The sequence below is a fragment of the Bos taurus genome, chromosome 8, assembly GCF_002263795.3.
Source record: "Bos taurus isolate L1 Dominette 01449 registration number 42190680 breed Hereford chromosome 8, ARS-UCD2.0, whole genome shotgun sequence".
Classification (NCBI taxonomy): Eukaryota; Metazoa; Chordata; class Mammalia; order Artiodactyla; family Bovidae; genus Bos; species Bos taurus.
Genome location: NC_037335.1, coordinates 69,206,443 through 69,328,338, shown reverse-complemented (window position 1 = coordinate 69,328,338; position 121,896 = coordinate 69,206,443). Strand labels below are relative to the sequence as shown.

Below are 121,896 nucleotides of genomic sequence, written 5' to 3'. Positions count from 1 at the left end.
CTATTAGGCTTAGAGACAGACTTGACTAAGATGAATCAATTCTACTTGCCTTCTAGGTATTAGAATATATATATATTTTGGCCTGTGAAATAACTTTGGACCAGAGACCAAAACAGCAGACAAAGGTATATCTAGTGGACTAGAGTGGCTCTCTAGAGCCTGTGATTACTGAATGTCACTCTGCATTAAGCTACAGGAAGATATTGTAGTACTTTAATACTTTCCAATGTTCCTGGAAACTAAATGCTTTTACATCTGGGTCCTACATAGCAAAGGGGATGAGAAATAGTCCCTTTTACGACAGTTCTGTTCTTCATTTGACAATTCTGGCTCATGAAATCTGCCAAATATTTTGGGGGATAATATTTATCCTTGAACTTGTCAGGGTCTATGAGTGACACCCAGCCCACGAGCATATATGTCAGAACAATAACTGGGGTCTTTGCAATTACTACTTCTCTCCTGGGTACCCTGTTGTTACCTGGAAGCTCATAAAGAGTTAGAGAGGTTTCACCTGTTATAGCTGTGGGCCCAGCATGTTTTTTATATAGAGAATACATAGACTAAGAGTCCTGCTTTTAAAAAGACAGAGACTCAGACTTCATCCAATGAGAAACAAGCTAATTTCAGAGTTGAGGGGTCCCTTGTCACCCACTGGCTTTCAGGAATGCATGTTTCATGTGTTCAGAATGAGACATGTCCCTGCCAACACACTAGACTTGATTGCTGAAACCAGGTCAGTAGAAACCATTGAAGTTTATTGGCGGTCACAATGCTTACACTGTATGCAGCAAACACCCTTACAAGTCTATCCGCAACCTGATCACGCAAGAAAGGATTCACCACACAGTCGCCAGAGGAGAAGGAAAAAAAAAAAATTAACAGGCTTGTTTCTGGGGGTAGAGGAGAAAAATAAAAATAAAACCTAATTGATGAGTGTCCCATGGGCGAGAGCTGAACTAGAGATGCGTACAACTAGCAGCAACAGTTGTGGAAAAAGTACAAGGCAAATAGCTTTCTCCGTTAATTTTCCTCTGTAGGTTAATTTTTTTTAATATTCAAAACATTTATTATGGTTTTCATTTTATAAAAATGTATATTTTTAAAGGGGTGGGAGAATGTTAAATACTTCATGCTAGGCAGACCTTGTTATTAAGAACCCCTCCACTGTAGTAACGTCCTCCAGTTCATACATTCACGAGTGCAGGGTACATATATAAATATCCACACGCACACATCCACACACACTGCCTCGAGGGCTGGGGAAGACTAAAAGTTATTGGCCACACGTGACTGGGCCTCTGGTGGACTCATCCAAATTGCTCAACAGGAGAGCCACTGGCTCAACTCCTTTTCTCTGGTCTCCACTTTGAACAGAGACCAAGAACCCTAAATTATAGAGTTACATCTGACTTTTAAAAGCAAGAGGCATATGTCTGAGGATGGGGGATCGGCAAAATGGGAAAGAGGATGAAGCTAAGAACACCAAACACTTTTAGCTGGAGTTGACGGTCACTGCAAGAGGCCATGGAACCGAGGGCGGCATCTAGGCTGACGGGGGAAGAGGGGTGGTGCTCCGCATGGCTTAGAGTTCCTAATAACAAGGGTAATATAGTAACAGGAAGTGATAATTTGGGGGCCAAGGGAAGGGCAATAAGAAAAAATATACATTTGGAATTTTTACTTTTTTTTTCTTTTTGCCTCTCTACACTGTGTCACTAAATATATCTCTGCACGTTCACACATCCTTGTCCAGTAAAGCTTCAGGCCACCAGAATACACATTTTTTCCTCACTCGCATACACAACCCCTCACATCAGCATTGGTGCACTAGACTCTGTAAAAATTTTTCAGTCACACTTTGTTTTTAAACTTGAGTCAATATAAACCTTGTTCAAAATGTTATGAAAAAATGTACATGTTTATACAAGGCAGGTTGTGGCAGGACACTGGGGGTTCTTTCCCCGTGGGTGGCCCCAGGAGGAGAGGGGCTGGAGACTCACACATTTGTGCCTCTATCTCCGTATCTCCTCCCACCACCCTTCCCACCCAATCCCCCAGGAACCAGCAGCGCCCTGCCCCCCGAGTGAGTGCACGCACACCCCTATTCCCTGGGGAAGAAGCTAGTTGACCTCTGCCATTTTCCCCATACCCCTGGAGGAGGGGGCCAGGATCAGCCAAGCCCTCTCCATTGTAATTGTTCGCCCCCTGGGTCAGACCAAAGGGGCACTGCTCTGTACAGGTAGAGTCCAAGGAGGTGTCAGCTCATCATATCATTGCTATTCACTCCATACGTGGAATTCTTCATCGAGTCGTTGACTTCTCGACGGAATGCCGACAGGTTCTGGGTGAACCTACAGAGAGGAGCATGTAAGTTGGGGGAGCAGAGTGGAAGGAAAAGGTCTTTGCCGAAAATGTTTCTAGCAAGCAAGTGGCTACTGAGAGGCAGAATGTTTGAAACAATAGGTTCTCAGGTCAGTTTATTTCAGTCCTAAAACTAAGGAGAAGCTGGGCTAGTTTTGCACCCCTTTCTCCCTGACAACTTCAAGGCAAGCTCAAGATCTGGTTAAATTCAGGGCTCTGAGGATCATTTCAGGCTCATGGCAGCACAAAAGGAATCTCAATCTCATCTCTGTCAGATAGGAAGTAACCCTCACGAGGTGAGGGCTTGACGAGAATGAGGCTGTCTCATGTCTTAATGCCAAGAGACCTGTGCTGTCCAGTATGGTAGCCATTAGTCACAGGTGGCTGTACAGCACGCTCAGAGCAACTGAGGAACTGAATGCAATGAAAAGACATTTAAAATTCAGTTCCCCAACTGTACCTTAATTAATTTGAAGTTAAAAGCTCTATTTTAAATTAATTAAAATGAAAGAAAATTTAAAAAATCAATTTAGAAAAACCTGAATAAGTTCAGTTATTGGATAACTAAGTATGTCTAGAACAACTTACGTATGGGAGTCTACTTTGTCAACTGTAAATCTTAGGAAATCTAAATACAAATTAAGTATTTCCGATGAAAATTTAGCATCTGAATTGAGATGTCCTGTTAATTGTAAAATACGCAAGATCTTGAAGACTTAGCACAATAAAAAGAATGTTAAAATTCTCAGTTTAAAAATACTGATTACACATTAACATTATTTTAGACACATGGGTTAAATAAATAAAAGATATTAAAATGAATATTGTTTACTAGAAAATTTAAAATTATTTTGTGGCTTGCTTTTCTATTGGGAAGCATTTCTTTTTAGACGGCCTCTAGAAGACTTTGAAGGAGTCTCCTATGTTTCAATGATCTGAAAACTAACAGTTGCCCAGGATTTCTTGGCAGAGCCTTCGACACTCACCTGTCTCTGTTTTTCGTTAGAAGGTTTCGCTCGATGCCTTCCATCAAGTTTTCAAAGCACAGATGCATAGCCTGCTGCTTCTCTGGTGGCTGGCTGTTCACGATACTGTTCCTTAGGTCAGAAAAATACTGCAGGGCAGAGAGAGAGAGAAGGTAAGGAGAGAAGAGGCAGAAAGGCTGACTAGCCCCTCATCACCTGAAGAACAGGAGTGTTCTAGAAGAAACAAAATTGGATACTTTTTTTAAGTTCATGCAAGCACCTGTAGGCTATCATTATCTTACTTAAAAATCTAGAATCTTAAAGTGATAAATGCTACGAGGGTCACCTGATGCAGATTCTTCTTTTGTAAGAATTTTTAGATTTATGTCTGTTTATGGCAGAACTGGAACTAGAACGTAGGCCTCAGGTGCTCTGATCTCCAGAGGCTTCTCTCCTTGTCACACTTCCTCATCCTTCCCCTTCTGTCTGAACTGCTACAGGTGCTCACTTCTAATGTTTAAGTGATTATGTTCTGTTCAGCGCATGAACAGGATATGCTCAGAAAATGGGCCACTTTCTCTCTCTCACCACTGTGGGGGTGTTTTTGTCTTTCCCACAGTGCCCTGGATACCAAGGAGCTGGTTCTCCTACCTTTTCATTAAGTAGTATCAAGCCGAGTAGGGGTCGGGACATAGACCACTGGTTCCTACAGTCTTCAAAGATGATGATATTCAGCACCGTTGACAGCATCTGGAAACAGAGAAGTGGAGGCAGTGACCTGGTGTGTGGCTACCCAAAACAGAACTACAGATCCCAGACAGAGTTTATTAGGCTTAAAGCCTTTTCTGAGTTCATGAAACTTCATTTAAATCTATTATAAGGTGAGTTACAAGATATTCCCTTTCCAGGGAATTGGTTTGATCATTCATTTAAAAATGGACCTTTCCAGTTAACTCTGGTTTTTGTGGGTAATGGGATCGGTCAAGTAAATGATTATAATAAGCAAAATCACCCTGCACTAAAGCTCTCAGGATCTTGTATCAGAAGAGAGAGATTTATAACATTTTGGGGATGTTCACGATTTCTTAGAGAAAAACATAGATAAAGATGAGGTTGGTTAAAATATTATTGGCTAAAATCTTAAATTATTCCATTCTTTTTCCTTATCTATTTTTATCTGGTGTATTTCTGCAAATCTTATTTTTGAAAATATGTTGCATACAAATTAAATAATGGTAGGCATACGGTTTGATCTCCATGTGTGGTCAGTTATCTCCTTTTGTCATGTGCTCTTTTTTCTTTTTGTTAAACCGAGAGCTTTATTTGAAAGGTAGAACAACATGTACGTTTTTTGGCTGCACAGTGTGGCTTGCAGGGATCTTAGTCTCCCAGATCAGATCAGATCAGTTCAGTCGTTCAGTCGTGTCTGATTCTTTGCAACCCCGTGAATCGCAGCACGCCAGGCCTCCCTGTCCATCACCAACTCCCGGAGTTCACTCAGACTCACGTCCATCGAGTCAGTGATGCCATCCAGCCATCTCATTCTCTGTCGTTTCCTTCTCCTCCTGCACCCAATCCCTCCCAGCATCAGAGTCTTTTCCAATGAGTCAACTTTTCGCATGAGGTGGCCAAAGTACTGGAGTTTCAGCTTTAGCATCATTCCTTCCAAAGAAATCCCAGGGCTGATCTCCTTCAGAATGGTTGGATCTCCTTGCAGTCCAAGGGACTCTCAAACCCACGTCCTCAGCAGTGAATGCTTGGAGTCCTAACCACTGGACTGCCGGGAATTCCCTGTCCTACACTCTTCTATTCTGCAAGTGGCAGCACAAGTTTTACAGCTGGGTACTCATGAGCAAAGCCACTGCCATGGAAGGAGGACGGTGCTCATGGGACAGGCCCAAGGCACGGGGGCTGGTGTGACACTCAGAAGAAAAATTCAAAACCTGATTTTTTCGGATTTTCTATATCCACATTCAGTGATTTCTCAGCAAACTCAAAAATCTGCTGTCATTTTAAGGCATAAAATTCTCCTTGGCAGCATTAACCAGGTGAGATGTTGGTCAAGTTCATTATCTTGCTGGGCCTCCCCCTCTCAGAGAGGTTCTCTCTCCCATGCCACCTCCTGCCCCTCACACTCCTCACCTGCTGGATCATCTCTGGATGCTGCTGCATGATATGCAGGAAGCGGTCGCTCTCCTGGGTCAGGGGCGTCGTCCTCTTCTTGGTGCTGCGTGAAAGCTGCTTGAAGAGGTATGTCACGATGTGGTCCAGGCAGGAGCAGCAACCTGTGCATACCATGGTGTCTGGAAGAGAGCAGGGCAGGGATGGAACAGAGCAGGGGTACTGAGCTGCCACTGGCAATGCAGCTCAATGTGAGGTGCCAAGCTCAGACGCCTCAGAGGCATCTAGCTGGACTGGGGACGTGGCTGGTGTAGCCAAGACTACCAATGGGGATGCTGTCTGTTAACCTCTCACCCTCATCTTACAGCCGGGTTTAATGCCAAATCTGAAAATGAGCTCTTCATAATAGCTAATAATAGAAATACTACTGAAATTATTGACTTCATATGATGTGGATTTATGTCTTCTGCTTCATAAAAAGTAACAAATAGCTTATAGTAGAGCAAGTGCTTTTATCGTGTCAGATACTGTGCTAAGGACTTTATCTCTATTTTATCCTTTAGAGAACGCCAGGAGGTAGGTGTTCCATTTTACCAATGAGTAAACAGAAGTGTGTAGAGGTTCTGTGACTTGCCTTAAGGTCTAGTAACTGCAAGTAATTGGAAGAGCAATGATTAGAATCCAAGCACGCGACGTGAGCCTGTGCTCCGAGTTACCTGGGTGATGTCACTGAACCCAGCTTAGTACAGCCTATCGACACTACGGTTTGTTAAGAGTGGGATGCTGAAACATTCTTTTCTCTCTGGCATTTCTGGGGAAGTGTGTGGTGTAAAGCTGCAGGTGTCTGTGCATTTATAAAGGGGACATTGCAGTGCAGCCTGCAGACAGCACTGACTTGGTGAGGCTCAGACCACAGGCCTAAACGAGTAAACCATGCTGCTTCTGTGCAAGCCAAGGTTTTTCAAGAAGCTAAAAAACAGCCTTCTAAAGCAGGATCTGATACCTGGCTGGATGGTTCTAGATATGGTTATGCACCCTGCTAGGGGTAAGTGCATATCAAGGAAGTGGCACAGAAGTGTGGCTAACTCACCATGGCAGACAATTCAAAAGTCATTCTCTGTGCATTTGCAATAAATTATGATCATTTTTCAGTTGACTTATGTTTTGCTCAGCTTAGTCTAAAAATGTATTTTATTCTCTGTACACATACACACCAACTAAGACAGGTGGCTGGCGGGCAGTGTGGTAACAAAATGGTTGACCAGAGCCAGGTGGAGTAGGATGAAAAGACTTACGGAGTACGCTGAGTAAAATGCCCCACTGCTTCCACTGCCCTAAGGCTAGGATCCAAGCACCCTGATCCAGCTGAAGGGCAGCCTCCATGACCTCCAGATCTGCCCTGCCTCCTCTCTCCCTCCAGCTTCGCCTCACTCCTCTCTTGCCATCTGGACTTCCTGGTTCTTCCTTGCCTTTGGGGGCTAGTACTTGCTGTTCCTGCTGCCAGGAGGCTTCTTCCCCAATTCATCTGATGATGCCCGTTCAGCGCCTTGCAGGACACCCTCCTCAAGGCCAGGAATTCAGGTATTCTTCCGGGGTGCTCCTACACACTCTGTACTCACCCCACTGCTGTGCTTACACAGGTAAGGGCGGGAACAGGCAGTCATCTGTCTACAAGTCTATTTCATCTACCAGATGAAAAGCTCCCAAGGGACAGGGACTAATTACTAGGTCCTTAGTGCCTAGTCTGTAGGAGGGCATCAGTAAGTATGTGCTGGAGGAGAATGTTCTCAAGAGTTATATACTCTGGTGTGATCCCAAAGCAGTAATCCTATTGAGGCAAGATTCTCCCTTTTGCTTAGTGAGGTGGTAAAAGCCAATTGACCAGCCCACCCACCCACCCAGGTGCTTACCAAGTGCAGTAAGTCCTTCAGAAATGGAAGAGAGAATATACATGATGACATGAGGTTCCAGGCTTGCAATAAAGTTCATGTGGTCCTGGGTGAGGACTTCCAGTAGTGAATAGTAAGACTGGCTGAGCTTGGGGTAATCCTGTGGGAGAAGCAGGGTTAGAGTCAGAGGAGGTCATGTGTACCTCAGCACATGTGAGCACGATCAGAAATAAACAGCTTAGTGCCCTTCAGATGGGAAGACAGAAGGGCCCAGTGGAGCTAGCTTCTAGTTCTTCAGAGAAACATTCAATCATGGCCTCAGCCAAAAAAAAAAAAAAGACTGACATGATGAGGGGCTCAGATTCGGTCAATGATGAAGCTCAGGGCTTACCAGGAGGTCGCTGTGGGGGATAGAGAGGAGCAGCTTGATGAAGGTCTGTAGAGCATTGTCCAGGGCATCATCCCCATAGAGACGGAAGACTCCAAAATTGACGTAGCTCCCGCTGAGAGCAGCCTTCAGCATGGAGAAACAGATGGAGATGCCCTTGAGCTTCAGTGCGTAGACCTGATCCTTCGGGACCTCTCCTAGTGTCAGGATGCGATTGCCTGAGTAGACAAGATACATTTATTCAATCACGTGGTAGCTGACAGTTTACACACCAACCCAACCTATTAGTCCAAAAGCCCTTGGCACCGGGTGGCGCTGTAACACGAGTGCATGAACAACACAGCATGCCTTGGCAGTGCTGTCCTGGATACTGCCAGGGCTGGCCTGAGACCCACACTGCGGAGTGTGGTGACTGGGCTAGAATTCACTTCCAGGGTTCTGCTCCTCTTAACTGCTTACCATACATTGTTATCATCTTGCTGGTTTCTCTGAAGAGTAAGATGCCATTGGGGGATGAGACATCAAACTGGAGTCGCTGGGATCTGAGCAAACACAGAGGAGATAAAAGTCAGAGATGTTGCTGGAAGATTTACTCTTGCCTGAGTACCTTAGGTGATACTTTTAGCGTGAAGACACAGACTACCTATCCTAATGTGAAATAACCAAGTTAATACAAGATAACCAGTGATGTAGCTTGTTGTATCTTGAAGAAAAACATGATACATTCAAGTTCTGCTGCTCAAACCGAAAACATTTAAAAGAAACAAGGGAAATGAAGCTGGAAATAAATTATTTTAAAAAATTCTCAATTTGATTTAAAGTATGGGTTCTAGCACAGTCATTGCTTGGTTGTACTCATTCACAGCCCTGCAGACTTTAATCTATTACATATTACCTCTCTAGATTCACTGGCAACTTCGGGCGGGGTACAAGCATCGTCCCTACTTCTGAAAAAAAGCTGTGAAGGGACTGAAAGCCCTACCTGGGGAGTCAAGCCGGGAGGGCAAACAACGTCATCAACCTGAGTTCTGCATTCCTGACTGCCCCCTAGGCCAGAGTTCTCCTCCTTGGCTTGCTCCTCTACTGCTTAATGAGGTCGCTGACCTCATGGCTGGTAAGGCCTCAGACCAACACGAGTCCTCTTGATTCTTCCTCCCCACCCCCGCCACAGAGAACATCAAGATCCATCAAGATCTAGCTCTCCAATATGTCCTGAACCCACCCGCCTGCTGTGAGGTCCTTCTGCTTCCGCTCTTGCCCCTAGGGTCTCATTCTCCACGTGAAGCTAGAAGGACACCTTTAAATAATGTCAAGGAGATCATTTTAATCCCTGCTTAACATACTCCAGTAGCTTCCCACATACTGAGAGTACACACCATGCTTCACTACTGCTGTACTGAGCTGCTGCTCGATGTGTCTGACTGGTCGCCCACCATGGTCTCCCCTCCTTCCCTAGGCTTCAGCCAGCAAGCTCATTCTGTCTCAGGACCACTGCAGTTCTTTTCTGTTTTGACTGCTTTTTCCCTCTCCTTGCAGGGAATACCAGAATGCTTCTGGTCCATCTATATTACTGTCTCTGAGAATCCTTCTCTTCTTCAGCTCCCTTGTTTTATTATCTTACTTTTGTCAAATGATCTTCCACACTTGTTTTACTGCCTATTGTCCCTCCAGAATGTAACATCTAAGTGGGCGAGGTTTTGTCTGGCACAATCAGTATCAAAGTGCCTAACTGGCAAAGAGCAGATGTTCTTCAATGTTTATTTTATAAGTAAGTCTTAACTATAAGCCTCACAGGTGGCTACAGCTTCTGTGACTATCACCCACTTCTTCACTAAGGTAGTTGTAAAAATGACTAATTCTCTCAGGTGTGCTGGTACAGATGCAAGGCAGATGCAGAGCTGAAGCTCTAGTGAAGTCAAGGTGCTGAAGTTGTCTTTTCTTTACGCCCCTAAATTGCTGGGCAAATCTAAAACGTAGTATTTTGGAAATCTTTCTTAATTTAAGATAAACCTTCACTGATTCAGCTGTCATCTGCCTAACAATGAACACATAATGGGACATATGTATACTTATGGCTGATCCGTTATAATTATCCTTCAATTAAAAATAAATAAATGAAAAAGAAATTTATAAATGAGACTCTTGGTCACACTTAAGAGGGTATCTTGAGACGCTTTTTAAAAAGTGACTTACTTCCTGCAAGCCGCTATGGGTTTGTGTGGGTGGGGACATCCTTCTTTCAAACAAACAAAAACAGAACACAGTCTATCAGAGGTTTTCAAAGTTTGACAGCAGTGAATCTTCGTACCCTCTATAATCTGCTGAAAACACTAGATAAAACAAACAACCGTAGGCCCGCTCAGATGAAGGGCGGCGGGGCCTTTTGAGACTCTCCCTGCTTACCTGTTGTGGACCAGTTCAGCCATCAGCTTGAGCACAGGTGTAGTACAAGCTGGGTCATGGTACCACAGCTCAATGGCCCGCTGCAGGATGGGCATGTAGGAGGGGTAGCTGTAAATGAAAAGCTAAGGAAGAATTCTGAATCCAGAAAGGTACAGAAGTTCTCAGCACTGGTCAGGCACGAACTGCCAAATTACAGTTCTCTGATCCCCTGTCTCCTGCTTGCTAATCTTAGCGTCTTTCTAAACAGAAGGTTCTAGAGCAACTGTGTGTCCTTTACCTTTTAACGGGCATCTAAAGACACACTTTAACTTACATAATGCCTTTCTTCTGAGAAGCACAATGCATTTCATCCTGTTATCTGTCCTCTTACCACTTCTGTGGGGTGACAGGGAAGCATAACTGTACATAACTGTTTGAGGAAACGGAGGCACTTAGATGTTAAGTGCTTTGTTACAGATTATGAAGTTAGTAAGGTTAGCCTTTCTAACTCCTAGAACAGCTGTCTTATTTATTAGTAGATTGAAAAGTCTCTTTTCTCAGTGTAGCAAAATTCACATGCAAGAATTCCAAAGGGATTTATAACTGGGACCCCAAACAGAAACTGAGGAGCCCCACCTCACTCACTCCTCAATCTCAATGACCAGGCAGCTTCACATTATTAGATCACTGAGGAATGAGAACTCGAAAGATATGGCTGCCTTCTGGGTAACTCTCCACCTTCTCAGCCTCACAATTCATTCCTCCCACCTTCTCCAGTGACTCCATCACCCATTCACCCTCCAGGTAAAGCTTGTGGAGGTGCACGCCTAGCTTTGAGTTAGGATACATCCATTCGAACAGCATCATGAAGCTGGTCTTGGCATTGAAGGCGAAAGCTATCCCTCTCAGGTCTCTTACGAGGCCAACTAGAGTTCGCTGTGGTAGAAGGCAAAAATATGTTAAGACGGAAGAAACACCAAACCTATCACCACCCGATGGGAATTTCATCTTCCTTCTCCCATCATTCAACAAATATTCCTTCGCAAGTATTCTGACTCGATCTCTCCCGTACTAGAGAGAGAAATGCAATCTCTTCTCTTGAAAAACTAGTTTTGGATGCTTTTTATATCCAGAGAAAGGGATAGTTTCCTGGCCCATCATAGCAAAAACAGAGGATGATAAGATTTTAAGACATTAATGTGATAAATTGTATGTAAAAAATGGAAAAGCAAAAAAGCTTATTCAAGAAAAGGTGGGGGAGAAAAAAGCAAAAAAAGCACATACAAGAAGACGGAGAAGAGTCATATCCCTAAAGGTCTGGTACCACATCTAGTTACAAAGGGGTCAGTACCACAGGAATGCAAATGCAGACCCCGCCAGGAGCAAGACAGAAGTCTGCAAGACTATTTGCCTTTTGGTTGGGTTATCTAGAAAGAAGACTGATGGATCTTGGATCTATAAAGTACTAATACTATGCCTTTACAGAATAAGAGCCTGTGATCCAATTACAGTCCTGCCGTAGGCAGCAAGAGGCCAGGGTTAGGACACCAAGATTCCAAATCCAAAGCACTCTTTCTGAACAGAATATTGACTAGTGGGCCCTGAAGAGCAATGAAACCACTTTCCAAAAGCTAACAGCCATGAGTAGGCACACTGAGTATCCTGATTCGTTTGTAAAAAATGTCTGCATTTTTGCTAATGGTCTGCTTACAGCTCTATTCCTAAACTGATACCATAAGCTCAACTTTAAGTCTAAGACATGGGCTTGTTACATGAGACATGACAAAGATATAGTGATGGTTGTAGTTCATGGCCAAGGTGGTTGTTTCATTAATTTTACTTGTTTTGTACAGAACTAATGTGACGGGGAAGGGGCTGCTATCCCTCAGTTATCCTTGATAGTAGTACCCATCTCAGACCCCAGTACACCAGAGTAAAGACGAGAGAGTCTGGTAACTGGCGTTGCTCTCTGACTTCCTTGTTAATTTGAAGAGAGAACACCAAGAGGCTTTCTAGAGATGAAAAAGGAGAATTTTATAATGTCAGGTAAAGTATGGCATTTTAGAGGGCAGTATCACTGGGCTATTTGGTGGCTCTAAAACTCAGTATTAGTGCCATGAACACTACAGAAAAGTCCTACAAATATTAATAGTCCATTGTTTCTGGTTTTGGTACAGAGATCTATAGGTAAAGAGAGCAGGTGTGCAAGAAACAAGAAGAGGAGGAAAGCAAAAAAAAAAGATGGCTATTCTGACAGCTAGAAATCAATAACTGAAGGTAACTTTAAAATTCCATTTATATGGAAATTTACAAACCCTTCTAAATGACTCATGCGTCAAAGACGAAATCTTAATGGAAATAAAATGCAAAAAGCTGAATGATAATGAAAGATGCTATATATCATAGCTTATGGATTCTGGAGACCCGTTTCAAAACAATGTGAAAACTTACTGCTACTAAACCACTTAAAAATGGCTGAGATGTTAAGTTTTATGTTTTTTTTTTTTTTACACTAATTAAAAAAACAAAACAAAACAACATTTATGAAATAATACACCTAAAGAGACATTTATAGTTTTAAATGACCGTATTAGGAAAGAAGAGCTTGAAAAGTGAAGTGGCAACCACAGAAAAGATTCAAGTAAAAGGTATAAAGATAAAGATTAAGAGCAGAAATGAATGAAATAGAAAACAGATAAAACAGAAATAAAACAAAGAAAATGAAAAAAGAAAGAATTCTTTTGTGTGCTGTGAGCAGACTAATAAACTAACAAATCTCTCGCAAGACATCTAGAAAAACGAAAGAAAGCACTAATAAGCAGTATTAAAAATGAAAAGGAGACATGACCAAATATACTTCAGAGATTAAAAAGGCAATGAGAAAACATGTTAATATTATGCTAACACATGTGAAAACTTAAAGATAAAAAATCCTAAGAACTGTTTAAGAACATAAACACTTAAGAGTTTATAAACTTATGTTCGTTCTTCTATTTAAAAATCCCAGGAATCCAAGAGACTGAGTAAAAAGCTGTATCAGTAGAAAATCTACAGATAAAACACTATTTTCTGCAGTGCTATCCAATCCAGTCTCTCTCAGGGACTAGCCCTCAACCAGAAGCTGATCAATCAGTGTGTGAAGGACTTACCTTTGCCTCCTGTTCGTTGAAACTGTTAGTGCTAAACATCTGGGCCACAGCCTCAAACGCCGCTGTGAGCGGCAGCATGAACTGCTCATACTGGTCTTCATCCTCTCCTGTAAGGAAAATAACCCCGGCTGTGACCCCAATACAAAACGTGCAAGGTTGTGGTATGTGTGAAAAGTAAGTTGCTATAAAGGAAGTACAGATCCAGGGATAATTCAGAGCAGTCTCTTGATTATCCCAGTAGGTACTAGTAGTAATTTCAGAATAAAATTATGTACAGAGATAATTTTTTAAACTAGAAAAATCATCACAGCAGAAATCATCTAACTCAGGAATGCCCCAATGAGGTTCAATATCAAAGATTCTGATGAGAAATGACCGAGTCTGGTGTATGAGAACTAGATGAGACCTGAACCTGAATTAGGCATACGTGGAGGAGTTTATTACCCCCCTCCCTTTTTAAGTAATTCTTCATAAACACAGAAGGTTTTACCTTGTAAGTCTAGTAGGAGGAATAAACCTAAACAGCTAAAAATTGTGATACTATTAAGCTTCAGGTTGTAAGTTGAGCCCAAACTGCTAATATCACAACCAGAACCAGAAAGATACATAAGCTCTCCTGGTACGTCTGTGCCAGGGAAGCGGGTGCTGAGGAATACTGGCCGTCTCAGGTGGGCTGCACCCCAATGTGGCAGGAGGGATTATCTGGTCAATGAGATGCATTTAGGAATCTCAATTCTCAATTCCCTTATCTTACAGATGAGAATCATGAATAGAATTTTAAAACCTATCAGATGAAAACTTCAGACACATACTGTAATTTTCTTCCAGTTACAGGGATCATGATACCACAATCTGTTGTTGGTGAAATCAAACTGTAATTTCAGATATTTTTGAAACAACAGCAAAGACTTCTCCCAACATTTAGTTTTCTATCCTCGCGTAAAAATTGAGAACAATGCCAAATTACTTCACTAGCCACTAGGGTTTATTGCAGTACCTAAATCCACCATGAGGAGACGCCCAAGTGCTGTGTAGAAGGTAGTTCGACACCGCATGTCTGTCAGGTTGGACTGATTGTTAATACCCAAGAATGAAAAGTGCTCGCTCTATTGAAAAAAAGAAAACAAGTTACAAAAATAAAAACACAGGGTTAGAAGCGGAATGCAAGCCAGTAATTTTAGAATTACTGAGCCCTTTCAAGTTAATGGCCATATCATCATTCCTTAATGGTAAATGAGGAGTATTAAAAAAATTTTTTTTAAACTGTTACTGTTACCTACAACTAAGTTATTTTAGTAACAGTAATAGTTGGTGCTGTTGCTGCTAAGTCGCTTCAGTCGTGTCCGACTCTGCGACCCCATAGACGGCAGCCCACCAGGCTCCCCTGTCCCTGGGATTCTCCAGGCAAGAACACTGGAGTGGGTTGCCATTTCCTTCTCCAATGCATGAAAGTGAAAAGTGAAAGTGAAGTCACTCAGTCATGTCTGACTCTTAGCGACCCCATGGACTGTAGCCTACCAGACTCCTCCGCTCATGGGATTTTCCAGGCAAGAGTACTGGAGTGGGTTGCCATTGCCTTCTCCAATAGTCGGTGACTTCACCATAACTCAGATTATCTGGATCCCAAAGAGTAGCTCTGATGACAGTAAGCATAATCTGGCAGTATGAAGGCAGTGTGAGGGACTGAGCTCCAAGGAGCTCAATGTGAACATGTCCACTGCTGAGAGTATGTGGGAGGGGAGGTGGCTGGAGAGCAGGACCAGGAAAGGGGCTCAACCACTCACCGTGTGATTGTTCAGCATGAACTGTACCGCACTCAGCTTCACTAGCTTCCTTACACTACTGTATGTAAGGAGGAAGAGGGTCAAGGAAAGTGTGATGCAAAGTAAGAACCTCTGCTGCAGAATGGGCGCCTTCTAGGTGAGAGCAGTTTCTTCCTGTACTATGAATCCCATGCCTGGATAGTCTATTTGTCTTAACCATTTGAATATGACACTGCCAAATTGGGGAAAAAGGAATTCTCTTCTAAACAGCATTTTAACTGACAGATGAAAGAATACCCATCTCGAAGTCTATGTGTAAGAAAATAGCTAAAACCCAGCAGTTTCCCTCAAGAATCATGATATCCTAGAGTAGCTTTTCTCAACGGGGCTTCTGAAAGAGAATTAAGCGCTAAAGCCTGTGTACAGCACCCACTGTAGGTGTGAATAAACCTCTCTCCTATGCATTTAGAATGAGACTAGCTCTGTATGACAAAAGCCATCCAAGTAATTTTTATAGGGTTTACTTCTCTTGTAGACCCCTGGTGTGATAAGCTGTTTTGGAGCAATTCAACCTTTATAGTAGACTGAATCCAAGTCAAGAGGGTGTGTAGCCACTACTTTTACTGCAAAGTTTATGATCAGGCTGCTTCTACCTATAAGCTGATAGAAAAATCCAGAAGGACTTTACTGCCACCTATGCTAAAACCTTGGCTTCAAAGAGTGTGTACCTATCAGAAAGACCTGTTGGGGATTTCTAGATCTCAGAGATAGCCAGGAATAAATCTTTGGGAGACTATTTCAGAGGAGCTTGGTGGGCTACAGTCCATGAGGTCACAAAAGACTATGACACAACTAAACGACTTAACAACAACAGACGATTAGTTTGTCGGCTGGCTCACTTTTAAGGTCTGGAATTAGTCCTGGATTGTACGTGGGCATTGCCTTTGGTTCTGAGGAGAATGGAAAATACTTAAGTATTTGTGTGCGCTAAATTGCTTCAGTTACTCTTTGCAACCCTATGGACTGTAGTCTGCCAGGCTTCTCTGTTCATGGGATTCTCCAGGCAAGAATACTGGAGTGGGCTGCCATGTCCTCCTCCAGGGGATCTTCCCAACCCAGGGATCAAACCTGCATCTCCTCCATCAGTAGGCGGGTTCTTTACCACTAGTACCACCTGGCAAGCCCATACTTAGGTTTACATAAAGCTAAATTAAGGTAGAAATGGAAGAGGCCCTGATTTCTCAGACTGTGTAACACCATGGTCCCTGTTTCACCCAGAAGCCAGCTTAGAAAAGGATATCCAATGGAGAGGTCATTGAGAAGCTGTAGTGTCTTGGAGGTGATTGGTTCACAACGGCCCCAGTACTTCAGGTTGGTGATGCTGGAGGACAAAAAGAAAAGAAAAAGCAGGAGACACTTTTGATATGCCTGGTGTTCTGGAGAGTTGGGAGAAGAAGAAAATCATCCATCACGAGTCACCACACACCTGCATCACCAATTCACAGACACCACAACCACAAAAAATGGGTATAAAATCTCCGTACTTACATTTGGTTGACTAGAAAAATTATCCTTCAGATAATCTTCACTACTTGGTTCCAAAGCTACACTGGCCCATACCCAGGCCCTTGGAATTCTGGGGCACTCCAGGGCTGATTTCTGCAGCAAGGGCAAGAGATTTCTGCGGCAGTGATAACATGCAGACGTATGCAATTCTGCAACTGCACCATCCACTGTCAGCTGCAGAATTCTAGTAGCCCTTGCTTCTGGATTCTTGGCTGGCAGAGTCCTTTAGACCCCCTTTGTTTTTTTCATCTTAAGTGATTAACCAGCTCACAGATATGAGTGTTTAGGTCCAGGATGGTTGGAAGGAGGCAAAATGGCGCACTGCACACAGCCCTGGGTGATATATTTATTTGGCTACTACTGTGTGCATTGATAAATTGAGCTCTTAAAAAAGGGCGAAATGTAAACAAAGCGGCACAACTTAAAAAAAAAAAAATAAAAGAACCAAAAAGGGCCAATCAGGAGCTCCAACTTTGAAGATAATTCATATAACAGCACTTGATTTTTGCGATTCAAGACTCTGAAAGGGTGTGATGGTTCCTGAGAGGAGTAAGCCCATTTCAATTAGAGTGGGGCTCCCCTCCTGGGGGCACACCTAGTAGCAATCAGATTCAGAAAACGAAAGCCGGATCGGGGCCTCTGGGCAGGAGGGTGACCTGGTGAGAGGCTGGGGAGGAAGGTCTATTTTGCTAATGTCACAACAGGTTCACCCCAACAGGTTCCCCGTGATTCCAGAGGCTGCCGATGAGATTCCATATGGACAAAATGAAATCCTTGCCTGTTCAAGCCTGGAATGCTCTGGGGCCGGGCCGTATCTCTAAGCACAGCTTGTCACACACTCAAATGCACAAGTTTCTGACGCAAACGATCAATGCTGGAATACCAAGGCACTGGCAGCACAATGCCAAGACCACATTTTACAGTTGCAACAGGACTGCAAGGGGCTCTTGCTGAGGGCGAGCCAGAACACTTACATTTTTCCTATGAAGACACTGAGGACCATGGTCTCGTCATTCAGGCCCAGAACCTCTGAGAGTCGGCGGTACAGCTGGTGGTGTGTTTGGGGAAGAGAAAGTAACCAGAAAATACAGATAAGAAAAACCATATCCCAATACTGTTTCTGTCTTCATGCAGGAGGTTAAAACCATAAGAAGAATATGAACAACAATCCTGGGGAAGTCTTTACTGACGGAATGAACTAGTTTCTGAGTACTACTAAATACTGGGTACATGTTATTTTCAATCCTAAAATGATAAAAAGACTGTCAAAACCTTCTGCTGTTTTGAACATCCAATTCATGTACATAGGGACTAAGAATGCCAATTTAGGGGAGACCAATGGATGTTGTGACTGGTCATTTATTAAGCACATGAAGACTGAATGCGAAGCAGAGAGGAGAATCTAGCTGACTTCTACTCTTTCATGAGTCTTTGAGGAGTCTTTCTGAAATTCTGCAGACCAAGAGGAACTATTTGGATTATTCTGATAATGGAGACTATATCTAAACTGTTAACAGCCATTTCTTTTACTCAGAAACTCCACAAGCAGAAGTGAGCACTAAATGGAGCCAACTCAGAGTCTGTTACCTTAGAGGATTTCTGCACCTGGTCCCCAATGTAGATCTTACGAAATTGTTCAAAAAAGCTCAGCATGGCCAATTCTAGTTTCTCGTTACCCGCCTGAGCCAAGCGAGAGTCTGTTAGGTTCATCAGCTGGAGCACCCTGGAGGAGGAAAAGCAATGATTCTCTCAACAGCAGGATATCCTGGTCACCACAGAAAACCAACCTCTCTGAAACAGGCACACGCCCCCTCCCCTCACCCATCATCCTATTGGAAAGGCCTTCTCTGCAGGCTCTAAGCTCCACTAGGGAACAAAATTCTCCCCTTCTGCGCCTCAGGAACCACAGCCAAGGAATATGAATGACTAGATATTTAAAACTTCCAGTCCCCTGAGATTCTATAGATGGAGGCAGAACTCGTAACTGCTTAAAAACAGTGGGGAACAATACTAGTACTAGGGTAATGGTCATCCCTGAAACTTCCGTGAGAACTCAAGTACAGCAGTTTTATTTTCTTAGCCCCAGTTCCACAGCTATAAAATGAGGGTGACAGGACTAAGCCAGTGGCTCTCAATCTTTTTTCTCACGGAGCCATAAAAGGAAAGGAGACACGTGAAGGACGATGCCCACAGGCAGGGAACACTTCCAGGGACCAAGAGCTGATATGCTACCTGTGACTTCATCCCTTTCACCTGCACCCATTCCCCCAAAAGAAAGCATATTGGAATGCAAGTGAGTGGATGCTGGGTGAGTAAGAATGATGTTATTACAAGTGAGTCATCTGACATTTTGATAATGTGAAAATAGGTAACAAACTATTCAACATTTTGTGACATCATGAGTGCACTGGACTCAGTCACTGTTCTGGAACACTCAAGTTGAGAACCAGTATACAAGAAATTGTCTAAACTCAATTTATATTATGACACACACACAGTATTACACAAGGCTACAGAATCAGAAAGGTATTGGGTTTCATCCTTATTAATCTTTGTTCAATTAGGGCAGATGAGCATCTGATAAATAAGGTGGGGGTAGAAAGAGGCAAATGGGGATTTTCAGCATAAGAATAAAAATTATGGACTGAAATGTCTAGGGACCAATATGTCTAAGGAGAGCATCTGAAACTTTAGAACCCTTCAGGGTAGCAGTTCCTTGCAAGGTCACAAACCACATTCATAAAAATTGTTGTTATTTAGTTGCTCAGTCGTGTCTGACTCTTTATCAACCCCATGGACTATAGCCCGCCAGGATCCCCTGTCCATGGGATTTCCCAAGCAAGAATACTGGAATGGCTTGCCACTTCCTCCTGCAGGGGATCCTCTCCACCCAAGTCTCCTGCTTGGGAGGTGGATTCTCTACAGTCAGTCACCTGGAAAGCCCTTCATAAAAATACTAAAACATTATTTGCCCTTTCACTTGCATTCTCACAGGAGGGTGCAGTGGGGTTTTTCCAGAGGCTATAAGCCGTGTGATATCACTACAGTCTGAATGCAGAAGAGAGAAGAATCCAGCTGACTTTTACTGTGCCAGACATTAAAACAAAGCTACTCTTCTCATTCATTTCTTCTGAAAAATATAGTTAAATATTGATAGATATAGCTCACATGAACAAGTTCTTTGAGGACCTCTATACTTTTTAAGATGGTAAAGAGTCCTAAAGAAAAAGGTCTGAGAATCTCTGCTGCAGAGGTTTAAAAAGATTTTTAAAAATCCTGTCTTTTTATTTCAACAGTAAGTAGACTTTCAGAAATCACTAAATGCTCATTTACAGGTTTTTAGTAAGATGAGAATCACACAGACACAAAATAACTTGAAATCCTATAGATGGAAAAGGGTACGTCAAAACATCTGAAAGGCTGTAGAAATTCTGTAATTCATCTTTAGGGATATTTGAAGACCCAAAGTTTCCTATTAGACTTCCTATTAGACTATTAGGCAAGGCAAAAGCAGTCCACATTTTCATTAACTCTCAGATATTGCACTTAACAGAACTAAAAGCTACTCTCCACTCTGTATCCTACTTATACTCTTAATTCTATATCCACAATTTATTTTCTAGCTGAATTACTGCAGACGGTTTTTTAGTAAAGATTGTAGGCATGGCTGTTGCTGTTTTTATAAAAACTTTAGAATCTGGACCTGTAACAGTTTTTCATTTTCACCGGCAATCAGCTTCATAAAATTATACTTTGTAAATGGGAAGAAAAGCACTAACAGAAGCATATCAAATTCCCATGGTCTCAGGACCCAAAAGGGGGTGGGAGGGTCAGAGCAGTGAAACGGGATGCCTCCGTGCGAGGACTTACCGACAGACAAGCTCGCCGTCCATAGCATCCTGCTCATCAGTGCTGGCAAAAGAGACCCGGCCACCAATCACTGCACCGATGATGTAAACCAGCCACGTCAGCCTTCCTGCAACAGGAAGAAGGCCCATTAGTGTCACCTTCTGTCATCACTGCAAGAAGAAATTCCTCACTGTGAGGTTCATTTCTTACTCTGAACTCCCTTAATCTTAAGAAAGCGAAAAGGCCCTGAAGTCAGACTGTTCCTTCAGAGAACAGCTACTCCTCTGCTTTAGTAAGGGTGATACCAAGGGCGAAACTCAGTATAACCAAGGCTCCCCTATCAGACAGGGTCATTAGTTTTAGAATGCAGTAGTTCCTTAAACACATCCACTACAGATACGACTTCAGTTGCTCTTCCCTAGTTCCCGATGGCATTTATTATCAAATATTCTTGTTTATATGAAGCTAACTGAGGATGGAAAGTTTTCTGAAGCGGGGAGGTGAAAGGGAGGTGACAGTGAGTGAAAGGGTACTGACGGCAGTCGGGTGTCCACTTACCTTCCTGCACTGCGATGTCCATGGGACTGGCGCTGGCACTCTGGAGCAGCTCCTGGTAGGACTGGGCAGACTGGTCAAACAACTGCACGAGCAGTGCACACGTCTTCTCGTATTCACAGCGCCCGATGGTAGACAGCTGGTCCAACTGCTGCTGGACCAGACCCGTATCCTCCAGGGGATCTTCCAGTCCATCTCTACTCCCAACAGAAGGAAGGAGCCCTCTTAAAGTGTGTTGCTGACTTCCCTGTCACAGCAGCTCTCCTCCTCCATTCTGCCACCACGTGCCATCGTAGAGGCCCAACACAACTTTTTACCAAGGAAGGTAAGAACGGGCTGAAGGCAGGGGTCTCACCCAAGCATCAGTCTCCTGAAGTATCTTTCAATCCCTAGCCCTGTAACATTTGTCTGCAGTGATTTTCCCAGTCCTATGCTTCTCAACCCTGAAAGCTCCCAGCTCTCAGCCTCTCGTTTGGTCCTGACTATATAAGACTACAAGTGGCCTATCCCTGCTGTGAGGCCACTTGTTCTGTGATCAGATGGGTTTTGGAATTCAGAAATCTTCAGATTTTCGGGAGGTACTGTATGCTTCTACATGTGACATGAACCCTCCATGGGCTGTGACATGAACCCTCCATGGGCTGTGGCATGTCATATACAATATTCCTGCATCAAAATATATAAATATTATGAATAGTCACACTAAATAAAAGTTTTAAAAACACTACTATGTGTGTGTGCTAAGTTGCTTCAGTGGTGTCTGACTCTTGTGCAACCCCATGGACTGTAGGCTGCCAGGCTCCTCTGTCTATGGGATTTTCCCAGCAAGAATACTAGAGTGGGTTGCTATACTCTCTTCCAGGGAATCTTCCCGACCCAGGGATTGAACTGCAGATTCTTTACCACTGGCACCACCTGAGATTAAGTGGTCTCATATCAGCACAGGTCAAGTTTTGCCATCAAATGAGTTTTGTGTCAAACTTATGAGAAAATTAAACATTCACATCTTAAGTTTCAGAACTGCAGACAAGGCACTGTGGATCTATACCATGTCCTGTCGTATCCACTGGTTTCCTAGACTTAAAAATCTGATCATATCCTAAGCTGTCTACTGTTACGACAAGGTTATATGACAATCCAGCAGCATCACTGCCACTACAACGGGCAGCTCAGAGCTGTGTGTTAACCATGGTCTATACACTAGGCCAGGACACAGTAATTTAATCTCCATTATAATGTGGCCCAAGAGCACACAGCTGTTAGTTGAGTAACTGGGCCCAGAGCCCATACATGTCCCCACTCCCCAACATGGCCTGCCTGAAACCTGCTGAGTCCTTAGGAATAAAAGCTATGCCACTAACAGAACAATGCTTTCCAGTAGGCTTCACCAATACCCAGATTCTGAAATGATTCAAGTCATACACAACTGAGACTATAATTATTATGACAAATTTACTTGATTTGAGCAAATTATGCATGCAACTTAAAAATGAAAAAACAACCAGACCGTCAGAGTTCAGGTAAATTCTCCTGAGAAACAGCCAATGAAAAAATATATAAGAAAGGTCTCTACACCAAGAATAACTGTATTTTATATAGGTCATTTCTGAAAGGGTCTGACATTTCTTTACTATAGAGTTCTGGTCCAGTTGGCAGTCAAGAAGACAGAACCCATGTGTCAGGTTAACGCAATCAGTGGCCAGCTGCCTGGGATTCTTGTATCTTCTAGTAAGCTCTGGACAGCATGCTTTATTTATCCACTTATTTCTTGAGAAGTTCACATTAAGCACCTATATGTTACACGTTATAACTGTTGTCACCTACAGCTTAGAAATGCTTCTCTCATGTTTAATGAAAATCAGTGGATATGCTTCATATTCCAAGATGCTGCTATGGTGGGTGAAGAAGGGACATACGTGAACAGGATGTTAAAGAGAAAAAGACTCTTCTTTCAGACATTATGCTCTCATCAGCTGTTGTACTGACAGGAAAAAATATCCATTCTGGTGTTAGCTCCAGTAAGATTCATATCAAGGATGCGTCTACCAACTGGGTGTCGGGTCCCTCACAAGTCTGACACCAAGCCATGTGTAGGGAAAAAGGAAGGCTGTCCATTTCCTTACCTGAGTATGATGTGCACAGATTCCAGACGGGATGTGATGTAGGCTTTGGTGACCTCAGGAGTATATGTCTCCAGCATGTGGGGCTCGGTGGCTTTCACATATGGCACGGAGGCTGCCAGCCGCTGCCAAAGGCTCAGGAGATAGTGCACGCTATTTGGGGCAAATTCCCAATGCTAAAGAAAACCAAGAGAGTAGGCCTCTGTTACCACCATATCGCCTAGAGGTCCAATCTTAAATTTAGTATCTCTTAAGATGCTCTGATGTGACCTCCTAGACGTCCCAGAAGCATCAAACCACAGATGCTCTAAAAGGAAGGAAGAGGAGAAAGAATCGTGGGTGGATGGACACAGCAAAGTCTATTAAAGGGATCCGCAGAATCAGATGTTAGCTCTCATTTGTGTACACAGTACATTAGTCTCAAGCCACTTGACATAAAGAATAAAGGATTAAAAAAAAAAAAAAAGGATAAACTTTGATGGGCTTTGTCCTATGTACTGGAACCAGTCTAATGTGTTTACTGGTATTTCAGAGACTAATCGTCCAGTGAGAAGAGCTGTCCTGAGCTGGTTGAGTAAGTGGCTCTCAGACATCAGTATGTAAGATAGTCTCGTAGGAAGCTTGTTAGAAATAGAGGTGCCAAGGTTCCCCCCCTAGACCGAGTGAACCAGAAATGATGGGAATAGGACCCAAGCACCTGCATTTCTCATCAAGCTCTCTGGATGATTCTGATACAAGCCATCACTTTAGAGAACCCCTGCCTACACACGGCTAAGAAAGAGAGGGTGCTGAGTCTCCTTTCACTCTTCTGCCTGTTTTTTTTTAGGGGGACTATGAAAGAATTCTCCCAGCCTTGAATCTAAGTATTATTCTTGCAATTCCCTCATGTTCTCCTAACCACACTCTTTGTAATGCCATAAGGTTAAATAAAACCAACAAGCAAGGGAAGAGGTTCTAATGTTTAGGAAGAAAGAGACAAGCAATCCACGACAAACCTGTAGGCTGGTCACCGTGAAGTTAGCTATCAATCGGATGACTTCGGGGTAGTTTTCCACCTTCACTAATTCTCCCAGTTGATAGTTACTCTTCAAGCGGGCCAGTAGTCTGCAAAACTCATGGTAATTGTTTGGGTCTGACAAACTCTGGTGACAGTACAGGGAGGAAAAGAAAATGTAAAACATGACTCACTAACTTGCTTCCCAAAGGACATGTGGGATGGCATGGGGGATGGGGAGGCGGTGGGAGATGTGCTTTAACTTCTGAGATGTTGGCCATCATTCTGAACGACACATTTGTATGATTAAAAAACAATTTTTAAAAAAGTCACTTTTAAAGGGGACTATTGCATCTATTATCTCATCTGTTCACAATAATCATGTTGGAAGATGGGGTTATTGGCCTCAGTTGGCAGAGTCTGAAACAGAAGCCCAGAAGGACCATACTACTTGCCAGGGCTGTAATGTTGATTAATGGCAGAAAGGGGCACAATCTCAGATTTAACAGGTTTGTTTGCTTCCCACTGATCGAATGAAAAGTAATGAAATTTTCATTTTCACAGCTGTCTAATTTATCATTAAGCACAACTAGAATGGCAAAGTTACACAAATATTTCATGTATTTTATTATCCCACATTCATGACAACAAACTCACTGTATTAGTACATTTATGTATCTTGTTATCTACTTGTATCAGACACTTTTGTTTGCACACTACACCAGTATATTTGCTTCCTTACACATGTTCTCCTACATTAGAGAAGGCAGGCGGGTGGGGGCGGGGGTGGGGGGGTGGTTCTTCTGCTTGTCAGTACATCTCTGGCCCGTGGTAGGTGACTCCATACAATTTGCTGACAGAAAAAATGACTTTTTAAAAAGGAAAGAATTGAGTAATGTTTTTTTTTTCTTTTTCTTTTCTTTTTTTTGGCCACGCCACATGGCATGAGGGATCTTAGTTCCCCGACCCCAGATCGAACTTACGCCCTCCGCAGTGAAGGCATGCAGTCTTAACCACTGGACTGCCACGGGAGTCCCAGAACTGAGTATATTTAAAAGTGAATGGGTCTTATTTATGATATTTCCTAGTGTGGGGAAGTGATACTTAAAAAAAGGAGGTGTTAGCTGAATCTTTCGGACTGAAAAAGACAAGAAGGACAACTGAGTTATGGAATGAATAATATTTGAATGAGAAATCTCCCTTCCTAGCTAAAAGTAGCTCTGTTCACTTAGGCAAATAATTTACATTCAAAATCACGGAAACAAAAACAAAAAACACACAAAATGACTAGTTCTCTCCGTATTTTCCTTCGAAGTGACCCTTTCAATAATTTCAACATTCCTGAATCTAGGGACAAGCTCCTTTTCTGGGTAAATGTTAAAAATCTATGTACAGACATTCACTTAAATCTTCTGAAGGATAACAGATTGAACTGTTTTCTAGGGTTTTTGCTATGTGTGACCTCTAGATTGAGCTTTTTGCATGATAACAGAGAGGTATATACTAATCATACATGCTTATACACACATACACATAAAATAAAACTAAATTCTCAAAAGTCATACCTGTGGGTTTTCCAGTATTCGTTTAACACCATCAACAAGGTGAGAGAGAAACTTGGCCCTCTCTGCATTGTTGAATAGGGATCTTCTAACTGAGGCAATCTGTACTAAGCAGGATAACACCTAGAGCAGGGCACAACCAAAACACAAATGAGCAGAAAAGATGGTATAGCTCTTTTCATTACTCTTTCCCTTGCTATAAATATTCTTCTCTGTTTTGTCACCCTCTGCTATCATTATAATGATATAAAAAAAAAGATCAAGGAAGGTGTAGTTGAGGATATCTGAAACAGCTTTATTTAAAGAAAAATAAAGGGCATTAGACTCACAGTGAGCATAACAACTGGTTAAATCCACAGTTTGGAACTTCATACAGGTATTATTTTTCAACCACCCCTATGGCTTCTTTGTGTTTAAGATACATATTTAAACTTGAAAATACCAAGAAACTGACAGTAAACAATGCTTTAGACATAGGTTTTTTTTTTTTTTTTTTTCCTGTTTTATTAAGGCCTTTTGGCTATCAGGTTTTGCTATGTAGTGCTATCATGAAATAACCAAGTCAGAGCTATGCTCAGAAGAAAACAGGTTTTACAATGAAAACATTTTCCCCTTTCCCCATTGCACTAGAAATTTACATTTTGTTAGCCCCTCTTGATCTATTTTCTGCCCTTCTTCTCCCTACTTTCTACTCCGGGAGGTGGACCTCTGTTGACTAACAGCAGGAGTAAATGTAATGATACAAGCAACACAAATTCATGTTTCTGCTAAAGTGAAAGTCCGCATTAATTTGGAAAAGTGACATAGTGACCCGGAAAGCAGTCTACGCAGAAACACTGTGCAAAACACCCACTGACATTCCTTTACTTTCTTTGTAAGTTTTGTACAACAACATTTTACACCAACAATCTGAAGTATCAGACCACTGACTTTTTAGGACCCAAATGAATTTTGGGATTTGAGGTTAATTATTGCTTTAAAGGAGAAATGCAGCATTCCCAAGAGCTTTCAAATTTTATTAAGGACAAGTATGCAAATCTGCCTTTCTAATACAGCTTCCATTGATCACTTATATAACATAGGCCTGAGGGATTTTCAGAAATCTCAGTCTTGACAATCTTCTACTAGACCATATAAGATGAATTCCCTATATTCTAGCCTGTGGCAATTCGAGGTACAGTACAAAGTCAGACACAAAGGGGACCAAAAGAACTTGACACCTGTAGCACTTTGTTATTAGACAGGAACAGTTTAAAAGGAATCAAGGCTTTATAGTGAGAACCTTTAACTGACAAGCTTTACCTCAACAGGCTAGATAACTAACCCTAGTATTCCTAGGAAGAAACTTTACTTCTATGATTTTGTACAACACAATGAACATAAGGCTCATTCGCCACTACTACATTCCAGAAACAGACACTGTAGTCCTGACTCACCAGAGGTGAAAATGAAGGAGGGATGGAATGATAGAGGTCAAAAAACAGCTGCAGAGTTGAAGAATCTAAGAACGCTGAAAGAGAAAAGAGCACATTACTGAATTGTCTGCACACTGGGGCCGGTGCACTCCGGCGCTCTATAGTCATCGGGGAGTGTTATCTTCCTGCTTTCTTATCTTACAGAATGTTTATTTCCTTTGAAAGTGACAAACTAATGGGGGCTTTTTGTTTTCCTTTCTTTTTTTTACAAAAGCATTAGTTTTTAGTTCCTCTAAGAAATGGATTCATTTTTTCTGATTCTCAAACAATGTAAGACAAGCAGGATTCTTCATAGAAAGAACTTTTATCTTTTAGGAACACAGGACCAAGCACATGCACAGGTTCTTTGTTTTTAAAGCTAGAAACTCTCTCAAATGAGCAAGAAAGCAGAAGTCTCTAGGTGAGAAATGTAAGGTCAAACTCACATCCATCAGAAACCGGGTAACCAAGAGTTTGCCCCAGCTGGGGGATCCTCCCAAGTGCAGCTCCCTAACTTTATAAAGACCCACACCAGTCTCCCAAGTTTTCTCTGACAGCAAGCAGGGGATCTGCCAGGGGATCCTGAGCCCACTCTGCTGACTCCAGGTAGAGGGGAGCAGCAGCCTGGTGCGAGGGTGTGGCCATGTTACCTGATCTCCAGCTGGTGGGGATCTGTACCGTGCACAGGTCATCTGAGGACTCGTCAGTGGAAGTGCCGATGAAATCAAAGTTTAGGCAGTTATGAGTGAGCTTGAGCAGTTGCATCAGCAAGCCATGCTGACTTTCATCATTCAAGTTCAGATTCTTTCCAGAAGCCTGTAAAAATGACCACATAATGAGCCCCAAACAGTCACTCCTTTCTTCCAAGCTTGCTACCAGACTTACAAGGAGGCTGCTGAGCCAGAAAAGGAGGTGGCTCAGCACAGTCGAGTGGTGGTTCTCTGCCAGGGGATGCAGCACTTCTAGTACCTTTAAAGTCCTTCCATCACCATGAAACTCCTGGCTCCTTATTTACTATTAACACATGTTTCATGTGCATAAAAACATGAAGCTAGTATTTAAGAAACACCCTCTTTGACATTTACTCTTTACAGGCTGCAGACATTGTGGCCGCAGATAATTCTGAAGCAATATGGGATGAATGGTTACTTCATTTCCATGTTAGATCCTTTTTATTTATTCATCAGCAGTGTACCTGCCTACAGCTCAGTAATGCCCCAGAGCTATGGTGACTATGAGATTCAAGTTTCTACCAGTTGTGACCTCAGGGACTAGCTGGTTCGTTTCTGACAGCATCAGTATCAGAAGAGGATTCAATCCTGTTTTCTCACAAGCTTTTTCCCCCTCTAGAGGGTACAACAGTTTTTACAAGGCAGCTTGCCCAAACTGAGGACTTTTGGGGAATTCTGAAATAAAACTAGGTAGCCGAAGGAAAAGATGGATGGACATCATTTACTGGGACAAAAGAAAAATCCAACCTTGCTTCTCATATTACAATTGAGACACACTGGAAAATGAGAACAAGAACAATAAAACAAAAACCCCAAATGAACACAAAATCAGAGGGTAATTCCATTTGGCTTTCTATATGGACAAAACATCCAAACACAGCTATAAATGTGTACAATTTACAGGTTAACATTTCTTCCTTAGTTCAAGACTATCAATATATGAATTGAAATACCAACTTTCTATTTTAAAACAGTTAATTTCCTTCGGTGATACTGTCTGCCCCTTCAGGTTATGAAATCTAAATGGATGTTAAAAATTCAAAATCTGCTTTTCCTTACAGATGCTGCTTGTTTATTTGCTGCCTGTAACTCAGCAGGGGACAGGGGAGCCAGCCTAGTTTTAATGTGCTAACAATGCAGTCTGAGCCTGTGTTTAGAGCACTGAGAATCAAACACCATAAAAGGAAGATGCTTTAACTCCATATAGGAAGGTCTTATGTGGATATTAAAAAGACCAAACAACAAAAACCTCAAGCTTCATGGCAAACTAGTTTCTTTAAAATAGGAGAATGGGATAAGTGTTCATTTTCGGCTCCTTACCTAGGGGAACAGATGAGAAATCAGGAAATAATTCTTTCTCTCAGACTGGAAGGTCATCAACATCTCAGACATATATATTATGTGAGAGATGATAATTAAATAGATACATAAACTCTCACGGGTCAGTGAAGAGCTGACATCTAACAAGTCTCCAGTTACTCTGATTCTTTCAAAAGGAACCAGGAAGTAGGTACCAACACACAATCTCACCTGTTTTAGTAAATTGCACGAAAGTGTGAAGATATCGAATAACGATGAATCTCGGAAAGAAGAGGCTATTTTTCTGTGCTTGGTTAAAGGATGCGTGGTGTCTGCCTGTGCAGAAAAACAAACCAACACAAGTTTTAAAATTAATGGCAAAGAAAAAATTTTTCTTGTAGACTTCAAATAAAGTAGAAAGATTTTTCAATAAGATCAACAAAAATAACAAAATACATTTTAAACATTTAAGTTACTATTAAACTCTAGTGAGAGAATGAGGATGACGATAAGCGGCAACAGCTCCGCAGGACATCATGTCTCTACCATTTACAGAGGGAAGATAGGAAGAAAGTACAGTGACTCCACTGCAAGGTTTCCCTTTCCTCTGCACTTAAGGAGGTAATATTTAACAAACTGTTGCAAGACTTTGTTAATAATTATTATCATGCTCTTTTGAGGCTGAGTCTCAAAAACAGACAGTCGTAAGGCTTGGATTTTGCTAAATAATCCAGTCAGAGCTGAAGTTACTACAGCCATGAACTTAAGATAAATGGCAATAGCCTGTATAATACTCCCTTTCTTTTCTCACCTATTTCAACATGCAGTCTATTCCACAGAAGTGAGGACTTCAATCAAGGGGCTGTACTGGTCTCTCACTCCTCTGTCCTTGTCTTTTCAGTCATATTTTAAAGGTTTTTGCGGTCAGGGATTAAATCTCTTACTTCTTTCGTATGTCCTCTATAGCTGACACACAGTACGTACTCAATAAGAGTGTTAAAGGAATTTCAAGGTTGCCAACAATATTTAGTCCAACCACTTACTGTAAGCTTAAGTCACTTCTATATACTGATCAACTCATGCAGGAGGGAGCTCATCTTCCTTTTGGCACATTATGGAACCTCCACCCCCCAATTTTATTTCTAAGTTCAAATTGGAATGATAACAGAAATATGCTTTCTAATTTAAATCTAAAGCAAAAAAAAAAAAAAAAAGCCAATAGAAAATTCAGTTGCACAGAGTTAAAAATATTATGATTTTAGCCTCAGTGTCACTGTGTTACAAATGTCTTAGATAAAAAGGTATCACTAGATTATATACTAGATGCCGTATACAATCTGTTACACAGATCATAATCCAGAGAATAATTACATCTTAAGTACATCACACATATTTCTATTGCTTTCTTAAGAAAGATAAATACAAAATTTTGAAAAGATTCTAAAATACCAACACTGATGGATTTTGTGGAGCCAAGCTTCCAAAGGAAGAGCATTAACCCCACAATCTGTACGTAATTAATGCATGCTCTTATTACAAGGGTGTGTGTTTGTGTGTGTGTTCAATCGTGTCCGACTCTTTGCGACCCCATGGACTGTAGCCTGCCAGGCTCCTCTGTCCATGGAGTTTTCCAGGCAAGAATACTGTAGTGGGTTGCCATTTCCTATTCCAGTTACTACAAGGACAGGAGTGGTTAAATAATAAGCAAATTAAGAGCATAGGCTCTGCAATAAGCCTATGCGGGTCTGAATTCATACACTGTTTGTCACCTGGTAACTGTGATATCATAGGCAAATTAGTTAATCTTTATGTGCCTTGGTTTCCTTATCCAGAAAACAGCATAACCAGAGTCTCTATCTCACGGGACTACTGTGAGAATAAAATTAATATAAGTGCTTAGAACAGTGCCTGCCACACAGAAATCACTCAAAAGTATAAATTATTATTTTAATAATTACCAATCGTAGTGTGGATTGCATGTGACAGAGAATACAATATGGACTCCAGATTTTAATAGGCTCTAAGCTAGTGAGTGTATTTAAAATACCAACTCACAGTTAAATTTCTCAGGGTTAATTAAAAGTCTGCATAAGTACGAGCAATAGCAACAGTGATGCAATGTAATTAATAGCTGACAGCTGAAGGGTGAGCTGTTACAATTAATTCAGGCCTGTTCAATAATTACAACATTTTGGCTGGATACAAAAGTAAATGACTAAAAAATATTATAGCCAGAGCAAAAGAAAGCCACTGGTGTTTCCTCTGTAGTAATCTGTGACATCGATGACTATTTTAACAAATTATTTGATATTTAGCAGAATGTTTTGTGCATTCTGAAAAGATTATCAGCAAAATCTTTAATGAAGGCAAATGAGAATTGATTTTTGAATGATTATAAATACATTAACTTATACAGCAGAAAGAGCACACCAGTGATGTGGGTTTCCTAAGTTCTGACTTAGGATCATTGCGCTCTTCTCTAACATTAAACATTAATACCACTGAGGAAAGCTGAGATGAGAGAAAAAATATTCTGGAGATGGAAGGGCATCCGGACCTCACTCACAGAGGAAAACCCCATGGAACTATTTTGTTTCAAAAGGGCATTAATCACTTACCGCAAAAGCACACAACTGCCAAAAAAGATCATCCCACACACAGGCAGAAAACACCAATACTAAGTAAAAATATGGCACTTACTTCAATGAGGAAGGCTGTAGCACTTACTTGATTAATTTCATTGGTTAGCTGCGATAAAATCGTGACACCAATGATGCAGTATTCAACACTATCCTGGTTTAAAAAAAAAAGGTAAGGCAGAAAGAGTTGGCCTGTGCAGCTTGATTTCAGCATCTGGAATGCAGTCATACTTAAACTGCCTAGACAAGGTATGAGAAATTGGTATTTTAAAACTGCTGCTTTTCAGGACACAAAATCTAACTGATATATAAGAGGACTGCTAAATCTGACTGCATCAAAATTGAAACCTTTTGTATGTTAAAAATATCCACAAGCTTTACACTATACATATTGTAGGAAGAGTAATTAGCAAATCACATCTGAGATAAAAGACAAATGAATGTGTAAAATAATTTATATGAAAGGCTGTATACAAAAAAGGGCAAAGAACTGATTAAAAAAATGTACCTAAGATATAAACAGGAAGTTCACAAAAAGCAAAAATAAGTAGTAAATGAGCATATGAAAATTTGTTTGTCTCATTCATAACTCAAATGCTAAGCTACCAATTCTTTCTACCTATGAAACTGGAAAAATAAGAAAGCTGAGCTCACAGGGTGGAGGTACAGGGAAACAGACATATTAACTGTTGGAGGGAATAACTTTTTTTGAGGGTAATTTGGAATATCCATGTAAACCCAAAATACACATGTCTTCTCACTGAATAATTCAAAGGCTAGGAATTCACACTATAAACACACTTAGCTCAAAGTATAAACACACAAACACACACACACAAGGAATATTCACCAAAGTATTTATTTACCAGTCTAGATATAGATACTAACTAAATACTCGCCTAGAAGAGTTAAATGAATTATAGTGTTTTAAACTGGAATAGTATGTAAGCAGTAGAAAGAATGAAGTAGGGTTTGTGCTGACATGTAAACATGTGAAACCAAGACATTAAGAATTAAAAAGATACGGAAGAAAATGTACCAAACAATCCCATTTGCAGATCAATATCTAAGCAAGCATATATTGCCTCACTTCTTTCATTGAGTATATATGTCGTACCTGTAAAAACCTGGTGACATCTGTGATTGCATTTCTGAAGACGTAGTCATCCTTCTGACAGTCAAACCAGCCCAACTTTGTGATCCTGGCATATAATTGGATAAGTGCTTGCGTCACAAAAGTGGCCAGCTTTGGCCGAGTGGCAAGATAGTTGAGCACATAGTTCCCTATAAAACAGAAATAGTCTACATTGGAGATGGCTCTGCCAGGGAAGGGTGTGTGTTGTTAAATGTCTAAGAAGTGGTAAATCTAGACTCTTTACCCTAAACTTCCTTAATTATTCACACTACTGAGAAACAGGACTTTAAATTTAACATTCACTAAACTTTCCAACTATTAGGGCTTCCCTCAGCTCAGTTGGTAAATCATCTGCCTGCAAAAGCAGGAGACCCTGGTTTAATTCCTGGGTCAGGAAGATCCCCTGGAGAAAGAAATGGCAACCCACTCCAGTATTCTTGCCTGGAGAATCCCATGGACAGAGGAGCCTGGTGGGCTACAGTCCATGGGGTTGCAAGAGTCAGACACGACTTAGCAACTAAACCACCATCACCAAACTTTTCAGCTCAGAATTGTATACAAGTCACAATGAAGAACCTGAAGTAAGGGAGCCTTGAATCTAGCTCTTGATGGTTAAATAGCATGGTTGGCACAGAATTCAAAATCTTCAGCAATGTTTTTCTTAGTTACCAGTGATGGTGAAGACCAGGTAAAAGAAACTTTCTGAAAACAAAACAGCTAACTTGGGCTTTATCTAGGAGCAATTATATTGGGCCCTCTTCACTTTTAAGCCCAATTCTGGAAAGAAACTATATTCTAGATATTCTGTATGCCTAGTAACTTCAGAACATTATCAAACAAGCAACATAAATGTAACTATTACTAGAATATCACTAAACAAACTAATTTAAGAGAGAAAAGACAACTTTCTACTCACGAATATCTATCCGTTGTTCCAATGGTAGAGGGTTATTTGTGCGCGATACAAGCTTTGTAAGGCATGTAGCTGCCAGTAACTGGGAGTAAGATGACTGTGAAAAGAGAGGGGGAAAGGGCTTAGGATTCAATTTTATTAAGTTAGTCAGTCAAAGTTTTTAACTTGGAGATCTGAGTTCAGATTTAAAAAAATTAATCAGCTTTGTTACATTTGATCCTCTGGATTTTTAAGGGTCTCATACTAAGGAAAAATGAGCCCATTCATCATCTGTACTCATTAAGCTGACTTCAGTCATGAATAAAGGGCAGGATAAAGTGAATGCCTGATCAAACTGAATCTAATACAAGTATCTGTATCACTTTGAGGGAGGAGAAGTTAGAAGAGATCTTTACAGAAAGATATTAAGCTCTATAGAAGACAAATCTCTTCTTTCATTAAAATCAAAAAATCTTCTCCAATAGCCTTGTTATAACAATGTTTAAAAAAGTTTCACCTCATAATATTCCTGTAGTATAGCATTAGAAAGAAGAAAAAAAAAAATATAGAAGTAGTATTAGAAGGAACCACCGCCTTATGCTGTGTAGTTAATCCCCAAATTGTATCTTTCCATCAGTACAACTATCAATCAGCTACTGCTTTGGGGAATGTATATGCTGGTTTTAGTAGTAAATTCATAACAATTACTTATGAGAAAGAAAAAAACTATGCCCTAAGCAAAGGAATAGCATTACCATATTCTCAAGTGTAGATTTTAATGAATTTTAAACTTATGGAGAAGCAGAGTATTCAATCTGACCATAATATATAAGAAGGAGCCATACGCAGATTCGAATTCCTCCATGCAGCTGTGTTACATATAACATCATATAACAGGGATAGACTCAGAATCACCAAAATAATTTAATCAAGGGTCGAACATAATTTACCACGAAACTGTAAGTCCTTAGGGCAGTAGGCTATCTATAGAGGCTATTCACAGGCATTACATCATACCATCAAATATAAAAATAACTTAAGCTTATGAAAAAAAATCTATAAAAGGGACTTTGGAGGGCATGGGAGGGAGGTTCAAGAGGGAGGAGATACATGTATACATATAGCTGATTCATGTTGTATAGCAGAAACACAACATTGTAAAGCAATTACATTCCACTTAAAAAAACAATGTATGTTAATGGCTTCCACACCAAAAAAAGTTGACTCTGACATGTGATTTTTTATTCAATGCTTGAACATTGTTTAAACTGATTAAAGCAGGTGTGTCAGATCACTAATAATGCAAGAGGCTACTATAACTGTAGAACACAGTGTATAACAGTAAACTATATAATATGAAAATGGTTTCTGAATATGACTCCAATAAATCTGCTAAATCATGAAGAAGTCGATAGAGATCAAAGAGGAAGAATCCACTATAATTAAGTCTTTCACTATTGCACCACCCCTGTGTTATTCCAGCCTGCTGACTATCAGTGTGAGGAACTGGAGTTAACAGTGTCACAAATGACAATGGGGCTTCGGTGGCAGTCAGTTGAGAGTTAGTTGTGAATCTCCCACAGTACGAATCCAAACTGTTCAATACCAGAACCAAGTGATGGAAAAGAAATATAAAAATACTATATGCAAAAACAGAACAGAGCACAACCCAATCTCTGACCATGATGCTTTAACCTCCAGACGCTTGGGAAAGAGTCAACTTCTTTAGCTACTAAGGATATCACTTAGCCAACTGTAGTCTGTTCTATTTACTGCATAAATTCTCTAACACTATTAATGCAAATTTAAAAATGAAGCCATTGAGAATTCTATACTCTCAATAAATTAATGGCTTTCCTCCGTTTCACACTTCCTTCTGGTCTCTGGCAGAGTGCTGGCTGCTGGTCTAGCTGGGATTCTAAACTCTCTTGATGCCCTTTCATGATACCCTGGATGGATGCTTGTCCTTCCTAAGACCTCCGTCCTGCCAAAAATATTAACTTAATCAAATTACGTATCATGAAAGCATTATTTTGATCACTGCATGCCATTTTTAAGCCGGAAGAAGTTCTAATTTCATTTTAAACATTCTAACTTCCTGTCATTTCCACTGTGAAGGAAAATTTTTCCCCTGCACATCTAAGACAAAAAGCAGCAGTTGTGGTATAGGGGAGGAAACACAGAGCAGAAAGGTGACAAGAATGTTGTGGATAAGAAAGGCCATTTATATATAGCCGTGTCTTCTTTGTAAAAGGTGTGAAGTGATACATAAGTGTAAAAAACAGAAAAGGAGTCCCAGAAATTTGATTCAAGAATAAAAATTATAGGACAAAAATATACGCTCAGTGAGATTTTCCTGGTGACTCCGAAGGCCTTTTTTGCTAGTGTGGCAGGTCTGGTTTGTTTTAAAAGTGAAAATTAAGAAGGCAGAGGTACCTAGAAGAATCAAGGAACAGAAGTTATCCCAATCCACCCCTAAACTTAGAACCAGACTATATCTTCCTAAACCTGTTCCTCTTTAGGATTTTTCAAATCTTACGTACACTTCCTCTTTCGAGGAGTAGCTGGCACTTGCTCAGGCAATCAGGGCTGTTGGTGAATTCAACCAAGGCTTTCTCTGCCTGCAGTCGAGTGGTCGTATCTGTTGTTTCATACAGCTGTTTGCACAGATTCTCTAGTTGGGCCAGGCTCTGGAAAAGATCAGTCAAAAAAGAAATCAGTCCAGTCTACTACATACATAAGTTGACTACATACATACTGTGCTTGAAATTACTAGATGGAGATAAATAATAATCAATGAAGAGAGACTTGCTTCTCAATGTGGAGGAGAATCTGGGTGACCTTTATCTAAAAATAACCACATACAGCCCTCTTCATTTGATGCTTTAGAAGACAAAATGACAGAATGCCTAAAATCTATACACTTTTTCAGTCATTTGCTTAAAGTTCAGACACAAATGATACATTTTTTTCCTTGCAAATATCTATCCTAAGCTTCTCCAAAATGTTTTCAAAGAAAAATGCAGAATTTACTTGCTCTGCCATCAATTTCAAGATTATGATTACTAAGTCATCACTGTAAAATTAAGCACATAAACACACAATGTAAGCGTCACAGAGATCTTTACATAGGTTGAAATATTCTCCTTTTGCCTGTAGCTATCAGCTTATAATTATGTGTACACGCAAAGATGGCCAACCTCTAAGTTTCAGAATGCAAGTACGCACCTTCCTCCCCGGGTCCCTCATGTCTAAAGTTCAGGAGACTCTCTTCTGTTGTACTTTAAACTCTTGCTTTGGTTCCAAATTTAAAGCGCAGGGTCAAAATAAATTCAACCTGAGCATGTGCTCAGGCAGAGATAAGACATGGGAAACGCCCCCAACAAACCCTACTTTCCAAATCTTGAACCAGTTCCAGGGAGGCAGGAAGGGGATGGGTGTGTGCTTTGGTCAAAACCCCAAAGGGATACAAATTCACTTCCACTTAGTGTGGTGTTTAAAAGCAAAGAGGAAAGAGTTCATGTAACTATCACCTTTCACTGACTGGAGAGGTGGGCAAACATCTGTTAAGTTTTTAAAGGACCAATTTGGACTTTAAGAAGAAAATTTGAACTTCTACAGCAGCAAGTAAGATCTGGTTTAAATAGTTTGAGGGATCCTACTACTATTAGAAATGACAATTCTGACAAGAACCAAAATAATAATTAGGCAAACCAACCTGTGTAAATAGCCTAAAATATATCACACAGCCAGTCTGCCCAAGGCTTTTCATTATCACTTTATTTCATTAAGCTAGGACTTTATAAATCACAGCTTTTCTACTAAGCAGGAAAGCCCTGGGGGCAGGATACCTATTTTACTCAATCTGATTAATAAATTTCAAACATTAACCTAAAGGAAACAAGAAAGACAGATGCCGACACTCGGATTATCAGTCGCACTTCAGAAAGCCCTCCAAAGAGTAAAAACCGCCACCTCCACTGCAGAACAAAATAAACAAACTACTCTGCAAAACACCTTGGGACTCTGTATCTGTTTAATCTGTTCCTGACTTGCAGGGGTCCCACTTAATACCTTCCTCAATTTGAAAGCAGAGAAAACTGTACTCATAAAGCCAGATCTCAAGTGATCAAAGTTCTACTGAGAGAAATCTGATTTTTTCATATAGCTTATAAACAAACACAAGGAATAGAGGATAAGGCCAATTAATCCCATATACTCCATAAGACATGAGTGCAAGTCAGTGTTATGTCTGCCACTGCTGGCCAAACTCCCAATGCATCCGTTTAATTATAAATCCCCACATTCCTAAGCAAGAGATTAAATCTCCTTCAGGAGGTTTTTGTTTCAACCTAGCAGACTGGGTTCCACCTCCACCCCCCACCCTGCCTGTGAAATGATTAACTAAAACAGGAACAAATTATTTAAAAAATAATTAACACAGAAGACATCAAAGGGTGGTATGAGGTTTCAGTAAGCAGCAGCAGCCTCATAACCTCTGACCACCCACTACAAGCATCCTGAACAGAACTCCCTAAATGGTCAGGCTGCTTAAGGTATCATGACTTTCCTTGAAGTCTGATCAGTCAGATCCAGGAGCAACCGCCACCCGGCTGCCACTCTTATTTACATTTATTACAACAAAGTAGTTCACATGACGATGGCTAAGCATCTGTCACTGGTAGTTAAGTTCCTTACTGCTAGAAACCTACATGCAGGTTATGGTGGGCTTTTTGGTTGTTGCTTTGTTTTGATTTGTTTTGATGTAGTAGACAAAAGCACACTGCAGGCTAAGTCTGGTAATGAGTTCCCAGCTCAGGAAACAAGACCGTAAAAAAAAAAAACCCAAAAGAGTAATTTGACCATTTACATGAACATTTAGAAGAACAAAAGCTTTATTTCTTTGTTTCCAAAAGAACAAATGGGAAACAATCTTGTTTTCCCAAACAATTAGTGAAAACATCTAAAAACCACAGGGTGAATAGTCATTTTATTTGGGTTGCCCATAGAAGGAAAGGGGAATCAAACATTTACATTTATGTTCTCTGGGATCCTAATGTTTTGCAAGCAAATCTAATAGTTAGATCATTTTGAATCACCTCTCTGGGGGATCCAGAATAAAACCATTTATCCCACAATTGTTTGAGCCATTAAAACTAGTTATTTCACATTTAGCACCACTGCATCTCACCCCCTGGCGCAGTTCCTTCTCCCATTCAACCAGTTCTTATTAAGGACATCTATTACACGATGCCGGTTCAGTCACAGAAGAGACTCCAGAGAAGCAAGTCTATTTTCTATTCCTGAGGCTGCCAAACTGATAATTCTCAGAGAAACCTCCATCTGGTCCCACTGGAATATAAAAGCATGTTTGGGTGAAATCTTCACAAAACTGGAAAGCAATCTTCAACTAGAAAAGCATTACTTTAGTACAAGACACTCAAGACAATCAAACCTCCAAATCTACAGCACTTGGATTTCACCAACAATTCAGTTACAATGAAGGTATTAAAAAGTATTAAAAGAATGTATCCTATTATTTAGCAATAATGTTATTTTACACAGTTTTTAACCAGGATAGAGAAAAATGCAGCTCAATTATCCTCATTTCAATATAAGGTGCAATCAGTTGAGACTTCAGGCCTCCAAAATTAATGATTTATCTGAGGAGTTGCCTGTACCTTTTGGGAAAATGAAGATTTCTGTTTCTGCATTAGATGTTATACTAACTCCAGAAAGCATATCCTGGAACTTATTTTGTCACATTCTGCTTTTTTTTAAAAAGCCTGACAGTATATATTTTTAAATTAGTCTCACTGCTTGGGAAAAAAAAAATCCACTTGGAGATTTCTAATCAGAGACCAGGATACTCGTTTTTAGGAAGGATTTGATGACTTTCCCAATAGTGCTGAATAGTGACTAGAAAACAAGCACAAGCTTTGGATGACTAGGTTTTCTGCAAAGTACATCCTTGATCTGACTGCCACCCAAACCACCTGAAACGACCAGAAGCACCGCTCTAGTACAAAGTGTGACGTACACCCTCAATCCAGAGGAGCGCTCATGGAGGATATACAGTCAGAATCACCAATTTGGTAGCTGAATTTTCATGATCAGGATGTCTGAAATTTGAAAAAAATCAAGCCACTTTCAACCTGTTCATAAACTCCATTAATTTAGATCTTCCTTAGTTGGAAGTTTTCTGTGTATTAGGAAAAAACTCTGTTAGGTAAATCAAAAGATGTATACTTAACCTGCCAGAAAAGAAAGATTTAAAAAGTGTAGGGCTAATAAAATTGATTTGATATACTAATTACATTTTATTTTTATCTATTCGATAAGGCATTCCTATTGTCAATAATGAATATGCAATCATCATAGATGTTTTTAAAAACTCCTAAAATCTAGTAATAACAATTATTCTTAGCTTAAAAAAGCAAGTGGCAGAGAAAGACAAAATTTGTCTGATATGACTAGTAAGTGGAATCCATAACAAAATGATACAAATGAACTTATTTACATAATAGAAATAGAAAAACTTCTGGTTATGAGACTGGAAAGCAGGGGATAGATAAACTAGAAGAAGGGGATAATTAATGAGAACCTGGGCTTCCCAGGTGGTTCAGTGCTAAGAATCCATCTGCCAATGCAGGAGACGCAAGGGACATGGGTTCAATCCCTGGGTCAAGAAGATTCCCTGAAGGAGGAAGTGGCAACCCATTCCAGTATTCTTGCCTGGAAAATTCCACGGACAGAGGAACCGGGTGGGCTACAGTCCGTGGGGTTGTAAAGAGTTGAACACAACTGCACAAGCACACACACATACAACAGAATCTACTATAGCACAGGGAAAGCTACTCAAGACACTGTAATGACCCATATGGAAAAAGAATCTAAAAAAGAGTGGAGATATATACATAAATAAACTGACTCACTTTGCTGTACAGCAGAAGCTAACACAAAGCAAATCAACTACACTCCAATAAAAATTTATTTTAAAAAAGCAAGTGGAATAACTATGTAGAGTATATCATCTGTGATACATGTTAGCAAATTCATAAAGGAAAATCTGTATGAAAACATACTGACAATTATCTTTGGGAGATGAGATTATGGGAGACTCATAATTTCTTTTCTGTATTTCCCTAAGTTCTACATTTTTGACCACAAGTAGATATTACTTATAAGCAGGGAAAACCCCCCCAACAATTGTACAGGTAATCTTTTATAAATTAACTCCTCTCAATAGGAACATATTACTATTAATTAATAGCTGATCCTGCTTCTAATCAGAATTCACAAAACAAATTTATAAAATCAAGAAGGCGATAGGCAATACATTCTAAAAGCTGAAATTTGAAAAAGTATGTCAGTGCTTATTGCTATCAATACTTTTGTTCTTACCAATAATAAATGCTGGCAGTTTGAATATTGCATGACCCAGCTATTCCACTCCTATGTATATACCCAACAGAGATACATGCCAAGTTCACCAAAACACTTGAATAGGAATGTTCATGCCAGCACTAAATGTAATAGTTCGCAAATGTGAAAGCCAAATGTCCATCAATAGTAGTATGGATAAATGTTTCATTCCTTAATGTGGGTACTGATTACAGAGGCATGCTCATTTTGAGAAAATCCATTGAAGTGTACATTTATAATTGTGAATTTTTCTGTACACATGTTATATTCCAATAAGAAGTTTTTAGAATGAGATGGAAGAGTGACACAGTGCTCCCTAAGTTCTTCACGTATTTACTCTCATCTTTCTTTCTTATATTGATGAAAAACAAGTCCATCTGTAACTGACAACTACATTAGATTTAGAATGCTTTAGTTTTATACCAATTTCTGCTTTTAGAACTGTAACTCCCATTATTTGTTCAGGAAATAAATAAAGTAAGATTTTTGGATGCATGAGGGACATCCTTTTTCTGAGAGGACTAAGAGAGTAAGTAAAGCTTTTTGGTTGCAGTTGCTGTGTAATGTCTACTGCCGTAAAGCAAGATAAAATACGTACTTTCAGTAGGCGATAACGCAGTGCCAGAGCCTTGCGTGCATTAGATAAGGATAGCATGTCTCCTAACATATGAGACTGCAAAATTCTACACTTAGCTTCAAAATACGAATCAATCCTCACTTGTAATAAACACATATGATGTTTGCACTGTGGGTGACACACAGCTAGAACACATGTAAACAAATCATTTCATGAGGTAAACAGCCAGACTAACTGTGCCTGGCTTACTGACTTCCACATTTGACTCAAGAGCTTTTATTTAACACGTCACTAGAAACCAGTTTTGGTTCCTTCTCATAGTCATTAAGAGTGCAGAGGAATGAAAGCTGCGGCTAAGCGGAATCCTCTGGAGTACGGGTTTCACACTGGCAGCCTCACACTGGCCCGTGCACGTTGTGGTGTTCACCGTACAGTGTTCAACACGGTTGCCAACATTTCAGGACAGTATCTGGTTTTCTAGTTTCCCATAAAAAATCAGCAGATCTGATTACCTGGGACCTGCATTTTCAAGTGTCACTAATCAAATGACAGTAAGAGCACAGTGCTTCCCTCAGGGCAGGCTCTCGCTAGCTGGCTGCAGGTCATAAGCCCTGGCCCCTGACGTTGGAGTTTCCTCCACCTGCTGTAATGCAATTCTGTCTCCTATCAGTGGTTCACTTCCAGATGTCAAAGTTAAAAAGTAATGAGCATATGGTATTATAAGAGATTCTGACTTAATTTGGGGGTACTAACTCCTTGCCAACTTGCAATTTGGAGGGCTTCCCTCATGGCTCAGTTGGTAAAGAATCCACCTGCAATGCAGGAGACCCTGCTTCAATTCCTGGGTCAGGATGATCCCCTGGAGAAGGGATAGGCTACCCGTTCCGGTATTCTTGGGCTTCCCTTGTGGCTCAGCTGGTAAAGAATCCGCCTGCAATATGGGAGATCTGGGTTTGATCCCTGGGTTGGGAAAATCCCCTGGAGAAGGGAAAGGCTACCCACTCCAGTATTCTTGCCTGGAGAATTCCATGGATTGTATGGTCCACGGGGTTGCAAAGAGTTGGACACGATTGAGCGACTTTTACTTTCACTTCACTTAGTAAATAACAGTGTGACTTTGGGCAAGTTTATTTCCTGGAGCTTCAGCTTCCTCATGTGTAAAATAGGTGGATTTTATTATATTATTTGACAAAGACACTGCCAGTTCTAAATTCCATGCTTCTAATTATATAAGTAAATCAGATTTAAAAGGAAGCAAATATTAAAAAGATCATGAAAACAACTGGCCAAACTTTTTAAAACAGGGAATTTAACAAAAAAATCAATCAGGTTAACACTTCCACACATCTCTCTAACACAAACAACGCCGGTGACCTAGCAGCAGGAACAAGGATCCTTTTAGAGTGAAGGTTCAGTATAACCTGAGTTAAGACCTCAGATATCAGGCAAATCCCCACTCCCCTGTTTATAAGCTGTGGGAGTGTGAGTAAGTTACTCAAATCTTTCAAACTAGTTTTCATTTCTTTAAGTAGACATAATATGTATCTAACAATGCTGTAAAAGTCAATGTAGTAATGTAGGTACATTCTTAATTACTGAGTTTATTACTTGCTATTATGAAATATATTTTCTACTAAAAAGTGAAGAACAACAGTTTTTTAAAGCACATGCATTAAAACCTACAATTTCTTCTACAGAGGTATCATATATATATATATATACACACACACACACACATATATATATATATACGTGCTGTGCTGTGTGCTTAGTCGCTCAGTTGTGTCTGATGCTTTGTGATCCCATGGACTGAAGCCCACCAGGCTCCTGTCCATGGAATTCTTCAGGTAAGAATAATGGAGTGGGCTGCCATGCCCTCCTCATTTGTGTGTGTGTGTGTGTGTATATATATATATATATGTATATATATATATATATAAATTTAATTATATTAATCCATTTTTGGCTGTGATTTTTGCTGCTGTGCAGGTTTTCTCCAGTTGCAGCATGTGGGTTTCTCACTGTGGTGGCTTCTTTTGCTGCTGAGCACGGGCTCTAGGGCACGTGGGTTTCAGTAGTTGCAGCTCCTGGGTTCTAGAACACAGGCTCAGTGGTTGCGGCGCACAGGCTCAGTGACTCCCCAGCATGTGGAATCTCCCTGGACCAGGAATCGAACCTGTGTCTCCTGCATTGGCAGGCAGATTCTTTACCACTGAACCACCAGGGAAGCCCTAGAGACGTTCTAGATGCCTTGCCTTGCAGGGCTACAGTACAGGGTATATTGGGCTGGCCAAAGAAAAGTTTGTTCCGGTTTTCTTATGGAAAAATCTGAATGAACTTTTTGGTCAGATCTGTATAATTGCTCCTCATTGTTCGTGGGTCCCCTATTTGCAAATTTATCTACTTGCTAAATTTATTTGTAATCCCCAAGTCAAAACTATCAGCAACTGTGTCATTTGTGGACATGAACAGAATGGTGAAAATTTTGAGTGCCCTGACACATGTTTCTCAGCTGAGGTCAAACAAGGTAATGTTTTTGCTTTAGTTCTCATAACTTAAAAAGTGTCCTTCTTGTAGTTTACTTAATGTCATGTTTTTTGCAATTTGGGGCTTTTTGTTGCCAATTATGCTGTTTAAAATGGCCCCATGCACAGTGCTCAAGTGTTACCTAGTATTCCTAAGCTCCAGAAGGTTGTGTGAAAAAATGTTAGATAAAGGTGTTTTAAAAAAGTGTCTCTAAGTAGAAATACAAATAAAACAAAGGTTGGTTGAGGAAAATGTGACCAGAGGTTGGCAGGAACTTAACCCTGTATTTCCTGCAAGAGAAACTGTTCACGATTTGTTAATTCAGTGTTCTCAGCGACTTAACAGAACAAACTACCGTAATGAGGACCAACTGTATTTCCACCCATTTCCAGACTGGGTAGTATTCAGTACATATTTCCCCACAGATATAGAATTATATTGCCATTGTTACAGGCATTTGTTCAAGAGAGGTATTTATTAACTTACATAACTGTATAACACTCAAATTCTAGTACAATTTGACCCAAATGTTTGTTTACATGGCCATTTATACTGATTATTTATTTACTGTGATTTTAGTAAATGAGTACTAACGTGCACAGTGCATGAAAAGGACAAAAGTGTGCCTCAGTGTCCAGCACACAGTAGAAGTTTCATAAAAATGTCACCCATAAGTGGATGTCCGGACTTCCCTGGTGGTCCAGTGGTTAAGAATTGGCCTTGCAACACAGGGGGTGTGGGTTTGATCCCTGGTCAGGGAACTACAATCCCACAGGTCACAGAGCAAATAAGCTTGCACACCGCAACTAGAAAGTCCATGCACCTCAATGAAGGATCCCCCATGAAACAACAAAAGATCTCGCATGTCACAATTAAGACCAGATGCAGCCAAGTAAATAAAAATAAATGGCTGTCTAACTCTTAAAAAGCCTCCTGGGGGTTTGGGTTAAAATGGCAGAGTAATCCCATATTTAATCTTGTTCCTTTCCCAAGCCCAACAAAAACAACACTAAAGGGATTTAAAAAAAAAAAACCCACAAACATAATCTCACAAGAAATATGATACGAGACAGGACAAAATTTTGGAATACAGAAAAATCAGCAGTAACTGACTTAACTGACCCAAGAAGGCCAAATATCTTGCAAGTGGTGAAAAGAACTGGAAACCAAGCTGTTTTACACTCCCTGCTCAGATGTTAAGGTGAAGTGTGGTGGCCAAAGCAAGAAAGAACAGGGTAAAAGTATCTTTGAGAAGTGAGACTGCCAGGTATCTTTACTCAGTGTCTCTGGACTAGGGACACCAAGCCAGTCGAAAGCACCTTTGAGGATGTGGGCACCAGACAGTCCATTAAGTGGCCACATACACATCAAATGCCCCCTTACCCGGCTCCTTGTACCCAGAAATGTCAGTGTCCAGACTGGACTCCCTTGACAGGAGTTTGGAAAATCTTCCCCTGAGAATCCCATTAGTCACAAATGAAATACCTAAAGATACACTGATATAGAGGTTACCCAACAAATGGCATAATTGGATTACCTGTCACTGTGATGCCTCAAGCAGACAAGCCTCACATCCACACTTTGCATTTCTAATCAGCTTGGCAGTCTTTCCATCTTGATTATGAGGAAATAAGGATTACCACAAATCTGAAGAAAGCTTTTAACACGGAAGTGTGTATAGTGATAGTTGCTCAGTTGTGTCCGACTCTGAGACCCCATGAACTGTAGCCTGCCAGGCTCCTCTGTCCATGGAATTGTCCAGGCAGGAATACTGGAGTGGGCAACCTTTCCCTTCTCCAGGGGATCTTCCCAATCCAGGGATCTAATCGGGGTCTCCACATCGCAGGCAGATTCTTCCCAGTCTGAGCCACCAGAGAAGCATATTTTAACATGGAAGACAGTGTTAAAATACAAAATAGGCCTCAAGTGAAGCTGCTTATGGTTGGATAAAAAACCGAGACTTAATTATAGTTTCGGCTCTCCCAAAAATGGAGTCTTAAACCAGTCAATCAGGATCTGCCTGATTAGCACTAGTTAGGTAATCTGCTGGATAGACCCCTGCCATCCCCTAAAGGAAAGCAACTTTGCAACAACTAATTAGTTTTTTTGCTTAGTATGACTCCCTTGTTCCTGCTCCCTTCTCACCTAAAGTCTTTTTATTTTGTACAGCCCCTTGGAGCTCCTTTTATATGCCAGACTGGATGCTGCTTCATTGAAACTGATTTTTGCTCAAATATACTCTTGAAAATTTTTAACATGCCTTGGTTTCTCTTGTAACAGCAGCAAACAAAACAAATACAAAAAAAATCCTGTAACAAACAGAAACTGTGCAGGAAAAAGGAAACTTGAAAAAAGAAAAAACATAAAGATAAAAGTATTACTAAGCTTGACAAAGAGATAAGAAAATATTTTGCAACTGGGAGTAAGAACAGGGTGCTCTAAAAAAGAAACATTCAAAGAACATAAAAAGAGATCTTAGAGATTAAAAATATGATAGCAGAGACAAATATTCCATAAGAGAGTTGGAAAATCAAGTTAAAGCCTCTCAGAAAGTAGAGCAAAAGATGGAAAATAAGAGGGCAAAGATAAAATCACAGTCCTGATTCCAGAGGTCCAACATCTAATTAACAAGAGTTCCGGAGGGCACAGAGAACAGAGGAGAGGAAACATCAACAAAATAATCCAAGAAAACCTCCTAGAGCTGAAGAACATAGATGTCAGAAGGAAAGCTCTACCAAAGTCCAGCATAAGTGAAGATCAGGCCATACCCAAGGCATACCGCTATGAAACCTGAAAAGCCTGACAAAAAGAAGATTCTGTAAGCTGCCCAGGAGGCAAGGAGACGGTCGATGGGAACAAAAAACACAAACAAAATCCAAGTCACGTAAAACACATAAATGATCAGGAATCAGATGGCTCTGGGCAGCACAGAAGCAACACTTGCCAACAAGACAAGGAGTCCCTGCAAGACTCTGAAGGACAATGATCAACACAGAATGTTTACCCAGGTACACAAGCAATCAAGTGGGAGGGCAGAAGAAAGCTATTTCTGGCAGCTAAGGCCACAAGAATTTATCACCTATGCTCTTTACTATTAAAAGAATGTGCATCACACCACACCATAAAAAACATTAAACATGGAGTGCGGCAGATGGGGACTCTTTTAACAGAGAGTGGTATCAAGGGAATTTTGGGAGGATGGTGAAGGGAGGTCCTGGGATGACAGCTGAGAGTTGGCCTTGAAGAGCAAGGAGGCCTTAGTCAAGCTAAGAGGCTCAGGGGACAAGTCATGCAGACAAAGTCATCACCAAGAAGGCTGCTGCCATCAAGGACAGAGTTCTCATGTTAAGATTTCTCCTAAATCCATGTTGAAGTTTAGTTCACAGAAATGACCTTAACTGACAAAGTAACCACTCTTCATTAAACTCTGGAAATTTTTTCTATAGAGCTGTGACATCATTTTAAACTAACATTCCAAACACAAAAGCAGTTGTGCAACATAAAAGATAACTCTGAAATGAATACTGCATGGCGTGGTAACTGACAGCACTTAAAAACGGTAATAGGCTCTAGGCATAAAAATTTTGTACCCTATGATTTATAAATGGAGTTCTACTAAGAAAAAAAGAGAATACACTTGGTTTTTGCCACATTCACTTCTTTTACAAAAAAGGTTGTTTCCCAAATGCCTTTTAATGGAACTTGATTCTGCCATGCTGACAGTATTAAAAGACCAAAACAAAGTATTCTGCTATGAAAATGGCTGAGTAACAGAGTAGATTATGAAGGCCTAGCTGATCACTTTAGGAAAGTAAGCCAACACCCAGCCATGTGGGAACCCAAGTTTGCAGTTTGAAACAATCATACATGTAAATAGTTTTCTGCTATATTATCATTTCCCTAAAACTTCATTTTTAAAAGCAGGTCTATGTAGGGGAAAAATCCTGTAAGTTCAATACTCATGTTAAGAATGTTAAACCATTATCTCTTACATTGGAACAGTACTGTCTACTGATATTATATTTTTCCTTATAAATTTAATACGTGTAAAGAAAAGAAGAAAAGAGTGAAGTCACTCAGTCGTGTCCGACTCTTTGCCACCCCATGGGCTGTAGCCTACCAGGCTCCTCTGTCCATGGGATTTTCCAGGCAATAGTCCTGGAGTGGGTTGCCATTTCCTTCTCCAGGGGATCTTCCCAACCCAGGGATCGAACCCGGGTCTCCCGCATTGTAGACAGACGCTTTAACGTCTGAGCCACCAGGGAAGTGTATGTGTGTATAAATATAGGCTTTCCCAGTGGCTCAGCAGTAAAGAATCTGCCTCCAATGCAGGAGATGCAGGTTGATCCCTAGATGGGGACGATCCCCTAGAGGAGGGCAGGGCAACCCACTCCAGTATTCTTGCCAGGAAAATCCCATGGACAGAGGAGCCTGGCAGGCTACAGTCCATGGGGTCGCAAAGAGTCAGCCAGGACTGAGGTGACTGAGCACATATATATGTGTGTGTGTGTGTTTATCTATATATATACACACACCACATAGCAGTCATGGTCAAACAAATGACTTCTAAAGGTCAGAAAGTATAGCGTATTGGTTAAGTGCTAAAGGAGACAAAATGGGAGAGCCTTTCACATTTCATTTAGCCGTGGCCCTGGTTTCCAAGAAATGTATGTTTTTGAGTTCTTTATTATTTAAGCTACACTATAGATAGAGACTGTTGGGCCAGTGTGCATTTATTGTTTTAATTTTATGTTCTTAATATCAATATGGTATAAGATCCAAACTTAAAGAGTACTGGGGATATTTTATGCAGCATCATATTAAAATATTACAAGTGCCACTAAATCCATATAAGAGAGCAAAGAAAGTCATCAGACACACAATTATCTGACGCTCCCAATCATCCAGCTTCGCTACTATGTTTTACAATGACTAAATAAAAAGAATTTCAGGTTCAAGCACTATACTTGTTTTATTAATAGGTCAGCCAAATAATTGCAACTGGCTTGAACTCCAGTACTTTGGCCACCTCATGCGAAAAGTTGACTCATTGGAAAAGACTCTGATGCTGGGAGGGATTGGGGGCAGGAGGAGAAGGGGACGACAGAGGATGAGATGGCTGGATGGCATCACTGACTCAATGGATGTGAGTCTGAGTGAACTCCAGGAGTTGGTGTTGGACAGGGAGGCCTGGCGTGCTGCGATTCATGGGGTCGCAAAGAGTCGGACACGACTGAGCGACTGATCTGAACTGAAGACTATTCAAGCAACTTAGGAATAATGTTTCCCCCTTCTTTTAATGTTACTAGTTCTTTCAATTTCCATGGCTGATAGGAACCGCAGTCATAAAGAGAATATAATTTGCTTAAGAGAATGAAAAAGATCAGCCAGACTGGGAGACAAATCTTTGCAAAACATATATCTGAGAAGAGACTAGTATCCAAAATATACAAAGAACTCTTAAAACTCTACAGTAACAACCCAATTAAAAATCTGGCAAAAGAGTTGAACAGACACCTCACCAAAGAAGATACACAGATGGCGAATAAGCCTATGAAAAGATGCTTAACTCTGTATGGTATCAGGGAAATGCAAATTAAAACAACAGTGAGATACTACTGCACACCTATCAGAATGGCTAAAAAACAAACACTGAACATGGACTGATTGCTGGCGAGGATGTGGAGCAACAGAACTCTCAATTCATTGCTGATGAGAATGCAAAACGGTACAGCCACTGTGGATGACAGTCTGGCAGTTTCCTACAAAACTAAACATAGTCTCACCATACTATCCAGCAACTGAGCTGTTTAGTATTTACCCAAATGAGTTGGAAACTTGTATCTACACAAAAACCTGCTCATGAGTGTTCACAGCAACTTTATTCAAAACTGCCAACACTTGGAAGCAATCATGATGTCCTTCAATAGTGCATGGAAAAACCAACTGTGGTATATCCAGAAAATGGGATATTAAATCATTGCTAAAAAGTAAATAAGCTATCAAACCACAAAAAGGCATAAAGGGACCTTAAATGCATTATTACTTAGTGAAAGAAGCCACTCTGAAAAGGCTACATACTCTATGATTCCAAATTTCAAAGACAAAACTAGAGAAACAGTAAAAAGAACAGTGGTTGCCAAGAGTTTGAAGAGGAGGAAGGGATGAAGAACAGGCAGAGCCAGAGGATGTTTAGGGCAGCGAATCTATTCTGTATGACAGTATAATGATCAACACATGACCTCACACATCTGCCAAAACCCAAAGAACATACAACACAGAGTGCATTTCAGTGAGTAATAAAGTATCAGCATTGGCTAATCAACCTTAATACAGCACAGTAATGAAGATGTCAGCAACAGAGCAAACTGCCGAGAAGGAGGTGCGCAGGAACTCTGTACCTTCTACTGGATTTTTCTGCAAACTTAAAACTACTCTAAAAAGTAAAGTATATTAGAAAATAGTCTATTAAAAACAAATCTAAAAAAAAAAAAAAAAAAAAAAACTAATGTCAATTAAAAAAAAAGTCCCAATCTTCTCCAAATTTTATCTTAATATTGTCTAGTTTACTAATCAATGTTTTATAATAAAACATATCATTTCATATCCTAGCTTTCACTCTGCTAGTCCACTTGACAGGGCAATAAAATGGTTAAAGTTCCCTAGTTTAATACATACGCATTATAACACTGTCATTCAAAGATGATGTAATTGACAGTGGTTCTCTGCAAATGTGAATTATTAATGGAACCCATACTGCATCCACCTGGTATAAAATATTCTTTTGCTGGAGGATGTATACAGGAAAAATTTTCAAGAGCTGGATTTATAAGGTCATTTCAAAGTAATGTTCATGCTTAAATAACTTGCTGTTACTCTTCTAAATTGTCTCTTACGACTCAAATACATGTCTATATGCAAAAGGTCAGCAAAATCTAATTTGGTTTGCTTTGTGGGTCCTCTATTTTTATATAATACCTCTGGTGTTCTGCCCTCCTTTCAAAAACACAAATACATTTCTGGCACATGTTGACAACTGAAAAAGTCTTCTCTGTAAGTTTCTGTAGCTTAACCATGCATTTGTCATTTAAAAATAAAAAAAAAAAAAAAAAGAAGCACAAGAACACCTGAAGAATAGAGTTTACAGTAAGTTTTGGCAGATTTGTAGCCATATATGCAAATAACAAAGTGTGCAACAACAAAAAACTAGTGTGTGCAACATACCAATAGTTATTTTTGAACGGCCCTAAAGTCTTCACTCACAAGCTTGCTGTAGGAAATGACTACAGGTATCTCATCATTTCTCACAGCCGAAACTGGTGTGGTTTCTGAGCTAAATTTTTACAAAAGAAACAGGCCAAATGCACTTGACATTCTAGAAGAGTAGTGACATTTGCTACAGGTCGCTAACACCAAGGAGAAAGCTTCTAACAATGTGGGGATGGTACTGATGTGCTTTGTTTAAATTTGCTAAGACTTGGGTTAGGTTATTAATAATCACTCCTATCTCGAACTATTATTTCTCCATCATCCCTAGGGAGTCCCGTTGTTTAAACAGCACAGGATCTTCTTTTTCACCAACAACATAAAGAGAGGTACGTGTGCTAAGTCTCTTCAGTCGTGTCTGACTCTGTGCAACCCTATGGACCGTAACCCGCCAGCCTCCTCTGTCCATGGGATTTTTCAGGTAAGAATACTGGAGTGGATTACCATGCCCTTCTCCAGGGGATCTTCCCATCCCACAGATCAAACCTGCATCAAACTCAATATACTCAAATAGACTCAATAAACTCAAATATATTCAGAGTTAACATATGACCTTACTCTAAGTTCTAGTACCATAAATACAATACTCTTTAAAAGTTATTTTCCAAAAATACTGGGCTGACAACATGAAGCTCTGGAAAAAAAACATTAGCAGTAGCTGAAGACCCTCAATAACAGAACAGCTGATAACATACCTATACGCTAAGGGGTTCTCCAAGTGTGACCAAATACAGGTTGCATCAATATTTTAACTAAATGGACAGAATGGCAGGCTAATGAAAGGAAGGTTTTAACTGGTGGTATGTATGTGCATGATGTAGTATACAAAGATACAAATAATTGTTCTTTTTTAGATTTGTTATTAAGGTACATTGGTTTATAATTTAAGTTTCACATGTCCACTGTATTTCCACTTTCTGTATACCCTATAGCGTGCTCACTGCCAATTTAGTTTCCACCAGTCACCACACAGTTGATTCCCCTTTTTCATTTTGCCCTCCCTATCCCTCCCTCCTTCCTGGTAACCGTTACTATGGTCACTGTATCTACATTTAACTGGGGGCTCTATGTGCAGCTTTGCTTTAGACTATTTACATGACACTGGAACTTCCCTAACTCCCGAACATCTCTATTCTATCATACAGGAAACAGAGCATTCGTTTTACAACAAGTATCTGAGTGCCTGTTATTTGCCAAGGCTGCCAGGGTAGCTCACTGGTAAAGAATCCGCCTGCCCATGTGGGAGACACAGGAGACTTGGGTTCGATCCCTGGGTTGGGAAAATCTTCTGGAGGAGGAAATGGCAACCCACTCCAGTATTTTTGCCTGCAAAATTTCATGGACAGAGGAGGCTGGTGGGCTACTGTCCATGGGGTTGCAAAGAGTCAGTTGCATGACTGAGCAACTGAGAATGCACAGAGAGGAGAAAAAAATGAAATAACATGTTTACAAAGTGAGAGATTTGACTGAAGAGGTAAGCACATCTACTTACGACTCCTAACAAGGATTCACTATGAGTAAGAGGATACACATGAAGTCTTCAAAGGGAAACACTACCATTTCTCTGGGGACTGGTTATGTGTTAATTCGTGTGTGTGTGTGTGTGTGTGTGTACATGCTCAGTCATATCTGATTCTGACCTGTGTGTGTGTGTGTACATGCTCAGTCATGTCTGATTCTGACCTGTGTGTGTGTGTGCATGTGCGTGTGTGTGCATGCTCAGTCATGTCTGATTCTGCACTGTGTGTGTGTGTGTGTGTGTGTGTGTGTGTGTGTGTGTGTACGTGCTCAGCCATGTCTGATTCTGACCTGTGTGTGTGTGTGTGTACATGCTCAGTCATGTCTGATTCTGCACTGGCAGGTGAATTCTTTACCATGAGACACCTGGGAAGTCCTCAATGAATGGTACTAATGCTAATTAAATCTTTGGGCAAGTGTTTCTTTGAAAATGTCCTTAAAAAGCCTGTGGAACAAATAAGATTAAAGAAACTGCTTCTAAGGAAGTGAAATAAATTTAGACCCACTCAGCCCTGGATTCTGAAATATTACAGGGTATGGCTGTGAATTAAGTAAAAAACACACCTACCTACCTAATATGATTGCTTAAAAAAAAAAAACTTCAAGCTAAACCTAGATCCCAGTAAAAATGACCTTAAAAAATTTATTCCAGAACTTAATCTGTTCCTACTTTGGTGGTTAAAAAGAAAATACCGATACCTCTATTCCCTAACAAACTTTAAGACTTCCCGAACTGCAACAAACTACAAGTGCTATCTGTATTTCCCTATCAAAAATAATCAACAGTGCTCAGTAAAGTTTAGACCTGAACACAAATTAGAGTGAGACTTGAAAATGCTCAGGTAGAACGGTTTCCCAAAAGGTCGCCCCTGGCATAAGTAAGCTTAACCTGACCCCTGGCAGTTACAGCAGCAGCTCCAACACCTTGGTTGTCACAAGATTGAAAGAAACGTCAGAGAGCCTTTAGCCTTTAAAGCTTCCATGAACACTACCTTTTTGCCACCTTGTTCCCATCACCCCATCACATTGCTTTTAACCAATTATGGAACAATTCAGTTCAGTTCAGTCGCTCAGTTGTGTCCGACTCTTTGTGACCCTACGGACTGCAGCATGCCAGGCCTCCCTGTCCATCACCGACTGCAGGAGTTTACTAAAACTCATGTCCATTGTGTCGGTGATGCCATCCAACCATCTCATCCTCTGCCACCCTCTTCTCCTCTTGCCTTCCATCTTTCCCAGCATCAGGGTCTTTTCAAATGAGTCAGCTCTTCACATCAGGTGGCCAAAGTACTGGAGTTTCAGCTTCAACATCAGTACTTCCAATGAACACCCAGGACTGATCTCCTTTAGGATGGACTGGTTGGATCTCCTTGCAGTTTAAGGGACTCTCAAGAGTCTTCTCCAACACCACAGTTCAAAAGCATCAATTCTTCAGCACTCAGCTTTCTTTATAGTTCAACTCTCACATACAAACATGACCATTGGAAAAACCATAGCCTTGACTAGATGGACCTTTGTTGGCAAAGTAATGTCTCTGCTTTTTAATATGCTGTCTAAGCTGGTCATAACTTTCCTTCCAAGGAGTGTCTTTTAATTTCATGGCTGCAATCACCATCTGCAATGATTCTGGAGTCCCCAAAAATAAAGTCAGCCACTGTTTCTTCATCTATTTGCCATGAAGTGATGGGACTGAACGCTATGATCTTAGTTTTCTGAATGTTGAGCTCTAAGCCAACTTTTTCACTCTCCTCTCTTTCATCAAGAGGCTCTTTAGTTCTTCACTTTCTGCCATAAGGGTGGTGTCATCTGCATATCTGAGGTTATTGATATTTCTCCCAACATTCTTGATTCCAGTTTATGCTTCATCCAGCCCGGCATTTCCCATGATGTACTCTGCACATAAGTTAAATAAGCAGGGTGACAATATACAGCCTTGATGTACTCCTTTTCCTATTTGGAACCAGTCTGTTGTTCCATGTCCAGTTCTAACTGTTGCTTCCTGACCTGCATAAAGGTGTCTCAAGAGGCAGGTCAGGTGGTCTGGTATTCCCATCTCTTTCAGAATTTTCCACAGTTTATTGTGATCCACATAGTCAAAGGCTTTGGCATAGTCAATACAGCAGAAATAGATATTTTTCTGGAACTCTCTTGCTTTTATGATGATCCAGCGGATGTTGGCAATTTCATCTCTGGTTCCTCTGCCTTTTCTAAAACCAGCTTGAACATCCGGAAGTTCACGGTTCATGTCTTGCTGAGGCCTGGCTTGGAGAATTTTGAGCATTACTTAACAGCATGTGAGATGAGTGCAATTGTGTGGTAGTTTGAGCATTCTTTGGCATTGCCTTTCTTTGGGATTGGAATGAAAACTGACCTTTTCCAGTCTTGCGGCCACTGCTGAGTTTTCCAAACCTGCTGACGTACTGAGTGCATTTAGTGCATAAAAATAACTTTCATCTGAGTAGTGGGAGAAGTATCCACATAGAACAAGTCTAAGTTACTTGTCAGTTTCATGTTATTCAATGACACAGATTTGGGAGAAGATAGCTACGCAGCAATTGTCTCTGGGCATGCAAGGGGCTAAAGATCACACCAGGGTGAGCCTTTGTTGGCTGCTGGACCAACAACCAATCACAAAGAATAAAAGTTGGTTAAGCCAGGAGGATCTGTGTTACAGAAGGAACTAGTCAATTATAATGTGGAAATTAAACTTTGCAGTGAAAATAAACTAATTTTCTCTATAACATTAATTTCTGAACTACTGTGTCAGTTTATGAGATTTCCTGAAAAAGTATAATTCAACAGTGAAACAGAAACCAGAAACAGAGGGCATTATAGAGTTTTGAACAGAGAGGTGAACAAACCTTTAGAAAATTATTTTGATCTCAGGATACCTAATTTGCTATAGAAAGCACCCGGACCCAAGAAAGTTATTTCCTGGTGATGACTCTCACTACAGATGAGATCACACGTTCAGTACCCACATGCTTTAGGACACTAACTGGCTTTTTAAAGGATGCTTCGAGGAGCCAAATGGTGTCTTTGAAATAATCCAACATCTACCTCTTGTCTGAGAATGTATCATTAACAAAGCCTGAGACATCTTCTAGTGTGTAAGACATTAAATAAATGTAGGAAGACTCTGGCACAGATGTTTTTGATAGGATGTTGAATTCTGGTCTACTAACACTTGTCTTTTTGAAGAAGGTGAATTAAAAACAAACAAAAAACAAAACAGAAAAGCTCAATTCTCACTTTGTTTTGTTGAGCCATGTGAAAATGCCAATAGCCGATCCTTCTTGTTGTACAAAAAAAAATGGGAGTTTCACGTGGTTCAATCCAGTACATAAAAGTAACACTTAAAAATATCTTCAAAGTACTTGGATGTTTGTGTTCTGCTTCTAACTAAGGGTCAGACCTTCCTTTTATACCAATATAGTGGGGTGAGACAAAGTTGGTAAACCATCTGACTTCCAATCTACCCCATCCCCTTTTCATTACCCCTCAATGCAGACCTTCCTGGCTCTGGCTTTCAGAGCTATCACTCATTCTTCTCCTGCACTTCCAGCACCTTCTTCCCACTTTAGCTCTTCTGTTTCTGTTCATTTCTATAGATGTCCCATGTGTGCTTGAGGAGAATGTGTGTTCGTGCATGCTAAGAGAATGTGCTGTCCATCAAATCCAACCTGTTATTTGTCTTCAAATCTTCTGTAGTTTTATTCTTTTTGGCTCCTTGCCCAATCAGTGCTGAGTGATTTTTAACTATAATAGTGGATTAGCCCTATGCTTTTCAGTTTTTACTTTATATATTTGGAAGCTATTTCATGAAAAGCAAACAAGTTTAAGAGCTGTCTTTTGTTATTTAGTGACTATTTTGACCTCTAAAGACTTGCCAGTTACTTGTATGAATATCTCTTTCCACTCTTTGTTTTGTTTTACTCTTAATGCTGTCTTCTGATGAAGCAAAGTTCTTAATTCTAATACAGTGCCATTTATTGCTATTTTCCTTTATGTGTTTTGCTTGTCCTTAAAAAGATTTTTTTCCTAAGTTCACAAACATTTTCTTCTATGTTATCTTTTAAATGTTGGTTTAACTTTAGATCTAAAAGCCAGCTTGAAGTGTTTATCTTACATGGTATATTTGGTGGTCAAGCTTTATCTCTTCTATATTATTATTTTTAACACCCTTGGACAAATTTGCTTTCAAGGTTACTTCATACTGGGCTTCCCTGGTGGCTCAGACAGTAAAGAATCTGCCTGCAATGCTGGAGACCCAGGTTGGATCCCTGGGTCAGGAAGATCCCCTGGAGAAGGGAAAGGTTGCCCACTCCAGTATTCTTGCCTGGAGAATCCCATGGACAGAGGAGCCTGGCTTGTTACAGTCCACGGAGTCACAGTCAGACCCGACTGAGGCACTAGCACCGACTTCACATCTGTTATTACTAATGCATCATGGACTCTTCCTTTGCTGCGTTTGCCCTCTTCTCTTTGCTTCTTTTCCCTTCCTTGATATTTTTGGATTTAAACAATTGTTTTGGTTTGCTAGTTCTTGATTTCCATCACCTTCCACTCCAAGACTAGTAACCACAGATTCTTAATAAAGTCCAAACTTAGCAATATTTTATCCCCTATCCTGAATAAAACAATGACCTTAGAACATGATCAGTTCTCTCCTGATTACAATCTGTTATTATCTACTACTTGGTTTTATATTTTTACTTTTTCTTCTTCTTAGTTTTTAATTTTATTGGAGCACAGCTGATTTTCTGGTTATGTATTTTTAGTCCTAAAAATTAGACATTACTCTTACTTCTTCATACAGTTTGTTTAGATTTACTTATGTTTGCCAATTTCTTGGTTCCCTTTTACTTTTCACTACCCTTATTCTAAGGTATTTTCCTTCTTCTTTAAATGTATCCTTTATAGACACTCCTTAGTAAAGATCTGTTGATAAAAACTCAGTTTTTATCTAAAAAGGATTAAGAATGTTTTCATTCTTAAGAAATTATTTTGTAGTGTACACAATTCTAAGTTGACATTAATTTCTCTCTGTACTATCTTTTGGCTTCTAGATCACTGTTGAGATGTCTCTGTCACCATGATTTTTGTTTGTAGGTCATGCTTTCTTTCTGGGAATTTGTAGCTTTTCTACATGTTCAGGTGTGATTTTCCAAAAATGTACCTTGTTTTATATGCAGAGCACTTTTAACTTCTGTTCCATAAATTTCTCAGTCAACATTCTTCACATACTTTTCTCTCCTCCATTCTCTTTCTAGGTATGTTAAATATTCTACCCCTTATGTCTTTTGACCTTTTGTATTTTATACATTTCCTGTCCTCTGTGCTGTACTCTGAACCACATATTCAGATATTCTTGTTCTTTAACTCTCCTCTTCACTTTCTAACATGCTAACCTATTCACTGGGTTTAAAATTTCAACAATTATATTTTTAGCTTATATTCAACTTGAGTTTTCAAATGTGCCTCATCATTTCTGATAGTAACTTAAAAAAAAAAAAGATCACTATTGGGGCTTGCTGGTGACCCTGTAGTAAAGAATCCACATGCCAATGCAGGGGACACGGGTTTGATCCTCGATCCAGGAAGATCCCACATGCCGTGGAGCAACTAAGCTTGTGTGCCCCAACTATTTAGGCTATGCTCTAAAGACCGGGAATTGCAATTACTGAAGCCTGCACACCCTAGAACCCACCCATCTCAACTAGACAGTAGGCCCCCCTCGCCGCTCCTACAGAAAAGTCATGCAGCAACGAAGATCCAGCACAGCCAAAACTAAATAAATAATGCTCATTTGTGGGGGGTTTTCCCATGTGGGAGTATAATATAAATTCACAATTGGCTGATGTGAAACTGCGGAAATCCTGAATACCTATGTTTTCCAGTTTCTGCTAGTGGCCAAGGAGTGCTAACAACTCCAACTGATTTCTAGGGAACCGAATTAATGGGGAAGTTTCAGCCTTAGACCTCTTACTCCGCAGCAGGCACAAAGTTTCCGCTTTGGCATTTGACCCTAGAGCCACTTCTGCTTCACTCCTCACGCTCCAGTTAGAATGGCTTCATTTAAATTAACTGATGGGGTGGAGGACTTGGGAGATTTCCTTTTTTTCTTGCAAATGTGTCAATGCTTATTCAAATTCAACAGGATCCACTTCTGAAACTCTTATCTTCCTACTCATTTTTGCTCCCAAGGGATTTTCCTTACTTTTGGGGGGTAAGGTCAACTATGTGCTTAAAAGGAGTTATTTTAATACGTTACCAAGCATTTCTGAGTGTTATATAGGAGAATTTTCAAGTAATATACTCTGCCACACTGCTAGAAATTTCAGGAGTCTTTTTTAAACATGTTTAAACTAGATCTCGCCCATTTTATACTATGCAGTTTTTCTATACCTACGTGTAGGATCATGGGTTTATTTATATAAGCTTATTTTTGTCAGGTTCAGATAATTTTTCTAGTCTACTGAGATCTTTTGAGCTGCTATTATCAAACCATCCACCCCTTCACTCTATTATATGAGCAGCCCATTAAAATTTTGTTCAAGCTGCTCTTTGTTTGGGCTTCCCTGATGGCTCAGATGGTAACGAATATGGCTGCAATGCGGGAGACCTGGGTTCGATCCCTGGGTTGGGAAGATCCCCTGGAAGAGGGCATGGCAGCTCACTCCAGTATTCTTGCCTGGAGAATCCGTGTGAACCCAGGAGCCTGATGGGCTACACACAGTACATGGGGTCGAAAAGAGTCAGACACGACTGAGCGACTAAGCACAGCTCTTTGTTTATATGATCATTTCTTTTACTCCCCATTGAGAGGGAAAGATAGGGTATATGTCAGTTGTTTTTTTTTTGGCCACACCTCGCGGCACACAGAACTTTCCTGACCAGGGATCAAACCTGTGCCCCTGCAGTGGATCAGGGGACCAACATGGAAGCTCACTATATGTTATTTATTTTTTGATTTTTGACAGCATATTGGACTATACAACTCACAGGTGACAGTCATTAAACGCATACTGAATGGATGTCCTTACCTAAGTTGCTGACAAAAATACTGAACAGGATAAGCCCATGGTCAGAGCCCTGAGCCATGAGACTCTTGTTCCTAGCTGTCAGTGATGTATTGATTAGCATGCCTGGGTATGACCATTCAACTAATTATTTAATTATTTGACAAGTATTTGGTACTGCATTAAATTTACATTTCAGCCAGTTACCTGTGTCTATGAGGATATCCTCAAAGATCTTATCCAATGTTTAGCTGAAATCCAGATATATTCTGTCTATGGCATCTCCTTTTCTACTAAGCCTTACTGACGCATCTTAAATTCTTCACGAAGCCATTCTGAACATTCAGATGATACTGATCTCGTTAGTATCACTTTGAATTCAGCAACACACATTTTTACACTTTAATTATATACTGCCTATTAATTGTTTAATGTATTTGTAACTCTTCTTCCCATGAAATTTAACAGTGTTGAACATACAGCAAATTGCAAATAAATAACTGCTTTATTATAGAAGAATGCCTTTTAAATGTGTGAAATTTGGGAAGAAAAGGAGAACTCTCATCTCTAGTCCTACCCTCATTAGAGGAGGAAAGAAACAGGATTTTTCTATTTATTACTCTCAAAGGAAGGAAATAAAGACCACTGGACCACCAGGAGTTCCCTAAAGTCTGCTTTTATATCCTTAAAAATCTTATTTCTTCAAACAGTAGAGCAACAAACACTTGTGAAAGAAATGCATTCAGTTACAGTAACCCAAAGAATGAGAGGGCCTATACATTTTGCAGGAAGATGTGAATAGAATATTTTGAAACACTCAGTTAATCACTGTAGCATATTAACATGCATGTGTACATGCGTGTGTGCTCAGTCATGTCTGACTCTTTGAGGCTCCATGGACTATAGCCCACCAGGTTCCTCTGTCCATGGCATTCTCCAGGCAAGAATACTGGAGTGGGTTGCCATTTCCTTCTCCAGGGATTGAACCTGGGTCCCCTGCATTGGTAGGTGGGTTTTTTACCACTGTGCCACCTGGAAAGCCAGCATCCTAACACTTAAGTCCTAAATATTTTACTCAATTGATGACAACCATAAAGGAACTCCATAAATTATGAAGTACTTAATTATTGACAAGACTGGGAAAGCCACACTGTGTGCCAATTCTGGAAAACACAGGAGTTATATTTTCATATCTTTCTCAAAAAATAAGAAACATAAATGCTGAATATAATAGCCAGTGAGCATCCACAAAGTTTTCTAGTTCAGTGTTCCTCACACTATTATTCATGGACCTCTATGGTTACTTGGTGAAGGAAATGGCAATCCACTCCAGTATTCTTGCCTGGAAAATCCCATGGACAGAGGAGCCTGGTAGGCTATAGTCCATGGGGTCACAAAGAGTTGGATAGACTGAGCAACTTCACTTTTACTTTTCTGTGATTACTGAGACTCCCTCAGGAGGTCTATAGAATCCAAGCTATTTTCACAGTAACACTAAGACACCATTTACCTTTTTCACTGTATTGACATCTGCATAAATGGTGCACAAAGGCAATGGTGAATAAAATTGCTTTACCTTAGTACAAACCAAGGCAGTGGCATCAGAGTGTATAGCAGTCATTGTATTCTTCACTGCCAACACTTATTGAGGGAAAAAAAAGACAGTTTCACTTAAGAACAACCTTGATGAAGGAAGCAGAAAAAATAATTGTTTTTTATGAAATCTTAACCTTGGGGGCACTTTAAAAAATATTGCATGTGACAAATGGGAAGTATGCCTAAAATCTTTCTGCTGCATACCAGTGGGTTTTCATTTAACAGAGCAAGGGAAGTTCAGATGTGGTTTCATACTGCACACTACAACTCATCTTCATGAAACTTCTACTTGTCAAAAAACAATCCAAGAATATCCAGAATTATCTGAAAAAGTTATTAAAATATTCCTCTTCCAACTACTTATCTGTGTGAGGCTGGATTTTTTTTTTTAATACTTTCAACCAAAAAAAATGTATGGTAACAGACTGAACGCCGAAATATGAAAATCTGGCTACACTCTATTAAGCAAGGTATTAAAGAGGCTGAGAAAGAAATACAGAACAATGCTACTTTACTAAATTTTTGCATTTTGGGACATTTTTTTCATAAAAATGTCGGTAACTCCTACAATGCAACAGCAAAAAAAAAAAAAAAAAAAAAACTCTGATATAAAAATGCACAGAGGATCTAAACAGACATTTTTCCAAAGAAGATATTCAGGAAACCAACAAACATGTGAAAAGATGCTCAACATCACTAATCAGCAGGGAAATGCAAATCAAAACCACAATGACATATTACCTCACACCTATTAGAATGGATATTATCAAAAAACCCCCCAAGAAACAGCAAGTGAGGTTGTGGAGAGGATGAGGAGAAAAGGGAAAACTTTTGCACTGTTGACAGAATGTAAACTGGTACAACCACTATGGAGAACAGTACAGAGGCTCTTTAAAAACTTTAAAATAAACTACCATATGATCCAGAAATTGCACTTCTGGATATTTACCCAAAGAAAATGAAAACACTAGCATGAAAGAATATATGTACCCTCATGTTCTCTGCAGCATTATTCACAAAATGTGACACACACACTCTCACACACACAATGGAATACTACTCAGCTATAAAAAAGAAGGAAGTATTTCATTTTCGACACCATGAATAGGCCTCGAGGGTATTAAGCTGTGGGAAATATGTCAGAGACAGAAAAGTACCGTTATCATCTCACTTATATGTGGAATCTAAACAAAACAAAACAAAATGCCAAGCTCCTAGATTCAGAGAACATATGAGTGGTTGCCGAGGCTGGTGTGGGTGAGATGGGTAAAGGGAGTCAAAAGGCACAAACTCCTCGTTTGCATGTGGTGGCAGAGGCTAACCAAACTTAATCGTGGCGGTTATTTCACAGGCTATATCATGTCTTATTATGTTGTACACCTGAAATTAATATAATGCATGTCAATTATTCTTAAAATCTTAAATGTTTATAATGGGTTATAATTATTACATTACATGAATAAATACACAATCTAAAAATTTTGCTTTAATTTCTAACTTTAAAAAAATTAATTTCTAATTTTTTAATTTCTACTTTTGCTTTAATTTCTGGTAAATATAAATCATCTAAATAAAAGCTCTTTGTAGTCCTCGACAATCTTAGGGTAAAGGGATCCCCAGACCAAACTATCTGACAACAGCTCCTGCAGTTGATAGAAGCATCACTTTGGGAAGTCCTGCTCCACCTTACATACAGCGGGAGTTACAAACTACCTCATTTATCTTATTTATCAAGAAATACTTAGGGCTACTATTTGCTACTTGTCCATTTTCTCCAGCACTGCAATGATGACCTATACACTATTCTAAGGTGAACACCAGGCAAGTCCAGAAATACAACTTTGTCAAACCACCCCAGAAGTCCCATCCCAACCACACCTTCCTTCTCCTGCTGTATGTAACCATTATCCTGCTTTTATATTAATCATTCCTTTGCCATTTGCCTTCTATCATGAGCTTCCCTAGACACTAAAGGTTAGTTTTGCCCATTTAGAAAAAAAAAACAAGTGTCTTCTAGGTCTTTGGTAATTGATAGGGTTCTCCAGCTTCCCTTTCATTTACATATAATGTTATCTATTGAAGAACCCAGCTGAACTATAGATGAGGATGTATAGAGTTCCTGGGTTTTGCCAACTGCATATTCTTGGTGCAGTTCAGCATATTCCTCTTCCTTGGTATTTCTGAAAAACTGACAGATGGATCCTGAGACTGGATTAGACTCAGGTTCTGTCCCCCTTTGGCAAGAATATAGGAGGCACATAATGCCTCATTATCTCTCTTTTGTGATGTTAAGAGCCACTGATGCTTACTGCTACTGTCAGTGGGGATTATTAAATAGTGATACTTTTAATTCTATAATTTTTTAAATTAGTTGGAATACATTTATAAAGTGATTCTCAGTTCAGTTCAGTTGCTCAGCCATGTCCGACTCTTTGTGACCTCATGGACTGCAGCACGCTAGATTTCCCTGTCCATCACCAACTCCCGGAGCTTACTCAAACTCATGTCCATTGTGTCGGTGATGCCATCCAACCATCTCATCCTCTGTGGTCCCCTTCCCCTCCTGCTTTCAGCATCAGGGGCTTTTCAAATGAGTCAGTTTCTTCACATCAGCTGGCCAAAGTATTGGAGTTTCAGCTTCAGCATCAGTTCTTCCAATGAATATTCCGGACTGATTTCCTTTAGGATGGACTGGTTGGATCTAGTTGCTACCCAAGGAATTCTCAAGAGTCCTCTCCAGCACCACAGTTCAAAAGCATCCATTCTTCAGCGCTCAGCTTTCTTCACAGTCCAACTCTCACATCCATATAGGACTACTGAAAAAACCATAGCCTTGACTAGACGGACCTTTGTTGGCAAAGTACTGTCTCTGCTTTTGAATATGCTGTCTAGGCTGGTCATAGCTTTTCTTCCAAGGAGCAAGCATCTTTTAATTTCATGGCTGCAGTCACAATCTGCAGTGATTTTGGAGCCCCCCAAAATAAAGTCTGTCACTGCTGCCATTGTTTCCCCATCTATTTGCCATGACGTGATGGGACCAGATGCCATGATCTTAGTTTTCTGAATGTTGAGCTTTAAGCCAACTTTTTCACTCTCCTCTTTCACTTTCATCAAGAGGCCCTTTAGCTCTTTGCTTTCTGCAATAAGGGTGGTGTCATCTGTATATCTGAGGTTATTGATATTTCTCCCTGCAATCATGATTCCAGTTTATGCTTCATGCAGCCCGGCATTTCCCATGATGTACTCTGCATACAAGTTAAATAAGCAGGGTGACAATATACAGCCTTGATGTACTCCTTTCCCGATTTGGAACCAGTCTGTTGTTCTGTGTCTAGTTCTAACTGTTGTTTCTTGACCTGCATACAGATTTCTCAGGAGGCAGGTCAGGTGGTCTGGTATTCCCAGAGTGTGTGATCACACCATCGTGATAATCTGGGTCATGAAGATCTTTTTAGTATAGTTCTTTGGTATATTCTTGCCACCTTGTCTTAATATATTCTTCTTCTGTTCATGATGCTTACGAAAAGATCATCAGGAAATCAATCATCTTGGCCTGTAAATAACTCCATGTTCAAGATCTTCACAACCCAGATAATCAAGATGGTGTGATCACTCACCTAGAGCCAGACATTCTGGAATGTGAAGGCAAGTGGGCCTTAGGAAGCATCACTACGAACAAAGCTAGTGGAGGTGATGGAATTCCAGTTGAGCTATTTCTAATCCTAAAAGACGATGCTGTGAAAGTGCTGCACTCAACATGCCAGCAAATTTGGAAAACTCAACAGTGGCCATAGGACTGGAAAAGGTCAGTTTTCATTCCAATCCCAAAGAAAGACAATGCCAAAGAATGCTCAAACTACCGCACAATTGCACTCATCTCACATGCTAGTAAACTAATGCTCAGAAGTCTCCAAGCCAGGCTTCAGCAGTATGTGAACTGTGAACTTCCAGATGTTCAAGCTGGTTTTAGAAAAGGCAGAGGAACCAGAGATCAAATTACCAACATCCGCTGGATAATTGAAAAAGCAAGCAAGTTCCAGAAAAACATCTATTTCTGCTGTATTTACTATACCAAAGCCTTTGACTGTGTGGATCACAATGAACTGTGGAAAATTCTTCAAAGGATAGGAATACTAGACCACCTGACCTGCCTCTTGAGAAATCGGTATGCAGGTCAGGAAACAACAGTTAGAACTGGACATGGAACAACAGATTGGTTCCAAATAGGAAAAGGAGTATGTCAAGGCTGTATATTGTCACCCTGCTTATTTAACTTGTATGCAGAGTACATCATGAGAAACGCTGGACTGGAGGAAGCAGAAGCTGGAATATAGAATGCTGGGAGAAATATCAATAACCTCAGATATGCAGATGACACCACCCTTATGGCAGAAAGTGAAGAACTAAAGAGCCTCTTGATGAGGGTGAAGGAGTAGAGTGAAAAGTTGGCTTAAAGCTCAACATTCAGAAAACAAAGATCATGGCATCCGGTCCCAACACTTAGGCAAATAAAGAAATAGTGCAAACAGTGGCAGACTTTATTTTTTGGGGCTCCAAAATCACTGCAGATGGTGACTGCAACCATGAAATAAAAGGACGCTTATTCCTTGGAAGGAAAGTTATGACCAACCTAGACAGCATATTAAAAAGCAGAGACATCACATTGCCAACAAAGGTCTGTCTAGTCAAGGTTACAGTTTTTCCAGTAGTCATGTACGGATGTGAGAGTTGGACTATAAAGAAAGCTGAGCGCTGAAGAATTGATGCTTTTGAACTGTGGTGTTGGAGAAGACTCTCACGAGTTCCAACCAGTCCATCCTAAAGGAAATCAGTCCTGGGTGTTCATTGGAAGGACTGATGTTGAAGCTGAAACTCCAATACTTTGGCCACTTGATGTGAAGAGCTGACTCATTTGAAAAGACCCTGATGCTGGGAAAGATTGAAGGCGAAAGGAAAAGGGGATGACAGAGGATGAGATGGTTGGATGGCATGACTGACTCAATGGACATGAGTTTGAGTGAACTCTAGGAGTTGGGGATGGACAGGGAGGCCTGGCGTGCTGCAGTCCGTAGGGTCACAGAGAGTCGGACACAACTGAGCAACTGAACTAAACTGAACAGTAATGTAGTTGTCACTTCTTATCTGCTACTTCTCAATTTCTGGTCTGCCACTCCATCATAAAGTGATTCTACCCCTACTAATTGGTTATCTATTGGCTCAGTGCACTTAGAAAAGGCATGGGTAATACTCAATTCCTTTACCAGTTTTTAAGATAATGAATTGGTTTTCTACCACCCTCTAAGGTATCCAATTATTTTTTTAAATTAATTTATTTAATTGGAAGCTAATTACTTTACAATATTGTAGTGGTTTTTGCCATACATTGACATGAATCAGCCATGGGTGTACATGTGTTCCCCATCCTGAACCCCCCTCCCACCTCCCTCCCCATCCCATCCCTTGGGTCATCCCAGTGCACCAGCCCTGAGCACCCTGTCTCATGCACTGAACCTCGACTGGCGATCTATTTCACATATGATAATATACATGCTTCAATGCTATTCTCTCAAACATTGTTACTTTAAAAATACCATTAAGAATGAATGAATTTATGGTGTTCTAAATGGAAAGGAAATCCAAAAAAGAGGGGATATATATAAGTATATAGCTGATTCACTTCGCAGTACAGCAAAAACAACACTGTAAAGCAACTATGAAAGTGAAAGTGAAAGCGAAGCCGTGTCCAACTCTTTAGGATCCTGTGGACTGTAGCCTACCAGGCTTCTCCAGGCAAGAATACTGGAGTGGGTTACCATTTCCTTCTCCAGGTAATCTTCCCAACCCAGGGATCGAACCCAGGTCTTCCGCATTGGAGGCAGACGCTTTAACCTCTGAGCCACCAGGGAAGCTATATAGTTGCTATACTATAGCAACTATACTCCCAATAAAATTAATTTAAAAAAAGAACTAGTGGATTTAAACATACCTGATTAACTTCTCATGAAATTAAAAGATGCTTACTCCTTGGAAAGAAAGTTATGACCAACCTAGACAGCATATTAAAAAGCAGAGACATCACTTTGTCAACAAAGGTCCATCTAGTCAAGGCTATGGTTTTTCCAGTGGTCATGTATGGATGTTAAGAGTTGGATTGTGAAGAAAGCTGAGCACTGAAGAATTGATGCTTTTGAACTGTGGTGTTGGAGAAGACTCTTGAGAGTCCCTTGAACTGCAAGGAGATCCAACCAGTCCATCCTAAAGGAGATCAGTCCCAGGTGTTCATTGGAAGGACTGATGTTGAAGCTGAAAATCCAATACTTTGGCCACCTGATGTGAAGAGCTGACCCATCTAAAAAGACCTTGATGCTGGGAAAGATTGAGGGCAGGAGGAGAAGGGGATGACAGAGGATGAGATGGCTGGATGGCATCACCGACTCAATGGACATGGCTTTGGGTGGGCTCCGGGAATTGGTGATGGACAGGGAGGCCTGGTGGGCTGCGGTTCATGGGGTTACAAAGAGTCGGACACAAATGAGTGACTGAACTGAACTGATTAACTTCTCTGCCAAATTTCTAAACAGCACATTTTGGCCATCCAAGGCTAAATTTAACTACAGTTTTAGCTTTAGTGAAAGACTAGCTTTACACCTGAGAAGGTCTATCTCCATAAGCAAAAACAATGGAAAAGGCTGACAACTATAATTAGTTCTCAAATACATGACAAAATTCAGGGTAGATTTAAAAATACGATTTTCTTAACAGAAATGCCAAGGTTAAGTTCAGACAAAATTTAAGACATTAGGAAATGTTTTGCTAACTATATTTTTAAAAACTCTTCAATGACTTCTTGGTTTTTAGAATAAAATTAAATCTCATTAGCTTGGTTCATAAGGGATGTCATGATTTGGTGTCTAAAAGGAAGAAAGCCTTTTCATGCTCCCTGTGAACAAAATTATGTAAATAAATAGCTTCTTTTCACCAAAATGAGATAGGAAAGACTTTCCCAAAAAGACATTTCTTCCCACACTACAGAGTAATTATGTTAAAATTTTTCGAATATAAGAGATTTTAAATGCCCATGCTTCTCATTCTCACTAAGTATACACAAGACCTCAACAATTATATAAACAGTGTTCCTCAATTTGGGATCCTCAGGTATAGTCTCAGTGAGACTATATATTCTAGATGAGAATTTGAGTGATCCGTTTTCCCTTGTGTGATTGTTCTTAAAATAATACAAGCCTAATTTGGATCAGCTGGCTAATCACCTTAGTATCAAGTACTACTTCACAATTTTGGTGCTCACGTACCTGCTCAGGGATATACTTGGGCCAAGCAGTTATTCTTGAATAATTGAGGGCTAATAAAAAAGGGGCAGGCAGACTTAGTACGTAAATGATGCATTCTACCAACTGAAGGCCATGTTACAGTACATTTTTCCTCTGAAGAAAAATATAGGGAGAACTGGGTCATCACACGGCACACAATAGACTGGCTGAACTCAAAACAGAACTTAAGAGAGAAATTTCTTAATGGATTGGAGTTTCTGTTTGGGGTGATGAAAATGTTCCAGAGTTAGATAGTGGCTGATGCTCACACAACACTGTGGATAAACTGGAAGCCGCTGAATTAAATATTTTCAAAATGATGGCTTTCATCTTATGTAATTCCTAAGATAAAATGTGTTTGTAGTTGCATAATGGTTTCCCTGATGGCTCAGACAGTAAAGAATCTGCCTGCAATGCTGGGAACTCAGGATCCCTAGTTTGGGAGTATCCCCTGAAGAAAGGAATGGCAACCCACTCCAGTATTCTTGCCTGGTATTCTTCTATTCTATAGACAGAGGAGTCTGGCAGGCTACAGTCCCTGGGGTCACAAAGAATTGGACATAACTGAGCACCTAACACAAAAGTGACAACCCTGTGAAGTTTATGTCTAGTTTTATGTTTATTCATATCTGTTACATTAAAACAAGTTAAAATAGATGTATTGACCTATTTTAAATTAATACGGGGGATTGGTGAGACACCATTTGTCCTTTTAAAAAGGGCTACATATGAAAAAAGTTTTAGAAAAACATATGCATGACTCATAAACATAGCTTATTTCTCTGAAACTTTACTAATAAAACATTTAATAAATATGGGAACTTAATACAAATTTTCTTCTTTATAAATTAATCTAAGACCTTTCAAGATTCTCATTTATCCACATAACATTTCTACTTCCAAAAACTGAATACCAATTGGAACACAGTAGCTGCTCAACAAATACACACAGTTTTAAGAAAGAGGAACAAAGATACCAAAAATCAGGCACTGAGAAACAAACGCAGGTTTCCGTGTTGTTCCAGGGTACTTCAGTTTCTGCTTGACCCTTTACAATTAAACAGAGTCACTAGTCAAAAACTTCCAGTGATTTTAGAGCCTTTTAGTAATTAATAAATTCAAAAAGGAGTATCTTTTCTAACAACTGTAAAACAGTAGGCTGTTTTACATAGGCACCCTGCAGTAAGAGGCACAGCGATAGGAATATGAAGGAAACAGCTAAGAACTTCTGAAGGTTAAGGAACTTGACAAGCACAGCTTGAAAAGCATACTAAGCTCAGGTCCTGTGGAGTAGGCAGCAAAATATCAGACACAAGTCTTTCCTATTACACGAGAACTAAGAGTTTTAATTCTGGTAGTAAAGAGATCAAAAGTACTTCTGCCAACAGATCAAGATATTTTAGAAAGCAAATAGTTTAACGACAAGTGTACTTTGGAAATACATTTAATAAACCCAAATAAAATTCACTTATTCAACCAAAACTAATCTGTATATGCTTCATGGTGGTAATTTATAATCTACAAATAACTTTATATATACAGATATATATCACTCTAAAATTTTTCTCACCGTTATTGAAAAATTCAGAAAATATGCAAGTTTACAATTTTTTGAGCTCTTATTGTGCTGTGCTGTGTGCTTAGCTGGTCAGTCATGTCCATCTCTTTGTGACCCCATGGACTGTAGCCTGCCAGGCTCCTTTGTCCATGGGCACTCTCCATGAAAGAATACTGGAGTGGGTTGTCATGCCCTTCTCCAGGGGATCTTCCCAACCCAGGGATCAAACTCAGGTCTCCCAAATTGCAGAAGGATTCTTTACCATCTGAGGCAATAGAGTAAAACTTTGAAACTCACAGATTAGTTTTTTTTTAAGTAGGAAAACACATTTTTAATGCTATATTGATTCCAATTTTACAAATTTACAACTGGATGAAATATAACAAAATGTTAAGCATCTATTATCTAGACTGTGGGACTACAGATGATCTAAAATTTTTTTCCAGTTTTTCACATTTATTACCTTGAAATTAGGAAATTTTTTTTCTTAAAAAATTATTCCTAAAAAAAAAAAATTCCTTTTCCTTTTCAATGATTTTTAAAAATTTAAGTACAATCGATTTACAATATCATGTTAGTTTCAGGTGTAGTGCACAGTGATTCACTATTTTTGTGGGTTATACTTCATTATAGGTTATTACAAGATAATGGCTATAATTCCCTTGCTATAAAATATACCCTTGTTACTTATCTGTTTTACATACAGTAGTTTGTATCTGATCACCCCATGCTCCTGATTGGCCTCCCCTCTAGTAACCATGAGTTTATTTTCTGCATCTATGAGTCTGTTTCTGTTTTGCATACACATTCATTTGTATTATATTTTAGTTTCCACATATGAATGATATCATATAGTATTTCACTTTATCTACTTATTTCCCTAAGTACAATATTCTCTAGATCCACCCAAGTTGCTGTAAATGGCAATATACCATTCCTTTTTATGACTAAAAACTCACAGAATCAATCAGTCAAAGCCTGAGTCTATCAAGAGTGACCTTGACTCTATCGAGGTTGATGACAGAGTAAGTTTTCTATTTTGCTAAAGCTGGGATGCAGTAGCAAGGCACTTATGTAGGTAACAAGTAGACTAATTAACCAGTCAACATTGACTGCTTAACCCTCTTTTCATCCTCAAAATCACCCAATATGAAGCAGACGTTATTCCCTCTTTTCCAATGAAAAAACTGAAAATTCTACCTAAAGAGCAATGAGTGTTTCACATTGGCTATTGAATAGAATTACATGAATAAAGACAAGAGGTGCCGGTAGGATCCCTGGGTCAGAAGGATCCTCTGGAGAAGGGCACAGCTACCCACTCCAGTATTGTTGCCTGGAGAAGTCTATGGACAGAGGAGCCTGATGGGCTACAGTCCATGGGGTCGAAAGGAGTTCCAGATACAACCAGCAACTAACATTTTCACTTTCATATAATGTTATAACAGTTATTCCTGGTCGGTCTTCGAGTAGTGATTAGGGGTAAAGCTGTTAGGGGGAAAAAAAGGTCCTATGACACTGTTTCAGGGGGATATAGTCCATAAAAATGTTTGGAAAAAGAAAGCTCTAATGAACAGAAAAGATGGGAGCAACCAACAGACATGAAAACGAAATAAAAATGAAAGCAGACCGAGTCCCTGGGGTTTGCAGAACTTGGAGAGAGAAAGATCCTGTCCATACACACTCCTTATAAGGACTGTAGGGGTACTAGAGGGGCCCTGGATTTAATCAGAAGGAAGTGGTGGCTCAGATAGTACATGCAAGAGACCTGGGTTTGATCTCTGGGTTGGGAAGATCCCCTGGAGAAGTAAACGGCTATCCACTCCAGTATTCTTGCTTGGAGAATTCCAAGGACAGAGGGCCATGGGGTCACAAAGAGTCAGACACGACTGAGTAACTTAACACTTTCACTTCCCCAATACCCCAGACAACAGTAAGAAAACTAAAGCTTCGATGATTAAAATTATCTGCCCAAAGTTACACTGTGATTAAATGAATTAAAATTTAGGTGCTGCTTCAAATCCAATGCTCTTTCCACTAAACCATACTGCCTAAAAAAATAAATTCCTTTTTAAATCTTAACGAAGCAAAAGATCAAGTTATTTAGTAAAAAATATACATACCAATAAATACATGACTCGATCCTATTTGTACTTAGTGGAAAAGAAGGAATACTGGCAAGAAATCTATATTTGAAGCTTAATATTAGAGTTTTAATCCTGGCTCTCACTCATTCTGACTTTGGGCAAAAACCACAATTTCCAATTATTTTGCTTGCCTGGAGGAAGCTTGTACCTTGACATAAAAATCAAAAGAAATGGTTCATCTGAAAATACTTTATAAATGAGGTTCATACTTCTGGCTGCAACAATATGGTCAACTAGTTAGCTTCAAACCTTCCTGACACAAACATCTAGAGTTGCCATTTAAATATTTTAAGACAGAAGTTACTTTAAATGCATGGCTGTGGTAACTAAGGAGTAGGGGGAATCAACGAGTGCCAAAAACTAAGAGAGAAGTAAGCATAAAAGAAATTCAAAGTAGGCATAAAAGATAGCCTGTGACTGTCCTAGTGCAGATGAGGGGAGTCAGTTTTGGTAATCCAGGGGTTTACATTGTGACTTCTGTACAAGGACAAGAGACATTTTGGGCCTGCACTGGGTCGGAGCTGGAAATGAGCCCCCAAGGATTCTTGATTTACTAATATATAAAATGTCTCACTTAAAAAAAAAGTAAGTTAAAAATCTGCCCACCACAGAGGGAGACAATAAGGAAGCATGTCTATCTTAATCTGGACTCTGGGTAAAGAGGGAAAAAAAAAAATCCCTTGAGAATCTGGAACCAAAGAGTGGTGTCAAACTCTGGTTCAGGAAATTGCAGGTCAAGAAACTGACATATAAATTGACCTTGAGCCAAGGACACTTCCTACCAGGTGGAGTTAAATACAAAACCTCTCCACTAGAGGGCACCTCCAATCCAGACCACAGACAAATCTCTATTCTAGCTTATCTCATAATCTAATGAAAACAATATGAAGAGAGCAAGAATCAGTAAACTAACAACAGAATTAAACCTCTAAGAAATTCACGTAAGAAAACATGACAGAATGAGTACAGATGCTGAAATAATCAAAACCTTAAGAGAATAAGACACTATGAACAAAAAAGGCAGATTTGAATAAAGAGGGAATAAAATTTAGGAGAATATAAGCTAATTAATCCAAAAGCTTTAGGTGAGTTAAACAGCTGAATAATCACAGCTGAAGAATGAATTAGTGAACTAAAAGAGAAATCTGTGGAAATTATATGGACTAGAAAAAAAAAGACATGAGATACAAATGGTTAAGACACAGAGGAGAGAGAACAAGATGATCCCAATATATGTCTAAAACGGTTTCCAGAATGGAAGATACAGAATGCAAAAGGCAATATTCAGAGAATTTTCCAGAACTGATGAAAACTAGAAATCCCTAATTTCAAGAAACATACACCAAACAGAATCAATAAATATCAACCCACCCCACTTTGTAGTAAAACAAAGAGATCTTAAGAGTGACCACATAATTTATTTTCCAAACTGGGGCACTTTTTTTTCCTGAGACAAATGTTAAACCAGATGGGACCCCAAGACAATAGGAGTAACAAACTGGGACTGTTACAGAATATTATGTCCCAGCCAGAACATCAAGTAATTTTACCAAAGAAATGATACGGAGACCGACAAAAGACCTGGCAACCAAAGACGGACGACAAAGGAATAACCTCGTCAATGGGTGAGACAAAGTGACAGTGCTGCATTTCTGTATCCAGCTACAATATCTTTCAGAAGTGAGGGCTAAATAAAAACAATTTCAGACAAAAGCAGACTGAGTTTCTTTTTTCAAATTGCCGAAACAATTACTAAAAGATGCATAGGTAAGGAAAAAAGTAAACTCACTTGGAAAGACAGTACAGAAATTTTTAAAAATTATAATTCTATAGAATTATGTCAACTTATTAGAAAACTCTGATAAAATGAAAAATTTTAGAAAATTACACCTTACCAAAAATGACTCAAGAAGGAAAAGAAAACTTGAAAAGATCTACTGTGCCACGTCCAGAAACATTCATGGTAAATGCTACCAAACATTTAAGTACTAATATCAATCTTATTTAAGTTGTTCTACAAAACAGACATGAAGGGAGGGAGGTGAGGGGAGGGGAGGAAAGAAAACTAGGAAAGCTCCTTCCCCTCCTAAATACTAAGATTCACACAGAAGAGAAAAAGGGCCAAGAATGATGGAGGCTACTTTGAAGAAGAACAAGCTTGGGAGCACTCGCCTTACCAGAGACCCAAATTTACTATAAAACTACATGGATTAAGACACTATTGTACAAGTAGAGGGACAGAGAAATAGACCAATGGAAAAGACAGAGCACCCAAAGAAATGAGAGCCATGGCAATACAGATCAGTGGAGAAAAGCTGAGTGCACTATGCAATAAACAGGTTGAGAAAATCTACGTGGGAAGAATGAAATTAGATATTTATCCCCAAATGAATTTCAACAGATAAAATATGTAATAAAAAATCTTGAGTTTTTACTTTTTAGGTAAATGACAATATATTCAGAATAGAATCATTTTACCAAAGAACATTAACTATTCTTGAGGGAAACAGTTGATATTTGACTAATACCAGAATAAATGTTCCAGCTAGTAGGAACTAAAGGTAAAATGTAATATATATATAACACATAAGGTATATACACACACATACATACAATACATAACGTTTACTATATAGACAACTACTATAGTCCTTAGAGATAACAACTTACCTTGGGGGAAAAGATATTTTATTCAAAAGACAGTCCTCATTTACTAACACAAATATGCCTATTTTAGCCATATTATTTCTCATACTGCTAACTAATCGCCAAACTGAAAACATAGGAAGGAAAAAAAAATCAGAGGTAATCATGATCTCCTTTGTGATGTGCTTCCTTCTTGCTATTACAGCCTCCATCCTTGCAACTGAAAATGAGAATTGGAACACTACACAAAGTTTCACTCTGTGCTCTTTTAATTTACAGAATGAGCATTTTTTTTAATAATTAATTTTTTATTGAAGGATAATCGCTTTACAGAATTTTGCTGTTTTCTGTCTAGAATGAGCATTTTAATAAATCATTTAAATCTGTGAAAATCTGATTTGAATACCTGCAAAGTGATTCATCATATGCTGCTGCTGCTAAGTCACTTCAGTCGTGTCCGACTCTGTGCGACCCCATAGACGGCAGCCCACCAGGCTCTGCCATCCCTGGGATTCTCCAGGCAAGAACACTGGAGTGGGTTGCCATTGCCTTCTCCATTGTGTGAAAGTGAAAAGTGAAAGTGAAGTCGCTCAGTCGATTTGCTAATCTCTGTAACTTCATCTCCCCTGGGTCAATAAGCTGCAGACAGGATGGTCTCCTCTAGTTCTGCAAGAGGAGGTTTTGCTGACCTCAGGGCCTTTAAACATGCCGTTTCTTTTTGTCTGGTACACTGTTCCCTTCCTTTCTTGCTATCTCCACCCAATAATAAAAATAAGAAATCACTCTCCAAAGATTTCAATATCACTTATCACAAATTGTAAATATAGATCTACTGGCACAATTTCTGAGTAGCTATCTCTGAGCAAGTTATCATGCCTTTTTTTTTTCCTTCTGCTTTTTCTCTAGTATTTAGCATAGTGTCTGCCCCATAGAAAGGAAATACATAATCTGAAAAACCATTTTCTTGTCTAAACTTATTCTTGTCTAATAAACCTTCCTTAAGCATGCTGACTTGTAGAGCTGCATAACAAAATTAAGATTTGAATGGTCAGGATAGTTAAAATCCTTGCATTATCATTCATACACACACACACACACACACACACACACACACACACACACACACACAATAGCTATCCTTGAAAAAGAGGGCATGTAAATTAAAAAAAATTTTATCATCACACTCTAAGATTATTTTTAGCTTAAAAATTATGTGATTCTAATCCCATTTCATGAACTGGTAACAGTATTATTCTCATTACCAAGGGTATGTAATATAATTATTGCATTCATAAATGAAACATTATGAATACTCAGTTGTAGCTTAACAAAAACAGTATTTGGTGGAGACATGTTTAACTGGCTTTAAAATGTTTTCTTAAATAAAATGTAATATTAAATAGGCAGCAAGCTACTATTGTACATCATTAAAATATTGTCCATTTAAACACAGGGGTCAGGATGGTACTCCAGTCTTAAACCTGTACATGTTATTGGGGTACTCATGATTTATATAACCCTGAATCTTTCAATTACAGGAATTTTCAAAACAGCACATCATCTATTAAACAACAGTAATAATGGTAACATCATAAGAAGACATTTCAACAGTTTTCTAAAACCTCGGAACGTCATGTACTCCTGTAACTGTGGCAGTCAAGTAAGACACCATCATGAAAGTGTAGTTGCTCAATTGTGTCCGACTCTTTGCGACCCTATGGACTGTAGCCCGCCAGGCTCCTCTGTCCACAGGATTTTCCAGGCAAGAGTGGGTTGCTATTTCCTTCTCCAGGGGATCTTTTCGACCCAGGGATCGAACTCAGGTCTCCCGAATTGCAGGCAGATTCTTTACCATCTGAGCCACCAGGGAATCCTTTAAGACACTTGCCATGTGTCAATTAATGCCATGCCAATTAATACTTTCTTGTCCTACAGAAATGCCATCTTTGATCTTTAAAAGTCAATGCATATATCAAATACACCATATACCATGTATATAGGCCAACTTTCCTTGTATTCCCTCATTTGTATGTTTTAAAAAATCTGCCTGCAATGCAGGAGACTCAGGTTTGATTCCTGGGTCAGGAAGATCCCCTGGAGAAGGGAATGACAACCCACTCCAGTATCCTTGCCTGGGGAATTCCATGGACAGAGGAGCCTGGCCGGCTATAGACCATGGGGTCACAAACAGCTGGACACAACTGAGTGAATTTCACTTCACTATTAACAGATATGGAGAATGAACAGCCTGTCCATATCAAGAATGAACAGCCTATAATTTCTGAGCCTTGCTGAGATTTAACATTCTGAGATATTAAGATAGCATCTCCTCTGGCCTACTGAATAGCATTCTAACTATTGTTAAAAAATGTTTAAAAGCTTGTAAGTAAGAAAGATTTAAGAAAGGGATAGAGAACAGAGCTTTTACTGACCTAAAAGTTCAGAAGAAAGCCTCTCAACTCTCCTTATCTCTTTTCCCATGAGAAAAGCCCAAATACTGTATGTACTCCTTTAGAAGACTCCACCAGAAAGATTAAGGAGATCAAAGTGAAAGTCGCTCAGTTGTGTCCAACTCTTTGCGAGTACAGTCGATGGAATTCTCCAGGCCAGAATACTAGAGTGGGTAGCCTTTCCCTTCTCCAGGGGATCTTCCCAACCCGGGGAATCGAACGCAGGTCTCCCATAGTGCAGGCGGATTCTTTACCAGCTGAGTGACCAGGGAAGCCCTCAAAACAGACTATTAAAGGGAAAAAGATAAAGGTAATCACAAACACTTAATTTTAGAACCCTGAACTTTGATTCAGAGAAGCTAGAATTTAGAGTTCTGTATTTACCTTCTGACAGAAAAAGCAAAAAAGAGTTTTAAGTAAATGTCTCTTAGGTTTTGGTATACATGCCCCATACATGGCAGTTTTCTGATTCTTTGGAATTTTTCCCTTAACAGGTCTGTAAAATATCAATTTGCCTTAAGTTTACACTATTATATGACCTACCAAAAAATCCAGGAACTCATCAAGTCACCCAACAAGGAAGACCAGGCAAGTTGGGAAACAGATTTAGAAGAAATAATGAGTTTTAAAAAAGAAGTCTTTTCTGGATACCCCTCAAACACTAGTTATGATGGGAGATAACTAGTGTTTGAGGGTAAAAAACCTAATCTGGTTTTCCAAAAAATAAAAATAGGATGGGAAGACAAAAGAGACCAAGGGTTATAAGTTTAGTTCAACATCAAGCAGATTTAGTTTTAATTGCTTTAACAATAAAGAAATCTTTAAGAGATACTGATAGCCAGAGCTGTCAACACTGTAAGTTTTACTCAAACTTTTAAATATAACCTCTTTTTTACTGCATGCATGTCAATTTCAGACTTCCTAGGTGGGGCAGGGACAATGGTAAAGAACCCACCTGCCCATGCAGGACAAGCAAGAGATAGGGGTTCGATCCCTGGGTTGGGAAGATCCCCTGGAGGCAGAAAAGGCAGCCCACCCCAGCACTCTTGCCTGGGAAATCTCATGGACAGAGGAGCCTGGTAGGCTATAGTCCCTGGGGTTCCAAAGAGTCAGACATGACTGAGCAGCTGAGTACACACGAATGTGCACACATCAATTTCCTGGCCGATTGTCAAAAGCATTTTATTCCTGCCTCTGGTAACATAATCTGAGGCTGTTTCAGGAAACAAACGAATAAAATACCAGAGTTTCACTAAGTTTTACAGTTGCTGTTAAGACTTGGTAAGAAATATAACAGGTGTGTATCGTGAGTAGTTAACATGTTACATATTTACATCTGAAGGCTATGACCTTCACTATGAAAACATGAGTTCCAAACAAGCTGATAACAGGTAAAGAAATGCCTACTGGACAAATCTCCACTCAAATGTTCGCCAGCCCTTCAAAATCTGTATATTTAAGACTGACCTTACTATCTTTTCAACATCTTGTTCATTCATTCACTATCAACTTTGCTGCCCAGAAATGTGGAAGCCTGCCTTCTCACTTTATACATTCAACTGTTAACCAAACCCCACAGTGTAACCTCCTTAACATCAATTTTCTATTCTCCATCCTTGCAGCTAACTTACGTTAGTTCAAGTCCCAATTACTTCTTACATTGTCTGCTGCTTCATCTGCTGCATTGTCTACATCGAATCAATTTTCTATACCATCACCACAGTGATGTGATTATTCTGTCACTTCTACTTAACAACTTTCAACTACACATCCACTGCACAAATTCCTTACTAAGATGTAACTGGCTCTTTACCTTCTGGTCTCTTCTACCATTAGAGTCTCATTTCTCACTTAGTTCCTCTTTATTCCCTATACAGCAGCAATATTTCACTGCTTTCACTTTCTTGGACTTTCTTGGAATGTTCCATGAATATATATATATGTATGCATAAATATATATGTATGTATGTGTATGCATGTGTGTGTGTACATATGTATCTTTTCTTATGGTATTCCCTCTAGCTGGTATACTCTTACCAACTGGGAGAAGACCATGTCTTTTTAGATCTGGCTTAAGCATTCACCACGTTAAGAAGCCTCTCCTGGCTCTCCAACGGAAGACTGACATCTGTCTCACTCTACAGTCCTTGTGTCTGTGCATGCTAAGTCACTCAGTCATGTCCGACTCTTTGCAACCCCATGGACTATATCCCATCAGGCTCCTGTCCATGGGATTCTCCAGGCAAGAACACTGGAGTGGGTTGCCATGCCATCCTCCAGGGGATCTTCCTGACCCGGGAATCAAACCCACATCTCTTATGCCTCCTGCACTGGCAGGCAGGTTCTTTACCACCAGTGCCACTGGGAATGGACTGGTATACGTTTCTAGTTATTCAGGTCCTTGAGCACTGATGCCACACCTCCCTCACTACACGTCTCCTTACATCTACATACAAGAACATCACTAGAATGCCCACTTTCTACTTTCTCACTGTTAGCTGGTGCAGCAAAGCATTTATTTCTAGGGTGGATTATACTGACATGGCTGGCTAGTCACTAAAAATTTATAAACACTTCTATTTATGTTAAGAACAAGATAATTCATCCACTATAATAACTACATTGCTGTTGTTTGTTGCTTAGTTGCTACGCTGTGTCGGACTCTTTTGCGACCCCATGGGCTCTGGCCTGCCAGCCTTCTCTGTCCATTGGATTTCCCAGGCAAGAATAATGGAGAGGGTTGCCATTTCCATCTCCAGGGGCTCCTTCTGATCCATAGGTCAAACCCATGTCTCCTGTATCACAGGTGGATTCTTTCCCACTGAGCCACTGGCAAGCCTATAGTAATTACATATTTTTTCCTAAAGAAGAGGATGACTATTTGAAAATGGATTTACTGGGCTCCACTTCATTATTTAAAATTGGTTACGTCTGTCCCCAAGAGCTGAACCACAAAACAAGTTTTCACTGATACAAAGGAAAATCTTAAAATACAATCTTAAAACAGGTTGTTTCAACCATTTTAATTTCTAATATTTCTGGGTTATTTTTTCAAAGCTAACGCTATAATTATGAAAAACTTTAAGGTCAATAATATTTTAAAAGTAGTAACTAAAGAGAACCAGAATTGCTAACATATCAAGACTCAGCATCTTTAAAAATTTTTTTAATTGGAGGATAATTGCTCTACAATGTTGTGTTAGTTTCTGATATACAACAAAACAAAGTGAGTGAGTTATATGTACACATATATCCCTTCCCTCTTGAGCCTCCTTCCCACCTCCCACCCCATCCCACCCCTCTAGATTGTCACAGAGCACAGGGTTACCTCCCTGTGTCATACACCACATTTCCACTGGCTATACTTTGGCCACCTCATGCGAAGAGTTGACTCATTGGAAAAGACTCTGATGCTGGGAGGGATTGGGGGCAAGAGGAGAAGGGGACGACAGAGGATGAGATGGCTGGATGGCATCACCGACTCGATGGACATGAGTCTGAGTGAACTCTGGGAGTTGGTGATGGACAGGAAGGCCTGGCGTGCTGCGATTCATGGGGTTGCAAAGAGTCGTACACAACTGAGCGACTGATCTGATCTGATCTGTTTTACACAAGGAAATGTATCTATTTCAATGCTACTCTGTCAACTCGTCCCATCCTCTCCTGCCCACTGTGTCCATAAGTCTGTTCTCTGCAAGGGTTAGCATCTTGAATAAGTAATATAATTGCTTAATATCCTCCCTCCATTTTACCCGTAAAATGGTTACGGAGGGGAGGGGTTAAAAGGTTTGTTTCTGCAAAGTGCTTTGGGAAAGAATACATTTAGGGTACTTTTAAAAAGTCTCTAACACACTACTTCCTATCAGTAAAATTCTGAATTTCTTTAATGATTTGACTGCTTCCTCTGACTCCCTTGGCTAAGTAAGAGAACAAACATATCACAGGCTCAGATGATGAACTGTAATGTTAAATAAATTATTAAACATGTCTACTTGCATTCACATACTTGGGAGAATGAGGATTTAGTTTATTTTTGCAGGCATACAGGAAAGCAATTCTATAACCTATTTTCCACTTCTGTGGCCAATCTCTTTGGTTCTGTGGCAGATTTTTCTTATTCCAGGGTAGCACTGTCCGACATAAGTGTCCATGATAATGGAAAGATGTTGTAACTGCATTGCAGAGTATGGCAGCCACCATGTGACTACTGGGCACTTGAAATGTGATCAGCTGAATGAAGAAGTTAATTTTTACTTTAAAATAGCAAAATGTGGCTAGTAGTTACCATTCTGATCAGTGCAGTAATAAATGCCAGTGTCAACAAAATGTATCAAGTTTGATCTGGTTCCTGTCAAATTGGGCTTGGGTTAGACCCATACTGGACTAGCCCTCTCCCCACTGAAGGGTCAGGCAATAGATTTGAGGGGACACACCCCCAGGAATCTGCAAACTTCTGTAGAAGACCAGAGAGTAACTATTTTAGACTTTGTGGGCCAGGAGGCCAAATGGTCTCTGTTGCAACTATCCATCTCTAACAGTGTAACACAGAAGTGGCCATACATAATTTGGAAAGGAGTTCATGTGGCTGTGTTCCAATACAACTTTTATTTATGAACACAGAAATAAGAATTTCATGTAATTACCATGTGTCATGGAACATTATTATTATTGTTCTCTTTTAGATTTTTTTCAACAATTTAAGAATGCAAAAACTGTTCTTAGTTTTCAGGCCGTACAAAAACAGGTTGTGGAGCCAAACTACCTGCCTGGCTTGCAAGCCTCCGAGATACAAGAAGGTCAGTAAGCCAAGAAGAGACACACAACACTGTTAGTTATCAAGGAAATGCCAACTAAAACCACAATAAGATCCCACAAGAATGGCAAAAGCAAAGGCTGGTGCAGATACGGAGTCCTTGGGACTATTACACACTGCTGGTGAGAAAGTAAAATGCTACAATCACTTCGGCAGTTCCTTTAAAAGGTTAAACATATCATAGGACTCGGTAACCCTACTCCAAGTATGTAAGAGAAAATTTATGTCTATACAGAGACTTCCATATGGCTATTTATACGCCCTTTACTCAGAGGGACTAAAAACTGGAAAACCACCCCAATACCACAGAGGGGTGAAGGGATACACAAAGTGGCACATTCAGACCATGAAATACTACTGAGCAATAAAAAGTAACCAGCTACTGGTAATATGCGACAAACGGAGTGAAACGCAAAATCACTGTGTTGAGTAAAACAAATCAAAACCCAAAGAGTACATAGTACATGCATTACATAAAATTCCGGGAAATACAAACTAATCTACAGTGACAGAAAGCAGATGAGGGCTGTCAAGAACTAAAGGCTGAGGGAGGGGCAGACTGCAGTTAGGAGGAAATGTTCTGCATTTTAATTGTGGTAAAGCAGTCAAAGTTGTGTATATGTCAACTTATACACTTTAAATGGATGCTGTTTCCTGTATACATAAAGATGAGTTAAAGCAAGTCTTGATTCCACTGGCATCCAATTTACACACAGCAATCTCTGTGAACTGTTCTATTCACTTTTGTAAGTGCTGTTTAACTTGAGGAGATGGGTAAGCGAGGGACCGGTTAAGTTAGCCTGGTGTCTCTCACCATCACTGCAGATGGGACCTGTAGGGCACATTAGAAGTTACTTGGATCAAACAAAGAGCTTTAAACAGACAAGTTTTAGGAATTCTGTGAATTGAAAATCTTTCCTGTTCATACACTCTGATCTCTCTGTCTGGAATATGTATGATAATTCAGACTAAAATGTAGGATTCCAAGAATTAGTAAATAATCCTTTATGTTAAAACAAGTTTCCATTTGTAATACCTCTGAAATACTGTCCTTACTTAAGAACAATAACAAAACAACAAAAACCCCTGTTGCTCAGACTCAGTTTGTTTGAAAATATTTGATATATACCAAATATTTATGTCTATGGAGACTACAAGATACTTGCTCAACTCTGGAATGACATTATCAATTCAAAACATTAAGAGGAAAGAAAACAAGGTCCCATTTTCTAGTTAAGTTTTATTCATTCTTTTAAATTCTAGGCTAGTTTTTGACAAGAACTTACAGGGACTTGTTAGATGGAGCAATGGCAAAATAATGATTAAAACATCACTTACTAACAAAAAATAAAAAATATTTTAAATAATCTATGGCTATACATTGGTCAAATCTGGGATAGTTTTATTTTTTAACTGAGTATAGATATGTGAAATACAAACTTGGCTCCCCAGATTCTTCTCAGAGCAAACAATGTTACAGGTTTCTAGAGTCAAATTAAATGTCATGCTTGACTTCAGACAATGTGCTTTGGAAGAGAGAAGTAAAATACCAAAATGCAGGAGTTAGTGGAGATGAGGTGGTTGAAAAAACTGAGATTTGAAATTATTTGCTAAACTTAAGACACATGTTTTCAAAACACCAGGCTTCCCCGGTGGCTCAGACAGTAAAGCATCTATCTGCAATGCAGGAGACCCAGGTTCAATCCCCAGGTTGGGAAGATCCCCTGGAGAAGCAAATGGCAGCCCACTCCAGTATTCTTGCCTGGAAATCTCATGGATAGAGGAGCCTGGTAGGCTAAGTCCATGGGGTTCGCAAAGACTCAGACACGACTGAGCGACTTCATTTTCACATTTTCAAAACTCTGCAAATATTACTAAATAGGCCTGAAAAAAATCCTTTAGAAAACTCTGCTTTTCCCATTTCTGACCTTAAATACACCCCTTTTAACCATATACTATTGACTCCGATATTAGGGAAGATGTCTAGCATAACTCTCAATTCTTTCTGAAACTACACACTTCAAGTATCATAATTTATCATACAAACTAGAAATAAGATCAGATTTTGTGAGCAACATAGATTCGTGCACTTAAAAATTAAAAGGCCACCACCGCTATAGGATCACAACTTCCTGATGTAGCACAGGAATATTCAATTAATCTAATTGTTTTCCCAAGTATTTACAGGAAAGCATTTGACTGCTTTTCATCTTAAGTTTTTCTCTAAGAGAGGCTTAAATCCAGGGACTTTAAGTGATAATCATTTTTTACAAGCATCAACATCTGACTAATAACGTTAATTTCTTGGCACCACAGAAAATGTCCTTCACTGCTTACTGCTTAAGAGAGCTCTTTACTTATTATCTGGGGTAAAACAGGGCTCAATTTGTGAAACACGCTACAGATTTAGTCCTCACATTCCCCAACAAAAAATGGTAGGTGGGAGAGAGGAAGGCATATTTAAGATAGATGAAATCGAAGTATAAGTATTACATAAATATCTTAGGAAAATATATGACAGTGTACATATGAATTGAGAAGATGGTTCTTTATTTGGGAGAGAATGGTAAGGATGACAACTAGAAATCCTAGCAGAATGCTGAAAGTATAAGGGACTTAAATGTGTGTGCGTGGTCAGCCGTGTCTGACTCTTTGTAACCCCATGGACTGCCCCCGCCTCAACCCCCGCCCCCCCTCCCCCACCTCCTCTGTCCATGGGATTTTCCAGGTAAGAATACTGGAGTGGGTTGCCAGTTCCTCCTCCAAGGGATCCTCTAAACCCAGGGATCGAATGAATCTGTGTCTCTTGCCCCTCCTGTGTTGGCAGGCGAATTCTTTACCACTAGTGCCACCTGGGTAGCCTGTAAGGGACTTAAGTGCCAGTTGCTCAGCTGTGTCGGACTTTGTCAACCTGTGGATTGTAGCCCAACAGGCTCCTTTGTCCATGGAGTTCTCCAGGTAAGACTACTGGAGTGGGTTGCCAATCCCTTCTCCAGGGGATCTTCCTGACCCAGGGATCGAACCCGGGTCTCCTGCATTGCAGGCAAATTCTTTCCATCTGAGCCACCAGGGAAGTCTGTAAGGGACTTAAGAGAGCACCTAATTCAGGTTCAAGGAGACTAAATGAGTTGCCCAATTAAATGGCATAACACATATCAAGGGCTTAGCGTGGTGCTGGCACGTAACAGATATTCCATAAACGTTTGTATCACCCTTTTGCTTACCCCCAACCAAGGTCCCCCACCAGTAAGGTGTGCAAGAACCACCACCACACTGTAACCTAAATCTTCCAGAGATACCAGGTCCTTTCATCAGCCTATTTCAAGGAACATCACTATGATCTGTATAATACCTACTGTGTAGAGTTGCTGTGAACATTAAATGAAATCATGTAAAATGGTTAGAAGCTAAAAGTCCAATCAATGCTAGCATGAAGTTTCCAATGCTGTCCTCTCTCAAACGTGTCCTTTCCATTCATGACAGTACGAGTGTGTATGTGTGTCTCTGTGTGTGTGTGCACAAACACGTATGATGGGGTAAGGAACCATGGATGCAAATATCAGATACACTTAAGACTCAATTTTTGACATTTCCTCTCCTTTCTGCAGATTTTGATATGGACTCCTGGGTACCAATCTCATTTCAGTGAAAATTTCCTGCCACCATGAGTAACTCACTTTCAGTGTGAGGCACAAACTCAGATGTACTGGAATGGGGTAAAGGTGATGGAAGCAACAGTTCCTTCATTCAAGGATATGTTGACAAAAACAATGTCTCACTACAAATTCACAACTCAACCCAGGTTCAGTATCTCATTACCATGCAAGGCCCCTGAAAATAGGACATCACATCTTGTACTTCCTTGCATGTGTGTAAGACAGGACATTAAATGCGTAATAGTCATTCACTGGCTTTCATCATCCTCAAAAATTCAGTATAAAAATTCAACCTGCATGTAACTCTCCAGGAATATATACTGAGACCCTGAACTAGCTTGAGAAAGACTTATAAATCAGTTTCTCAATAAAATACGATAGGTGTTTCATCTAAAAAGGAATATATCTTTAAACTCTAGTTCTAAAGTACTCAAATAGCTTGAAATTGTAGGCAAATTTTTACATAGATATACTTTACTTCCCTAGAGAGTACACAGCTTCTATTACATTCTTAAACAAAGTCCCCCCCAAAACTGAAGAACCAGTGTTCTATGCTGCTTCTCCCCTGGCTTTGAAGTTCAAGTTCTCATGGATAGGCCTTCCACAGCTGGACTCCTAAAAGCATCCTTAAAAATCAAATGACCGGACAGTAATTACCCTCAGCAGGAAGGATGTGTGGGTAGCTGTAGAGAGGGCCATCAGAGGGACTTCTGAGGCACTGAAAACATCGTGGATTTGGGTACTGGTTGTAAGAGTGTACACTCTGTGAAAATTCATCAGGCTGAAAAATTATGATTTTTGTATCTGTCTGAAGGAATATTTCAATAAGAGATTAAAAAAAAAAAAAAACACGTAACAAAGATGGGTCACTTAAACGTAGCAGACATCATTACATAATGTAAAAAAAGAAGTCCTTAAAAATTACATCCTAGGAAGGGTCAGTGGTGAAGAGCTGAAATCTCCAGACAATAGCCAGAGAGGCACTGTGGCCCCCACCCACCCTCCTGCAACTAAGTAACTAATGCCTGCCAATGAGCATGTGGGTGAGCCTGCAAACAGGTTCTCCATCCTTAGTTAAGCCTAGAGGTGAACCACAGCCCGGCTGACAGCTTGACAACCAGACCCTCAGCTAGAATCATCTAGTCAAGACACTCCCGGATTCCTGACTCTGAGAGTATCTGTGAGATAATATATGTTTGGTGTTTAAAAGAAGGAAAAAAAAAAAAAACTATGATGCAATATCTAAATACTCTCTTACATACATGAAAGTGAGCAAAGTAGCCTTGGAAGTTGTACCTACAGACACAACAGCTTATCGGTTTAAATTGGCAACTTTCACCTAGTGAAGGGCTGTGGTACAATATCATGTTCCAAACCCAATCAAGAAGAAAATATAGCTGGTGGTTATGAACATCAATTCTGGGATCAAATGGAAGTTAATATATCTGTAAGATACAGAACAGGGATCTTCTTAATGCTCCTTTTTCCTACCTCCATCTAAATTACAGATTCCATTATAGAAATATTTTGTTTTATTTTGTGTCTATATCACATGGATGTAGACAACCCTTAATTCTTCTGAAGGCTTTTCTCACAAGAGGTAATAACACTGTCAGAATTATCAAGTATGTATAAAGGTGTCCGTCTAAAATACTGACATTATTTGTATAAGTCCACAGGAGAGGTACCTGGGGTGAGAGAGGGAATGTGTAGCTATTTCGTATGATCCAACACAAATGTAGCATGTTTTGCAATCAATGTATTAGTTCTTCTATCCATTTGTACTTCTGAAGCCTGCCCAAGACAGTATCAGAATTTGATACTTCAGCAGTCTGGCTCCAGTATCTTTTTCAGTCCCCAATCCTCTGCAGTTCCCAGCACAGAGAAGGGCTTTGGGCACATTAAGCCCTTACTGTATCAGTTTAACTGAAAGAAAATTACCAAAGTAACTATTTTCCCTCCTTTAAAATTCTCCAAAGTTGTACAGAATTCTCTTCTCCAAATAAATCACCGATAGTCCTTCATGTTTCCTTGCATGTTTTTAAAAGCTAAAAAGACAACTATCTTTTCCTCTAAACGGGCTAAACTTTTGCACTCTGTTAAATTTTAACCTGCCAGCTTTAATGATTCTTCTTGACCCCTAGAGTTACAGTGGTGGTCAATATTTAAACAAATATGACTATGTGAAAACTATATTTTCTGTTATTACTCAGTCATAATGCAGATACCAGTAAATAATACTGTAAGAGTCTGAGTAAGACCCGGGATAACAATAGAATAAATCCAACAAACCCCCAGAATTATCATTCATTTAATATATTTACATGTGTGTTAGTCGCTCAGTCGTGTCCAACTCTTTGCGACCCCCATGGACTGTAGCCCACCAGGCTCCTCTGTCCATGGGATTCTCCAGGCAAGAATACTGGAGTGGGCTGCCATTTCCTTCTCCAGGGAATCTTCCTGACCCAGGGATTGAACCAGGGTCTCCTGAATTGCAGAGGGACTCTTTACCATCTGAGCTATAGGGAAGTCCCATATTTACAGACTTATATGTTAAATAATATACTTAATATCCAATTATATCATATACATTTTCCTTTTTCTCTTGAGCCTGGATACCAGCTAGCAGTATTAAAACATCTGATGATCCTTCTTAATGTTTCTGTTACACTGTACACTAACTTTCATTTCTTTACCATAACTAGCCAGCAAGTGAAAATACCAAATCCTCATTATCTTCATCTAACTTAATGTTTTTTAAAAACGGAAGGAGGACCATTCATTTTATGAAGATAAATACAAATGAGTTTGATTTTTAACAATCACTGCCTCCTTGGTGGGTGTTAGATAAGGTCCTCTAAGACAAAGAGTAAGAAACTTATCACAACGAGAAGGTTCTTACAAGTCTCTCTTCTGAAGAGACTTGACTACTGACATCAACAGAGCTAAAAGACAAATCAAATATTGTAATTTTCCGTTACTATCGCTTTGTGACTTCCATTAAATACTTATCAGAAGAGATGCTCAGGACTCCAGCCTAAGAATCATATGACACTTACTTAGTGTCAATAGAAAAAACAATACAAAACTGCTCACCCTGGTGGTTCAGGAAAGCACTAGCTACATAATGACTCAACTATTTAGAACTACACATGAAGCTTTCAAATAATAACTGTTTTGAATCAGTGATAGACTTTTTTAAACCTCATATTCCAATAGTGTTTTCAGAAAAATACTGCCCCTCAAAGCACTTCAGATTTGTCCTTAATCTTTTCATTTATTTACTCATTCCACACGGGGGAGAATTTATCTTTTTCTTGAGAAGGTTTTCTGCTACAATAAAGTACATGTTTAAGACTCCAAGTATCCAAAACTAAAAGTAATCTAGTGGTCTGACAAACAAAAGCATAAAGAGAAAAAAATTCCTTCACAGACTTATCTGGTTGTTAAAAAGACCACTATTAGAGAGTAACATACTATAACTCTCTGAAATCAAATGAAGCACTGAACTGGCCTCCTCCTCTTTGTTTTGAAAAGTTAGTAAGTTCTTACTTTGGTAGATTTTTATGTTGGGGTGGGTGGGGAAAAAAAAAAACCAACTCCTTACTAAGGCAGATCCTCCTTTGAGAGGTAAGTGCTATGAAGACCACTTGAACTCATCCTGATGTTCCTCTGGTGAGGAATGACCACCTTTTTGATTCAAAATGTGGGAGAGATCACAGGAAGAGAGACTTCTTTGCAAGAGATAAGACAGATGCATATTCATAAAAGTACATGAACTTCCTGTCTTCCAAAGCATCATCAGAAAGGCTATCTATTCAAACCATATTCTGGAATGCTCTCTGACACTATTTTTTTATTTCCCCAGTAGATAAAAGCATGGGACCCAAAGTCAGAAGCCTCCAATCCACTTCCTAAATAAATCTAACATCAGTTCTATGCTTCAGTTTCCTCAAAATGACAGAAGTAGTTAATGCCTATCTACTCTTTTAGGATGGAAGAATTAAAAAAAAAAAAACAAAAAACACACACACACATAAAAATCCTACATGCTTCTTAGATATGGTTGCTATAAAACTCAAGGAACTACAGTATTATAATTATCACCTTGTATCAAGTTTTACTGCTACTTCTGAATCATGCTACTGAGTTTCAAATACAAATCTGTGGTCTTCCATCAGTGGTTACAATCTTCTATATAATTCTGTCCTGATAACTTGTGCTTCCCCCTTCAAAGATTTACTCTACTGATCCCTGGCCTGAGAATTTATTTAGTCCCTTCTCTTCCAAAGAAACTGACAGAAGTCACACCACCGCAGTTCCTTGTAGACAAAACGTGAGAAGATTCTCCTTTTTACTTGAGGAATGATAACTATACAATATGCAAAATAAGGAGACACACTTGCTATACTCTCTACTTTCTACTTCCCACAACACAAAACCCGTGCGGTTACCTAGAAAATCCAAAGGTTTCTAACAATATAACTGTAACAATAACTGTGTCATAAAATTATCGGATCTAAGGCACAGAAAGGAAAAACTTTATCGAGTTTGCAAGAAATAACCCTGACTCCTCGAGCTACTTTTAGGAGCGGTTAAGGGTTTGTCCCTTTCTAGGGCCTGTGCCATGTCTTTGAAAAAAAGTGGCCTGGGCCCAAAGCACGCCCGGGGCAGCTCTGCAGCCCCATGGGGACCCTCCAGAGCAAACGTCTGCACCCAACATTGCAGCTCTCGATTCAGACACACCCCCTCCACCCCGCGTTTCAGAGGAGGTGTGGGCACTCAACTCCTTCACTGGGGATAGGGGGACCGGAGGGAGGGCGGGCCCAGGCCTGAGCACCCATTTTGGAGGATCGGGGAGCTCGGCCCTGCAGGCTGTGCGATCAGGAGTGGGGGAGTGGTGGGCGAATCCGTGGGAGCGGGGAAGGAGGCAGGAGGGAGGGGGGGTCTCTCTTATGTTCGGGGGCGAGAAGAGGAAGGCGGCGGGAAAGATTCGGTAAAGCGAGATCGATCAGTGCGAGGTATTCTTTTTGTTATCTGTTTAGGGCCGGCGAGTGTGACGGGGAAGTGCCCCTCAGGACAGAGTCGGCAAGGGGTCTCCCTACCGCCCCCGTCTTGGGGGGCACTGAGGACTTGCGGGAGGCCTCCCTCCGGAGTGAGGACAGTCACTGATAAGCGATGTACGCTGTGCCCGCCGGGGCGCGGATCCCTGAATCTCCAGCCCCGCGCGAGAGACTTGGGACCGGGTGGGAGGGGATGGAGGAGGCCCCCGGCCCGGGAGGCGGGAAAGGCCCCAGGGCTCCGGGACGGGGCGGCGTCTCCGGAGCCCCGAGTGGCAGCGGCGCGGGCCCGGCGAGCCCCGACCCTGCCCGAACCCCTCGGGCTGCGCGCGCCCCCAGTCCCCACTCTCCGCGGCCGCCCCCTCCCCCGCAGCTCCTCTCACCTGCACATGATCCGCCATTTTGCTCCATTCATGCTCCTCTGCGGCCCCCCCTCCCCCCCAACGCGCACCTCGGCCGGGCCGCCGCCGCCGCCGCCGTCGCCGCTGCGCCTGCGCGCTGGGGGCTTGTCGCGCTGCGCTCGCGGCGTACCGCCGCCCGGCTGCGCAGGCCCGGGCGGCAGGGGCCGCGGTTGGAGAATGCGCAGCGCCGTTGGGACGGCGTAAAGGCGCGGCAACGTCAGCGGCCCGGAGACGCGGGAGGCGGGTGGAGGAGGGAGCAGACCGGGGGGCGCGAGGGGAGGGGGCCGGCGGAACAAAGCTTTGTTTACATGATTTTTAAAGGGGCCGCGCTCGCTCCGGCGGGCCGGCGAGAGCGGCAGCGGGAGGTGGCGCTGCCTTAGCTCATCGGCTTGGCGAGGGCTCCCGGAGGGACCAAGACCTATCCCCGCCCAGACCCCTGCACCTGACGGATTCCTCCCTTCAAAACTGTCCTCACGTCGTGCCCCTCACCCGGCTGCGGCCGAGCCACTGCTGTAACACCACACCACACCACACCACACCCCCGGGGGTTCTTCCGGTGTGCCCACCGCCCACTTAGGACGCCTGCATTATTCATTACTTTCCCCTGCCGACGAATTTGTGTCCTTCTGGATTTCTGCTCCAGTGGACAGGGGTCATTGCTCTCTCATCCTAGGTTTTACCAGCAACTCAAATCTCCTTGTTTCCATTTATATCCTTTTCTCCACGCTAAACATTCATGGAAATAACCGCCAAGTAATGGTAATGATGGATACACGCAGAAAGCACGGTTCCGACCTTCCCCAATAAATTGTCATCTTAATCAGCTGTCTAGGCTGCCTCCTAAGAGTGGTCAGAAGCTGCGGGAGGTGGTGGTGGGGAGAGATAAAGGGATTTTAGGACCCCTGGGCTCAGTCTTGAGTGGAAAAGCCATCCCTCTGGGTGAGGTCAGGTAAGGCCTTGCCTGCTGAGACCAATTCCAGTCTTTCCCACTTGGAAAGATAGATCTTGTTTTCCATTAGATCCCACTCTGGCTTCCAGTCATGGTCCCCAGATTAAATTTTATCTGAATTCTGAGAGTATAGGTTGTATGTTAGTAGTGAATGACACACACACTTTCTGTTAAGGATCAGGAGGACTGGTGCTCAGCATTCATTTCAACCTTCGTCCTCCTCCGAGTGTGTCTTCCTCATTCGCAGAGGTAGGACACCTAAAAACTACATTACCCAGACTTCCTTGCAGCCAGGGTTCTATATGCAAGTTAAGCTCAGTTAAGTTCAGTCGCCCAGTCCTGTCCGACTCTGCAACACCATGGACTGCAGCACCCCAGGCTTCCCTGTCCATCACCAACTCCCAGAGCTTGCTTTCAAACTCAGGTCCATGGAGTAAGTGATGCCATCCAACCATCTTATCCTCTCTTGTCCCCTTATCCTCCTGCCTTCAATCTTTCCCAGCATCAGGGTCTTTTCCAATGAATCAGTTCTTCACATCAGGTGGCCAGAGTATTAGAGTTTCAGCTTCAGCATCAGTCCTTCCAATGAAAATTCAGGACTGATTTCCTTTGGGATTAACTGATTTGACCTCCTTGCAGTCCAAGGGACTCTCAAGAGTCTTCTCCAATACCAGGAAAGCATCAGTTCTTCAGCACTCAGCTTTCTTTATAGTCCAACTCTCACATCCATACATGACTAATGGAAAAACATAGCTTGACTAGACAGACCTTTGTCAGCAAAGTAATGTCTCTGCTTTTTAATATGCTGTCTAGGTTGGTCATAGCTTTTCTTCCAAGGACCAAGCATCTTTTAATTTCATGGCTGCAGTCACCATCTGCAGTGATTTTGGAGCCCAAGAAAATAAAGTGTGTCACTGTTTCCATTGTTTCCTCATCTATTTGCCATGAAGTGATGGGACTGGATGCCATGATCTTAGTTTTCTGAATGTTGAGCTTTAAGCCAACTTTTTCATTCTCCTCTTTTACTTTCATCAAGAGACTCTTTAGTTCTTCCTCACTTTCTGCCATAAGGGTGATGTCATCTGCATATCTGAGGTTATTGATATTTCTCCTGGCAATCTTGATTCCAGCTTGTGCTTCATCCAGTCCAGCATTTTGCATGATGTACTCTGCATATACGTTAAATAAGCAGGCTGACAATATACAGCCTTGTTGTACTCCTTTCCTGATTTGGAACCAGTCTGTTGTTCCAAGTCCAGTTCTAACTGTTGCTTCCTCACCTGGATACAGATTTCTCAGGAGGTGGATAAGGTGGTCTGGTATTTCCATCTCTTTAAGAATTTTCCATAGTTTGTTGTGATCCACAGTGTCAAAGGCTTTGGCGTAGTCAATAAAGCAAAAGTAGATGTTTTTCTGGAACTCTCTTGCTTTTTCAATGATCCAGCATATGTTGGCAATTTGATCTCTGGTTCCTCTCCCTTTTCTAAAACCAACTTGAACATCTGGAAGTTCACGGTTCACATACTGTTGGAGCCTGGCTTGGAGAATTTTGAGTATTACTTTGCTAGCGTGTGAGATGAGGGCAATTGTGCAGTAGTTTGAACATTCTTTGGCATTGCCTTTCTTTGGGATTGGAATGAAAACTGACCTTTTCCAGTCCTGTGGCCACTGCTGAGTTTTCCAAATTTGCTGGCATAGTAAGTGTAGCACTTTCACAGCATCATTTTTTTGGATTTGAAATAGCTCAATTGGAATTCCATCACCTCCACTAGCTTTGTTCATAGTGATGCTTCCTAAGGCCCACTTGACTCCACATTCCAGGATGTCTGACTCTAGGTGAGTGATTACACCATCATGGTTGACTGAGTCATGAAGATCTTTATTGTATAGTTCTTCTGTGTATTCTTGTCACCTCTTATTAATATCTTTTGCTTCTGTTAGGTCCATACCATTTCTGTCCTTTACTGTGCCCATCTTTGCATGAAATATTCTCTTGATATCTTTAATTTTCCTGAAGAGATCTCTAGTCTTTCCCATTCTATTGTTTTCCTCTATTTCTTTGCACTGATCTCTGAAGAAGGCTTTCTTATCTCTCCTTGCTAATTCTTTGGAACTCTGCATTCAGATGGGTATCTTTCCTTTTCTCCTTTACCTTTAGCTTCACTGCCAATTAGATTTACTTGGAGAAAACTTTGGAGACAGAGCTTTTGATTGTTGCTTCTGACAAGTCTAACCTTTAGGATGTGGGATTTTTCTGTTTTTGTTTTCCAACATTTCAGTATCCAGTTCTTAGCTCCTTGAGCGTACAGAGCAGGGGTGGTGGGTCAGATGCTTCCTTGCTGTCTTCTTGGAGTGATGATTGCAATGGGGTAGACTTCCAATTCCCTACTTGCCTGATGGAGTAGAAATAACAGCTCCCTGTGGGGTCAGACCCAAATCTTCGCCCACCAACAACCCTCCCCACACCTGTTTCTCTCCCTCTATCTTCCCCTTTGCAGTAAATGATAATCTAGTGTTTCAACAGTCCCTCATAGCCAGTCCACGTGCAAGTCGAGTACACACCCAAATCTGGCCACTCATCTTCATCATTACTAACGTCCTGATCCAGACCACCATCAGTTTTCTGCTGGGCTCAGATAATGGAATCCTTGCTTTCTTTGCTTCTGATCTTGCCCCTTGACAACCCATGCTCCCTATAGCTGCAGAACACCCTTTTAATATCATAAATCAGATCATTCACATCCCTGCTTTAAAATCCTCAAGTGAACGCCCATTGCACTTAGAATACATTCGGGGAAAAAACCGGTCCCCTCTGGCTTGCAATGCTCTGGTCATTCTGTCCTTCTTGCAGATCTTCACGTTCAGCTGTTCCTGCCTAGGGGCCTTTGCCCTTGAAGGAACTTCTGCCTGCAGTGTTTTCCCCTTAGATCTTCAAGTGGCTGGTTTCCATATCACTGATGTCTTAGTTCAATTGTTATCTCCTCAGAGAGGCTTTTCTCACCAGTTCTATAGAAAGTTGTCCCCTCCCCCCATCACTGTCATACTTACAGCACTGATCATGGTCTGTTTTAAGGTATTTACATATTTAGTTTTTTCATCATCTGAGTCTCCAGCTAGAAAGAAAACTCAAGAACTTCCCTGGTGGTGTTGCAGAGAAGCCAACTGAGTCCCTGTTGGAAACTTTCTTTGACTTGCTTTTTGTTGCTTTTGTTATTATAATCATACTTAATAGCTTGCCTCAGAGGACCCTGCCCCTCTGCTTGACTGTAAACTAAAGTGCCTTTTTTCAGCTCATTGAGAGCTAATCTGTCCCTGCCCACCTGTGAATAGAAGAGATGAACACATCCCTTCCCAAGGCTTGCAAAGCATCTCCAAGAGGTGGTGCAGTGGTAAAGCATCAGCCTCCAATGCAGGCGACTTGGGAGTTCTATCCCTGGGACAGGAAGATCCCCTGGAGAAGGAAATGGCAACACACTCCAGTATTCTTGCCTGGAAAATCCCATGGACAGAGGAGCCTGGCAGACTCCAGTCCTTGGGATTCCAAAGAGTCGGACATGACTGAGCATGAGCACACACAACAACCCTTTCCCGAGAGCCTGGCCAATTCCCTTGGAGGTGTCTTTAATTCCCCACTGCCTTTCCCTCTCATCTGTCTTTTGACTTTAGTTCCTCATTGCTTTCTCTCTGATCTATAAAAGAACTTGGCATCCAGACTTGGACAAGATGGTTATTTTGAGGCACCTTTTCCTCAATCAACCGGCTCCCCGAATAAAGTTGTATTCCTTGTCTCAACACCTTGTCTCTCGGATTCATTGGCCTGTTGTGTGGCAAGCAGAGTGAGCTTGGACTTGGTAACAGCGGTCCAGTGACTGATTCATCCTCCCACTGCAGGGGGCCTGGGTTTGATCCCTGGTCAGGGAACTAGAACCCACATGCCACAACTAAGAGTTTGCATGCTGCAACTAAAGATCTTGTATGTTGTGACGAAGATCCAAGATCCTGCCGCAATAAGACCTGGCGCAGCCAAGTAAAGAAATGTTTTTAAAAAGAGAAGGGAACCACAATGAAAACAGGGAAGGGGACAACAGAGGATGAGATGGTTGGATGGCATCACCGACTTGATGGATATGAGATTGAGCAAGCTCCGGAAAATAATGAAGGACAGGGAAGCCTGGCGTGCTGCAGTCCATGGGGTCGCAGAGTTGGACAAGACTGAGTAGCTGAATAACAACAGCAAATGTCTTGTTTATGCCCTGTACCTCCTACCTCTGCACAGAGGAGATGCTCAAAAACATAACTTTTAACCTGAATTCTTCCTATCTCAGTCTCATCCTAGGGTGCATTTGGGGCTCTCAGGAGAACATTAAGGAGTTTGAACATTAAGGAGTGTTATGCCAATGTTAAGTAATATTATTATGTTAATAATGATACTTAATGGAGAGTGCGGACTAGGAATAAAACTCAAGAGACAGATCCTTCCTCCCCCACTGACAGGAACAACTGGGGTGGGAGAAGGCAGGATTGCTTTTACGAACACTCCCACTCCGGGAGTTGGTGATGGACAGGGAGGCCTGGCATGCTGCAGTCCATGGGGTCACAAAGAGTCGGACACAGCTGAGCAACTGAACTGAACTCCGCCCCCCACAACTTATTTCTGTGCTCAGTCCTCCATCATTCTCTGGCCCCCACCAACTCCCTGCCCACCATTCTATACCTTCTTTGCTGTTGCTTCTTTGCTGTCCAGAGCTGCCTTTGGGGTAGTACTCCCCCTCCAGCCCTCCCCAGCCATTCATCCTCTGGGGGTTGCTTAATCTTTAAACCTGCCCAAGGAATCAGTCTCTTCTGCTCCTTCCTTTCTAGCTCCCAAAGACAAGCCCAGAAGTCCTTTTGTATTAGAGATTTAGTTGCTAAACACTGGTGAGAATAGTAACAAAAAGTTGCCAGCTTCTTGGAGCCCTGATCTCCAGATCTGTTCCTAACTCCAGCTGAGAGAAACCATTGTAAAGGAAAGGATCCTGTGGCTTATACTGAGGCACAAATGAGGTGCGGGGTGTCCCTTTCTTGCCAATAAAAGCAAAAAGGAGTCTAGGGGCACCCCGCCCTCCACTTATGCCTTTTTGTTGCTTTCTTTCCCTATTTTTGGTGCCTGGGTCATCTAAGGGCCTCTGGCTCTTTGCCCTTCTGCTGTGTCCTTTTGGGTCCCTGCGCATAGGGTTTGCCTGTGGCCAGGCAGAAAATACTGGGGTTAGTACTTTCTCTGCAGGGTCCCCACAAGTCCTGCCAGGAAAAGTGGGGGTTGCTCTGAGTTCAAGCCTGTGGCAAACAGACACAGGAAAATAACTTTTCCTGCTCCCATAGGCAAGGGCTGGCATGGAAAGGGGCGGGGTATGCGAAATTCTTGGGCTCAGTGTTTAGTCGTTCAGTCATGTCCGACTCCTTGTGACCCCATGGCCTATAGTCCGCCAGGCTCCTCTGTCCATGGGGATTCTCCAGACAAGAATACTGGAGTGGATTGCCATGCCCTCCTCCAGGGGATCTTCCCAGCCCAGGGATCGAACCCAGGTTTCCTGCATTGCAGACCGATTCCTTAGGGTCTAAACCACCAGGGATTAAATAGTAATTTCCTGGTAATCTGGCAAACTCGGGCTCCCCCCTGTGGTTGTGAGTGGAATGCGTCCAGTTGACCTTCGGGGAAAGTGATCAGAGAGGTGGAGGGGAGGATCCTTTGTTGTCTGGCTACTTAATCAGGTCCGGTCCACCCACCAGTGACTTCAGCATCTCAGGTCTTATGCCAGGCCTACTGCATCTGAATCTGCAACCAGGTTTGCACATTAGCGTTTGAAAGGCACTGCTCTGACAACCCCCAGGGTGGCCTTAGAAGCCCTTCTTTTCTCACTCCTTAAGGAGATGCCGAGTCATCCACAGTCCATGCAGCCCCTGTGTAATGCTGCTTCCCCTAAAGGGTTGGAGAAATGGAATTGTTGTTGTTTACTCACTAAGTCAAGTCTGACTGTTTTGCAACCCCGTGGACTGTAGCTTGCCAGGCTCCTCTGTCCATGGAATTCTCCAGGCAAGGATACTGGAGCGGGTTGCATTTCCTACTCCAGGGATCCAACTCATGCCTCCTTCATTGGTAGGTGGATTCTTTACCACTGAGCCACCAGGGAAGCCCAGAGAGATGGAATAAGCCACCTACTTCCATACTCTTAACCCCTTCTCAAGGCGTTTTCCCCCTTCACCAGCATCCTTGGTTCCCCTTTGGTTGCTGGATCCAGCTGTTCAAATCCAGGCAGCTGGACTGAGTGTCATGAGCTTTACGTGTCTTAGTCCTCTCCTCCCAGAGCCCATAATGCTCATGTTTGGAGCTGTTTTGGTAAAGCACATGGCATGTACAGCAGAAGATCTAAGCAGTGCACTGCTCTGCTCTTCTTCCCAAGATGACCGAACCCCTGCGGTAGAGGAAATGGCTCAGTTACATAAACACCCATTATGGGGTTACCCCAAGAGTGCTAGTCTAATTCTCTGGTTTTTCCAATATTTCCGCACTATGCCTCTGTCAGATTGCTTCTCTAAACCATTTGGCCCAAAGTTAGATATTCTCTGAGGCACTTAGATTTCCCCTAAGCCATGTATCTTCTTGCATGGAGTCTAGACTTTGTTTGCGTGCTAAGCTGCTTCAGTTATGTCTGACTCTTGTGGTCCCATGGACTCTAGCCCACCAGCCTCTTCTGTCCATGGAATTTTCCAGGCAAGAATACTGGAATGGGTTGCCATGCCCTCCTCCAGGGGATCTTCTGGACCCAGAGATCCAACTCACGCCTCTTTTTCCTCCTGAACTGGCAGGCAGGTTCTTTACCACCAGTCACATCTGTTGTTGTTCAGTTACTCAGTCGTGTCTGACTCTGATCCCATGGACTGCAGCCCACGAGGCATCCTGGAGGTCAGCAATAAAAAGACTGTTCAATTAAAAGATCAGTTACCCTGGCACTTCCTCCTCTGGCCTTGTGACTTTAGGAGACTTGCAAACAGGTGGGTTCACACCTGCCCTTCCTTCTTCCAAGGGTAGAAAGTGTGTCTGGAGACTGTGTGGACCTGGGACCTTTGCTAACTGTGAAGCACATTTGATAACCATGAAACTTTTTTTTTTAATGTTAGAGTTTGCTATTGTAACTTATAACCTCCAGATAGAATTCGAGTGTCTTTACAATGCTCACAAAGGTTGAAAGGAAGGTGGTCTCCAACAGTTGAGATGTGCTTGGGGAGTGTAGTTCGCTTCAGTGTGGAGACATTCATGTTTCTAGAAGCTCAGGAGGTGGTGTGTGTGTGTGTCATTGTGGGAGACAGGGAGTGTCCCCACAGAGGGAAACCATTTCAGCAGAGTGTGTGAAAGTACTGAGGCTAATGTGTCCAGTGTGCATGTGTGGCTCAGCTCCTGCTGAGTTGAGAGACCTGGTTTCCGGTTTGGTGGCCTTGAACCTGTCCTCAGCCCTTCTGTGAGCCTCAGTCTCCTCATTTTTAGATGAGCATGTTGGGCTGGTTGATTTCTCAGGTGTCTCCTAGCTCCATCATGCTAACCATCCAGGCTGAGCATGGCGGAGCCTTCGGCTCCTGGTTTTACAGTCAAATTTTTGTTTCTGGGTCTCTGTTCCAGAGGGCCAGCCACCCTGTGTTGGTGACTCCCCCCCGCTGGCCTCTGTCCCTGAGCTGCGTTCAGTGAAATGCTAGAGTTGGGCTTTTTGGAAATTCTCTCTCACTCACTGAAAATGCAGGAAGCTTGAATGTGAAACCCACTCGTCAGAAAGAAAACACACACACAGAGCAAGAAACCACAGGGCCTATCGGCCTGTCGTCATCAAGCAGCCGAGAATAGTGCAGAAAACTCTAGGCAGAGAGGAAATGAACTTGAGAGAAGGGGGAACCTAGGGCAGAGAGGAGCGAGAGCGGGTGGGTGTGGAAGGGGAGAGCTGGCGCTCAGGGGCCCCGGGATGCTGCGAGGATGGAGGACGTGGTGGTGAAGCAGGGCTTCCTGTACCTCCAGCAGCAGCAGACTTTTGGGAAGGTAAGAAGAGCACCGTTGGTCTGGGGCTGGGCTGAGAGGTGGTGGAAGGTGGGGTGCTAGCGACTCCCCGGAGAGGAGAGGAGGCCCTGGAATGTTCCAAAACCCTTATGGGGTGATGGAGACTGCCATCTACCACACTGGGTGCAGAACACAAGCTTGGGAGGGCTCGTTCCTTAGCAGCCACTTGCTCCCTTGAGCAGCCTCCACATCATGGCCTTTGCTGACAGCCGTGACCCCAGGAGGAGGGGATACCAGAGGACTCTGACTCTTTCTTGTTCTGTGGCGACTTCTCCTCACTGGGACACATTGGGAAGGACTGGACTGCACAGTGGAGGGGATAATTCGGGGTGGCCGTGGAGGTTCCTTCCTCCTTTCCTGCCCAGTGGGGTGCGTTTGGCTGCTTTTGAACTTGAGTCGGGTTCTCTGGGAGCCAGGGCCCCATTGTGTCTAAACTCCTTTTCATTCTTTTGGCCTCTTTGAATAGGGAAGTCCTCCTTCCTTCAGGGGACCCACCCCAGGGTTCCTCTCTCTCTCTCTCTCTCTGTCCCTCTCATGGCCTCAGGCCACGAGTCAGGAAGGTTCAGGAGCGTCAGCAAGTTCCTGGGGACAGGGCCTTCTGTGGGGCCTCATGCAGAAAGAGGAGCTCCCCAGTCTGGGCTCTCAGGCTGCCCTCCTTGCCTCCTCTGGGCTTCAGGACTCACATGCTTTCTGCCTCTCACCTGGGATTCCCTGCGTTGAGCTTACCCAGTCTCCCTGCAGTTGTCATCATGGGGCTCACCCCTGTGCCTTTTCTTTTTTCTTGCCTCTGGCTTCCTCCCTGCTGTCACTGGAGGCCTCTTTCTGGGTCACTTGGGGTGCATCTTCAACGCATACTAACTCTTAAGGCCTGTGTTAAGCCCTCTGCCTCCTTGGGTCTCCTGTGATCTTCCCCTACATCTCCCCCTGGGGTCCTCCTCTCCCCGCTGGTCACCATCTCTCCATCTGGGGCCAGAAATGGCGCCGGTTCGGGGCTGCACTGTATGGAGGTTCAGGCTGTGCACTGGCCCGGTTGGAGCTCCAGGAGGGCTCCGAGAAGTCGCGCCGGGGAGAGGCCCCCCGGAGAGTGATCCGCCTCAATGACTGCCTGCGGGTGTCCGAAGCCAGCGGGGAGGCCAGCAGTCCCCGAGACACCAGCACCTTCTTCCTGGAGACCACGGAACGCCTGTACCTGCTGGCAGCCCCCACCGCTGAGCGTGGTGACTGGATACAGGCCATCTGCCTCCTGGCCTTCCCCGTGAGTCGTCCAGGGCTGTAGAGAGGATGTGGAGCACTGGGTCCCTGCCGAGGGCAGGTGTAGAGCGAGTCAAGGTCAGGATGCTGAGGGTGGTTCTTTGGTGGGGTGTGGATCCCAATTCAGAATAAAGATGGGGGGGTGGGGGTGGCAGACTGAGTGCATTTTGCAAGAAAGCTTAGGGTGGCCAGAGGTGGGGTTGAAGATGGCGATGGTGGTGAACGTTGGGCCTTCTCCCCAGGGTCGGCGGAAGGAGCTGTCAGGGCTGGAGGGGAAGGGTGGCCGGCCCCGCATGGAGGAAAATGAATTGTACAGCAGCACGACTGCAGGTGAGGGGGCCCCTGCTTCTCCCCTGGCTGTTCTCTCCAGGGCGTGGTGGGGAGGAGGTGAGAGCTGGCCGGCAGCCGGCCCAGTCTTCCTGCCTTGTGGTTGCCCCCGGCCCCAGCCAGCCCCTTATCAGCCGCTCCTCATCGCTTCCGGCCAGGCCCAAGGTTGGGGAGGCTGGCCTGCTTTAAATGTTAACCATTCACCCTTGGCCCGCTCCCTCTGATCCAGGCCTGGCTGAGGGACCCAGGTGAAAGTGCTGGTTTGGAATTCTCCCTTGATGGGACCTGAGCAATCGTCTGTAAAAAGAATGGTTTCCCTTCTGTGGATCTAAGGTGTCCTGCAGCAAGGGAGCTTTTTGCTCACCCGGCAGTCCCCCTCCTGTCCTCTTGTCTAGCGCTCTGGGGGCTGCCTGGGGGGAGCAGGAAGACACAGGGCAAGGGGTGCATCCAGGCTCCACCCCTTGGAGGGCCCCCCGACCCCCATGGCCTCGGCAGAGGGTGGGTAGGCAGGGAGAGCTGGGGCGGTGGGGTAGCACCTGCAGGTGTGGCGGGAGGGATGGGGAGGCAGCTGGGTTGGGGCGAGCAATGAGATGGAGGAGACAAAGCTGTGACTCTGGCGACGGGAGCAGGAAGGATGTGGCCACGGAGGAGTCGGGGTGCTCGTGGCTAGGGCACGATGCCTCTTGGGGGAGGGGGTGGGGGTTCCTGGCATCTTGGGGAGTCTGACTTGGCACAGGGCAGCTAAGCCTTCAGAACACAAGCACCAGGGTCATGGGGCCACCGATAATACTTTTCTTCTGGAGACCTGGCCTGCTTATTTAGAGTGGTGGTGAATAATCTGCTTGCTAATGCCGGAGACTCCAGAGACCCAAGTTTGAACCCTGGGTCAGGAAGATCTCCTGGAGAAGAAAATGGCAACCCATTCCAGTATTCTTGCCTGGAGAATCCCATGGACAGAGGAACATGGCGGGTTATAGTCTATGGGGTCACAAAGGTTTGGACACAACTGAGTGACTGAACACGCACACATACAGAATTGAAAGAGGTTGGCTGTTTTTCCCATGAACTGTGTCTCCTCCCCAGGGACTCCCCAAAAGGAGTTTGCTGTGACCGTGAGACCCACAGAAGTCAGTGAGAGGTGCCGGCTCCGGGGATCCTACACCCTCCGGGTTGGGGAGAGTGCCCTGGAGTTGTGGGGCGGCCCTGAGTCGGGCACCCAGCTATATGAATGGCCTTACAGGTTCCTGCGACGCTTTGGGCGGGATAAGGTGAGCAGGGGCTGCCAGGGGTAGGGCAGAGGAAGGATGAACTGTGAGAGAAAAGAGAGTGTCAGGGAGAGGGCCAAGGGGCCCTCAAAGGAAGAGAGAATGGAGGAGGGAGAGAAGGTGAGACGAAGACCGAAGACCGGCAGAAGAAAATCAGCCCAGCCCAGGGGCTGGAGGAGAGAACTGGGGAGGGAGACACGGAGGTGGAGGTAGGGGAAGGAAAGAAGAGGAAGACCTGGCTGGGAGTAGTGGGCGTGTGGAGGTTGAACTCTGCCAGTCTTCATACGCCGATGGATGGAAGGAAGAAGGAAAAAGGAGAGGGGTTTGTTTGTAAGAAAAGACTTGGAGAGGAAGCAGCTTGATGAGAAGGCCAAGCAGCTCCCAGGCTGGAGGGAAGTTGGAGGTGACGTGTTTGTGATTGGAAACTGGGTATAGGAGCAGCTGGCCTCCCATTAATAGGCTTTCTCCCCCACCCAGGTAACCTTTTCCTTCGAGGCTGGCCGGCGCTGTGTCTCAGGAGAGGGCAACTTTGAGTTCGAAACCAGGCAAGGCAATGAGATCTTCCTGGCCCTGGAAGAGGCCATCTCTGCCCAGAAGAACGCTGCCCCTCCTGGGCCCCAGACCCAGCCAGTCCCAGTCCCTGCGGTGCTGCCCCGGCCAGAGAGCCCGTATGCCCGACCCCACGACTCGCTGCCACCACCGTCGCCCACTGTCCCGGTGCCCACGCCCCGGCAGCAGCGCGGACTAGAGGGAGAGTATGCAGTGCCCTTCGATGCAGTGGCCCGGAGCCTGGGGAAGAGCTTGAGGGGCGTCCTGGCTGTTCCTCCCCAGCTCCCAGCTGACCCTCTGTACGACAGCATCGAGGATCACCCGCCCCCACGACCCGACCACATATACGATGAGCCTGAGGGGATGGCCGCCTTGGCCCTGTATGACAGCCCGCAGGAGCCCCGGGGTGAGGCCTGGAGGAGGCAGGCCACAGCTGACAGGGACTCCAGTGGCCTCAAGCATGGCTACATAGTGGGACAGGACTTCGCCGCCTCTGGCTGGCCACAAGGGACCGAGTATGACAATGTTGTACTTAAGAAAGGCCCAAAGTGATGGAGCGTGGAGGAGATGCGATCCCCATGGGACGCCAGTGCTGGAGTCCTGTCCAGATGGGGCCAAAGTTAGAGGCTGGTGAGAAGGAGCTGGAGTGGCAGGCAGGCCTCCTCTTCCAGCTTCTGGTGGTGACTCCTGGCCACCGCATCCCAGGAGCCCTGCTCTGCTCCTTCTTGAACCCTCAGCTTGATCAGTTTAGTCTGGTCCAAGGAATTGTCCCCTTCAGGGCATGCGGCATGAGTCACCATCTGAGGGCAGGAAGAGTGCCTGCAGAAGCCGCCCTTCTCCTACTCCTTCTCCACTTCCTCTTCTTTTGCCACCCCCGCCGGCCTAAGTGGAACCTCTGGCATTTAGAGGACAAAAGGATGTCAGCAAATCGCCCTGGTTCCTCGGTCTGTGTGGGCCACCTTTTCAGGGGACAGCCGTGGCCCAGGCATGCAGGAGAATGGCTGCTGCTTTCTGCCAGTTTTGGACTTCTCTGTGGCATTAAACGTTTCAGAAATATTTCTGTGCAATATGAGAGTGTGGGAGGAGAGGATGGGACAGGCACGGCCCTGCTAGGGGTGGATGCTTCAACTGGTCACCACTGACACCACCTCTCCCAGCAGCAGGATCCTCTCTGGGCATCAGCTGGGTCCCCACATCTGGCCACAGATGTAGAGGTCTGCGCAAGTCAAGGCACTCCGGGAAAGATGCTAAACCCATTGCTAGGGTAGGGTCACCACCCCCAAAATAGTGAGGAAGCTGTGTGTGTGTATAAACCTGGAGTGGAAGACAGGCCAGAGTAGAAATGGAACTCATCCCTTGCCTTTCTAAGACTTATCTCTTTGTCTGTAAATTGAGGGAGTTTCTCCATTTGGGCTCTGAGAGCCCTTCCTGTTCTGAAGTTCCGCATTGGCCCTTGTGTTTCTATTGGGTTGGCCCGAAAGTTCCAACCCAGTATTTCCCTGCAGGCTCTGTGCAGTCTCCTTTCATCAAGACCTGCTTTCATGGAAAGGGCTGTCAGTATGTTCCTGCTACTGGCCAACTCAGCCAGTATTACGGGGCACTGTCTGTAAAGCCTCCCTTTGCCTCGTGATGCTTATAGTCTAGAGGTGGGCTGAGATGAGGACACAGATGTCTGTCACAAAAGGGGATGTAAGTTTCACAAGAGGAGAACGAAAGCCTGGGAGTCAGGGGAGATAGCTGTTCTCTGGGGGACCAAGAAAGGCTTCATATCAAACACGGCACTTAAGGTGGCCCTTCAAGGGTGGGAAGGGATATGAAAAGAGGATACTGGTAGAAGAATGTGAATGGAGGCATTGGGGGAGGTATGTACATGCTTAGGAAAGAGTTCTGTAAGAATGGAGGGGAAGGTAGGAGGGAGGTTCAAGAGGGTGGAGACATATGTATGCCTGTCTGCCTGCTAAGTCGCTCAGTCATGTCCAACTCTTTTCGACCCTATGGACTGTGATCTGCCAGGTTCCTCTCTCCATGGGATTCTCCAGGCAAGAATACTAGAGTGAGTTGGTATTCCCTTCTCCAGGGGGTCTTCCCAACCCAGGGATCAAACCCACGTCTCCTGCATTGCAGGCAGATTCTTTACCACGGAGCCACCTGGGAAGCCTGGACGTATGTACACTTATGGCTGATTCATGTTGATGTGTGGCAGTAACCAACACAATATTGTGAAGCAATTATCCTCCAATTATAAGTAAATAAATAAAAATGGAGGGGACATGGGGCAATCTACTTGAGAAGGCAGATTCTAACCCTGCTGTGCAGGAATTTGTACCTAATTAAAGGGGAAGGAGGAATGACAAGGCTTTATTTTTTAAAATGTATATTTTAAAAAATTTCAAACACACAGGAAAGTGGGAGGAGTAGTGTAATAAATCCCCATGAATCCATTAATTACCTTCGAGAATTATCAATACATGGCCATCACACTGACAAGGCTTTTAAGCAGAGAATCCTATAGAGCTCTGTGTTAGGTCAATCAGCTGTCGGGTTACTTGGAAGATAGACTGGTGCCCCAGTGAGCTGAATTGGAAGGGGAAATTCAGAGAGACTGGGGGTCCAAATGCTGTGGAAGAGCCAGGGCTTGCGGATCTTGGAGTCACATTGGATGTGTAACACAGAGAAATGGGGTGTTGTGGAGAGATTTGGGTTTGTGGAAGAAGGTGAGCTGAGTTTCTGACAGTTTTAGGCTAAGATGGCTTGACTCTCTGGAGAAGGGCATGACAACCCACTCCAATATTCTTGCCTGGAGAATCCCAGGGACAGAGGAACATGGGGTCACAAAGGGTCGGATACAACCGAAGTGACTGAGCACCCATGCACCCACGCATGGGTTTACTCCATCCAGCTAGAGGGGTCCTAGCAGCAGCTGGAAATGGGCTCCAGAGCGGGGAGGGAAGCAAGATAGAGACCAATGGGCTGCCCAGGTTCGCATGTGGGTTGTGGGCACCTTTGATCTCAGCTCATGCTTTTGCCCCCTTTTAAAGGAATTTGAGGCAATGGGTGAGCAGGCTGGAGACAGAGAGGGAAGTCATCCAGGAACCTTGACTCTTGCCTGCACCAAAGGACTAACCCAGCTGTCATCACCTCATCCCAGCCTCAGAAGACACTGGAGGCAGGAGTTTCAGTAGTTACCTCTCCAGGCGAGGGGTGGGAGCTGGGGCCTTCTTAGGCAAGGATGGTGGTCGTGGTTTGGTCCCTAAGTTGTGTCTGCCTCTTACGACCCCATGGACTGTAGCCCGCCAGGCTCCTCTGTCCATGGGATTTCCCAGGCAAGAATTCTGGAGTGAGTTGCCATTTCCTTCTCCTCTCCGACCCAGCGACCCAGTGGTTAAACCCGCGTCTCCTGCGTTGGCAGGCGAATAGTTTACTGACTGAGCCACCAGGGATGTCTCTTTTTCAATTTCCATGAGTACTTGGGACAGACACCCCAGCTCAGCCCAGCAGGGGGCAGTGTTAGCCTGTGGAAAAGGCCACTGGGGGCTTAAACCCTAATCCCGCGTGGGGGCTTGGTCCTACAGAAGGGAACTTCAAGATTTACTGCTCAGAAGAATGGGGCGATAATTGCAAGGCTCTGCATTTCAGAGCTGGTCCCTTCAGATCCTCAGAGTCCCTCTTGGAGGACTGTGGACCCAGCCACCAAGAGGTGTGGGGCCCCCAGCTGAAAACTGCTTCTCTCCTGGCCTCTCCCCTCTCTGCTGAGATCCTGGGACTTCGGAGTTTTTCCTTCTGAAGCTAGCTTTGCTCGAAAGGGGAAGTGGTAGACTGGGGCCCTGGGGAAAGATGGGGTGAGAGCTGGTGGGGGCAGGGGAGCAGAGCATTTGGGGAAGTGGGAGGGGCCACGAGAGTCCTGAGAATGCTGACTAAGCCCACGGGGTCTTTCTCAGATGTGACCAGATGGGGTAGGTCCTCCAGAGAGCCGGGTCAGCCCATCCCCAGTGGCACCGTCACCCTGGACTTGGGCCTTGTTCCCTAGTTGCCACCATGGACCAGCCCCGCTCTGCACCTGTGTGGCTCCTGAACAGAGTGGTTGTACAGGAATGGCTTCATGCAGGCGTGAGCCCCAGGGATAAATCTCTGCAAACAGAAATACAGAGGTGAAGCCCTTCTTAAAGTATTTCTCTAGCAGCCTGTTGTCAAAGAGCAAATTCATGGATGAGGAAACGGCCTGGTCTTGAAAGGGACAGGGCAATATAAGACCAAGAGACAGCTCTGTGACAGCTGCCAATACCATGAGATGTTCTGCCGTGACCAAGGCACTTAGAGACTGCTTTTATTTGCTAATTACTATGCAGAGGTGGCATCAGGGCGGGCGAGAATGGCGTCAGGACTGGTGCCCAGCATGGGCTTCCCTGGGGGCTCAATCTGTAAAGAATCCAACCGCGATGCAGGAGACCCAGGTTCCATCCCTGGGGCTGGGAAGATCCCCTGAAGAAGAAAATGGCAGCTCACTCCAGTATTCTTGCCTGGAAATTCCTATGGACAGAGGAACCTGATGGGCTACAGGCCATATCCGTGGGGTCACAAAGAGTCAGACAGAGAGCCCAGCATACATAGAGATGTATACATAGATAGGTGTAACTGTGTGCGCACACACAAATATTCCATAGCATTCCTGTTTCTTTGTTTTCCTCTTTGCCTCCCTTTTTTCCCCCCCAGAGCATAGGACCAATATGTGGGGTGTGTGTGTGTCTGTGTGTGTGTCTGTGTGTATGCGTGCACTTGTTGACTTCTGGTTCATCCCATAAGCCTGCTCCCAGGCTGTGCTGGGGCGACCGAGGTCCTCTGGTGGATTCCCACCTTGGAGCTTCAGAATAAACCGAGACCCAGATTGTCGAGGCCTCTCTGCTCACTCAGCCTCCTCCCTGCTGGCTGCACTCAAGCTGTTGCTGCCACCACCTTTCAGCCGTGATGCTAACCAGCCTCCTGCCTCATGGGCGCTGATTCAATTAGCCAAGGTGCCCACCTCCTGCCAGGGCCATTTATAAAGTCAGCAGGGGCAGCTGGAGATCTTAGGGAGGGAGGGGTTGGGAAGAGAGGGGAGGGAGATCAGTGAGCTGGGAAGGGAAGATAGAGGTATGAGGGGGATCTGGGAAGGGGAGTCTCATCTGATTAGGCATCAGGTTGGCTTCTCCCCTGGTGGGCTGTATGTTACTGGCCTGCCTCACTCCTCAGCTCCCAGGCCCATCCCATGCCAGCCAGTGCAGAGCAAGACCATCTATCTCCAGGCTCCAGCCAGGCCTGCCTTTTTCCTCTGTGCTCCCTGCCAGCCCTCTTCTTTTCTATTTATTATTATTATTCTACAATGTATTTATTTTTAATTGGAGGATAATTAGTTTACAATGTTGTGTTGGTTTCTGCATACATCAACATGAATCAGCCATGCGTATACATAGGTCCCCTCTCTCTTGAACCTCCCTCCTTCTCCCACCCCATATCACCCCTGTAGGTTGTCACAGACCACCAGGTTGAAAGAATACTCTCTCCGACACCAGACCCTAGATCTCTGGGCCAGAGGCGGCCAGCAGGTTAGGGAGGGAGAAGCAGGGTCTGAGGGATCTGTAGGGGAGCTGGAGCCCATAGCTGTTAAGTAATTCTGAGGCCTGCAGCCTGGGACTGGCTCAGCCTTGGGCTTCGGTGTCTGATCAGAGAGGGCTGGGTGGTGCCTGAGGTGTGCCTGAGGGGACTATAGCTTTTGGGTAATAATAATGTTCTTGAGTTTGTACAGCTTTCCCTTATTTATAAAGTGCTGTGGGGGCAGTTAGGTGTAGTTGGTTAGACACACATACTGTAGCCTGTAAAGTGTGTGAAAGTGAAAGTGTTAGTCCCTCAGTTGTGTCTGACTCTTTGCGACCCTGTGGACTATAGCCCACCAGGCACCTCTGTCCATGGGATTGTCCAGGCAAGAATACTGGAGTGGGTTGCTATGCTCTCCTTCAGGGGATCTTCCTGACCCAGGGATCAAATCCAGGTCTCCCGCATGGCAGGCAGATAACCCACATTCAGATTCTGACACTGCTCCTGCTGGCCATGTGTCTTCAGGTGACTTCTCTGTGCACCTGTTTCCACATCTGTAAAATGGAGAGAGTATGTTTCTCAGAAGCTTCTTGTGAAGACTGAATGGATGGATACACAGCTCCTAGACTGGTGCTGGGACTACAGAGCTCTGTCTTCTCTACGACCTTCTTTTACCTCCCAGGGGCTCTGACAGGTGGGTAGGCAGAGATGTCGTTTCATAAGCCAGAGGCTGGAGGCCCAGAGAAGCTAAGTCGTTTAGATTTGGGGTGAACTCAGGCTTCATTGACATGGGAGGACCTGGCTGGGATTCTGATGAGAATGAAGAAAACCAGAAGAGCATTCAAGGAGAGGACAAGGAACAACATCAAAAGCCTTACAGCCCCTGGCTAGGTGGTTCCTAGTCGGCGGGCTCCATCCACCTGGGCAGAGCGGAGCTGGCCTGCGCCATGAAGCCCAGGAATGGAAGCGCTTGGGAGGAAGTTTCTTCCTAGACTAGAAGGCCTGTGGCTTGAGGCAAGGCGGAGGGCAGAAGCCACAGAGGAGATGGCCTCCCCCCATCTGAGTTGCTCCATCCCTGCTGTGGCCTGGCAGCTGGCACACCTGGGTGTGGCGGCAGGCTTCAGCTGGGTAGAAGCACCTGGGGGGCCAGTTAGCACAGCCTGCCAAGGGGCGAACATGTTGTGATCACGCAGCCCCGGGGCCACTGCCCTGCAGGAGCAGGAGGAGGCTGGCAGGGGGTAGGCAGGAAGGAGGTCCGTGGTCTCTCCCACTGGACTGCAAATGTGCTATGGGCAGGATTCGTTTCTTTTCTTTTTTTCTTAAATTTATTTGGCTGCTTGGGTCTTAGTTGCAGCATGCTGGATCTTTGAGTTTTGGCATGTGGGATCTAGTTCCCTGACAAGGGATCAACCCTGGGCCCCCTGTGTTGGGAACACAAATTCTTAGTCAGTGGACCACCAGGGAAGTTCCAGGATTCATTCTTAACTTAATTCATCCTTGTACTCCCATTACCTAATGCACTTCTAGGCACGAGGTAGGCGCAGATTAACTATTTTAGGATGGAAAGAATAAATGAAGCCCACTTTACTTGGGGGTGGGGGTGGACACAAATGGTTTGTGGAGCCCTGAGAGGACTCCCCCTCCAGAAAGTTTCCTTCACAAACTCCAGGAAGCCTGTCATCAGTGTTTTGGTCCAATTCCTCTTCCCCAAACCTCTCCCAGCAAAGCTCTTTTATTTATTTATTTTTATTGGAAAAGAACATGATGCTGGGAAAAACTGAACACAGGAGGAGAAGGGGATGACAGAGGACGAGATGGTTGGATGGCATCACCGTCTCGATGCACATAATTTGAGCAAACTCTGGGAGACAGTGAAGGACAAGAAAGCCTTGTGTGCTGCAGTCCATGGGGGTGGTAAAGAGTAGAACACAACTGAGTGACTGAACAACAACAGCAACAATGGAAATTTTATGTTTCAATTTTTCATTTTATTTTTTAATTTATTATTTTGGCTGTGAGGCTGGTGGGATGTCAGTTAGTTCCCTGAACAGGGATTGAACCCTGGTCATAGCAGTGAAAGCCTGAAAGCCCGAATTTCTAACCAGTTGGCTACCAGGGAACTCCCCAGGCCTCTTTTAAAATGCATTTGCCCTGGGGCAGGTCTTCGAGGGACCCACTAACCATTCTTGGGAGAGAGAGTGTGGAAGGAGCTGGCCTGGGAATGGAGAAGGAGGTCCCTGTGGTGGCAGGAAGGAGTGCTGAAGGGGAGAGGCCTGGCCTGAGTCTGGAGTCATGGGCTGGTTGGTGCTATGCAAGCTGGCAGCCAGGCCCTACAGGTGCAGGAGGCACAGGCCGGCCTTGGGCATGGGACAAACTTTTTTTATTACTTAAATTTATTTGTTTTTAATTGCTTTACAATATTGTGTTGGTTTCTGCCATGCATCGACATAAATCAGCCATAGGTATACATATGTCCCCTCCCTCCTGAACCTCCCTCCCACCTCTCACCCCATCCCATCCCTCTGGGTTGTGACAGAGCAACCGGTTTGAGCTCCTTGCGTCATACGGTAAATTCTCACTGGCTATCTGTTTTACATATGGTGTATTTTACATATGGTGGTATTTGGACCCCATGGACTGTAGCCCACCAGGCTCCTCTGTCTCTGGAATTCTCCAGGTCAGAATACTTGAGTTACATATAGTAATGTGTATGTTTCCATGCTACTCTCTCAATCGTCCCACCCTCTCCTTCCCTCACTGTGTCTGCAAGCCTGCTCTCTATATCACTTCTTGGCAGACCAGACTCTGACTAGAACCCTGAATGGACGGGTTTCTCCCTATTTCTGTCCCCTGTCTTCCTGGGCTACCTCTCCATGCCGCAGCCTCACTCCCCCAAAGCCAGGACCCTGGGATGCTGGGGCGAGGGGTGTAGAGGGAAGTGTGGAGCTGAGAAACCCCTGTCTGCTAACACTTCTAGGACCAGAATGTCTGAGCCAGAAAAGGGCCTTAGCTCTCCTCTTGCCTGAATCCTTATCTTCCACTTAAAGAAACTGAGGCCAAGTTAATTTTTAAATCCCTCTCAGATGTATTTACATTTTATTAAAATTTGTTTATGGTTGTGCTTAAGCCACAGGAACAAATAATTACTGTTGACACTGGCGACACCCACAGGGAGATCATGTTTGGCCTTTTGGGTAGATGGGGAGGGACAAAGCGGAGGGGCCTCCTGAGTCCCTTACTCTATTATTTCTGAGCAAGGCTTTCTTTCCTTCTCCAATGTCACTGTGGCAAGTCCTCAAGCAAATGCCCTGGGGTATGAGCCAGAGGCCCAGATTAATCAAGGGCAGTATAGCTTAGACTTGCTTTTGAACTGTGGTGCTGGAGAAGACTGTTGAGAGTCCCTTGGACAGCAAGGAGATCAAACCAGTCAATCCTAAAGGAAATCAACTCTGAATATTCACTGGAAGGACTGATGCTGAAGCTGAAGCTCCAATACTTTGGCCACCTGATGCGAAGAGCCAACTCATTGAAAAAGACTGATGCTGGGAAAGACTGAGGGCAGGAGGAGAAGGGGGCAACAGAGGATGAGATGGTTGGATGGCATCACCAACTCAATGGACACGAGTTTGAGCAAACTCTAGGAGATAGTGAAGGGCAAGGAAGCCTGGCCTGCTGCAGTCCATGGACTGAACAACAGCAAACTGCTTAGACTGAGGCTGTTTTTGTTAATTTTCTGCTGGTTACCTCCCTGGTCTGTACAGAAAGGGCCGCTCTGTGAGCCTGTTCCATTTCTGGTTTCCTCCAATAACTATACCCCACCCCCCCGCTAGTCCTTCTCCCATGGTATCCTTGACCCTCATCCTCAGGGGCAGCTCTCCTGCCTAGACAGCTCCAGAATGGGGTGCAGTTGCCACTTCTGGTGCCCAGGCTCCTGTTACACCTATAGACAGAAAAGACTTGATCCATGAGTGAGGATAAGGTTAGGGCAGGGGAGAGGCTGATGGAGGGTGGAGAGGCAGGTAGGATTAGAGTAGGGGGGAAGATGTGGACAAGAGAGGAAATGAACTGAGATGGAGAGTGGGTGGGGAAGCAGAGGTTTCAGTGGGGTGGGAGGAATGGATGGAGGAGTTATTTAGGGTAGCTTCCAGAACAACAGCTGGGGTAAGACCACCCTGCCTGGTCACCAGGGATGGAGAAACATCAAGAAGCTGCAGCTTTTGAAAAGCAGAGTGGTTGGTGAAGCCAGGTTCCTGTGCTGCTGGGTGCCCTGGGAGGTTGGTTGTTTCAAATCTGGGGTTATGCCTGAGAACCAAAGAGAAAAGCCCTGGTTCTCTCCAGGAATGTTGGCTGAGGAGGAGTGGGAACCTGGCTGGCTCTGGGATGGGAGATGGTGCTGGAGGAGGGATCAAGGGGATCAGGGGAGCACAGCCAGGCAAGGTGGGTTCCGTTGCAGAGTAGGGGCATAGAGCATTCAGCAGGCTTTTGTGGGCAAAGGCTGGGAGGCTTGTGTTGATCTTGTAGAAGTCAGATAGATCACTCAGAACCCGGCATCCAGTGTGCATCCAGTAGGGCCAGCGCAGACAGAACTGACAAGCCAAGCCCATCCTGAGCCTAAGACAGAGCTCGGGCCACCTTTCTGTGGGTTGGGACCTTCAGACTTTGTCAGACGCCTGACAGCCAAACTGAGCTCTCCTGGTCCTGCTTTCTGTTTCGGCTGACCCAGCACAGGATCCTTCTTCCCAGTAGACAAGACAGATGTGCCTCCTTAAAAAAAGATTAAAAAAAAAAAAAAATCCCTTTGAGTTTGTTGATGGTGAAGGCAGCAAGGACAGCCATGGTGTAGAGGGCTTGGTGCCTGGGGCATCTTTTCTTGTTCAGTATCTCTGTGTCTTTATCCTCCATCTGTCTATAAAGAGGGATGCTAGACTGAGCACTGAGCCAGGAGCTCTAATCCCAGCTCTGCCCTAACTGGCTGTGGGCTGTGGGGTGCTGAGCAAGTCTCTTCCCCTCTCTGGGCTTATTCTTCCATGTGGAAGATGATAGAGCCGGATTAGAAGAACTTCAATGTCCCCCTTAACTCTATAGTCCTTTGTTTTGGGGAAATCTTCAGGACAGCAAGGAAGCAGAAATGACTTTGACAAGAGGGAGTGTAGAAAATACAGCTTCAAAGTCTTAATTTAATGTGTAGTGGGACCTACTGCTGGGATTCAAAAATGTCTGGAGAACTGGTGAGAATGGGTGAGAATGGGTCCCATCCTGTGAGGGACAGAGGAGCCTCTTAGGAGAGGACTTACCTTATAGAAGGGGATGGCATTGCAGAATCTCTGTGCATGCTTGTGCAGGTTGAGCAGTGAACAACTCTAGGAGGTGCCATTTATAATGAGGGCTCAGGTGAGCCTGACATGCTTGACCGTGGAATAAAGCACAAGCTGTCGGAGAGATGGGGTGCTCTGAGGACTGTAGAGTGTCTACAGGGCCATTGTGTACAATGGCACAGGCTGTGCACTGTACAAGTGCAGGCAGCACCATTCACAGAGACCACAGTGGAGCCATCTATCTTGAAGACTTGTTTCTCAGCATCCCTGATTTCACCTAAAGCATTGGCTGCATGGTTAGGCATTTCTAAAATGGAGGTTGAAACAGAGAAGGGAGAGGGAGAGTTTCCTTGTTTTGCTACAGGTTGCCAAGCACTGTCAGCAGATCCAAGGGCTCAGTGGCTTAAGGTTTTCTTTTTTTTTTTTTTTTGCCATTTACAACATTATGGATGGACCTGGAGCGTACTAGGCTGAGTGAAATAAGTCAGACAGAGAAAGACAAATACTTTATGTTATCACTTATATTTGAAATCTAAAAAATGAAACAAATGAGTGAATATAACAAAACAGAAACTGACTCACAGATACAGAGAACAGATGAGTGGTTATTAGCCGGGAGAGGGAAGTGGGGCGGGGCACTACTGGGGTAGGGGATTAAAAGGTTACAAGCTGCTATGTATACAATAGACTAGTCACAAGGATATATTGTACAGCACCAGGAATAGAGCCAATATGTTAAAACCACTTTAAATGGAGTGTGATCTATATTGAATTACTATGTTGCACACCTAAAACTAATGTAATATTGTAAACCAACTACATTTCAGTATTTAAAAAGTGCAGAAGCGGAAGACATAGGCGCGGTGGTCTCAGTAGGGGTGGTATCAGTGCCAGAAGACAGAGAGCCAGCACCTGAGACAGCTGTGAGCAACACCTGGGAGGCACTTTCCATGGACTAGGGTCCTTCATCAGCAGATGCCTGCACAGGCTGTGAAATCCTGCTTCCCCTTACCTGGGTTTCCCTGACAGCTCAGTTGGTAAAAAATCTGCCCGCAATGCAGGAGACCCCAGTTCTATTCCTGGGTTGGGAAGATCCCCTGAAGAAGGCAAAGGCTACCCACTCCGGTATTCTGGCCTGGAGAATTCCATGGACATATATAGTCCATGGGGAAGCAAAGAGTTGGACACGGCTGAGTGACTTTCACTTTCACTTTCCCCTTACTTGGAAGCTGGCTGCAGAGCTGTCCCTTAGTCCATCCACCTCTTCCCTCTCCCTGGTCCCAAGTTGGGCTCACCCTCATTCAGATATTAGGAACCTCTGTCTCCAAGTCTAAACCATCCCTGTTCTGTATGGCTGTCTTTCCTGCTTCTCTCAGCTGTAGGCCTGGTCCACTTAGTTCTTTTCACAAAAGGAATCTTGAGAAGAAGACTATAGATTTTATTATTTATTTGTTTTTAAAATTTTTGGCTATACCCTGGGACATGTGGGACCTTTGTTCCCTGACCTGGGATTGAACCCACATCCACCGCGTTGGAAGGCAAAGTCTTAATCATTGGACCACCAGCAAAGTCCCCAGAAGGAAGACGACAGTTTTAAGGAAGTCACAGTCAGCTGTGGAGGCTGCTGTGTCACATTGGGCCACATTGTGTCAAGCACGTGGGTGTGGGTGTGTTTGGGGGTGTTGTGACCATGGTGCCTCTCTGGGGCACAGGGCTTCCTTGAACCCAGGGCATTCCATATTCTCTCTGTTGGTCTCCAAGAAGTGGGTGTTGTTTATAGTTTACAAATGAGGAAACTGAAGTTCAGATTTGAGTCTTGCCCAAGGTCAGCAAGCTCCCATGTGTCTGTGTTGGACTCAGTCAAGCCCTCCGCAGCCTGCCAGAGCTTTCTGCATGGTGGGGTGGCGCCAGGCAGCTGCCTTCCAATGCTACTCACTGCAGTCCCTGCAAGGAAGTCACCTCTTTGTGACTTGAAGATTTTCAAGAGACAATGTGGCAGAGTGGAAAGAGAACTAGGTCCTGGACTTGCCCCTGACAACTGTGCTACCTTAGGCAAATTGCATGCCAGAGAAGCAAATGGCAATCCACGCTAGGACCGTTGCCTGGAAAATCCCATGAACAGAGGAGCCTGGTGGGTTACAATCCATGGGGTTGCAAGAGTGGGACATGACTGAGTGATTAAACAACAACAAAATAGGGTTAATAATATCCATTGACTCCATGGAGTTGTTGGGCAGCTTAAATAAGATCATGAGAAGTGAGTGGGAATTGTGTGTTTCTATTCAATCATAAGTCATTATTATCTTCAAGGGTAACCCGTGGGAGTGTGTGTACATGCTCAGCTGCTCAGTCACCCTGACAGTCAGGACAAAGCCAAAATAAGCCTCAGTGGGGGACATGAGAGGTCATGGTGGCTGATACAGCTTCCTCAGTAGTCAGAGAGTTGAACTGGGCTTCAGAGAGGGTGTGGCTATAGGCTGTGTGATTTGAGGGCCTGACTTTCACCTATGTGCTCATTTGCAAGAGTATCCTTCTATCCTAGCACCTGCAGAGGCCAAGAGGCTAGTCCTTCCCTCATAGCAAGCCCCCCACAAGGAGGCTTGCACTCCCTCCAACCTTGATCCTCCTCTTCCTCTACTTTTTTTCTTCCCCATAGCACAGACCGGCATCTGACATTCCAAACATTTTATTCATCTTTTGTTTATTGTTCCCCTCCCCCCAAAAGAAAGTAAACTCTGCAAGGGTGAATATATTAATCTCTGGATCACTTTGTATCCCCAGAACCAAGAACACTGAGTTTTCACAGGTGCTTGATCAATATCTGAATGAACGGAAAAATACATCTCCCACTCTCAATGCAAACACACACACAGACACACTAATACCTCTATCCAGACCAAATTTCTGGCTCTCATCTCTTTCCGGCTAGAATAATCCTTGAAAGTTTCACTAAATGCACGACCGCTTTGTAGAGGTCTTTGCATTTTATAAGGGAGGCCTCTAGAAATGATGGTCTTCCCTGGTGATTCAGATGGTAAAGAATCTTGCTTTCAGGGCTGTGCAAGTGCCCTGAGGCTTGCCCTCTGGGCTTGCCTGCCTCCTCCTCCACCCAGTGCCTCAAGAGTCACAGAGCTCCCAGGTCTCACTGAAGGAGACCCTGGGGAGCCAAGCCCTTGGCAGACCACCAGCTGGAAATATTCTCTGAGCTGGCAGGAGGAGGGAGGCTGTGGAGTTGGCAAGCTCTGGACAAACCAAGATTAGTGAGGAATATGGTGCTTGCTCACCCAGCATGGCTCATTACCCAGCCCTAATCTGGGTAATTTCTCTCTCTCTCTCTCTTTTTTTTTTTTTTGCACCAAGATTTGGAGGGAGCAGTGTAGCCCTGTGGAGTAATGGGGGTCATTCAGCAATAGAAAGTCAAAGCTTGGGATAGTGTTGTGTGGAGAGGGGAGGATGTATCCCTCCGTCATTCCATCCTAGAGTCTTTTCTAGGCAAAAGACCAGGTAAGAGGTGAGAAAATAAAATGACATATTCCTGCCTCAAGGAATTTGGTGGGGGAGATGGGCATATACTCAAGGCGAAGTGCTGGGAAATGGGAAGGTGGGGGATTGCTACAGATACAGACTGGAGAACCGGGCACCCAACTAGAGGAAGGAGACATCAGGGAAGGCTTCCTGGGGGAGGTGATGCAGCAGCAGTACACTATCCTTCGGAGGAGAAAAGGGTGCTTCAGGCCAAGAGACAGAGTGAGATTAGCTAAGGAAAGGCTGCCTCACAACCGAAAGGACTCCACCTCAAGACAGGACCCTGAAGACGGCATCGTGGGCTTGGAAGGCATGGCAAGGAGGGGACCCAGAGCTGGCATTCTCTGACAGCTGTGTTCCTCATGGGCAGACCCAACAGGATTAAGGGACAGAGAAGGCTCTAGAGAAGGGGAGGGAATGTCATATAGGGACGAGAGGGCTGCCAAGGCCCCACGACTACAGACCGGGAGGTTTCCCTCCGAGGATGCTCCTCCAGCGTGTTTGCGCAGCAGCTGCAGTAAAAGCAACGGTAACCATTGTTGATGGAGCAGTTCTAAGCGCCTCCTATGGATGAACTCGTGCATCTGCACAAAGGCCCTTGAGGTAGAAGCCATGGTTATTGCAGACCAGGAAACCGAGGCCGAGCTGTTACTCAGGGTCACATGGCTAGCTCGAGGAAGCAGGCTTCTGATCCCCCCACAGTGTGCCCCAGAGTCCACGCTCTTAGCTCTGGAGGTGCGGCGGCGGGTGTGAACCTGCTGCCTGGCAGCGCACCGTGCAGGCACTGCACATGCTCGCCTCCATATCGGAACCCTCTACCCTGCTGACGAGTCTTCTCTATTCAAGTGCCCAGTCTCCTCCTTGCCTGTGATTGCAGACCCTCCAGCAGAGGTGAGGTGGTAGAGACAATCGTCCCTGGTGGCGGGAGATGGGGATACTATCATCTGTAGCATTTGCTGATTTCCACGGTGTGCGTATTTCCACTCTGGCCGCTTTCAGCTATCACTCTGACATCAATCGGCTTGTAAAACTCCTGAAAATCTCACCATCAGCTCTCAGCACAGGCCATCTCCAGTTCTCCAGTGCAATAGCCCTCCTTCTTCCCGACACTGCCTGAAGCTGTGCCGTCCCCCGCCCCCCAACACCCCCATCTCCTTTCCCCTGCCACCTCTCAGCGCGTCTGATTAGACTAGATTCACATAAACGGGTATGCTTTGAAAGTTCTCATCTTGGGAGGTTTGAAAACGGTTTTATTTCCTCCACTCAAAAAGAAATAATAATAAAAGATTCATGGAGTGCTTCCCACTATAATCATTTCCAGGAAGGGACCTTGGTGATTTAGTTCAAATCTTGGTTTTATAGATACAGAAAGTCCGCCCAGGAGTGGAGGTTCTGGCGGGAAGGCTCAGAGCCGGTGACTCACAGCCGTGGAGAATAGCCAGGTCTCAGGACTCCTGTTCCCCTGCTCCTCCTTGTGACATATCTCAGGTTCCATAGAGGTGATGCAAGGCAGATGAGAGGAAAATGCAGGATGGAGTTTGGCTTTGCCATACACCAGCCTGTGGCTTTGCGCCAGTATCTTAGACGCTTTAAGCCTGATCTTTATCATTTAAAAAATGTGGACCTTCTTAATACTTGCCCTCTGCAGCTTATAAGGGTGTTGTGGAGACCAAAGGAGATAAATGGGTAGCAGAATACATCTAAGGGAAGGAAATACAAATGGCTCTTAAATGTATATAATGATGTTCGATCACACTCAAAATAAGAGAAATGTAAATTAAAATTACTCTGGTAAATAATGTTTTCCTATCAGATTGGCAAGGGTCCAGAAATTTGATAATATACTCTAAATAGTGAAGTTGTAAGGAAAAACCACTCTCATATTTCTCGTGCATGCATGCTAAGTCAGTTGCCATTTCCTTACATCTTACATCTCCTGCATTGGCAGGCGGGTTCTTTACCACCAGTGCCCCATGGGAAGCCCTCTCATATTTCTCATGGGAAGGTAAAGTGTGTAATCTCCACGGAGGTCAGTCTGGCAATAGCTATCAACATTATAAATATACATATCTTCTGACCCAGCAATTCCACTTTTGGGAATTTCAGCCTACAAATATACTTGTGTAAGTACAACAGGTCTATGTTTATGGTGTTTGTTGTAGTGTTGTTTGCAATGGGAAAAGATTTGAAACAGCACAGATGTCTCTTTAAGAGACTATGGTTGGGGACTTCCACGGTGGTCCAATGGCTAAGAATCGGCTCTTCCATTGCAGAGGGTACGAGTTCAATACTTGGTGAGGGAACTAAGATCCCACATGCTGCTCAGCATGGCCAAAAATAAATAAAAATAAATTTAAAAAAAAGAGAGACTATGGTTGGTCCATATGGAGGAATATTATACTACTGTAAAAAGGAAAGAGGAAAATGCTTTGTATTAAGTATAAGGCATATTGTGAAGCTCTAGAAGGATCTCTGAGGGTCTAAGAACAGTGGTCACCTGTGTGTGTGTGTGTATGGAGGGGTAGTGAGGCTGGCCTCTGGTAGGGTAGGAGATGGATAACAGGGAGAGTCGTTGTTTGCCTCTTAAACATATACTTTTAATTTTTTGAACAATGTGAGTGTGTTAACAATGCATGTTTGGAAATTACATGTGGTTTGGTAAACTTTAAAGCACTGTGTACATGCTAGTTATTTGGGCTATTACTTGGGTTTTACTGATATAAAAACGACCTAAGTTGCATAGCTAGGACTGGAGTCTGCAGTGGGGTGGCGGTATAAAAGGAGTTGGAGTGGGGGGTCTTTAGGTAATAAGTGTTCCTTTGTGTTTTAGAGGACAGCAACTGGTGGGCGTGGCATGGTGGGTTGAGAAGTTGGTGATGAGGACTGAGGTTCCCACCCAGATTGATCAGATTGGCGGTTGTTGGTCACAGCTGAGCTGTCTAACGCACACAACCTGCAGCTCACTCGGGTGGTGGTGCCAAGGCTCCATAGTCAGCCAAGGAGTGTGGGCTCCAGAGCTCTGGCTGAGAGAGGCACACTTGGCTGGAGAAGGGCTTCCTTGTTGAGTTCTTCCCATGTGCTGGGCAGGTATGAGTGCACTACCTAGTTAGCCCCCCTGAATTAACCCTTTAAACCTTCTCCCCAGAGACTTCCCTGGTGGTCCAGTGGCCAAGACTTTGTGTTCCCAATTCAGGGCACTCGAGTTCGATCCTTGGTCAGGGAACTAAGATTCCACGTGCCACAGCTAAGACCCAGCACTGCCAAATA

General features: G+C 42.7%; 2 protein-coding genes and 1 non-coding gene across 5 annotated transcripts; 1 reads left to right on the top strand and 2 right to left on the bottom strand.

Annotated features, from left to right (window-relative positions):
- Positions 1 to 737: 737 nt before the first annotated feature.
- Positions 738 to 91,827, bottom strand: XPO7 (exportin 7). Of its 2 annotated transcripts, none has more exons than XM_015472567.3 (28): positions 91,786 to 91,827; positions 36,361 to 36,507; positions 33,842 to 33,935; positions 32,908 to 33,074; positions 31,852 to 31,944; positions 29,383 to 29,487; positions 27,772 to 27,937; positions 27,104 to 27,177; positions 25,671 to 25,790; positions 24,107 to 24,253; positions 23,115 to 23,287; positions 20,995 to 21,188; positions 20,458 to 20,563; positions 18,175 to 18,310; positions 17,562 to 17,635; positions 16,322 to 16,402; positions 15,043 to 15,106; positions 14,256 to 14,364; positions 13,259 to 13,365; positions 10,957 to 11,045; positions 10,131 to 10,238; positions 8,187 to 8,269; positions 7,731 to 7,945; positions 7,361 to 7,499; positions 5,472 to 5,632; positions 3,981 to 4,079; positions 3,351 to 3,478; positions 738 to 2,354 (listed from the first exon to the last, which is right to left on the bottom strand). In XM_015472567.3, exons 1-28 carry the CDS (start codon positions 91,801 to 91,803, stop codon positions 2,261 to 2,263), a joined length of 3,291 nt encoding a protein of 1,096 aa, XP_015328053.1. In that variant the 5' UTR covers positions 91,804 to 91,827; the 3' UTR covers positions 738 to 2,260.
- TRNAW-CCA (transfer RNA tryptophan (anticodon CCA)) lies at positions 67,582 to 67,653 on the bottom strand. The gene has a single exon. It is a non-coding gene; the product is annotated as a tRNA-Trp (tRNA).
- An 8,829-nt stretch (positions 91,828 to 100,656) lies between the features above and the next one.
- DOK2 (docking protein 2) lies at positions 100,657 to 105,277 on the top strand. 2 transcript variants are annotated; one of them, NM_001102002.2, is made up of 5 exons: positions 100,657 to 100,811; positions 101,803 to 102,084; positions 102,323 to 102,410; positions 103,491 to 103,675; positions 104,150 to 105,277. In NM_001102002.2, exons 1-5 carry the CDS (start codon positions 100,749 to 100,751, stop codon positions 104,771 to 104,773), a joined length of 1,242 nt encoding a protein of 413 aa, NP_001095472.1. In that variant the 5' UTR covers positions 100,657 to 100,748; the 3' UTR covers positions 104,774 to 105,277. The 2 variants fall into 2 exon arrangements, with proteins under 2 accessions (NP_001095472.1, XP_059745045.1); XM_059889062.1 differs by having other exon boundaries at positions 101,296 to 102,084.
- Positions 105,278 to 121,896: the final 16,619 nt, after the last annotated feature.

Bases quoted from the DNA above. Each gene is read 5' to 3' on its own strand.
- XPO7 (XM_015472567.3), bottom strand. The intron at 21,189-23,114 runs GTAAGGAAATGG...TGTTGGGAGTAG, and splicing joins TCTGTGCACATCATACTCAG to AGATGGACTGGAAGATCCCC. The intron at 14,365-15,042 runs GTGAGTGGTTGA...TTTTTTCAATAG, and splicing joins TCATGCTGAACAATCACACG to AGCGAGCACTTTTCATTCTT.
- DOK2 (NM_001102002.2), top strand. From the start codon at position 100,749: ATGGAGGACGTGGTGGTGAAGCAGGGCTTCCTGTACCTCCAGCAGCAG. The intron at 100,812-101,802 runs GTAAGAAGAGCA...ATCTGGGGCCAG, and splicing joins AGCAGCAGACTTTTGGGAAG to AAATGGCGCCGGTTCGGGGC. The intron at 103,676-104,149 runs GTGAGCAGGGGC...TCCCCCACCCAG, and splicing joins GACGCTTTGGGCGGGATAAG to GTAACCTTTTCCTTCGAGGC.